Source organism: Megascapheus bottae, chromosome 16, assembly GCF_031878675.1.
Source record: "Megascapheus bottae isolate mThoBot1 chromosome 16, mThoBot2.hap1, whole genome shotgun sequence".
Lineage (NCBI taxonomy): Eukaryota > Metazoa > Chordata > Mammalia > Rodentia > Geomyidae > Megascapheus > Megascapheus bottae.
The window spans coordinates 11,620,314-11,726,241 of NC_143524.1; the positions used below are offsets into that span (position 1 = coordinate 11,620,314).

The window sequence follows — 105,928 nt, forward strand, 5'->3', positions numbered from 1 at the left end:
ATTACTGACAATTTAATTTACAAAAAGAAAGAATGAATTAAAGGATGGTAGCTTCCATTTCTTGGAGCTAATTTCAATATGCATCATTTTATATGACTGTATGTACATAGCTATTAAGCCCTTGTGAGCCTCTCCTAAGAATCTCCTCCTTTGTTCTCACTATGTGAATCTGTTTAATTAATAATGTCCGGTATAATTATTTGTCTTTTACTTCACATTGGGTTTACTTGTAGATTGATAGGCACATTCTAATTATTACAACTGAGGAAAACTATGCAGCCCTGTCTTTTACTTTGGTATATTCCCTTCTGTTGTTGCTTTTTATGTCTGTACTTTATCTTCTGAATAAGTTTATCCATTTGGGGGCTGGGAAAGGGAAGCACAGAAATGGTGAGAAAAGGTATGAACCAATTCAGATGTGAAACTTATGAAGCAAACCATCTGTTGGATATGAACTATAAAACTTGATGGTAGGGAGGGAGGGAGGGTAAAAGCTGGGAGAAAAGGAGGGATGGGGTAACACTACTCAAAAATAAATGTACTCATTACCTGCCTTATGTAACTGTAACCTCTCTGTATATCACCCTTACAATAGTTTTTTGCCAGTTCTAGGGCTTGAACTTGGGGCCTAGGCCCTGTCCTTAGATGCTTTTTGCTCAAGGATAACACTCTTCCACTTGAGCCACAGCCCCAGTTCTAGCCTTTTCTGAGTATGTGGTACCAAGGAATCAAACCCAGGGCTTCCTGTGTGCTAGGCAAACATTCCATCACTAGGCAAGCATTCCACCAGTAAGCTATACTCCTGGACCACAACATTTTTTAAATACAAAATTATTTTCATTTATTAACATCATCTATTATCTTTAATAGAAAACATAGAAAGAAAACAACTCAGGGAATAAAATTCCATGAAAAATCAAAGATTTTCTTCCAGATATATATTGATGATGAAAGTTCATAATGTTAACTTCTACCCCAAAATTACCATTGGAAAATTATATGCTACATGTTTTGACAAAGATTTGGGAAAAGAAGGAGAAAATGGAGAAAGAATGAATAAAAACAATTATGTTCTTTATACCCACAATATATGTTCAGTCTGAAAAACCCACTTCTGTATTACTCAAAAATTAAGTATTTTTGCACAGGGAATATTTGTACCAGTTCCCAATGGAAACTAAAAATATCTTTTAAAATACTGCATTGAGGCCAAAGGAAAACAGTCATTTTATCTTAGCCTTCTCCTAACATTCATATCTTGTCAGTAGGATACAAAAAATAGAATTATGCTTCATTTAATTCCATTAGAAAAATGTGAATTGAGATATTTATCTAAGCTGAAGCATAATTCTTTTCTGTTTTTTTAATTTTATTTTCAGGGGGTACAGTTACATTCATAAGTTAGTGAGTATATTAAGTCTCAAACATTTTTACCTCTTCCTATGTTTTCTCCCATTTTCCTTCCCCCAACTCCATCCCAGACTGTAAAGTTCATTTCCAACATATTCTTTTGTGAATATTGCTGTTGCATTTTGTTCATGCTTTGGCCTTTGTCTCATCATCTTGTTGTTCCTCTTCCCATCCCTAATTCAAATAAAGAAATGAATGTATATACAATACATGCGGTACCCAAGTCAGATACAGTAACAACAGGGGATAAACCATAAAGGAAAAAAAAAACAGGAAAGGAATAACTTCACATGGTACATCAAAAACAGCAACCACACATGGTATTGTAAATATAAACAAAACTACATAGACATAAAAATATATGACTCTATAGACATGTTTTCTTATATAGATTAATATGTATCTATGACATATAAACCCTCAGCCTAATTTTAATTATGTTCTAAAATCTAAGTGCCAGTGATTATAGATAGATATTCCCTTTTGAATACTTGTTTGTTAAACACGTCTTTTGAAATGTGATGTAAAAATCAGTGTTAATAAATTCTTCAATAAAAAACCAAAAAACCTCAAAGATCAACCTTTGGTTTCCATATCCTGGAATTCATTTTGCTTAGCATCATTCTATATGATCATATTTACATTGAGCTATTGAGTTATTATAATCCTCTGCTAGGAAAATCATAGACATCTACTAATTATTTCAAAGGAGGGAAACCATGGAGCCTATGTTAGTTACTCTGGGCCTGGCTTGCATCACTTAATATGGTTTTTTTTTCCCAAGTGTTCCCATTTCCTTACAAATGAAGCAATGTCATTCTTTCTGATGGCAGCATAGAATTCCATTGTACATAAATATCACATTTTCTTGATCCATTCATCTACTGAGGGGTATCTGGGTTGGATCCATATCGTAGTTATGGTAAATAATGCTGCAGTGAACATGGTTGTGCTGGTAGCTTTAGTATGTCCTTGTTTATGTACATTTGTGTAAATGCCCAGAAGTGGGATTTCTGACTCATAGAAGAGCTCCAGGTTTAGTCTTTTGAGGAACCTCCATACTAGCCAAAGCATAATTCTATAGCTATTCATAATTAAATTGCAAGGAAATTTAGCAATGAAGAATTTATAGGAAATTTGTAATATTTGCATGTCCCTCTCCCAGAAAGAAAATAAAGGAACATAAAGTAAGGGTAACACATGCCATTAATACTCTATTACCTTTAATAATGGCAGGTCATACTATTTTTACAAAGGAAAAAACAATCTCCAAGGTCCTATTTCTAGGGTGCTGTGTTTTCATATGACAGGAAGAAAGAGTAAGTCACAGAGCACAGCTATTTAGATATCATAAGATTTCACTCTTCTTGGAAGATTTCACTTCTTGGAATCTGAAAATAAATGAATTGGAGAGAAATTTGTTTCATATAACTAAACTTCTACATGAAGATTAGATGATTATGACATCAAAATAGGTAATATTAATTATATTTGCTGTCAGTTCACAATAAGGAAATTATGCCTTTATGTAGATTGATTTCAGAAAAATCAGGAAAGTTTGGAAGTGAGCTATAGTCAATAGGTTTAAAAGAAACTAAACCTTGATGTGCAAATAGTAAGATATTCTCACTATTCCATTAAAATAAACTAGGATCTTATAGTCTAAGTGTAATTATCTGAAAAATAGAAAAGGTAACTAAACATGTAAATCCATCAGCTTCACAGATTAGAACGAGAAAAGTATTCTGATATTGAATAATTCAACATCACCACAACAAGAAGTACAATTTCTTTTTAGATAGACCATAAAAGTAAAACCCAAGATATATAAATACAATGAACAACGTGACAGAATTCATCCTGCTGGGCCTCCCTCAAGACCCACAACTCCAGAAGCTCTTGTGCACTGTGTGTTTAATCACCTATTTGGCCACACTGGCAGGAAATACATTCATCTCAGTCACCATCTTCATCAGCTCAGCCCTGGGGTGCCCCATGTACTTTTTTCTGGCCTACTTGTCCTTTGTAGACGCTCTCTATTCTACTTCCATTACTCCAAAAATGATTGTGAACTTGGCATCTGAGAAGAACACCATATCCTTCAGTGGCTGCATGACCCAGATCTTTGCTGAACACTTCTTTGCTGCAACAGAGATCATCTTGCTGATTGCCATGGCCTTTGACCGCTACGTGGCCATCTGCAAGCCCCTGCACTACACCAGCACCATGAGCCGGCCGGTGTGCTCATCTCTGGTGGGGGCAGCTGCAATCTTGGGGTTCATTCATGGAGGGATACAGGTGTTGTTTATTGCCAAATTGCCCTTCTGTGGCCCCAATGTCATTGACCACTTCATATGTGATTTAATACCACTGTTGAAGTTGGCCTGCACCGACACTCACACTTCGGGGCCTTTGATTGCTGCCAACAGTGGGTCACTGTGTTTGATCACTTTCACTATGCTGCTTGCTTCTTATGTGAACATCCTGTACTCCCTGAGGAACCACAGTTCTGAGGGACGCCGCAAAGCCCTGTCCACCTGTGCCTCTCATATCACTGTGGTGATCTTATTCTTTGTACCCTGTTCTTACCTGTACCTACGGCCCACGGTCTGCTTCCCCGCTGACAAACCTGTTACTGTGTTTTTCACCCTTGTAACACCTATTTTAAACCCTTTGATCTACACCCTGAGGAATGAGGAAATGAAAAAGGCTATGAAGAAGCTCTGGGGTCAAATAATGAAAGACAATGAAATGTAAATCTCATATTTCTGCAAGTGGAAATATGACATTTTTAGACTCATTCTTTCTCATCATTAATTAAAATTAGTTATCTACTCTGCTCCAAATTTTTCTTTATAGACTGAAGATTGATAACAGGTTTTATCACATGAAGGTAATGAGTATTTCTATCTCTTTAATTGCCATTGCTATATCAATAATCTTTAATCTCCTCCATTGTTACTCATAAAATGTAAAATGTATTTTCATGCATTACTGTGCTAAGACTGTTAGAACTTTTCTTCCCATGGAAATATATTTTGGTGCCCAGTATCCTACCCCTGTTCATCTAATTATGGACTTCCTAACTTCTTCAGACCAAAACTGAATTTTTTCATATAATTTTTATTGTAATTAAGAGAAGGGTTACATTGTATTCACCAAATAGAAAGTGCATTACTTCACAAACATTGATACCTTTTCTCATGTCTTGGTCCCCATTTATCTCCCACAACTCCCGCCCCTCATCTTGTGTTCCCCCCTTTCTTATCCTATTTTAAATAACCAGATAAACATATATACAATATATCAGATAACAATCTGAAATACTGTAACCATTTGAGATAATCAAGGGACAGCAAAAGAGATGAAAGATAACATAGTACATTAAAAAAAACCACTCATTATATGGCGTTTGTTTCTATATCCTGGAGATCTTTCATTTAGCGTCATTCTATATGGCCTATGTATCTAGGTTTTGTTCTATTGTAAATCTCTGCTAGGAGAGCCCAAGGTTTCTACTGATTATGACAAATGAGGGAAACCATTGAGCCTATGTTCCTTTGAGTCTGGCTTACTTCACTTAATATTTTTTCTAAGTCTTTCCATTTCCTAACAAAAAGGGCGATGGCATTCTTTCTGGCGGCAGCATAGAATTCCATTGTATATAAATACCACATCTTGTTGATCCACTCATCAACTGAGGGGCATCTGGGTTGGTTCCATATCTTCCCTATGGTCAATAGTGCTGCAATGGACATCATTGTGCTGATGGATTTAGTATGTACTTGTTTCTTGGGTAAATACCACGTAGTGGAATTGCTGGGTCATAGGGGAGCTCTATGTTTAGACTTTTGAGGAATCACCATACTGCTTTCCATAGTGGTTGAATGAGTTTACACTCCCACCCACAGTGTAGTAGTGAGCCCTCCTGGCCACATCCCCACCAGCATCTGCTGTTATTAGATTTCTTGACCATGGCCATTCTAACTGGAGTGAGGTGGAATCTTAGAGTTGTTTTGATTTGCATTTCTTTTATGGCCAGTGATGTCGAGCATTTCTTCATGTGTCTATAGGCCATTCTAATTTCTTCTTCAGAGAAGACTCTCTTTAAGTCTTTGGCCCATCTTTTAATGGGATGGTTGTTTCTTTGGAGATTAGTTTTGGAGTGATTCAATTTTTTGAGCTGTTGATGTATTTTAGATATGAGGCCTTTGTCTGTTGTATGGTTAGTGAAGATCTTCTCCCACTCTGTAGGCTTTCTAGTTAATTTGCTAGCTATGTCCTTTGCCATACAGAAGCTCTGCAGTTTAATGCCATCCCACTGATCCAGACTTTCCCAAAACTGAATTTTAAACTTTCATCAAATTGAATTATTAATTTTGTTTTTATCTATGAGACAATGCAGATAGACAGGACCATATATGGCAGCTTACTTTCACACCTAGATGCCTATAAGACCCCTACTTAAATCCTTTTTTAATTTTTCAGTTTCCTTAGTACCTTATTCTTACATTTTGCCTCTGTTCCCACAGTTTCTGCCTCATAAGTCTTTATTTGGTGGAGAAAGAAAAAGGAATCCAAGAATCCTATAGGGTATCACAATATCCTAGAAAGCAGTTTATATACCTTTGAGATTACCCACTCTTTGTCTCTTTTTTTTGTATTGGAGATGGAAACCAGGACATTGCACTTGCTAGACAAGCATTCTGCCACTGAGCTACATCCCAGCCCTCCATTCCTGGTAGCTGGAATCCTTCCACATAAATTCTCCAAACTTTCCCACAGAGTACTGACATTTCCCATTCTCAAGGCAATGGAGCTGTTTAAGTAAGTTTGGTTTTCAGAGAGATATCCGTTCTCTGACCATGACTCATGTTTAAATGCCACACTATATCCTCAAAGTCACCATGAGGGGAAAGAAAAAAATCTCTGTCAAGAAGTTTTCAAAATTATGTAATTCAAGTTTTTTCCTAAATCATAGCTGACAGATGCTTTTACTTCATTCTAAGTACATTTCTAACCCTGGTCATTAGTGGCATTTGTTCAAACCATCCATGCTCATTACTGCACTATTCACAATAACCGAGATGTCATACAACACATGAGTGGATCAAAAACACGTGGTACATATACACAGTGGAATTCTGTAGGGCCACCAAAAAGAATAAGATTGTATCATTTTCAACCCAACAATAAAAAAAGAAAGAGATGTCATTTGCAGAGTATTTGATGGACCTACAACAAACCTTGTTAAGTGAGATAAACCAAACTTGGAGAGACAAGCAGCTCATGCTTTTACTCCAGTGTAAAAACTAAATCTAAAATACACTGGAATTTGATAAATCATTCAGCATTCTAGGCGTTAACATGCAATGAGGCCAAAGGAAAGTACTCTTAGGGGAAAAACATAAAGCAGCAATGCCTATGTGCTTTGAAGATACAAAATAGCATTTATCACAAAGAAAACATAATCTTGGTTTGCGTTTGTTTTCTTCTTTTTCATCTTGTTTTTTCATGTGTCTGATTTTTGGAGATGAGCAGGGGCACCATTTGGAGAAACAGAGCATGAACAAATGCAGCAGTGATACTCACTAGACACTTGAGTGAAGATGAACTATACAACTTGCAGTTGGGGACTAAAGGAAAAACAGGGAGAGAGTGAGAGAAGGGATGGCATTGCCCACAAAGAAATGCATGCATTACTTCATTTATGTAACTGGAACTTCTCTTGTACACCATCTTCATAATAACAATAAAAATAAAATGAAAATAAAAATAAATGGGAAGAAACTGGTCACTAACATACTACCCGGGAAAAAAAAATCAAGCATGCTGACTTTTGTTTCACAAGGTATTTGCCAAAAACTAATTAGTAATCCTCTGGGTCATTCAGAAGCCAAAGCATGACCAAATCTATATGCTTTGGGTGTATTTAATCACTGCTTTGGAGTCAGTAAAGAATCACAAGGAAGGAAGCATCTGTGAGTAAATTACAGAATACAGCCAGAGACTGCCAAGAGGAAGACTTGTTTAGGAGACTGCTCTTGAGCTTGATCTGCCTCTAAGAAAAGAGGGTAGAATCACATGGGTGAATCACATGATGTCTCCACATGGTTAATGTGCTTTACAAGGCAAAAACATTTTGGCCAAATTGACTGTAAAGCCAAGCCTGACCCTGTTGATTTATTTTACTTCTGTATTTGAAAGTAGACTATACTAATAATATTTGCTAATTTGGATAACAGGGCTTTAGTCCCACTAGTTTTGCTTGAAACTGAGCACGATTCAAGGGTGTCAAGATAATATTCCCTTTGAAAAAATTCCTTATTCTTTCGTTGGAGACCAGAAACATCAGTAGATATTGAGTTTCCTAATGGACATAGCACACAAACTAACAGTGGGAACCATACAAGCAAAGGTTTCCAAACTGGACAGTTACCTAGAGAGATGATAATTTCAGCATCTTCACCTTTAACCTCATGGAGTTCATCTAGTATGGCTTGTTCAAAGGGGAACATATAAATGACAGCACTCATTCTGAAAACAGAGCATTCCTTACTCAACTGCATGCAGGTCAGTAAAATCTACCTATCTGCCCAAAGTTTTAAGATTGTTTGAGGCAATCTTTGTCTGAAATAACTTTTGTAATTGTATATATACCTTTAAAAGAAATGCATACTGCTAAGAAAATGAATTTGCATATAATAATGGAAAATATCCATAGAAAATACTTCATATAATTCAAGTTAAATGCTATTGGAAAGATTTGATACTTTTTAAATATTGTCACTAATATTTATAAACATTAAGCACACTGATTCTGTACATCTTCATTGCCATTGCCATGAAGTATTTTTTTTTGCCTTTTTGTGATTTCTAAGCTGTCACTGAACATATCTTTGGAGAATTAAATTCACAAAGAATGTCAAGCCACAAAGACCATCCAAAGAAACAAAAACAGAAACAAACTACTCAGAGAATGATTGCACAAACCTCCTAGATATTCTCCTGACTTTTAGTGATGCTGTGAGTTCAGACTACTGACTTCTGTGCCCAGAAACTGCCGTGGGCAAGTTATGAGCTGTTTTGGGGCACAGATAGGAAAAAGGACTGAGAATGAATGCTCTTTGCATTTAGAATATGCCTTACTATTGAAAATCCACATTAATATCAACCAAAAAATATGTATTTCATTCATTGGATTCATTCAAGAGATCTAAAAAGATATCAAGAAAAAATAAAAAAACTCATCTTACTCAAATCATTTAATGACACAAGGAAATGTTGTGTTATCCTCAGCCTTCCCAAACATAGCTTTTTTTTTTCGTGTCCACAGAAATGTCACAGAACCTAATGTCCCATTGGATTCCTTTTCTAAAGTATGTGTGGAGATAATTATGTAAAGAATTCAGGATATAAACCTATAGTTACTCAAAGGCCAATGGCAAGGAAAATTTATTTACAAAATTCTGTGGACATACACAGGGAATGCATAACATTAATGTATCAACCTCTGAAAGTAAGAAAAGAAAAAAGCATGAAATACAGAGCCAATATGGAGCCAGACATAACACACAGGGCAGTTAGAAGAGTTGTAACCAGTGACTTTTAATAACAGGAGTTTCTGGGCTTCACAAAGGAAGAAACTCCAACTGTTCCTTCATTGGCACAGTGTGTGTTTTCTTTCTTTCTTATTTTTATTTTTTGGTCGATTGTGGTGCTTAAAATCTGGGCTTGGGCTCTGCCCCTGAGCTTTTCAACTCAAGGCTACTGTCTACCCTTTGAGCCACAGCAGCACTTCCACTTTTTTGGTGGTTACTTGGAAATAAGAGTCTCAAAGACTACAGGGCTGGGGCTGGCTTGGAACTGAGATCCTCACATCTCACCCTCTTGAGTAGCTAGGACTACATGTGTGAGCCACTGCGCTTGGCAGTGTGTGCTTTCATATGAGACAAAGGAAGCATAAACCATAGAACAAAACCACCTTCAATTCAACAAAATTGAATGCTCAGTTTTAGGTACATAATAGAATATAGGAGAGAACTATGTTCATTCGCTATATAGCTTATTATAATTTCAAAGCCATTAATATTTCTGATACTAGCTGCCACTTCACAAGTTTGAGATGGGTTAAGAGAAAGAAATTTTAAGAACTGAGCCATAGTCTACAGCGTAATGACATACTAATTTACTGTGTTACATGTAAGGTATTTTCAGTAATTAATTAAAATGAATTACAATAGATATTCTCCTATTTTTCTTCACAACAATCTGCCCAATGGCACAGGTGAGATAAAAATGAAGTTAAATGAATTTCAGAGACAGAAGGAAACAGGTAGCAAAGGACTTTTGTACTGAAGTCTACCTCACATCACTGAGAAGGACTATTTATTTTTAGGTGGACCACACAAACCAAGATATATAAATACAATGAACAACGTGACAGAATTCATCCTGTTGGGACTCACTCAAGACCCACAACTCCAGAAGCTCTTGTGTGCTGTGTGTTTAATCACCTATTTGGCCACACTGGCAGGAAACACATTCATCTCAGTCACCATCTTCATCAGCCCAGCCCTGGGGTGCCCCATGTACTTTTTCCTGGCCTTCTTGTCCCTTGTAGACGCTCTCTTCTCTACTTCCATGACTCCAAAAATGATCGTGAACTTGGCGTCTGAGAAGAACACCATATCCTTCAATGGCTGCATGACCCAGGTCTTTGCTGAACACTTCTTTGCTGCAACAGAGATCATCTTGCTCATTGTCATGGCCTTTGACCGCTACGTGGCCATCTGCAAGCCCCTGCACTACACCACCACCATGAGCCGGCCGGTGTGCTCATCTCTGGTGGGGGCAGCTGCAATCTTGGGGTTCATTCATGGAGGGATACAGGTGTTGTTTATTGCCAAGCTGCCCTTCTGTGGCCCCAATGTCATTGACCACTTCATATGTGATTTAATACCACTGCTGAAGTTGGCCTGCACCGACACTCACACTTCGGGGCCTTTGATTGCTGCCAACAGTGGGTCACAGTGTTCGATCACTTTCACTATGCTGCTTGCTTCCTATGTGAGCATCCTGTACTCCCTGAGGAACCACAGTTCTGAGGGACGCCGCAAAGCCCTGTCCACCTGTGCCTCTCACATCACTGTGATGATCTTATTCTTCATACCCTGTTCATACCTGTACCTAAGGCCCATCATCTCTTTACCCATTGACCAATCTGTGGCTGTGTTTTACACTCTAGTAACACCTTTGTTGAACCCTTTAATCTACACCCTGAGGAATGAGGAAATGAAAAAGGCTATGAAGAAGCTCTGGGGTAGAATAATAAAAGATGATATGTAAATCTCATGATTTCTGTATTTGGAAATGTAGTGATTGATCAAAATTATAGTGATCCTTTCTTCTTCCACGCTTTGGCCTAACAAACATAATTATTAATAAACTATAGACTGATGGCGTATAGACCATGGATTTAACCATAAAAAGTTGTAAAGAACTCCGGAGCTGAGCTGTGAGACCTGGAAAGGGTTAAGAGACTGAAAGGCCATCTTAACTGCACTTCTGAAGAGCAAGAGCTGGACCTTGGAAAGAGAGAGGTTTCAATTTCTACCAAGTGTGAGCTGCTTGGCACCTACAGTTTAAGATACTGGAGATAAGAATGAAGTCTTTGTTAATATCAAATGTTTATTGCTTCCCTCTACTTCCTCAGATAAACAAGTCAATTGTCACCTAAATGTGACCTTTCTCTTTTGTCGACATTTGTAACTTCAAAGATAGATTGATATGCTAGTCTTTGCACATACCTATAGTACTTCCCCTGTGCTGAGCTAAATAAAAAGGCTAGCTACGTGGAACTCAGGGGTCAGAAGCCAGTGAGTCCTGGGCCACCTCAATTTCTTTCCTTTCTCAGTTCTTTGGCCCCTGTATCCTGTGCTGCACCTGTTGCAGTTAGCAACAGAAAGTAATAAGCATTTCTATCCCTGTGAGTTTCTGTTATTTCTGAAGCAGGAATCCCCTCTATTCTGTTACTTATAAAATATAAAATAAATTTTCATGCATTACTGTGCTCTAGAATGTGAGAACTTTTCTTCCTCTGGAAATGTGTTCTGGTGGCTAGTATCATTGGGTACCACAGTTCATCTTCTGTCCCTTCTAACTCTTACAGACCAAAATTAAACTTTCCGTTTACATGAGATCAAATTCTTATTTTTGTTTTTATCTGAGTAAGAAAATAAAGTATTCTTTCTTTGCCTGGCTTACTGATTAGTGTCTTCTGTTCATGGCGTCACCACAGCCTAGATTCCATTCCTTGCATAGCTATATATTACACAAGATACGCATACACGTTGTTAATTCATTTACTTATGAAATAATTTTTGTTAAGTGCACATGTAAAGAGCTACACAAACATTGGAATGTCGTAAAAAGCTCACAATATATTTGTAAGTTGACGTAGTATTTGACTATTTTCAAAACATAAGAAGAAGAAATATGGTACATCCAATTTATATTCATATCCCTGCTCCTGGTAAAGCACTCAGAATATGTAATTTTAGAAACTTTATTATGAATGCTCCCATGAAGGGAATGTACAAAGGATTGTAAAAGTTCAATTGTTGTCTTAGCACATCTATTACAGCTTTAACAATTAAAAAACAGTGCGGTGCTAGAACAAGAATGGGTCAGAATAGAATAGAAGAAACTCTTCAGTTTGGTGCAATCCTCTTTATCCTGTCTTTCTTTCTTTGTTATGAATGCAGACTTTTAAGAAGTTTCAACTTGTGTCAAGGAATTCTAGTATTTCCCCTATCCTTTCCTGTAATATTTTCAGGGTATCTGGCTTTACACTGAGGCTTTGATCCAATTGCAATTGTTTCTGGTGATCAGATGGTGCAGGGTGATATATAAAGATATAATTTCAGTTTTCTGCAGTGTATACCCAATTCTACCATGATTTGTTGAAGATGCTGTCCTTTTTCCATCCTATATTTTTGGTTCTCTTATTTTATAAAATGAGGGGGCTGTACATCTGTGGGTTGGTTCTGGGTGTTCTAGTCTATTCTATTGGTCCTCAGGCCTATTTTTGTTCCAGTACCAGGCTGTTTCTGTTACTATGGCTTTGTAATAGACTTGGAAGTTCAGCATCACTTTCAGTACTATACTTCCTAAGGATTGTTTTGTTATTACAGTTCTTCTGTTATTCCAAATGTATTTTTTATTGCTTCTTTTATATCATTCCAGATCATTTCTGGGATTTTGATGAGTATTGTATTGAATTTGTAGATGGCTTTGGGAAGTATTGCCATCTTCATGATGTTAACCCTTGCAACCCTGGAGCAATATGTGTTAATTTCCTTTTTCATGTTTTTAATGTTTCATGATAGAGCTCCTTCACATCCTTAGCTAATTTCATTCCTAGACATTTTAATTTTTGAGGCTATTATACATGGAGCTGCTTTCTTGATTTCAGTTGTCCTCTTCTCATTATTGGGTTTTTAAACAAAACTTACATCTATACCATATCCTAAACCAGGTTCAACAACGTATAAACATGAAAAAAGTATATATGCAACTAGAGCCAAAGCACAGCATTAATTCCACTTCAGCCACAGATCTAAAGCTGGTCACTAATGGCATTTATGTGTACCAACTGGGAAAAGTGAAAGACATAGACTATTGTCTTGGCAATGGTTTTTGTACAATTATTTAGTAATTCCCTAGTGGGGCCAAAAGATGGCCGAATTCTGCACTCTGTAAAGTGTACTTAAGAATTTCTCTAGAGTCAGAGAATAAAAAAATCACAGCAAAGAGCCTACCCATGGAATGACAGGGACAGAGTGAAAGGACAAAATGAAGATTTATTTTGGAGATACTACTCTTGAGTTTAGTAGATTAGGAGTTCTTAAGCTAAGAGAAAAACACTCTCTATACAATGTTTGTATAACATTAAGAAAAACTATTTAGCCCAAATGACTAAGAAACAGAACCCAACAAAGTGAATTTCATTTTCTTCCTCATTTTATACTTGATTATATTGTTTTTCTGAATCAGATAGTTAAGGATTTATTTTACTTGTGTTTTACTTTAGATTGAAAATAATTCAAATATAGTAGGAAATACATTCAAATATATGTGACTTTCTTAAACTATTATAAGAAAACAGAAAAGTATACTAACTAAATCCTAGAAGAATCAGTTTACTACCTGGAACAATACATTGTCTATGGAAAATCTTAGTGACAGTGAGAACTACAGGAACAAAAATACCCAAATTGAAGAATTATCTAGAGATAATGTTTCCAATGCCCCACATTGAATCTCATAGACTCCATGCATTTGGCCAAAGGAGAAGATAACAAAGACAACACTCACTCTAAGAACAAAGGATTCCATAATCAACCCTACCCAGGTCAGTGAAAACTATATCTTTACTTTTTCACAAATTCTAAGATTTACTTATTTAGGCAATGTATTTTTTTCTGCAACCGTTTTACAGTTACATGTATAGCTTCAATCTGAGTATCCTTACTATAAAAATGAATTTGGTCATGGTAATATGTTCAAGTATCATTACCTGTAATCTGCTATATCAGATGCTGTTTAAATGACTTGATAATTTTTAGGAACAATTTTAACAAGACATACTATGTCTTACTTCTGTGTATAATCACCTTAAGAAGTGATTTCCACACCATCACTCTGATGATAGAATCTGTGAATTAAATCTCTCACAAATGACAAGCCAATGACTAGCAGCAGCCATCATCTTTAAGAGACAACATAGAAAACAACTCAGAAAATAAAATTTCCTGAAAATCCAATATCTTACAAACATGTATTGATGGTGAGAGCTCGAATGTTAACCTACCTCAAAATTATCTTTGGAAAATTATGTATCATGTGTTTTGATAGAGATTTGTGAAAAGGAGAAAAAAGAGAGAATGAGTAACATAGATTATACTCTTATACCCACAATATATATGTTCAGTCTGGAAAATCTACTTCTGGCTCATTCAAAAATCGCATATTTTTGAACAGACTGTATTTTGACCAGTAAACAATGAGAACTAAAAATACTTGTTAAGTTACGGAACTGATGTCAAAGGGAAAAGTCATTTTATCTCAGTCTCTCCTAATATTTACATCTTGTCAGTAGGATATATAGTATTAGACCAATGTTTCATTTAATTCCTTTAGTAATGTGAGTGGAGATGTTTATCTAAGACAAAGCATAATTCCATAGCTGTTCAAAGTTCACTTGCAAAGAAAAATTCCTTATGAAAACATCCACAGGAATTTTGCAGTATATTCAGGCCCCTGTCCAGGGGATAAAATAAAGAAACAGGAAATAAAGAGTTACATAGAGCTAATCATGACATCAAAAGTAGTGAAATAAATTGTACTCGGTTAATTTTAATAACAATGGATCATCCCATTCACAAGAGAAGAGAGTCTATCAGAAACCCTATTTCTAGGGTCCTGTGTTTTCAAATAACAGAAAAGAGCAATAAGTCATAGAGCATGCTTTAGATTTCATAAGAATGTACTCTGGGTATCAGAAAATAAATGATTTTAATAGAAATTATGTAACTATAATTTGACATAGAAATAAGTGATTATAAATTTAAAATACTTAATATTGATAACATTTGCTGCCTGTCCACAATAAGTAAATTAAGCCACTTTGGGGATTTGTTTTAGAGCAAACAGGAAAGTTTGGAAGAGAGACACAGTAGATCTACTTAAGAAACTTTTACTTTACTGGGCAAATTGTAAGATATTATGAGTATTCCATTAAAGGAAGTAGGCCTGAATTAGTATACACTGGGTCTCCTTTACAACTACCTGAAAAGTGGCAGAGATAAGTAAATGTGCAAGTCCGTCAATTTCACAGAACAGAACAAAACAGGAGACAGAATATGTTTTAATTGACTTCAAACCTCACATCACTAAGATGTACTATTTATGTACTATTTACTTTAGGTGGACCATATGCACACAAACCAACACACATTGATATAAACAATGAACAACGTGACAGAATTCATCCTGTTGGGCCTCACTCAAGACCCACAACTCCAGAAGCTCTTGTGTGCTGTGTGTTTAATCACCTACTTGGCCACACTGGCAGGAAACACATTCATCTCAGTCACCATCTTCATCAGCCCAGCCCTGGGGTGCCCCATGTACTTTTTCCTGGCCTTCTTGTCCCTTGTAGACGCTCTCTATTCTACTTCCATTGCTCCCAAAATGATTGTGGACTTGGCATCTGAGAAGAACACCATATCCTTCAATGGCTGCATGACCCAGGTCTTTGCTGAACACTTCTTTGCTGCAACAGAGATCATCTTGCTCATTGCCATGGCCTTTGACCGCTACGTGGCCATCTGCAAGCCCCTGCACTACACCAGCACCATGAGCCGGCCGGTGTGCTCATCTCTGGTGGGGGCAGCTGCAATCTTGGGGTTCATTCATGGAGGGATACAGGTGTTGTTTATTGCCAAGCTGCCCTTCTGTGGCCCCAATGTCATTGACCACTTCATATGTGATTTAATACCACTGTTGAAGTTGGCCTGCACCGACACTCACACTTTGGGGCCTCTGATTGCTGCCAACAGTGGGTCACAGTGTTCAATCACTTTCATTATGCTGCTTGCTTCCTATGTGAGCATCCTGTACTCCTTGAGGAACCACAGTTCGGAGGGACGCCGCAAAGCCCTGTCCACCTGTGCCTCTCACATCACTGTGGTGATCTTATTCTTCGTACCTTGTTCATACCTGTACCTAAGGCCTATCATCTCTCTACCCATTGACCAAGCTGTGGCTGTGTTTTACACTCTAGTAACACCTTTGTTGAATCCTTTAATCTACACCCTGAGGAATGAGGAAATGAAAAAGGCTATGAAGAAGCTGTGGGGTCAAATAATGAAACCTGATATGTAATCCTTGCATTTGATAGATTTAGAGAAGGTGAAATTTTGCAGAAGCTCATCTTCCTTCATTACTGTTTAAAGGTAGAATACTGAATTAGCCTGTCTGCAACAAACATTTAACTGGAATAATACTTGCAATTATTTGTGAGATGCAAGTTGATAATATATTGTCCATGTCTTTGAAAACATTCAAATAGTAAGCATTCCCCTCTCCTTAAATGTTTACCATATTTTGTCTCTATCACTCTATCTAGTTCTTTATAAAATATATAGTAATTGTCATGATCAATATTTTAATGTTATTATTAGGGTGATGTAAAAAGGGGTTACAATTACATTTGTAAGGTAGTGAATATATTACTTCTTGAACCTTGTTACCCCTTCCCATGTTATTCCCACTTTCCCCACTTCACCTCCTCCCAAGTTGTAAGTTTATTTCCATCCTTAGCTTTGTAAAGCACTAAAACTTTTCTTGCTTTGTTATTATACTTGGCACAAGCATTCAATTTTCTTCTTTGTTCTTTGTTTCTTCTTTGTTCTGTCCCTCCTATTATGCGTTTTTCAGTTGTGTGAAATCAATTTTTGTGTGTTTGGGAGAACACACAGTATTTTGTCTTTCTATGAAGGTTTACCCCTCTTTCATGACATTATCCAGTTTCCATCTGTTATTACAGAGTACTGGATTCTTTTTTTGGCTAAATAAATCATTAGTTTAATATACTACACTTTCTGAATCTACTCAGCCATCAATGGGCACAAAAAATTTTTATAGAAGTTAATATCCAACTCTCTATAACACAGCCAGAATGCTTCCAAAGACCTTGGATATGTTTAGTCATCCATTCAAATGTTTAATTTCTTTGCATAAGAATTTCATTTTCTTTGCATAAGAAAAAGAAGAGAATGTAGGATAAATCTAACTTCTATCCACACTCTTACCATAAAGTGTAATTTTTAATATTTTCATGAGGAAAGCACCTATCAGGGAGAAGTACAAAGTTTTAACAGTTGTTGGAAACCAATGGCCCCGTCATCTTAGCTACTCAGGAAGCTGAGATCTTGGACTAGTTCTAAGTCAGCCCAAGCTAGAAAGTCCATGAAACTCTTATCTCCAGTTAACTACCAAAGTACAAAACCAGAAACTGAGGTGTTGCAATGGAATTCTATGCTGCCATCAGAAAGAATGACATTACCCCATTTGTAAGGAAATGGAAAGACTTGGGGGAAAAAAAAAACATTTTATGTGAAGTAAGCCAGACCCTAAGGAACATAGGCTCAATGATTTCCCTCATTTGTAATAATTAGTACACACCTAGGACTCTCCAAACAAAGGATTATAATAGTGCAAAACCTAGATACACAAGGCCATATAGGATGAGGCTAAATGAAAGGGTCTTTTGGACATGGAAACAAGAGCTTTATCTTGAGTGATTGTTGTTCTTAATGTACTATGTTATTTATCTTCTACATTGCCCTTTGGTTAATCTCATATTGTTACTGTATCTGACTTTGTTACTTAGTATATTGTATCTATTTATTTGAAATAGGAAAGGGAAGGGGGAAACAAGATGATTGGGAGGGTGTAGGGGAAGAAAAATGGGAACAATAACATGAGAAAGGGTATCAATGTTTGAGAAATAATGTACCCACTATTTGGCAAGTGTAACTGTAACCCCTCTATAGATTATCTCACTATTAAAAAATAAAATTAAAAGGCATACAACCACAAAAAAATTGAATCCCTCCAAAACAAATCCTCAAAGAAGCATCCATCCCATTAAAAGATGGGCCAAAGAATTAAAGAGACACTTCTCTGAAGAAGAAATAAGAATGGGCCTATAGACACATGAACAAATGCTCCATATCTCTGGCCATAAAAGAAATACAAATCAAACAACTTTGAGATTCCACCTCACTCCATTAGAATAGCCATGATCAAGAAATTTAATAACAACAGATGCTGGAGGGGATGTGGCCAGGAGGGATCACTATTACACTGTTGGTGGGAGTGTAAACTCATTCAGTTGCTATGGAAAGCAGTACAACAGTTTCTCAAAAGACTATACAGAGATCTCCCCTATGACCCAGCAATCCCACTCCTTGGCATTTACCCTGTTGTCCAGAAACAAGGACATACTAAATCCACTAGCACAACGATGTTCATTGCAGCACTATTTACCATAGCAAAGATATGGAACCAATCCAGACACCCCTCAGTAGATGATTAGATCAAGAAGATGTGGTACTTATATACAGTGGAATTCTATGCTGCCATCAGAAAGAATGACATCACCCCATTTACAAGGAAATGGAAAGACTTGAAAAAAATCATATTAAGTAAAGTAAGTCAGACTCAAAGGAACATAGGCTCAATGGTTTCCCTCATTTGTAATAGTACACACTCTCTCTACTAGGAGAGTCCTAGCAATAGTGCAAAACCTAGATACATAAGGTCATACAGGATGAGGCTAAATGAAAGAATCTCCAGGATATGGAAACAAGAGCTTTATAATGTGTGATAGATACATAAGGTCATACAGGATGAGGCTAAATGAAAGAATCTCCAGGATATGGAAACAAGAGCTTTATAATGTGTGATTGTTGTTCCTAATGTACTATGTTATTTCTCTTCTCCTTTGTTACCCTTTGGTTTATCTCATATTGTTACAGTATCTGACTTTGATACCTGGCATATTGTATATACACTTACTTTTTTTTGCCAGTCCTGGGCTTGAGCTCAGGGTCTGAGCGCTGTCCTTGGACTTTCTCAAGGCTAGAGCTCTACCACTTGAGCCTCAGCACCACTTGCAGCTTTTTTGTATGTATGTGGTACCAAGGAATCGAACCCAGGTCTTCGTGCATGCTAGGCAAGCACTTTAACCACTAGGCCAAACTCCTGGCCTGTATATACACTTATTTGTTTATTTGAAATAGGAAAGGGAAGGGGGAAAACAAGATGATTGGGAGGGGATGGGGGAGAGAAATAGGGACAAAAACATGAGAAGGGGTATCAATATGTGAGAAGTAATGCAGCCACTATCTAGCAAATATAACTGTAACCCAGATGCAATACAATGAAAAAAAATTGAGATGTTGCCCAAGGGGTAGAGCTCAAGAACTTTAAAAGAGTTTAATAGTTGTCCCAGTACAGATATGAAACCAATTATCAAGATCCATGGTACCTTTTATAATCATCTCTATAGCTAGAAGGATGTTTCATTTGAAAGAGGAAACCCAACTTTATAAGAAGGGACTATAAAACAGTAGGGAATGCCTTCAAGAAGTACACTGACCTTTCCATTTTCCTAGGTTTGAGAGGTTTTGCAAATGTCCTCTTCTTGTATCCACCAATAAATTTGACTAAACCAGGCAGAGAAAAAGAAAGCCTTGCCACAACATTTTTTTCATATATTTTTATTGTAATTAATAGAAGGATTTCATTATATTCACCAGATAGAAGGTATATTACTTCACAAATGTTGATACCCTTTCTCATGTCATGGTCTCCATTTCCCTCCCCCCTTCCCCTGCACAACTTGATTTCCCTCCTTCCCTCTCCCATTTCAAATAACCAACTAAGCATATATAAAATATATCAGATAACAAGGTGAAATATTGTAACAATATGAGATAACCAAGGGACAGTAAAAGAGATGAGAGATAACATAGTATGTTAAGGACAACAATCACTCATTATATTTGCCACAACATTTTTTTCATACATTTTTATTGTAATTAAAGAAGGGTTACATTATATTTGCCAGATAGGAGGTGAATTAATTCATATACATTGATACCCTTTCACGTGTCTTGATCCCCATTTCCCTAGCCCCCACCCCCACTCCTCGTCTTTTTCCCCCCTTCCCTATCCAATTTCAAATAACCAAATACAAATATATCCGATATATCAGGTAACGAAGTGGGATACTGTAACAATATGAGATAACCAAGGGACAGCAAAAGAGATGAGAGATAACATAGTACATTAAGGACAACAATCATTCATTATATGGCTTTTGTTTCTATATCCTAGAGGTCCTTTCATTTAGCATCATACTATATTTGCCACAACATTTTTAAGTATTATTTTTTGTGAACCATTTTCTCCACTCACATTCACATTCACAGCCACACCTTATGAGAACAAGTTAAGGAAATAAGAGAGATATAAATAAGAAAGAAAACCACATTGTCCCTGTTTGCAGATTATATGATTATTTACAGGAAAGGCACCACAACAATCACATTTGATAAGCATGTTTAGGAAAGTACTAGTGTACCAAGTAAACATACAAGATGCAGTAATATACCCATAATGGCACAAGCGCAGAAATGAGGAAAACAGTCCAACTCAGAAGACTCCAAGAACTAAAGAAACTAGATATAAACTTCAAGTAAAGATTTTAGGGAGGGCTGGGAGTTTGGCATAGTGGTAGAGTGCTTGCCTAGCATGCACAAAGACCTGGATTTGATTCCTCGGTACCACATACACAGAAAAATCCAGAAATGGTACTGTGGCTCAAGTGGTAGAGCTCTAGCCTTGAGAAAGCTGAGGACAATGCTCGGGCCCTGAGTTCAAGCCCCAGGACTGGCAAAAAAAATAGGGAAAGGTATTAACCTTTGAAAAAAGAGAAGATATTAGAAGATGGGAAAACTTAACATGTTGATGCTTGATTAATACTGTGAAAATAAGTGAAATAAGCCAGACTCATAAAGACAAAAATGGTATTTTCTCTCCTACACTGAAGCTACATTTTTAAAGGCATGAAAGTAAACAAGAAATATTTGGGAAGAAACAGAAACTGAAGAATGAATTGATCAAAGTACTTTGCATCCATGCAAAACCATGCCACATATAGTCTATTGTTTTATGTAATTAACATAGACTAATGAAAATAACAAAGGAGAGAAAGACTGTGAGTAGGATTACTTGCAAAGAAAAGTATTTTACCTTGTTATCTGATATATTGTATATATACGTATTTGTTTATTTGAAATAGGATAGGGAAAAGGGGAAAACAAGATGAAGGGCGGGGGTATGGGGAGGGAAATGGGGACCAAGACATGAGAAAGGGTGTCAATGTGAAGTAATGCACCTTCTATCTGGTGAATATAATGTAACCCTTCTATTAATTACAAAAAAATATATGAAAAAATAAATAAACCCACTTAAAAAAGTTGATGAAATAGTGGGAATAATATTTTTTAAATGATGACTATTGGGAATAAAATGAAAACCTTACTTTTCTTTGAGAGTCTAAGTCTTAGGAATTTCATCAATTTTGTTTTAAGGAGAAGTTTGACTTAGGAGGAAAGCGTAAAAAAAGGGGGGGAGAGAAAGACGGAAGGAGGGTGGGAGGGAGGGATGAAGGGAAGGAAGGAGGGAAGGAGGCAAGGAGGGAGGGAGGGAGACTCCACAAGAAGTTGCAACCAATTCTTCATTACAGCAAAGGCTTAAAGGCAGTGCTGCTCTGTTCTCAAACTCTGGGAATATTTGTTCATGGCTGTCTGCCTGAGTGTATTTTCTTTCAATAGCAACTGTCGGAAAGTTTGGTACCTGAATCTAAGTGTTATTTTTCTCTATGGTATTTCTACAGATATATCCCTTGAATGAAATGTATGGCCATAAGGAAAAGACAAGGCAGATAGGGGGAGAGAACAGCCCCATGGGTGTAAGATCCCTTGTTCATGCAGAAGAACCTGAGAACTAAACAAATCCTTTGAAGATAGCAGTCCCCACCCCAGCGCCTTTGGAAGACTCCATAACACCAGGATAAGCCCTGATGGTAGCAAAACCCTTGACAATACCAGAACAGACCTGTGCATGGGGCAGTCTCCCCTACACTGGGGTACACTAGCAAGATATAGAGCAGATTAGACTCACAGGAAGGGGTGTAAAACACACACTCCTCAAGCTAATGATTTGGGGGTTCATTGCACTGAGACATCTACACTGCCCTCCTCCTGGTCAAGGAAGCAGTAGGTAGGACTGCACACCACAGCTTGGATTCCTAGCTGGAGGCCTATAACAACCCTATTAAGAGATGCTTCAATTTCCCTGGTACTTTACTCTTCCCCTCAATAAACACTGCCTCTGTTCCCACCACCCCAGCCTCAGAATTCTCTATTTGGTGGAGGGAAAAAAAGTACCCAAGATGCCTACAGAGTAACATAGTCCCCTAGAAAGAAGTTGGTATGCCTTTGAAATTACCCAGTCTTGATAGCTGGAATCTTTACACCTAAATCCCTTCGGTTGTCAGTAATAAAGCATTCTCCTAACTCTCCACATAATCAGAGTACGGGCATTTCCAGTCTTCAAAGCATTGATGGTATTTAAATAAGTCATGTTTTCAAAGAGAAGTCCATTTTCTAACTCTGACTTATTCTGAAAATCACACCATGCCCTAGGCCAGGCTCAACAATATAACAATTAGGAGAGAAAAATCTCCATTAAGAATTTTCCAGGGGCCGGGAATTTGGCCTAGTGGTTAAAATGCTTGCCAGGCATGCACGAAGACCCAGGTTCGATTCCTTGGTACCACATACATAGAAAAAAGCCAGAAGTGGTGCTGAGGCTCAAGTGGTAGAGCTTTAGCCTTGAGGAAGTCCTAGGACAATGCTCAGGCCCTGAGCTCAAGCCCAGGACTGGCAAAAAAAAAAAGAATTTTCCAAAGACAAAGCTTTAACTTTGTTCTAACAACATTTCTAAAATCGAACACTAATCCTGTTTGTTTGTGTCACCTGGGAAAAAGATGAAACACATTGACTGTTGACCATACAACGATATTAGCAACAGCTAATTATTAATCCTCTAGGTAATACAGAGGCAAAAGTATGACCAAATATATATCCTATGAATATATATGATTACTGCTCTACAGTCAGTAAAGAAAAAAAATCACAAAGAAGAAGACATTTGTGAGCAAATTACAGAGTAGAGCCAGAGACCAACAAGGAGAAATTTGTTTGGGAGACTACTCAAGGTTGGCCTGTCTCTAAGAAAACAGGGTAGAAATACAATCTTAGGTGATGACTGAAAAACATTATGTCTCCACATAATTAGTATGCTTTACAAGGCAAAAAATTTAGCTAAATTGTCTATAAAACCAAGCCTGATCATGTTGGTTTATTTTACTTCTACATTTGAAATTTGCTCAATTGGATAATGGGGGTTTAGTCACACTTTTCTTTTTATTATCATTATTTCATTCAAACAAAATTCAAGGGTGTCAGGAAAATATTCATTTTGGAAGAATCCCTTATACTTTTATTGGAAACCAGGAAAGTAGAGACTGAGTTGTAGAATAATCACCTTTCTAATGGGCACAGCACACATTTTGTGGAAAAGAAAAACACACAAACAAACAAACACTGGTAACCACACAAGCAAAAGTGTCCAAACACTAGAGAGATAACAATTCCAGCATCCTCACCTTTCAACTCATGGAGTCCATTTAGTACAGATTGTTCAAAGGTGAAGAAATAAATGACAGCACTCATTCTGAAAGCAGAGGATCTCATAATCAACTATACCAAGGTCAGTCAAATAAAACTGTATCTTTTTCCAAATTTTTAAGGTTATTTTAGACATTTTTCATCTGAAGTAATATTTGTAGTTGAATATAGGACTTAAAAAATTGTATACTGCTAAGAAAATGAATATGAGTATGGTAACATGAAAATATCCATAGAAAACACATCATGTGATTCAAGTAAAATGCCCTTAGGAAGATTTGATACATTTTAAACATTGAGGCTAATATTTATATGCATTAAGCACACGAATTCTATACAGTTTTGTTGGTAATGCTGTGAAGTGTGGGGTTTGGTTTTTTTGTTGTTGTGTTTTGTGGAGGGGGTGGCTTTTTATGATGTCTGGGCTACCACTCTGAACTTATATTTATGAATTTTTCACTAAGAATGACTACTACAAAGAGCATTCACTGCTGGGCATGGTGGCTCACGCCTATAATCCTAGCTACTCAGGAAGCTGAGATCTGAGGATCGAGGTTCAAAGCTGTGAGACTCTTATCTCCAATTAATCACTAGAAAATGGAAAGTGGGTCTATGGCTCAAGGATAGGGCAGTAGCCTTGAGCTGAAGAGCTTAAGGACAGAGCCCAGGCCCAGAGTTCAAGCTCCATGACCTCGCCCCCCAAAAAAAGAGTATTCGCCAAATACTTCAACATATTATTCCTGATGGTTGATCAGGTTGGGTGTTCACAATGCTGACTTCTGCACCCAGAAATTGTCTGTCAAACTATGGGTTTGGGGTTTTTTTGTTGTTGTTGGAGGGTTTTTTGTTTTTGTTTTTTAGTAGATCTTGCAAAAAGGAGAATGATAGAGAATTAGTAACGTAGCTCATGCTCTTTGTTAATAAGACTATGCTTCACTATTTAAAGATTTACATTTAAATCAGTCAAAAAATATACGTATTTCAATGCATTCAATAGATCTGCCTTCATCAGTAAAAACTAAAAATACCTCTTAGTCAAATGAATTCATGACAAGGAGAAGGAGAAGGTTGTGTTAGCTTTGCTTTCCCCAACATAGATTTCCTTGTCAACAGGAATGTCAGAGTGACTAATGTCTCATTTATTCCATTTGTAAAATATGACTGCAGATACTTATACAAACAATCCTATAGTAGATCAAAGTTCAACTGCAAGGAAAATTTATTTATGCAATCCTATGAATATATACAAGATCTTCATACCATTGACATATCAGCTTCCAAAAGTGTGAAAGGAAGGAGCAGGAAATACAGGATCAGGAGGACTCAGCCATATTGTGGAGGGGAATTAAAAGAGTCATAACCAGTGATGTTTAGAAACAAGAGTTTCAGAACTTCAGAAATGAAGGAATTCCAACTGTAGCTCTATTTCCACGACTTCATGTAAATCAAAGAACAAAGCCACTTTGAATTCAACAAGACATGAACCCTTAATTTTGATACATAACTGAACACAATAAAGAATAGTGTCTATATATCCATAGTTGGCCATAGAAGTCATTATAACTTAAAGTAATTAATATTTATGATATTTGCTACTATTCCACAAAATGAAATTAAGCATAATTTAAAATGGAAAAAAGAATGTTTGGATATGAGTCATAATCCATATTATTAATGTACTGCATTACCAGTAAGATAAATATAGTATTGAACAAGGTAACTATAAAGCAGCCTTTCCTGCTTCTTTTAAGGGATCTATGAAATAATACAGGTGAGAAAAACTGTGGCTTCACCAATTTCAGAAACAGAACAAAACAGATGACAAAGTATTGCATTGAATTAAACCTCACATGACTGAGAAATACCATTTACTTTAGGTGGACCATAAGCACACAGACCAACACACATTGATATAAACAATGAACAATGTGACAGAATTCATCCTGTTGGGCCTCACTCAAGACCCACAACTCCAGAAGCTCTTGTGTGCTGTGTGTTTAATCACCTATTTGGCCACACTGGCAGGAAACACATTCATCTCAGTCACCATCTTCATCAGCCCAGCCCTGGGGTGCCCCATGTACTTTTTCCTGGCCTTCTTGTCCCTTGTAGACGCTCTCTTCTCTACTTCCATGACTCCAAAAATGATCGTGAACTTGGCGTCTGAGAAGAACACCATATCCTTCAATGGCTGCATGACCCAGGTCTTTGCTGAACACTTCTTTGCTGCAACAGAGATCATCTTGCTCATTGTCATGGCCTTTGACCGCTACGTGGCCATCTGCAAGCCCCTGCACTACACCAGCACCATGAGCCGGCCGGTGTGCTCATCTCTGGTGGGGGCAGCTGCAATCTTGGGGTTCATTCATGGAGGGATACAGGTGTTGTTTATTGCCAAGCTGCCCTTCTGTGGCCCCAATGTCATTGACCACTTTATGTGCGATTTAATGCCATTGCTGAAGTTGGCCTGCACTGATACCCACACTTTGGGGCCTTTGATTACTGCCAACAGTGGGTCACAGTGTTCGATCACTTTCACTATGCTGCTTGTTTCCTATGTGAGCATCCTGTACTCCCTGAGGAACCACAGTTCTGAGGGACGCCGCAAAGCCCTGTCCACCTGTGCCTCTCATATCACTGTGGTGATCTTATTCTTCATACCCTGTTCATACCTGTACCTAAGGCCCATGGTCTCCTTCCCCGCTGACAAACCTGTGACTGTGTTTTGCACTCTAGTTACACCTTTGTTGAACCCTTTAATCTACACCCTCAGGAATGAGGAAGTGAAAAGAGCTATGAAGAAGCTCTGGGGTCAAATGAAAAAAGCTGGTGATAAATAAGTCTTGTGATTGTGTATGTAGGCAAGCATATTCATAGAATCTTAGACTTATCCCTGACTATTTAAAATTGGAGCAACCAATATGCTATCTGTATTAAATCTTATGCGGTATGTCATAATGGAATATACATAAATAAGATTTAGCTCTCATGCAGGGTGGTTGGCATTTTCATCCTCTTAAACCTCATTTATTCTTTGTTTTAACCATCTTTAACCATCTTTGAACATACATATTCAATTATTGTTGACTACATCTCCTCTATTCTATTATTGAACATTAGAATGTATGTTTCCTTTATAATTGTGCTGCAGTAATTATCTATTACTTTCTCTGTACCTCCTCTTCTATCTAGCTTTCAGAAACCATCATTCTGCTTTCAAATTCTATAAAAATAAACTTTTTAGCTTCAATACATGGTGAAAAATGCAGTATTTGCCTTTTTGCCTGGCTTCCGAGGTAAAAATCCTCCAGTTCCATCTTATTTGTCACAAATTGCAGGATTCCAACCTTTTTGTGACTGAATACATACTCTTTTGTTAATATAGACACTTTTCTATATTCATCTATTAATTTGCCCATACGCTTCTATTAGCAGCCCAACTACAGACTGAGCTAACATACTGATTCAAGATAGAAACAATACTACATGCCCCTCAGGCTTTTATGAGTTCTTTTTTTTATTGTAATTAATAGAAGGGTTACATTATATTCACCAGATAGAAGGTGCATTACTTCACAAACATTGATACCCTTTCTCATGTTTTTGTCCCTACTTCCCTTCCTTACCTCCTCCCCTCATCTTGTTTTCTCCCCTTCCCTATCCTATTCCAAATAAACATATATACAATATATCAGATAACAAGGTAAGATACTGTAACAATATGAAATAACCAAGGGACAACAAAAGAGATGAGAAATAACAAAGTACATTAAGAACAACAGTCACACATTATTGTTTCTATATCCTGGAGGTCCTTTCATTTAGCCTCATCCTATATGGCCTTATTTATCTAGATTTTGCCCTATTGGAAACCTCTGCTAGGAGAATCCAAAGTTTATACTAATTACAACAAATGAGGGAAACCATTGAGTCTATGTTCCTTTGAGTCTGGCTTACTTCACTTAATATGATTTTTTCTAAGTCTTTCCATTTCCTTACAAATGGGCCGATGTTGTTCTTTCTGATGGAATAGTTCCCTTCTTTAAAACAAAAATATAAATAAAGATAGACTAATAATTTTGTGAGACAAGTTCCATGAGGGAAAGAGAACTCAGGGCTTACAAGTTTTTGTCCTAATTGTGGGTATAAAGTAGTTCAAAAGTAATGTTCTTGACACCTGTCATTCTCCTCATATCCAGAATTATTTATTTTATTTCGTTCTCAAAAACAGCTCTAAATAAGGGAGTATGGCACAGTATGAAAAGTCTTCAAGAACTGTGCTCATCAAAACATACTTTATCCCCCAAAGGTTGAGTTTTACAAATAAATGTTCCCTTGCTGTGGCAAGAAAACACTTTTTACTTGGCACAATCACATAAAATATTCTCACACACACAAAAAAAAACATGCTCTTACACTTACATTTCAGCCATTCTAGTAGTCAGTTGTGTACAAGAAGAATTGGGAGAAAATTTGGCCAGGACCAAAAAAAACATATCTGATAAATTCAATAAAGTGATGGTTATAATATTCAGTGTATATATGTAAAAGATAGAATCAGGTAGCCTGAGGGGTGGGTGTGGCTGAGATGGCTGAAGGAGAAAAGAAAGATGTGGGGCGGGGGGGGGGGAAATGATGCTGATGAAGATGTGTGTTACACTGAAGTAAAAACCATTGTACAGCTATTTTAAATGATAAAAGAGTTCTCTTAAAGGCTAAAAACATGTCGGGTTTTAGAAAGGGCAAAGGATGAGCTGGCTGTACAAACAAAACTGCTGTAGAAAGATATCACATGTGGTGCCAAATTCCTTTGCCCTAGCCAACTAGATGACAGCCATCACAGATCAAGATCAAGGAAAAGACTCTAAACCATGTGTGTGGTTGAACGTTGACAGACACAAAACTAGATGCTCTGAAGCACAGAGAAAGAACTTCGGATCCAGATCCGATAAACCTAACTTTCCATTTTGTCTCCAGGACTAAGGAAAAACTAGGAGAGGCTATTTAACCTACCAGATTCCCTAGTAAAACAAAGATAACACTGCAGCCTTCCTTTAGTGTGACAATTAAATTGTGCAAATAGAAGTTGTTTATTAGATATAAAATAGTGGCAAACCCAAATACTGAACGAAATTCAGGGATCTCATCAATGGATCAGGGATGCTGGGGGCTGCAGTTCCTAACACAGGAGTCAAAGGACGCAACCACTGTCCTTCAAAAGCTGTGATCACATGAGGACTCAATCTCTGCCCTGGCCTCAGTTCACTTCAAAATATTTCATAGATGTTATATTTTCATGAGTAGAAGTAATACTAGATTTGACTATCATCCTAAAATAGATAGATATTTCATTGGGCCAGTGTATTGTAAACTGACTAGTTGAATGGAAATCTCCTTGTACAACTACTTAAATATATTAAATGTTTTTGAAGACAACTGATTTTGAACTCCAAAGCTAGATAACTTGCTTATCAATTAACCATCAACCAACTAACTCATGTCTCAAGTAAGAATAATTTAGGTCATACATATTCCATGTGGCTATTTTATTATAAAGACATACAAGTCAAGGGAAAAGACTTAGTAAACTAGAAGATGACAGAATAGATTCGATGGAATAAGACAATAGGTGAGAGTAAAACCATGCCTTGAGAGAATCATTTACAGGAACAATTGTTTTGAGTTCCTGCTTTAGTATTCATTATCCAGCTGCAATTTCCTGCTGCATGAAAAATGGTTCTGAGGGCATTTTTCACCTCTTCATTTCTCAGAGTATAAATGAGTGGATTCAGCATAGGGGTCAGGATACCATAAAACACTGCCATGCTTTTGTCTATAGATAAAGTAATGGATGGACGCATGTAACTGAACACACAGGGCACGAAGAACAAGGTAACCACCGTGAAGTGGGCCCCACAGGTTGACAGGGCCTTGCGCCTCCCCTCTGCACTGTGGCCCCGCAACGAGCGCAGGATGAGGATGTAGGACGCGGTCAGCATGAGGAAGTTCAGCAGGCAGATCACACCACTGTTGGCGACCACACACAGTCCGATGACATAGGTGTCAGTGCAGGCCAGCTCCAGCAAAGGGTACAAGTCACACACAAAGTGATCAATCACATTGGGCCCACAGAAGGGCAACTGAAGGACCAGGAGGAGCTGAACCAGGGAATGCAGGAAGCCCCCCAGCCAAGCCACGCCCACCAGGCAGGCACAGAGAGGCCTGGTCATGATGGTGGCATAATGCAGGGGTCTGCAGATGGCCACATAGCGGTCATAGGCCATCACCGTGAGCAGAATGATCTCAACACCCCCCAAAAAATGGGCTCCAAAGAGCTGAGCCATGCAGCCGATATAAGAGATGGCTCTCCCCTCATACAAGGAATCAGCAATGAGTTTAGGTGCCAGAGAGGAAGAATACAAAGTGTCAACAATGGATAGGTTGGCCAGAAAAAAATACATAGGGGAAGCCAGGATGGGGCTGAAGATGATGGCCACAATGAGCATGTTGCCACAAACTGTGATCACGTAGACAATCAAAAAGACCACAAAGAAAACTCTCTGTACCTCAGGCTTCTGTGAGAGTCCAAGTATGAAAAAGTCTGTAATGTTGTATGGTATTTCCATAGACCCCAAGGATGCTGAGAGTGTCTGTAGGAAGTTGCCTATAAAGACAAGACAAACATAAATAAGAGGAGTCATTCCAGTGGGCAGAAAGGATTCAAGATCTTCTCTGTCACATTCATTTCCCTTTGTTCTTCTTAATATCCTGCTTTCAGAATATCTGGGTTTAGTCAGGTGACTGTGGCTCATGCCTGTCATCCTAGATACTCAGGAGGCTGAGATCTGAAGATCACAGTTCAAAGCCAGCCCACACAGTTAAGTCCCTGAGACCCTTATCTCCAATTAATCACCAGAAAATCGGAAGTCGCATGGTGGTTCAAGGGGTAGGTGATAGCCTTGAGCCGAAGAGCTCAGGGACAGCACCTAGGCCCAAAGTTCAAGCCCCATGACTGAAAAGTACAAAAAACAAACAACAAAAGAAAGAATATCTGGGTTTAAATTTTTCTTTTGCCATTTACTTTCCAGGTGTCCACTGACAACTTTTCAAAGCATCAATATTATTATCTACACAATGAGGGGTGTTCATAATTATTATATGTCAATTTATTAAAACTGGTATAAAACTATCAAAAGAGAGGACATAAAAATGCTGTCCACGTGTCTATAAAAGCCTGGGTAGCAGTGAATCGAGGGTGTCTGATTATCACCATTATCAGCACCATGGACAGCACCAGGGTCTACGTGCACACCAAGGCCAAACCTTATAGCCAACGTCTAAATACATCATTCTAATGGGAAACTTTCCCCAGTAATGATGCGCGTGCAGAGCATAAGACAGAGAGAAGTTATAATCAATACAAACTGTATATGATGTGCCAAATAATACATATCTGTGTCCCAAGATAAAAATAAGTAGATTTATTTCAGTGATTCAAATTTGTGGAGACAGAAAATAAAGTGTTATTTACAAAAAGATACTAGGTAAGAAAATAAGACTCCAGCAGGAAGCGTGGCCTAGTGGTAGCGTGCTCTCCTAGCATGTATTAAGCCCTGAGTTCACATACACAGGAAAAGCCAGAAATGGCAGAGTGCTAACTTTGAGTGTCCAAGGACAGTGCCTAGGCCCTGAGTTCAAGTCCAGGATTGGCAAAGAAAAAAAAGAAAGAAAAAGAAAAAGAAATTAAGTCTCCTTAAAAAAAAAAGGCCAGGAGTTTGGCCTAGTGGTAGAGTGCTTGCCTACCACATACATAGGAAAAAGCCAGAAGTGGTGCCGTGGCTCAAGTGGTAGAACTGTAGCTTTAAGAAAATTCAAGGACAGTGCTCAAGCCCTGAGCCCAAGCCTAGGAGTGGCTAAATAAATAAATTGGAAAAAAGGAAAAAAGGAAAGAAAGAAAGAAAGAAAGAAAGAAAGAAAGAAAGAAAGAAAGAAAAGAAGTCTCCTGAATTGTACATAAGCAACAAAATTATTTTGGAGGGTGCAAGGATTCTAGTAAAACCATCCTACTGCATTTTTATCTGGATCCAATTTTCCTTCACTTGATTTTTTAAAAAGAATTATGGATCCCACCCTGGAATGCAGTATGGAGGTTCCTTGAAAAAACTGAATATAAAACTATCCTGTGATCAGTTAAGCTCACTCCTGGGCATTATCCAAAAGATTACAAACTAGGACCTAGTAAAGCCATGTTCATTGCAGCATTATTCAACATAATTTGCTAATGTATGGAATCCCCCCAGATGCACTTCAATGGACAAATGAATTGTGAAAATGTGATAATATATACACAATGAAATTTCACTCCTCCATTGGAAAGAATAATACTGTACAGATAGAAAGTCAGGTCCAGAGAGACAAAGGATAGGTTTTCCCTTCTAAGAGGAAACTACATTTAGCTTAAAAACTTACAAACAAGTAAGTTGGGTGGTGTGTAAATGTATACTAATGTACTAACTGAAATATGGTAACTTCAATGGTGATTTCAGATGTTACAATTCCTTAAAAAGGAAAAGTCAGTGTTAAAAACACAAAGAAGTAGTGCTTCAGTTAGGTAGTAGTATGGAGCCAAGGGGAAAATGGGAGATGAATAAAGAAGAGAGGAAAGATGTAGTCTAGAGTTCAATATATATCCTTCAAAATTAAGAAGAGTGAAGTAAGGGGAGTGCAGGAGAGGAATGAGAAAGGGGTGACACTGATCAAGATACATTGCATTTTTAAACTGCTTTGTTAAATGGCTTTTAAACAACCACTTAAAAATTATTTTTAAAAAAATATTTTTTAAATTATAGAACACTTACATTGATCAGATATGAGGACATCAACTGGGTCTCTAAAATTGTCTTACATCTCAACATCATGGAGCAGTGAATCTGTAAGATGTTTCAAAGGGTCATTGAGGCCAGCTCCTGGAGTGTAGCCCCAAGTTTCAATGGCATGTTTAAAATTTAAACTGTTTTTACATTGTGGCATAGCTCAGAATGGATACTCACTATCGATTAAAGAAATGTATCTAAGCAGAAAATTCCTTACAACAAAATTAGATGAACTCCCCAAATGGAAGTCTTTTTTTTTACAAACCGCTATAGGAATTCATCCAACCTTCCACCTCCTTTTTACTTGCTGAAAATCGTCTTCCAGTGGCCTTCATTTTAATGGTGAATTTGTGACGCAGAGGGATGAAATGCAGTTGGTCCAGTGTCACATGGTGCATGGATGACAAGAAGCAGAAGCAAAACTAGAACATGACTATTTCACCACCTTAGGCTGTGCCCTATAGAAGGAAAACACCACCTTCCAATGTCTGCTTCTCTTTGACATTGGCAAGTCAAAAAAAAGCACTGTTTATAGTACTGGACAAAGGGGTGGATGTATTGCAGAGAAAAGCTAGCTAGCTAGCTGGCTTGTTTCATGTGCCTTCTGGGAAGAATGTTCATCTGCTGGGTCTCGGAAAACCTTTGTCCCTCCACCAAAAGGGGCTGTTTATAATGTGGAAATCATGACTGGCATTATTGTCAGTCTATCCTCTCTGCCTCTCTGAGGGAAGCTAATTTTTCTCCCTCACAGGATTCCTTGCTGGAGTAAAGTTGGATGGAATCTGCTTCTTCCATAGTCACAGATTGGAACAATGTTGAAACCATCATTAAATTAGTCCCTGTAAACATAGTTTACTTCCATTCTGCATTTTTTTACAGTCCTGGTCCCTATCACTGGATACTTTTTGCTCAAGGTTAGCACTCTGCCACTTGAGCCACGGCACCACTACTGGCTTTTTCTGTGTATGTGGTACTAAAGAATCGAACCCAGAGAAACAAGGACATACTAAATCCACTAGCACAACAATGTTCATTGCAGCACTATTTACCATAGCAAAGATATGGAACCAACCCAGATGTCCCTCAGTTGATGAGTGGATCAACAAGATGTGGTATTTGTACACAATGGAATTCTATACTGCTGTCAGAAAGAATGACATCGCCCCATTTGTTAGGAAATGGAAAGACTTAGAAAAAATCATATTAAGTGAAGTAAGCCAGACTCAAAGGAACTTAGGCTCAATGGTTCCCCTCATTTGTCATAATCAGTAGAAACCTTGGGCTCTCCTAGCAGAGATTAGCAATAGAGCAAAACCTAGATACATAAGGCTATACAGTATGACGCTAAATGAAAGGACCTCTAGGATATAGAAACAAAAGCCATATAATGAGTGTTGTCCTTAATGTCCTATGTTATCTCTCATCTCTTTTGCTGTCCCTTAGTTATCTCATATTGTTACAGTATCTCACTTTGTTATCTGATATATTGGATGTATTTGTATTTGGTTATTTGAAATTGGATAGGGAAGGGGAGAAAACAAGATGAGGGGTGGGAGTGGGGGGAGGGAAATGGGGACCAAGACATGAGAAAGGGTATCAATGTATGTGAAGTAATGCACCTTCTATCTGGCGAATATAATGTAACCCTTCTATTAATTACAATAAAAAAATATGGGAAAAAAAAGAAAAAAAAGGAATCTAAACCAGGGCTTCATGCATGCTAGATAAGCAATCTACCACTAGGCCCCACTTCTGGCCCACACTCTGCCATTTAAATTCATCCAGTAGCCTTCCAGACTGTCTACAGAGAAAGCACTCAACCTGTCAGGAAGAAAGCGGAGTTAGGATATTTCAGAAACTGAACAAAGGGTAAGTGTTTTTAAGGAAATCACTGAACAGTGAAGAGCGCTGGCTGTACTGAAAAGCAAAGCGATCGGACTCAAAACCACTTGAATTGGAATCCATGGTACCATATTTCCACCAGCAAGTATTTATTCAGGCCACAGCTAATGTAAGGCAGCATCTTGCTGAATGCCAGACCTGTTATGATGAATAAGATCAAGTGGGTCCCCAGCAGCACAGATCATGTATTCTAAAACAAGCAGTATCATCCACTAAAAAAAAGATGAAGAGGCTGGTCACCATGGATCACGTCTGTAATCCTACCTAACCTATTCAGGAGGTTCAGATCTGAGGATTATTGTTCAAAGATAGCCTAGTCAGAACCCTTATCTTCAACTAAATTCTACCTAAAAAAAAGCTTGATCAAGAAAATGGGGTGTATATATATACACAATGGTATCTTACTCAGCGATTAGAAAGAAGGTTATTGTGCCATTCATAAGAAAATGGAAAGACCAGGGGAAAAGTATATTAAGTGAAGTGAGCCAGAGAAACAAAGGTTGCACAGCTTTCCTCCTTTTGGTGGCAAGGATGTGTCTATAAATGTACAAGTAAACACACTAGGTGGTATGCAAGTGATTGCAAATGAATTAATTGAATTATGACAGACTCTATAGAGAGTCCAAATAGTATAATAGTCTTTAGAAAGACTAAGTCAAGGGCCAGGAATTTGGCCTAGTGGTAAGAGTGCTTGCCTAGCATGCAGGAACCTGGGTTCGATTCCTTGGTGCCACATACATAGAAAAAAGCCAGAAGTGATTCTGTGGCTCAAATGGTAGAGTTCTAGTCTTGAGAAAGCCCAATGATAGTGCTCAGGACCTGAGTTCAGTCCCTATGACTGGCAAACAGAAAAAGAATAGACTAAGTCAAAGCCCAACAAAATAAGTACTAAGAAATAGATACTTTCAAGAGAAGGGGTTGCCAAGAAGAGAGAGATAGACAAATAAAGGAGGAAAAGGGTGCAACAGTGCCCAGGCCCAGAGTTCAAGTCCCACAACAAACTAACAAACAAAAAAAGAAAAGAAAAGAAGCTGAGTGAGCATAAGGTCCCTTTGAATGTTAATGAATTAAGTTGTCCAACCAAAGACCATTAAATATCCTAGTGATTTAAAAAGACTCCACTGTGTGCTGCCTACAAGAGACTCATTCCACATTTAAGGACACACTTAGACTATACGTGATGGGATAGGAGAAGATGTCCCAAGCAGGTTAGAACTAACAGCTATTCTTTAAGTCAAAGTCTATTTTAGAAAAAGAAAGAAAGAAAACTGTCATATTGTAAAAAGATTAATCCCTCAAGAGGTTGAAATAATAAATATACATGCTTAGTTGTATAAAGCAAACACTAATAGATTCAAACTATAATCATAGTAGGGGGACTTCTCCACTATCAAATATGAATAGATTATCTTGACAGAAAATCAGTAAATCTAATCCCTAACTTGAATTATTCCATGAAGCAGAGTATCCCACACAACAGCACAGAATGCACACTCGTCTTAGGGACAGCCAGAACTTTTCCCCAGGAAAGATCACACATTCAGGCTGCAAAGCAAGTCTTGGTAAATGTAAAATTAGAATCCTATAGAGTATTTTTTTTCTAGCCACAATGATATACAATGAAAAATCCATAGCAGAAATCTTGAAAAATGTCCTGGCTTTAATAGTTTAGAGAAACTATCCCAAAGCAGGTGACATTTTATGTAATTTTATGTAATTATCTTTCTGGTTAACAATTTATAGTCTGGATAGATGATACATAAATTCAAATGTTCCTAGAAGTTTCATTCTGGAGTTTTTGACAGTCTCTCAGGTTTCATCGAGACAATATGAATTCTCCCAGAGAACAATTCAGTATTCTTCCCCCCCCCCCCCCCCCAGCCCATACGCTGTGTCCTCCTTCCACAATCGGTCATTTTCTCCAGAGATACTTCATGGCATTTTTCACCTCAGCATTCCTCAGGGTATAAATCAAAGGGTTAAACATGGGCGTCAAAATACAATAAAACACAGCCACCACTTTGTCTATGGGCAGAGTAGACGAGGGCCTCGTGTAGATAAATATGCAGGGCACGAAGAACAGGGCCACCACCGTGAAGTGGGCCCCACAGGTTGACAGGGCCTTGCGCCTCCCCTCTGCACTGTGGCCCCGCAACGAGCGCAGGATGAGGATGTAGGACGCGGTCAGCATAAGGAAGTTTAGCAGGCAGATCACACCACTGTTGGCGACCACACACAGTCCGATGACATAGGTGTCAGTGCAGGCCAGCTCCAGCAAAGGGTACAAGTCACACACAAAGTGATCAATCACATTGGGCCCACAGAAGGGCAACTGAAGGACCAGGAGGAGCTGAACCAGTGAATGCAGGAAGCCCCCCAGCCAAGCCACGCCCACCAGGCAGGCACAGAGAGGCCTGGTCATGATGGTGGCATAATGCAGGGGTCTGCAGATGGCCACATAGCGGTCATAGGCCATCACCGTGAGCAGAATGATCTCAGTCCCTCCCAATAAATGGGCAACGAAGAACTGGGCCAAGCAGCTCTCGAAAGAGATGGCTCTCCCCTCGTACAAAGAGTCAGCAATGAGTTTGGGAGTCATACAGGAAGAATAGCAAGTATCAATAAAGGACAAAAAAGAGAGGAAAAAGTACATAGGGGAACCCAGAGTGGGACTGAGGAGAATGGTGATCATGATAAGTAGATTGCCCGCAACAGATACCAGGTAGACAGCCAGAAATAACACAAATAAAACTCTCTGCACTTCAGGATTTTGTGAAAGTCCCAGCATGAAAAAATCTGTGATATTGCGTGGAATGTCCATGAATCATATGCTGCAGAAAGAGATTTTTAAAAAAGAAGGGCTGTTACTATCTCTTTCAAAACCTTCCAAGAAATTACGAGTAATCAGTATTTATGAATTATAATTAATCCAAATCTTGGAAACAAAAACAAGATACTACTAATATTGAAAATCACATTCTAGGTTAATAATTAGTCATTTTCATTAAGTGCAGAGGTAACAAAAAGACCAAAAAACTCAAAATAATGTATTTCTTGATTGTTGACAATTGTTTCAATAATAATCCTCTATTTTCAAATAGAAAATTTTCTCATGGAATTTTTGCAATGGTGTCTGGCAGAATAGTGCAATGATTATACTTCATAATTTTATAAGATATAGAGAGAAGATAATGTATGTGTATCTTATGTATGCCTAGAAAAGAAATGCTGGAAGATTCCAAACTTCAAGACAAGAAATGAAAAGGAGAAAATGCTAATTTCTCTGGCTTGATTAATGCATGCTTATATGCTTCTGTTCAAATATCACACAACACCCCACTGATATGTACAACTTTATAATCTCCTCTCTGACCTGGAAATCTAAGTGTCCTGGCTTCAAAATCTAAATAAGGTATCTCATCCATTTGGGGACTATAGGAGACCCCAGATTCATCATTTCTAGTTTTCTTTTCCAAAAAGCCAATTAAGAAAATGAAGTGAAGTAATTCAGGCCTAGAAAGACAAAGGGTGCATGTTTTCTCTTAGAGGTGGAAGGTAGATCTAATTTATAAAAATGCAAGTACACATATACAGTGTTAACATGCAAGCAAACATACGCATTAACCAAAATATGGTATATGCAATGGAGAATTCAAATAGTGGAACTCCTTAGAAAAGCTAACTCACAGTCCACCAAAATGAATATCAGGAAGTGAGTACATGAGATGCGGGATGAGGAGGTCCAAGGAAGAAGGGAGACGAACGAGGGGAGGAAATGAGACTTCCATTTCACATATGAGGTAATCATAACGTTCTCTGTATATCCTAGGAAACTTGCAATATTGAGGTGAGAAATAGGGTGGAAGGAATGGGGAGACTGTTAAAAGAGGTGATATTGATCTAAGTGCCCTGTACTTTATAAACTGACATGTTCGATGATAACCCCCTTGTATAACTACTGAAAGATAACTTTAAAAGGAGTTAGCACATACTCCACAAGTGAAGGGCCCAGTCCTATCATCATTCCCAACTTCCACTCCAGTACAGACTCAGCTGCCAAGCTCCTCAATCTGTCTAAATCACCTGTGTGACCCCTAAAACATCTCGATTAAGCTCTTCACCATCCTGGATTACTCCTAATCACTTAATGTCCTGAAAGTGTCCCATACTATGAATAGATTAGCAAAGACCATCTCCAAAGGAAATGCAAATCACACTGCAAACACAGTTGAGGTATGGGTACTAAGATTAAGCATTCATTTACTCATTCAACATATCCGGCATTGGCTAATTACAAGAAAAAGAAAGAAACCTGCTCTTCTCATGAAGTCCATGAAATTCAGTTCTGTGATGGAAAATCTGCCCCTGGAAACCACTCACAAATTCTAAACTTACCTCCCTGTGCACCACATACTCCACATCTCATCCTTCCAACCACATTCAATACTTACATATACATACTAGCCAACTGATAGCTGGTGGCCCCTGGCAAGTGGCTCCTGGGACCGATGATCTGCCACCTCTCTCCACATTCTGTCACATTCATTACCCCCATCCTAGCCCTCCTAACTAACCTTCAGTCTCCATTATTTCATGTTTTAAGAAATGCCCTGGGCTATCCCTGACACCAAAGTAGCTCATTAGAGTTCATAGATTTCAACTACACTGGGCACTGCCAGTGCTTCCAGCCCCCAGACATAATCTTGAGTCAAGAATAAAGAATGAACAAGAATTACCTTTACAGAGAGAGAGCTGAAGAATCTCACGAGAAAATGCTGAAGAATTTTAATGGTACATTGATTTAAAAGAAACAAAAAGAGTTCTTTTGAGAAAGAACTTAAGAAAAGTCTCTACTATTTACCTTCTTGTATTCTGAAATAAATGGAAGCTGAATGATAACTGTGTACATGTGATCATATGAAAACGTTTTATGAAAGGAACTCAAAAAAAGGATACAAGAATAGGGAAGCGGGGAAAGACTAGGGAAGGGGGGGGAAACAAGATGAGGGGCAGGGGTGAGGAAAGGAAAATGAGGACCAAGACATGAGAAAGCGTATCAGTGTATGTGAAGTAATGCACCCTCTATCTGGTGAATATAATGTAACCCTTCTATTAATTACAATAAAAATATATGGGAAAAAAGGATACAAGAGATTTTTTTCAGTTGTTCTTGCTGGGTTTTTTTCTTTTCCTTTTGTCTTGTCAGTTTGTCTTTGGGAGGGCTAAAGGGAGGCACAGAAAAAGTAGAAAAAATGGTGAACAAATACAGCAGTGGTATTCAGTACACACTATGTGGAAAATGAACTGTACATCATGAGGGTGGGACCAGGAAGGAAAAACTGAGAGATAGTGAGGGAAAGGAGGACATGGTTCAAAAGGAATTATATTCATTACCTAATTCATATAACTGTAAACCTTCTGTATATCATCTCTACAATAATAATAAAATATATTCTGTTTAAAGGAGGAGCTGAAACTAGTTTGGTATTAACAGGGAAAATGTACAAATTATAAGAAGTTTATCACTACTCCAGATGGGCAAAATTTATTGGTACATTTCAATGTCTGGACCTGACACCATGTTCTCAGATTTCCTGGATACTGACATTCAGAAATAGACGTCGAGGTATCCATTCTCATCTCCTCCATTCAGCCAGTTCAACTTCATTCTCTTCATTTGTAAACTAAGGCTGCCAAGACTAACGATGCCAAAGGCTGCAATTGAGGAGGGTCAGATAGATGAGAACTATTCTAAGCAAACTGAGGCTGCCAGAACGCTCTAAGAAAGACGTTAATGTTGTTATTTATAATCATTATTGTCTCTTTTCTTGATTAAAACCCTATTTTAACAAGTATAAAGTGCCATGTCAGAAACTTGACTCAAAATTCAATAGAGACAAAAATAATTCAGCAGAGACAAACTGCAAATCAGACAAGGTATCAACAATGAAGAGAAACTTACAGAGCCAGGTTAGAAGTTAAAAGACTTTACCTGGTGTATTGTATATACACTTTATTTGTTTATTTGAAATAGGAAAGAGAAGGGGGAAAACAAGATGATTGGGAGGGGTGGGGCAGAGAAACAGAGACAAAAACATGAGAAGGGGTATCAATGTATGAGAAGTAATGCATCTACTACCTGGTGAATGTAACTGTAACCCCTCTATACATTATCCTGGCAATTTAAAAAAAAAACACTTAAATAAGGTCCAGTTTCAGTCTCTTGCTTAAACATTTTCCCAAGCTGAAAAGTTCTGCCGCCAGGCACCAGTGACTCACTCCTGTCATCCTAGCTACTTAGGAGATTGAGATCTGAGACTTGTGGTTCAAAGCCAGCCTGGGCAAGAAAGTCCATGAACTCTCAATTTGAATTACCAAAAAAAAAGCTGAGAGTGGAACCATGGCTCAAGTGGTAGAGCACCAGCCATGAGCAAAAAAAGCTAAGGGACAATGCCTAGGCCCTGAGTTCAAGCCCCAAAACCTGTACAAAAAAAAAAGTTCTGGATTTCTGAAATTCCCATTGAAATGTCGACATCCACCAAGACAGTTCCCAACCTTCCATGAATCGCAACCATCACAGCACCAAAACTTACCTTCAGGGGGTTTTTGTCCTGCTTCCTGCCTTCTTGATGACTCTCTGGAGTTAGAAAGAAGGTATGTGTGCATGTGACAGGGGAGAGAGAGAGAGAGAGAAGAGAGAGAGAGAGAGAGAGAGAGAGAGAGAGAGAGAGAGAGAGAGAGAGAGAGAGAGAGAGAGAGAGAGAGAGAGCTGTTCTGCCTTCTAAATGTTCTAAATAATCCCAGCTCTACTGTTTTGGCCTCTTGGATCAAGTCAATAAATACATGCCGCAGCCAGACTGGGAACATATCTGCTCCATTGTCGTTCCCTGAATCCTAGAATACCTTGATGATCTCCTCCCTGTGTCAACTAAAGAGCCACCTCTCAAGCTGGAAGAAATTGGCCTTGGCCCAGCAACTCAAATACTGTAGTAGTCCTCTGAGACAGGGTCTCTAGATCCACCAAGTGTGGCCCAAGGCCAGAACACAGAAACACAGAGAGGTTGACAAAGTCTGCCCCAAAATCAGAGCTAGTGGCTACAAGCTTTTCAGCCTTCCAAGGTCAAAGTTACCATCCAAACAAACAACTCAATGCTCAGTCTCAGGTTCCCGCAGGAACCCACTCCCACTCAGATTTCTACTCTTCATACCCCTCCCTCTATGCACAGTATTTAACCTCAATCTTTTATTGCCTGCAACTTCTACTCCCTCACCTACAAAAATGGAACTAAAAACAGAGCTACCTGTTATGTTGCTTATAGAGTCGAAATGAAATCCTGGCACACTGTACTTGATTTTGGCATTGGTGGTTGGTATTAAGCATTTGCTGTCACAATTTGCTGTCCTTGTCCACCTCACCATCATTCTTTCCATCCTCGTGGCTGTTGTCATCTGACCAGCACCAGTTCTCTGTCTGATGCCTTCCTCCCTTCACTCCTTTCAACACGTGAACCCCTCGTGAAGGATCAGACCCAAGCCATTGTAAAAAAAAGTTAAACACAAAGTTTAACAATTCCACTTTGATTGCAAATAAGTGCTTAAGCAAATACTGGTAAGTGAATGTTCACAAATCACTATTCACAAGAGCCTCAGGTGGGAAAACTCCAGGTGCCTGTCAATTGAAGACTGAATTTACCAAGTGGTATACTCATACAATGAGACATTAGAAAGGAATGAAGCACATTACCCCAACAATAAAAAATTTAAAAAAATAAATTAGATTTTTTTTAAAAAGAAAGGAACAAAGCTATTACACTGTTGGTGGGAGTGTAAACTCATTCAACCACTCTGGAAAATAGTATGGCGATTCCTCAAAAGACTAAACATAGAGCTCCCTTATGACCCAGCAATTCCACTCCTTGGCATTTACCCAAATATCCAGAAACAAGGACATACTAAATCCACTAGCACAACGATGTTCATTGCAACATTATTTACCATAACAAAGATATGGAACCAACCCAGATGCCCCTCAGTAGATGAATGGATCAAGAAGATGTAGTGGTTATACACAATTGAATTTATGCTGCCATCAGAAAAAATGACATTGCCCCAATCATAAAGAAATAGAAAGAATTGGAAAAGGATCATATTAAGTAAGCCAGACTCAAAGAAACATAGGCTCCATGGTTTCCCTCATTTGTAATAATTAGTACACGTCTAGGATTCTCCTAACAGAGGATCACAATAACTCAAAAGCTACGTACATGGTCGTATACGATGAGACTAAATGAAAGGAACTCTATGATATGGAAACAGAAGGTTGATCTTTGTGATTGTTGTTCTTAATGTACTATGTTATTTCTTTTCTCTTTTTTCCCCTTATGGTTAATCACATAGGGTTATTATATCTCACTTTGTTACCTGGTATATTGTATATATATTTATTTGCTTATTTGAAATAGGGAAAGGTGGCTCATGCCTGTAATCCTAGCTACTCAGGAGGCTGAAAACTGAGGATCAAGGTTCAAAGCCAACCCGGCAAAAAAGGATCTGAGAATCCTATCTCCAATTAACCTCTAGAAATTGGGAATTGAGGCTTGACTCGAGGGTAGGGCAGTAGCCTTGAGCTGAAGAGCTCAGGGACAGCGCTCAGGCCAAGTGAGTTCAAGCCCCATGACCTACAAAAAAAGAAGGGAAAAGGAAAAGGAAACGAAATAGGGAATGGAAGGGGAGAAAACAAGATGATTGGGAGAGAGTGAGAGTGGGAAACGGGAACAAAAACATGAGAAGGGGTATCAATGTGCAAGAAGTAATTCACCTACTACCTGAGGAATGTAACTGTAACCCCTCTATGCATTACACCAACAAAAAAATTCTTTTAAAAAGGAATGAAGAATCGACACATGCTTGCATTACTGTTGCTTTGAATTTTGTAATTTAGGATGTGTGTGTGTGTGTGTGTGTGTGTGTGTGTGTGTGTGTGTGTGTGTGTGTGAGAGAGAGAGAGGGGGGGGGGTACTGGGTTTGAACTCAGAGCGTAGATGCTGTCCTTGAGGTTTTTCTGCTCTAGGCTAGGACTCTGCCATTTAAGCCACAGTTCCCCTTCTAGCTTTTTTTGTACTTAATTGGAAATAAGAGTCTCAGGGACTTCCTGCTCTAGCTGACTTCAAACAGTAATGCTCAAATCTCTGCCTCCTAAGTAACTGGAATTACACAGACATGAACCTGTTTTTCCTGCTTTTGTAGGAATATTTTAAAATTTATGTCTATTATGTGATAGTATAAACAAAATATTATAATAAAATTATTAAACAGCATGAAACTCATTAAAATAAGCCAAATTTTAGCAAATAACTGAGCTTGTCTTATTAATTTTTCCACAATGTAGTCTTCCACTCCTTTTTCAAAATATCTCAAATAACTTACAAGCCTATAGATTTCAGTTCAACTGGGGATTTCTGTACCATACTCTAGACCCTTTCAAACATGGTGAGAGGACCCACTGAATGTCAGAGTGAAGCCATATCCCTGTCAATATCCCTTTCTATTTCTTGTTCTTGTTATTCTCGTTATTGTTGTTAATAATCTTTATGTGCTTTCACTTCTACCAGCTATACCTGCTGCCTTGCTAGAGTCCATTTTCCCTGTATTAAGGAAGTAATACAATGGCTTGGGATTTTATGCCCCCAACCCAGCCCCAGAAAAGCCTCTAGCTTTTATTTAACTGCCTTGAGAGTATGAATGCTACAGCTCTTTACGCCATAGCATTCCTGAACAACAGGCTGAAGCGGCCCTCTGCTGGAATGTACTTGAAATTACAGCCTAGATCTCCCATTGACTCATGTGTCTTGTTCTCTTTTTAGGTCCCACAGGAAATAAATCACTTGCCTGAAAATCTATACTTTTGGACTTTTTTTTTCAGAACAGGTCACAAACTAGATGGTCCAGAAGGAGCCAGTGTGGGGGAAAGAAGGACAGACAAATGTGAACACGGGGAATTCCAGAACTCAAGATGTTAATGTGCAGGAAATAGAGCATGCACTACAAAGTGAATATCAATGTCTAGTGCTCTGCTGTTCCACTTGATGCTTGAGAAATTCCAAGCCAGGCACTGGTGGCTCATGCCTGTAATCCTAGCTATTCAGGAGGCTGAGATATGAGGATCTCCGTACAAAGCCAGCCTGGGCACAAAAGTCGGTGAGACTCTTATCTCCAGTTAACTACCAGAAAATCACAAGTGGTGCCGTGGCCCAAGTAGTAGAGCGCTAGCCTTGAGCTGAAGAGCTCGGGGACCAACACCAAAACCCCATGACCAACCAAAAGGGAAGAAAAAAGAAAGAAAGAAAAGAAAAATTCCAGCCTAATGCCGGCATGAGCTGGTGTGAATTTCCTGATGAACTCAGGTCAGCTGGAAGGACCACACCCTGCTCCTGGCCCAGTGCCCAGATTCTCTCCATACACCGATCCTGTCCATCAAAGTTCTAGGAACATGGGCAATTGCTGAGGCTCTCAGTGCCCTGTCCCCCACTCTGCAGTCCATAAAACCACTGTTCTGTGAGCCAGCCCTTCCTCTCCTCCCCCGCCCCACTCCCCACTCCCCACTGACCCAGTGTTGTGGAAGTTTTCAGTCTCTGGGGACAATCTACTTCCAAGTCACTACAGCACTGGAGAACTTTGATCTTGTCCCATCCCATAAAGATGTCTTGGGTGATGGGGAGGCAGACTGACACGTAGGAACCCCAGTTTCCCCTCCCTACTCCCTCTGTGCTTAAAACAGTCTATTTCTCTTCCCAAATCGCCTTCCTCCCCAGGAGTCTGCGCATGGCATTCTTCATCTCAGCATTCCTGAAGGAGTAAATGACAGGGTTTAAGAGAGGTGTGACCACTGTGTAAAAGACAGCCACGATCTTGTCTGCAGGCAGGGTGACACAGGGCCTCATGTACACAAAGGAGCAAGGTATGAAAAACAGGCCCACCACGGCAAGGTGAGAGGCGCAGGTGGAGAGCGCCTTGCCTCGCCCGTGGGCCTCGTGGCCTTGCAGGGAGTGCAGGATGACTGCATAGGAAGCCAGCAGCACGGTGAAGCTGACCACCGAGATGGAGCCGCCATTGATGATGATGAGGAGGCTAAAGAGGAAGGTGTCTGAGCAAGCCAACTTCAGCACTGGGTGGACATCGCAGAAGTAGTGGTCAATGACATTGGGCCCACAGAAGGACAGCTGGAAAATGAGGAAGGTTTGCCCAATGGAATGCAACAAGCCCCCAGCCCAGGCTGCTCCCACCAGCAGGCCACACACCCGTCGGTTCATAATGGTGGCATAGTGTAAAGGCTTGCAGATGGCCACGTAGCGGTCATAGGCCATGACCGTCAGGAGAAAGATCTCCGTGCCACCGAAGAAATGAAGGAAAAATATCTGTGTGATGCAGCCCTGGAGAGAAATGACTCTCTTCCCGAAGAAAGAATCGAAGATGAGCTTGGGGGCTGTGACAGAACAGTAACACATCTCCACCAAGGACAGGTAGCTCAGGAAGAAGTACATGGGACAAGAGAGTCCTTTGCTGGCTGTGACAGTGACTACAATGAGGCCATTTCCCAGCACAATGGCTGTGTACAAGAGGAGAAATATCACAGAAATGACTTTCTGCACATTCTGGTTCTGGGAAAATCCCAGGAAAATGATTTCAGTCACATTGCTTGTAGCAGCCATGTTTTAAAGCTCACAGGTTGACCACCTAGGAATACAGAAATAAAAACTTTCCTTATTCATCACAAACAGCAGGCCCTGAGGTCTGTTGTCACTCTGCTTCGCCTTGAGTTCTCTCTCTGCCTTGATTCCCCCACACACACAAAGCAAGTGGCTAAAACAACCACAGGCTGCTGCTGGAGATTATTGTCAGAATGCAACTTGACTTTGTAAGTGTTACTTTGAAGAGTTTTCTGTGACCTAGTAATAGACATTAATTGATTTCTTTCTCACAACAATAAAAAATGCTATGACACTTGATTAGTACAGGCATGGTAATGAAGGGAAAATACCATGCCTAATTTGTATGTTAGAAAACTGAGACTATAGCTGGGCACTGGTGGTTCATACCTGTAATCCTAGCTACTCAGGAGGCCGAGATCTGACAATTGTGGTTTGAAGCCAGCCCAGGCAGGAAAGTCCATGAGACTCTTATCTCCAATTACCCACAGATAACTAAATGTGGCACTGTGGCTCAAAGTGATAGAGCACTAGCATTAAGTGCTCGGAGACAGCAGCCAGGCCCCTGAGTTCAAGCCCCATGACTGACAAAGGGAAGGAAGGAAGGAAGGAGGGAAGGAAGGAGGGAAGGAAGGAAGGAAGGAAGGAAAGAAGAAAGGAAGGAATGGAAAAGAAGGGAGGAAGGGAGGGAGATAGAGAAAGGAAACAGACTTAGAAAGGTTCAGTCACTTGTCAAAGTCATGAAGTTTAGATCAGAATCAAGCCTGTATTTTTCAAAATGTAGATGTGTCTTCTATATCTCCTACTCACAAAGAATAATTTACATAGGGCCAGGAGTTTGGCCTAGTGGTAGAGTGCTTGCCTAGCATGCATGAAAACCCGGGTTCGATTCCTCAGTACCACATATATAGAAAAAGCCGGAAGTGGTGCTGTGGCTCAAGTGGTAGAGCTCTAGCTTGAGAAAGCCCAAGGACATTGTTCAGGCCCTGAGCTCAAGCCCAGGATTGACCAAAAAAATTAATTTATATATGTTGTATAATAACATTTGGGGTCAGTGTTTCCTTGCACCAGAATATAGAACCATTTTTTGTTTCTGTATTTTGTGCCTTTCCAGGTGCTTAAACTCAGGACCATGGTGCCATCCCCAAATTTTCTTCGCTCAAGTCTAGCACTCCACCACTTAAGCCATAGTTCTGCTTCTGGGTTTTCTTGGTAGTTTATTGGAAATAAGAGTCCTAGACATTCTTGTCTAGGCTGGATTTGAATCACAATCCTTAGATCTCAGCCTCCTGCATTACTAAAATTATAGGCATGAGCCACCAGCTAGAACCAATATTTTACAGTGAGTGATACAATTTTTTCACTCCCAATTTTTCTTCAACCTGTGAAAACAACCAAGCCCCAGACCACTGACATTACACTAAAAACTCTGGATGCATAATTGAGTGTGTTTTTATTCTGCCTGTCTACCCTGTTCACACACCATCAGGTGTTCTTTATGTGCTCTTGCAGCAGGAGGCAGAACTGCCATGCTCTCTGCTTGTGCAAACTTGCATTGTTTCCAGGTTCTGGCATCTTGCAACTTAGTCTTAGAAAAGGGTCCAGATATGTTATACAGTGAGACTGAATAGTCTACTTAAACTAAATGCTAGATCATTTACCAAAGAAAATGCACTTCACAAGTCCACTCATGTGAGTTGTCTAGGATGGCCAAGTGAGTGGAAAGATGTGTTTGTCAGAGTCTGGAAGAATAGGAAGTTTGTGTGTTCTTTATTGTGCCAATGGACATTTCATGGGCATTTATTGATCTTTCCTATGTTGTGGTTCTCATTATGGCATCTCCCTACATCTATATAAAATTATTTTGATTATTCTGGTATCATGAAAGAGTTTGTGAGTATAGATGGTGAGGGTATTTGCATAGCAATGCCAATATACATCAACCCCATTGAACCTGATTCCTGAAGATGATAAATTTTGATATGTGCTTTTTATTCCAACTTAATTAACAGTTGAAATGATGCTCTGTCTTACTGTCGTATATACATATATATATATATATACACATATACATGTATGTATCCACGCATAAAGACAGTGGTTGATACCTAGGGCCTTTCTCCATTCCTTCTTCCTTTTAGCTTCTTATGTCTCGCTAGTTTCACGAGCTGCAGTTCAATGGTCATTGAGAAACTTTAGCACTGAATATAGAAAATTCATTTCACTACCCTGTGTTACAAAACTAATATGATGCCTTTTCATATAATTACTTCAAGATACTGCAGAAATAAGAGATGGTAGAAGCATTTTCATGTTGAAAATACACATCGTAGTTCAAAGAAGAGTTGTTCAAGTTCAAATGAGAGTTATTTAAGCTTCTACAAGTAACAATCTCTCGGTGCCTCTGTTTTCTAACATGCAAATTGGGCATGATATTATCCCCTCATTATTGTGCTCCTTCCTTACAAAATACACACACATGCACACATACACACTAACCACCCACCCATGCTTCTCTGTGTACCCAGCTGATGTGTCTGTGTTTCACATATAGGATATTTACCAGGAGACAGTATGAAAATTTCACTGTCTTGAGAGAAGAAATGTGAAATTGAGCTTGAAAGTAAATGCTATTTCTATAGTTGCTTCTCATTTGAAGTGTCAAAGACTGGTACCCTAACCAGATTTTTAAGAAGAGTTTTAGGTTTAGCGTTTAGGTTCAGAGTTTCAGGTTTTAAAAAAATAATAATTTATCTCTATCCAAAATTATGAAAGTTTCCTCAGAAATTAAAAATTTGACAGATTTGGAATAAAAGAAACATATTAAGAAATCAACAATTGTTGATCCTATAAAGTGACAAATAATTTAAGATAATTCCACAAAGGGGTCATCAGACCACTTAGCTAATGACATTTTGCCTGCAGTGTTTAAAGTAACTTTAATTTTTATGGTTTTTTTTTTCAAGTCCTATTGCTTGAACTAAGGGCCAGGAACTTTCTCAAGGCTTGCATTCTATCACTTGAGCCACAGCAACACTTCCAGCTTTTTCTGTGTATGTGGTACCAAGATATGGAGCTCAGGGCTTCATGCATGCAAGGCAAGCACTCTACTGCCAGGTCACACTCCAAGCCCTGTTCTGATGTTTAAAATGGTAGAGCCAAACAAGAGATTCTGAAAGCTAAGTATTCTTATCAGAGAGCAAGTTAACTGAATGTTTCCATTTAAGAAAACATAAGGGAAGGAGGAACGTACAAGCTTAATATAGATTAACACCAATTAACAATTTCTAGAAAATTTTTTCAAATCTCTAAAATAAGTCTGGCCCCTCACTTTGTGATTTCCTATTTGACGTTTCCTATCATGAAAACTTGTGTACTGTGAAGCCCTGAAAATAAGATTTGTCCAACTAGCCCCTTTCCCAGATTTCCCTTTCTGTAAAGATATCCTGTCACAGACAAATCAAACACAAGTACTTCCCCTTCCACGCTCCTTTTCTGAGCACAAGAACTGCTAATTTTGAAAGAAAATTTATGAGCTCCTCATCCTCCTGAAGAAGAGTCTAGAACCCAAAAATCTCAAAGCTGGTTGGTCAAGAGCTACAGTGAAAATCAAGTTTCATAATCTCTGCTCAACACAAGCATCAAAGATCATCTCTCCATTGATTCTTCTCCTGGTGCTCATTCCATACAGCGCCTCCAGAAAGGAGGAAGCCTAGAGAGAGAGGAAAGGTTGTCTAAAATAAAGGCAAAGCCAAGCAGAAGAGGATAATAATATGGATAACAATAAAAGGATGACACAAAGGATGTTAATAATAATGGCAATGAAGTCAAACTTCGGTTGTCTACAGTTCCCTTCTGCCACTGTTTCTTTTTATTTGGTACTCTGTGTATTGTAGATACATTTATCTGATTTGCGGAAGGAAAGGGGAATAACAAAATGGTGAGACAAAGAACAAAAGGTGAACCAATGCAAAAACGATACTGAAGGACACTAAGTTGGAAATGGACTTTACAAATAGGAAGAGAGTCAAGAGGGGAGGGAAAGTGGGAGAAAACCAGGAAGAGGATAATAGACAAGAAATGTACTGATTACTTATGTAACTGTAATCCCTCTGATATCACCTTTACAATAAAATAAAGTAAAATTTAAAAATAAATAAAAAGGGACCAGGAGCATAGCCTAGTGGTAAATATCTTGCCTAGCATGCATAAAGCCCTGGGTTCGATTCCTCAGTATCTCATATTCAGAAAAAGCCAGAAGTGGCGCTGTGGCTCAAGTGACAGAAGACTAGCCTTGAGTAAAAGTAGCTCAGGGACAGTTCCCAGGGCCTGAGTTCAAGCCCCAGGACTGGCTAAATAAGGAAGGAAGGAACGAAGGAACGAAGGAAGGAACGAAGGAAGGAAGGAACGAAGGAAAAAAAGCATTGCTAAATACTAAGACTCACCAGCCTTCCCCAATGCTTCCACCTCTGTGTGTCAATTCCAGCCCTTAGTTACTTTCTAACTAGGAAAGTTACAGTGAAACAGATACATTTGGGTTACCCTAGAACCCAGGAAAAGGAGAAATGTGGGAAATGGTTGCTGGACTCAGCAGCCTAATGCATTTAGGTTGTCAGCATGGAAACCTGAGGAGATAGTTACATTCCCTGAACTTTTCTAACATCCAGTGTCTAGGGAGGTTATTTGGGGAGTTTCTGATAAGAACAGAAGTCAGTTTCCCAATTGAGGTTAAGATCTCTCTCTAATTAATCCAGTTATACAGACAATACTCCCACTCACACCATGAGTGGCCCCCAGAGGTTTTGCCATCTATTCTCAAGTTAGTGACAGAGAAAGCTCCAACACCTCACCACATCAGGTCACCACAACTGGTTATACTTCATTGTACTAATGGTGTAAAAATCAGTGAGTTCCATGAAGACTTTAATTGAGTGAGTTTGGGCCCCCTCACACACATCCTTCGGGCATCTCTAGATCACAGGATACAAGATATAGAATGGCCTTCAAGCTTATTTTGTGCACCCCATTTACTTTAAAAATAGGGAAAGGGCAAAAAAAAAACCCATCTGGGGCCAGGTGTTTACCCTAGTGGTACAGTGTTTGCCTAGCATGCACAAAGACCCAGGTTCCATTCCTCGGTACCACATACATAGCAAAAAGCCAGAAATGGTGCTGAGGCTCAAGTGGTAGAGCTCTAGCCTTGAGAGAGTCTAGGAACAGTACTCAGGCCCTGAGTTCAAGCCCAGGACTGGCAAAAAATTTAAAAACATCTGTCTTCACGACGATAGCATGACTAAATGAACTCGTAATTCCTACTAAGAGACTTCCAAACTGTCTGTTCTTTAAAATCTAAGAATTTTGCCACACACTCTTTCCACATGGTTTTCCTGCTCAAGGACATAATTACTACCTAATTACTCTATAGGGTTCCCTAGACTATTACATTGGTGCACTACTGTGTCTTAAGTTAGCAATTTTGATTGGCTTCATTATGTATGCATTTTCACACACACACATGTGCACAAAAAATATTTAACCAGGTCCATCCCTCCATCACCCATCCTTCTTCCCTTCCTCTGCTCCCCTCCCAAACTGACTTTTTTTTGCCAGTCCTGGCTTGAACTCAGGGCCTGAGCACTGTCCTTGGGCTTTCCTCAAGGCTAGAGCTCTACCACTTGAGCCTCAGCACCACTCCTGGCTTTTTTCTATGTATGTGGTACTGAGAAATTGAACCCGGGTCTTCATGCTAGGCAAGAACTCTACCACTAAACCAAACTCCCAGCCATGACTTTTTATTTTTTAACTGACTTTTTATTATTATCTTTATGTGATTGTACAAAGGAGTTGCCATTCAACAAAGCAGTTTGTGATTACAATATCTCTTGATCCATGTCAACCCTTTCAGCATGCTCACCCATACCTCCCCTCCCCACCTGCTCCATTACTTTGTTTTTGTAAGAAGTGCTCTAATTCTTGACTACATTCTCCCTCTCTTCTCCTCTTCTTCTGAGAGTCACGCTTTTATAGATGGGTCTTAGGAAGGCTAAGATAATTGTTCAAATCTATAACTTTAATAAATTCTTCTATTGAATCAAGTTGCTATGTAATCACCTGCCCAGTAAGAATATATGATCAGTGTCCAACATCACATTAATAAGCAAAGGAGCCTGCGCTGGGACAGCTCAGCAGAAAGCATTAGCCTACTGCATACAAAACCCTGGGTTCCATCACCAGAACCGCCAGAGAGTCGGGGAGGTGAGGATAGAAAACTGAACGAGAATGGATCCCATCTTCTTCTGCTTCTGCTCTGGGTATCAGTACTGCAACTCTAAATTATGAAACATTGTACTGATCTGGTACCTTCTCCACATCTATAGTCTCTAAGAGACACTATAAGAGTTTGAACTCTTTTCACTTGTTCTTATATTAAAAGAAATCTATGCCATGTTCATTACAGGACTTCACCATAACCAAGATACGGTATCAGCCCAGATGCCCCTATCTATCAATGGATAACATGAGAAGGGGTAGCAATGTTTGTGAAGTAATGCACCTCCTAGCTGGTGAATATAATGTAACCCTTCTATTAATTACAATCAAAAAATTTTAAAAAGAAATGTCTCACACACACCCACATACACTGAACTTTTACTCATCCTTCAGAGAGAATTATACATTATACCATGCATGAGGAAATGGAAAGACTTGGAAAAATACTGTAAATATTCAGACCTAGAGAGACAAAGGTTGTATGGTTTCCCTCATTTGTGATAGCTAGAATGTGCCTATAAACCTACAAGTAAACAAGTTGCCAGTGGTAACAAGTGTATTAACTGAAGTGTGGCAGACTTCACAAGAATCTCGTACAGTATAATTCCTTAGACAGCAAAGTCAATGCCCAACAAAATAAGCACTAGGAAATGGGCACTTGCACTGGGGAGGAGGGTAAGGCCTAGAGAAGAAGGGTAGGCAAATGAAGGGGAAAAGCAGGGCGCGTGCAGTCAAGAATCCATTGCATGTACCACAAAATTAAAGTAAAGAGACATGTGGGTCAAGGTGGGGTGAAAATGTTGAAAGAATGACACAGATCAAGGTGCAGGTAGTACAGTTAAATGGCAAATATCTGAAGACTGCTACCAGAAGCTCTTTTATCTCTAAAACATCAATGAGCAATTGCCAAGTTATAGGCTATTCTCTGAAATAAAAATAGTGTAAGTTTTTAAATCAACAAATTTACATCCTCACAAGTCTATCAGTTTTGTCTATGAGTGTTTCTCCCACTCGTGTTCTTTACCTAATTCAATCCAGATGATTGGTTCTCTCATATTGCTTGAAGTTGTTGTGAGTCTTCTAATCTGAGGCAAATATGTAACCTTTCTTCTAAAGAGTAACCTGTAGAAGATCTTTCAGTGTGAATTTCTGTTGCATTTTTGTATGGTGAGACTCTACGTTATGCTCTCCAGGTAGCATAGCAAAGTGATAATGTTATATGCCTCTGCAGTGTAATGAGTAAAGAGGTATGTGAAACCAATTTATTTTATTCATAGTGATGATCACTTCAATAAATTACACAAAGTATAAAGTAAACAGAAATCTATGTCAGATGGCTATAAAGTAACATCTTTTTCATATATTTTTATTGTAATTAATAAAAGGGTTACATTATATTCACCAGATAGAAGGTGCATTACTTCACAAACATTGATACCCTTCCTCATGTCTTGGTCCCCATTTCCCTCTCCCCACCCCCGACCCTCATCTTGTTTTCCCCTCTTCCCTATTCAATTTCAAATAACCAAATACACATATATACAATATATCAAATAACAAGGTGAAATACTGTAACAATATGAGATAACCAAGGGACAGCAAAAGAGATGAGAGATAACATAGTACATTAAGGACAACAATCACTCATTATATGGCTTTTGTTTCTATATCCTGGAGGTCCTTTCATTTAGCGTCATACTATATGACCTTATGTATCTAGGTTTTGTTCTGTTGTAAATCTCTGCTAGGAGAGCCCAAGGTTTCTACTGATTAGGACAAATGAGGGAAACCATTGAGCCTATGTTCCTTTGAGTCTGGCTTACTTCACTTAATAGGATTTTTTTCAAGGTATAAAGTGACATCTTACTTTGCAATTAATAAATATCTAAGGATATATTTTGAAAAGATCTTAAACATTATTTCTTATCAACAAAATGGTGGAGAAGAGGGAAATACAGTCATAAAATACAATGCATATCCTATGAGATTAAGAAAATTGAAGGAGGGGTTGGGTAGGGAAGGATAGGGTAGAATGATGAAAGGGTGCCATTGATCAAGATGCATTATATTTTTAAACTGCTTTGTTGAATGGTAATTCCTTTGTATATTAACTTAAAGATGATAAAAGTAAATTTAAAACAATAACAAGTATTTAATTCTGTCAAAAGCATGATCATAAAATAAGTGATTCTATATAATGTTATACATGAGGTCTTTGTGCTCAGGAAACACACACAGAAAATTCACCAGAGAAAGTAAGTCTTAAAAATGACCAGAAGTAGCCAGGTGTGGTGACTCACGCCTGTAATCCCAGCTACTCAGGAGGCTAAGATCTGAGGATCAAAGTTCAAAGCCAGCCTGGGCACAAAAAGACCTGAGACTCTTATCTCCAATTAATCTCTTGAAAATGGCTGGAGGGTAGGGCGGTAGCCTTGAGCTGAAGAGCTCAGAGGGACAGCAGCCAGGCTGGATGGAGTTCAAGTCTCATGACCCACAAAAAAAAAAAAATGACCAGAAGTGTATACAATGGCAGGAAGAAAGAAGGAAAGAAAGAAAGAAAGAAAGAAAGAAAGAAAGAAAGAAAGAAAGAAAGAAAGAAAGAAAGAAAGAAAGCAAGCCCTGTGACTTTTCCTCCTAGCCATGACGCCCTCTAGTTTAAGACGCAATGTCATTCATTCCAAACCCAAGGACTAAACTCCACCTGCGCCTCTACTTTTCATTCCACGCTGTCATCCGGCCCCACAGCGTCTTCACCGCCTTCTTCACCTCGGCATTCCTCAGGGAGTAGATGACAGGATTGAGGAGGGGAGTGATCACTGTGTAGAACACAGCCACCAGTTTGTCCTCGGGCAGCGGGGCAGAAGGCCTCAGGTAGATGAAGACACAGGGGACGAAGAACAGGAGAACCACGGTGATGTGGGAGCCGCAGGTGGAGAGGGCTTTGCGCCGTCCCTGGGCACTCTGCGTCCTCAGGTGACACAGGATGACCGCGTAGGACGCTAAGAGGACCACAAAGCTGACCACAGACAGGACACCCCCGTTGGCCACAACCAGCAGCCCGGTGAGAAAGGTGTCTGTGCAGGCGAGTGTGAGCAGGGGGAGAATGTCACAGAAATAGTGGTCAATGACATTGGGGCCGCAGAAGGGCAGATGGACGATGAGAAGGACCTGGGCCAAGGAATGCAAGAAGCCTCCCAGCCATGCGGTCCCCACGAGGACAGCACACACCTTCCGGTTCATGATGCTGCTGTAGTGCAGGGGCTTGCAGATGGCCACGTAGCGGTCATAGGCCATGACTGTGAGCAGGAAAATCTCAGTGCCACCAAAGAAGTGCATGAAGAACAGCTGTGCCATGCAGCCCCACGCAGCTATGGCTTTCCTTTCAGCCAGCAGGTCTGAGATGAGTTTGGGGGCTGTGGAGGAGGAGTAGCAGATCTCCACAAAAGACAGAAAGCTGAGGAAAAAGTACATGGGGGAAGCAAGACTCCTGCTCGTGGCCACGGTCAGCATGAGAAGGAGATTTCCCAGGACAATGGCCATGTACAAGAGCAGAAAGAGCACAAAGCAAGCTCTTTGCACCTCCCAGGTGGAAGAAAGCCCCAGAAAGAGGAATTCAGTCACGTTGTGGATGTTAGCCATGAGGTCATCACCAAGAGGCAAAGATTTAGGTGGTGTGCCCTAAAAGGATATAAACCAAAGACTCCTCCATGAAGTGGGTAAGTTATGTTCATATTTCTCATAGTTACCTCTGGGATGATAGTGAGTATTGAAATATCAGTAAGCGTTGGTAACGTTCAAAAGAAAGAACATCCCAATAAAGCAGACCGTGTTATCATTCGTGGTTGGAATAAAGAGGGAAATAACAAAGCATCAAGTGAGAGACAGATCCCTGACAACAAAGTTCTCAGCCTCTCCACGTACCCCTCTGCTTCTCCGAAGAGCTGCCCTGGTGTTATGTCTCGTGATAATTACCATCCATCCATCCCAATGCTTGCCATAGATATAGATCCTACTCTTATCTCCCCCCGGAGATTTGCCTTCTACTCGGGGTTCCTGGTGCCCTCAACCTTTACCAGAATTCTAACTCAATCCATGCATAGTTCTCCTCTTGACTGCCCTCTTCGTCTCCTCCAGGAAAGGTCCCATCCTGGCCCATAGTTCTCCTTTTTGCTCCAGCACATCTTCTCTAAGAATCCATCCTTCAGACACCTCTGCGTATCAACCAGACTGCTCTCTGGAAGGTTTGGAGACTTCCCTGGTCCATGATGCACTTTGACCAAAGTATCTCAGGACTGTGCTTATCTACACATTACCTCCTACAGTAAGACTCTAAGACATCAGAAGCCAGGAGCCAGATGATATTTCCCCCACACTACAAGCTAACCAAACAGGCCAAGATGATTAAAGACCATGACCTCAAGAGAACAACATTGCCTCCATTGCAATTTCAGGAAACAAAGAGGGCAGAGACCAGCCGCAAATGCTTAGCTCACCAGACAGTTCTCCCAAGCAGGCATTCATAGAAGGCATTCCTAGAAAGAGTCTCAACTCCCCTGATTCACACTTTAGTTTTCCCAGGTAGAACTTACGTGATGTCTAGAAAGAAAGATGTTTCAACTTCTGAGACTCAGAAGCCCAACTCTAATAGGCAGATAATATCTACTTCCAGAGATAAATTCCAGGCCTATGTTTCCTTAGATTCTTTCCAGAGACAGGAAATTCATCTCCTCAATCCGTGGACACTCACAGCCAGTGGCTCCTCTTCTCTACAGACTTTTCTGGAATTGCGTACTGAACGCTAATGGTCAATGGGGGGGTCCATCCCACTGAGAGCAGAGATGTCATATCACTCCATCTCCAGTGCTCACTTGGTGACTCCAAATTACCTTTAGTCAACTTCAGTGGAATAAATAGAGGTTATACATTTCTCTTTTTTATTTTTTCCATAGGAATATGTATTTCTCTGACCTTATCACTGAGTTGATGCCCTGGAGGTATTTGATAAATATTGAAAAGGACAAAGGACCAAGATCACAACTTGAATCCCTGGCCTGGCACAGTACTTGTCTCTAAGACACATGCTCATCCCATTGTGGAATGCCACATACCCCACAGCACCAAGTCCTTTCCTTTCCAAACGGAACCTACCACCATATGCAGAAACCATTCAAAATCACAAAACAAAACCCCCACTAATGTTTTTGGCTCTTCTTACTACAGTAATGTTTTCTGTCCTGAACACAAAGACAAAAAACATAAAGCTCCTGAACTCACAAAGTTTTCCCAACTAACTATACTAGAAACGTGTAGCCAGTCAAATACACAAGACCTTTCCTCAGTGCGGTGGCACCTGCTCCCTTTCCAGACTTAGATTGGAGAATATGGCAAACGAGGCACTGGAATCTCAAGTGCACCTGCCATACAAACAAAAGCAAAGGAGAATGTCTCACATATAGTCTATGGAGAACTGAGGACTCAGGCAGTTGACGCTATTTAAGTAACAGCAAGGGAGAAGGCATGATCAGGGAGCAGAGGCACATCCCCAGGGACCTCCACCCTCACCCCTTCCTAACAAGCAGAAGATCTCATGGGAGGGAGGACTCCCACAACTTCAGAAATGGAGGGAAAAAATGTGAAAAATGTGAACAAATGATATTCACTCTGTCTTCATAGAGGATGGAGCTGCTCGAAAGTGGCTGAGAGTTCTCTTCCTTCTCATGAACTTAATTCTTTGGCATTACAAAAATATTTTTTTCTTTAATGATAATATTCCTGATTTAAGAATCAGGAACCACAGGTGTCAAGAAACTGAACCAACTTCCATTGGTGGCTCTCAACACCAGAATTGATTTCCCCCAGAGGACTTTAGGTAACGTCTGGAGATAGTTTCCATTGTCCAACCTGGCTGATGAGATGGGGTGCCACTGATGTGAAGATCAGGTGCCGTGAAACAAAATGTTCTACTAACACAGGGCAGTCTCCCATAGCAATGAATATTCCAACCCAACATGTCCATAAAGTCTGTTGAAGGGCCCTGGTAGAGATTGAAAGAAATTTTTCCCTGAATTGATCTCATCATTAAAATGGACTGTTGATTATATAAACATATAAATACATATATGTATATGTGCATATATATTTGTTGGACTATACCTGTATTTGTTTTAAATCTCCTGGGATAAAACATTGTAAACATTCAAAGCACTTCGCGAAATGAAACAAGCTCTTTGCCAACACTACTAACAAATATTAACTAAGCACTGATTGAAATTAAAGAATATAAGAAGCTATAAGTTTAAACTAGAAATTCATAAGAAATCTATATGAGACATATGACCAAAGAAAAAGTTTTAAATAATTGCTCTTGCAGAAGCAAAGGACTGAATTAATAGGTGTCCCTTATATAGAAAGAAACATGGAAAAATCAGTGAATAATAATGTGAAAGTTCTAGATATTTATGTATAATACACATACATGTATATATATATATATACTCTGTAATATGTCATCATAGACTGTTGGTCTATATATCTGTTGGTCCCAATAGTTTCTATAATGATATAAATGGCTTAATAAAGCTAAGAAAGATAAATTTTTCAATGTGTGTGTGTGTGTGTGTGTGTGTAAATGCTTCCTCTGAGAAACAATACTTGTTTTAAAAAAAAAATCTTTGTGATATAAGCAGAGCACTAGTGACTCCTGTCTATAATCCTAGCCACACAGGAATCTGAGATCCACAGGGTGTCGTCCAGTCCAACCAGTTGGAAAAGGGTGTGAGACTCCATCTCTAAAATAATTAGCAAAACATAGGACTGAAGGAGCAGCTCAAGTGGCAAAAGACTCGCTAAGCAAATGCCACACCCGATGTTTAAACCCTAGTGTCAACAACAACAAAATTAAACTGTACTTATTTACTTCAAATTACTCATTCATAAAAGGTAGATTTTATTTCCTTTTTAATCACTGACTGTCCCCTTTTCGCTCCAAATTCAATGAAAGCCCAACAACCCTTTCGCTTTTAGAATTAGGAACATGAGCACACACATTCCTTCCTGTGTTATTTTGCAGAGAAAATACATTCGACAGGGCTGGGAATTTGGCCTAGTGGTTAAAGTGCTTGCCTAGCATGCATGAAGACCCGGGTTCGATTCCTCGGTACCACATACATAGAAAAAAGCCAGAAGTGGTGCTGAGGCTTAAGTGGTAGAGCTCTAGCCTTGAGAAAGTCCAAGGACAGTGCTCAGGCCCTGAGCTCAAGCCCAGGACTGGCAAAAAAAAAAAAATACATTCGACAACTGCTTATGTTTTTAAAAACAAGAGTGAAAAAAAACATCGCTTGCATCTTCCCTTCACAACAATCAAAAACTGAAATCAACCTCATGTCTACCATAGTAATGTTTATTTTAATTGTAGCATATTCGTGCAATAAAATAATTTTCACTAAAGAAAATGAAGGAAGGATCACATCGCAGAAAAGCTGAAGTAACCAAAGCCATGGAATCTTAGTAGTTCATTCATCCATCCATGCTAAACGGATTGTGGGAAAAGTAATTGGGACAACAATGCAAACAACTGCTAAAGTGAGAGTAACTAGATTTGTCCTGGATCCTTACTTACGAAAATTTTTTAATAAGCAGAAAACATACTTTGCTCATGATAGCTCTTCCAGCAATGCACTGTTAGGGACATTGTGCTTCTCAGAATTTTGCCTGTTCCAAGAACAAACCATGTGAAACATGAACTGCCCAAGATTGTTTCCAAAGTTGGCCGAGTCATAGATCTGGTGTCAGGAAAACCCTGTGTATGAACTGCCTACCTGAAGAGTCCATGCATTTCAGATACCACTCACCTAAGCAAGACCCTGGAAGAACCCAGTGTCTCTTCAACACAGTGAAGGGTTAGAAAGAAGTAGCCAAAGGGAAACATTTATTGTATGAAAAATGTTTTTTTCTAATTTTCATTAGGAACTGTATCCAAGTTCTCTTATAGCATTTATGAAGTAGGAAAGCAAATGAAGGAAAGGGTTTATTAAAGGTTTTCATAAGTTCACAAAAAAATGAAGAAATTATTATAATTTACAAAACAGATGACATTCCAAAACAGTTAAGATGCATGAAACAAACTGGATACAGAGAGCAAGCCTTCACAGAAGCATGAAGAAGCTAAATGGATCCATGTCGATGGATTAACTCGGATTGGGATGACAATAAGAAGTTTCTGGAGTGCCACAAAGATTCCCTATTTTGTTTTTGGATGTTGGTAATCCATTGTATATATTCATCAAAAATCTCACAGTTGTACATTCAGGTCTTTATATTTCACTAGCTGGGATATGGAAAGTATCTGTTCTGAGCATCAAAATACCTGAATTTGAGCCGAGACTAACACCTGATTTATCTTACAGTGCTAGTATTTCCCTTTTTGCTACAATATTAGGACCTCTAAATTTTCATTCAAATATATGCCCATCTGGGAAAAACTCATACTACCCAACAGTTCTTACAAGTAAGAGATAATATGCAATTATTTTGTCCTTTTCATTTCCTGGACAATAGGAATGCTGGAATTATCACTGGAGATTCTGAAAGCCATCTTGAGTCATTTTTTGAGTGATCAGGAATAGAAGTTATTAAGGATACAGAAATGTGAGAGAAAGTTGCCACTCTGAGCCAGGCACAGTGTGGCTCATGCCTGTAATCCTAACTACTCAGGAGGCTGAGATCTGAGGATCAAGGTTCAAAGCCAGCCCGGGCACAAAAGGACCTGAGACTCTTATCTCCAATTAACCTCTAGAAAACAGGAAGTATGGCTTGGCTCAAGGGTAGGGTGGTAGGTAGCCTTGGGCTGAAGAGCTCAAGTTCAAGCCCATCACTCACAAAAGAATAAAGAAAGAAGGTTCCCACTCCGCACTGTTCATGTGTAGACTTTGATCTTGTTACAGAATCTTTTTCTTGTACCTAAAACTATGTGTTTCACATTAAAGATGACTAACTAATGACTCATTGATTTCATGGGGTTTCTATAAGATCCCAATTGAGTAGCAGGAGTGAAAGGACTCTGAAATGTGCTTAAGGCATTATCCAAACAGAAGGTGTCTATTCACAAATCCAAATGTGCATTTCAGATATTTCTGTTAGGGGTGGCAAGGGGATGAATGGTACTTTTTATCAAGTTAATACACTAACACCACCTCTGTATCTGTATCTCAAGATAAACTCATGAGAAAATTCTTCCTTAGCTCCTCATATCTGACTCAGTCTCTTCCCGAGTGACCATGATGGCAGCACTGGACACCTCGTTCATTCAGCATCTGCTGGGTTCCTGCCATATACCTCCACCATGTAAGGCCACATGGAAAGGGCACAGAATGGTAAGACTGAAAATTGGATGTTAACCCTGTCAACCTGGAGAACACATGTGAAAATACATCCTGGTGCAATTCCTCATGTACTACCTGTAACTCCACCCCTTGATTGAGAGAGTGAATCCAAAAATGAAGAGGTCCAGAAAGCCCTTGATCTCCACTGTTTATGAAAAAGTAAAAGTCCATACATACAAAATGCTTCCTACCCTAAATACATTACAACCTCAGCAAAACATAAAAGCTAAACAAAGGTGCCCCCTCAGGGAGAACCCTGCACCTGATCCATGCCCAGCACATCTCATTCCATTCCTTTTGGCCAACACTCACTTTCCCAGCATTTACTACATCCCCAGACAGACATAGGGTCTCATCCAGGACAAGAAGAATAAAAACAAAGATAATTGTGAAGATGAATTTTTGAGAATATCTCTTCAAAAGAAAAATTGGGCCTCTGCCACCCCTCATGTGAAAATGCTGTGTCTAGACTTGTCACCATTCTGCACCTTGCAACCACAAGGGGGACAGTCTGGGGAGATGAGGAACAACCCTTGGGGACACCAACCCAGAATCAAAACTACTGACCCTCATTTCCTCGGGAGGAAGCAAAAAAATGATACTGTGGCTTACATCAAAAATGTTCGTGTCAATGATTAAATGACCAAATATTAAATTATTAAGTTACTAAATATCAAATTACTAAGTATTGCTGTTAATTTAATAGTGATTGAACATTAAATTACTAAGTATTTTGTGCCTAGCAGAGTACACAGACTGCAATGAGTAGCCTTACAACTGCCCAAAAATGGTCAAAGCTATCCTTGGCCCACAGGTTATCCAGGACAGGCGGTGAACTAGCTTTGGTTGAAGTCATTGTTCAACAGTTTACATCATACTTATAACCCAATATCTTCCTAACCAAAACTAACCACCTTAACCCACAGCCCAGATAACCATTGTCTTAGAAAGAAGGGTCACGTAAGTGTGCAGATGAAGACGTTAATGATTTATTAATGTTACTGTGGCAGTCTTCCTGTGTTTCCCCTTCCAAAGGCATTTGTAATCAAACGGTGCTCTTCTTGCTCTTGAAATACAACTCCTTCCACAAAATTCCCAGCACTAAATTCAGATTGAGGTAAGAAATGAACCAGATAACGTAGAGAAGACAAGATAAATCAGGAGCTTTCCAGATCTTTCCAGGATGTTCCCAGATAGCACAGCTAAACACCAGAGGTAAAAAGAATAAAGCTGAGGCCACATAGCCAATAGATGTCAGGTCATCCATCCCTAAATGCTACACGCTTGCACTTAAAGGTTATTGGAGAAGAGGTGGAAAGTAGCATGATTTGAATATGTACAAAATACTGTTAATTATGACAGAGTTTGAAATGACACCATGGAATTTCTTGAGCTCCAGCATGGTGACATGCCAATACTCCAAGCATTAAGGGGCTGTGTAGGATGATCTTGAGGTTAAAGTCAGGCTGAACTACTTTAGGAGTTGAAGACAAGACAAGGCTGAATAATGAACTTATTCACTCTATCTCTCTCTATTTCTCTCTCACAAACACACACACACACACACACACACACACACACACACACACTCCCTCTCTCCTTCTACATCTCTTTCCCCGTCTCTCATACAACAAAAGCATCCTTTGATTACCTCTGCCATTTGCTCTATTCCTTCATAGCTAACTAACTAAAATGGCCATCTCCAGTCACCCGGTACATGCTGCTCTCTCTCCTGTTGTCATCTTCATTCCATCCTCGATGTTATTTTCTTCCCCCACAACTTCCTGATGGCGTTTTTCACCTCGGCATTTCTGAGTGTGTAGATGATGGGGTTCAGCATGGGGGTGATGACAGTGTAGAACACGGCCACCAGTTTGTCCTCAGTGTAGGTGGAAGCCGGCCTCAAGTAGAGGAAGATGGCAGGTCCAAAGAACAAGACGACCACGGTGATGTGGGAGGCACAGGTGGAGAGGGCCTTGCGCCTCCCCTCGGCAGACTGGTTCCTCAGGTTGACCAGGATGACCACATAGGAGGCCACCAAAAAGAGGAAGGAGAATACAGAGAACAATCCACTGTTGACGAACATAATAATGCCTACCATGAAAGTGTCAGTACAGGCAAGCTGGAATAAGGGATGCAGGTCACAGAAGTAGTGGTCGATGACATTGGGACCACAGAAGGGCAAGGGAATGGTGATGAAAATCTGAATTATGGAATGAAAGAAGCCTCCCAGCCAAGAACCCGCCACCAGCCGGTGACACACGGGCCGGCTCATGATAGTTGTATAGTAAAGGGGCTTACAGATGGCCACATAGCGGTCATAGGCCATCACTGTCAGCAGGAGGATTTCAGTGACTCCAAGGAAATGAAAGAAGAATATCTGAGCCAGACAGCCCTTCAGAGTGATTGTTTTAATCTTGGCAAGAAGGTCGGTGACGAATTTGGGAACCACAGTAGAGGAGTAACAGATCTCCACCAGGGACAGGTAGCTGAGGAAGAAGTACATGGGGGAACCCAGATTCTTACTGACGCTGACTGTCACAAGGATGAGGCCATTGCCCAGTACCGTGGCCAGGTACACACAAAGGAAGAACACGAAACACACTTTCTGAACTTCAGGATCCTGGAAGAGGCCAGTGATAATCAACTCAGTCACGTTATTTTGAGTAGCCATGAGTGCAGTTCAGAGATGAGCGATGCCAGAATTTGAGTGGCCTGCAAGAAATCCATGGTCATAACATCAGTCCTCGTCATTTATGCCAGCTGGAGAGGATAACACCAATATACGATATGCTTACATAGCATATGCTTATGATACTTATCCAGATATACTCAATAAATACTAAATATATACAATCTAACACTCTCTTTTATGATTAGAAAGTGAAAACTTAAAAGTAGATATTGAGCTGGACATTGGTGGCTCATACACATAATCCTAGCTACTCAGGAGGCTGAGATCTAAGAATGACAGTTCAAAGCCAGCCCAGGCATAAAAGTCAGTTTAGCACCCATAAACTACTCAGAAAAAGTCAGATGTGGCGCTGTGGCTCAAGTGGTAGAGCACTGACCTTGAATAGAAGGAGCCCAGGGACAGTGACCAGGCCCTAAATCCAAGCCCCAGTATCATTAGAAAGAAAAGAAAAAAAGGAAAGGAGGGAGGGAGGGAGGAAGGGAGGGAGAGAGGGGGGAGGGAGGACTTATTTTGCCAGTCATGGGGTTTGAACACAGGGTCTAGATTCTGCCCCTGACCTCTTTTGCTCAGGGTTAGCACTCTACCACTTTCTCCACTTCCAGCTTCCTGATGGTTAATTGGAGAGAAGTCTCATGAACTTTCCAGTCAGGATGGTTCCAAACCCTGATCCTCAGATCTCAGCCTCCTGAGTAGCTAGGATTACAGGTGTGAGCCACCAGTTCCTAGATAAATATTACTCTTAACTGTAAGTAAAAGGTGGTGCTTTATAGTTCCTGAGAGTAAGAGACCTGACAGGCATTAACGTATATATTTACTAGTACACCACTTGGCAAAATAGAGCTTTTCTTCCCTAGTAGTAAAATCTTCTTCAAAATGGAGGGAGCAGTAGAAACAAACAAAAAAATCCCTGCTGCGCCCTGCCACAGGGAAGGAGAAATTAGGTAAACCGTCCTCTCTCGAGGCACAGAGCACACTTGGGGTAGGGGGCAAATTCTGTCTCTGTGGAGTAGATGAGGACTGCTGTGTGGCAGGCCCTCTGCCACCATGACTGAATTATGAACTTGCCTAATTCTGAAGGTGTTAGAAGGTCACTTGTAACGGATGTACACTGCCCTCCTCATTGTTAGTAACTGTTATGGGCTAGTAACGCAGGCAATGTCACTCCAAACTCAAGTGTAACTCACATTCTCACAGGGAAAACACAACATTGAATTGATCAAAAGCAACAAACTTTGGATGAAATCATACTAGGGGAGAAAAGAAAAGGTATAAACTTCCAGGTACTGGTAGTTCACATCTAGCTCTTCAAGGAAGCTGAGCTCTGAGGATCATGGTTCAAAGCCAGCCCTCACAGGAAAGTTCTCAAGACTCTGATCTCCAATTAAGCACCACAAAAAAAAAAGCTGAAAGTTGAGCTGTGGCTCAAGTGGTAGAGCACTAGCCTTGAGCACAAAATTCAAGGACAACACCTAAGCGCAGGGCTGGTATGTATGCATGCATGCACACACTTGTGTGTGCACACACACACACAAATACACATACACACATGTGTAAAACATCTAAAAATATATCAAAGCCATGACATGATTTTCTATCTAGCATATAGGACTCACTGTTGTTTAATGTTATTGAAAGGCTAGAAGCATGACCATAAGCAGAAGAAAAAGAGATCAGATATTCATAGAAACATGAAGAAATTAAGCAAGAGTTTCAAAGAAGGTAGATTCAGCACACACACTCACACACACACACACACACACACACACCTCACATCACATTGAAACCTAAATAAATAGATTTATTACTAAATCCATTGCTCTGTGTTCTGCTCACTCAGGCAGTGTGATATGGCCTCCCTCAGTCTTTAGGACAATCCAAGCACCTAGGAAGCCAAGTTGCTAAATGAGTGGAACATCTGACTATGAGACTCTAGCTCCCTCTCCCATCTCCTCACTCACTAGCCCAAAATGGTTGTAAACAGGGGAGAGACCTAGAGCTGAAGGGATTCCATTGCAAAGTTGAAGAAGACTGACAAGCAAGTGGACCCATATGAGAGCCACAGTCAGAAGGTCTCTTCCTGCACCCTTCTTTCCTTAGAATCACCCCCAATACTTAGGAAGAATAAATACAGATCAGAATTGCTCAAAGTGACTTTTCATGCCTTTCATAATCTGAGCCATTTGAGCAGCACACCTTCTAACTGACTAAATTTCTGTTCAGGTCAGGGCCCACGCCATCTCCATTAGCCCACCTCACTCACTCCTGCCACCCTTCACCAGAAATGCTCTGTGAAGTACATAGAAATCAGCACAAATAATATTGCCTCTTTTATACATGAGGAAAGAAGCCCAGAGGGAAGTTATTTAACTTGCTTAAGTTTACATGGTGGCAGACTAGGTTATGCATGATAGTCCATGAGACTCATCTCCAATTAACCCCCAGAAAACCCGAAGTGATGCTGGGACTCAAGAGGTACAACGCTACCCTTGAGCTGAAGAGCTCAAGGACCAGAGTTCAAGTCTCATGACCGACAAAAGAAGAAAAAGAAAAAGAAACAAATTCCAGGAAATGGAAATGTGGGTTATTCATATTGATAGTGCTGGTGATTGTGTGAACTTTTCTTTTTCTTTTTCTGTTTTTTAGGCATGGAGCAAAGGGAAGGCACAGAAAGGGAGAAAAAGTAAACAAATATAACCATGGATTTTAGTAGATACTGTATGGAAAATGAACTATGCAACTCCTGGGCAGGGTGGAAGGGGGCACCGAGGGAAAGTAAAGGAAGGGATGACACTGTCCAAAAGAGAAATGTATGTTACCTAAGTTGGAAATTGGTAACCTCTCTGTACACCTTAATAATAATAACAAAATTATATTTTTAGAAAATATTAAGGTACCAACTACTAGGAGATATTGTTAAGCTTTAAAAATGGAAATAAAGAAAACTATAACAAGAAAAAAATCTTAGAATCTGAGAAAGCATATTGATAGTGTGTCTAAGCTTCATTCAGAAAAGGAAAAATACCTGGCAGCATATCTCTTGAATTTTCCTGCCATCTCCATCCTTTCTATTCCATATTTTTACCTTTCTTGGCCACCTCCACTCACCTGATCCCAGTTATGGTTCCCACATAGCTAGGGAAAATCTCATCCACTCAGCTCACAATGGGGCCTGGTCAAGCAGCAGAGAGGGACCAGGTGGCCTGTGCACAAAAGCACAGTTGAGTGGAGACTCAACATCAATTAATTTCTTGGAATCTGCATCCAGCAAAACAACACACAGACAGCAGCTGCAGTAAAACATGAGCTGGTGATGATTAACCTCAGAATGAAGTAATGAAACTTACATAGCCTCCAACATGGCAACCCAAAAATGGTACCTCACAAAACTCAAAAACTCACAGAGCATTTTTTTTTGCCACTCCTGGGCTTGAGCTCCAAGCCCGAGCACTGTCCTTGGACTTTCTCAAAGCTAGCACTCTACCACTTGAGCCTCAGCACCACTTCCAGCTTTTTTCAATGTATGTGGTACCGAGGAATCGAACCCGGGTCTTCGTGCATGCTAGGCAAGCACTCTACCACTAGGCTAAACTCCCGGCCCCATAGAGCATTTTTTTAAATCGTCAAATTTTATACTGCATGATGCTACATAAAATTATCAGTTTAAGTCATTGTCACTTCAGAAAGAAAGAAAAATAATTACTGAAACCAGTGACTCATTTTAAAAATGAGCTCCTGTGGTTGGTCAAATGGGTTTCAATTCCCCATGTCAGTATGTAATATGATGAATTTTAATCGACGTCACCTTCTTCATAAACTATGCAAGGATAATTTTTTAAATAAATATAAATAGATTTTTTAAGGAACTCTGGTGGCTCTAGAAGGGAAAAGAAAAATCAGGCTGTTCAGATCTGTTGGCTACAAGAAACTCGTACCTTTACTTCCATTCACATCACCTATCTTGAAGGCAGACCTCTGCTCTGCCTTGAAACAAAACCTGACTGATTTCAAATATACTCAAGGTGTCTCCAGTTCAGCATGAAGTTAGCCACAATACTAGAATAGTTCATTCCCCAAGGAGAGGTTCTAGTTTAGAAAGGAGAGAGAGAGAGAGAGAGAGAGAGAGAGAGAGAGAGAGAGAGAGAGAGAGAGAGAGAGAGAGAGAGTGAGTAACTGAGATGTGAAGGAACACTATAAATCCTTGTCCTTGAACAAAGTCCTTTGGTTAATATGGTCACACAATAGATTTCCTACTGAGGAGCCCAATGAACGCAGTCCTGGTTCTGCTCAGCTAAGTCCCCTGAGGGTGATTAAGAATTTATAGAGGTATTATTCTATGTCTTCCTCTTTCATACATGAGAGGACAGAAGCAGAGAGAGGGTTAGGCACAAAAATCATACTTATTACTTACCAGGTACTCACTTAGAAATCAGTGCTCTTTTGTAACAGCAGGCTGCTTCCTGAGGGAGCGAAGTGATGAATATGACTATCATTCAAACATCTGATTCTTTCTAAAGAGAAAATGCCAGTGGTTCTGCAAGCTCTTAGAAAACACATATAGATAATGTTTAAGATAAATCACACACACACACACACACACACACACACACACACACACACACACACAGAGGAAAATTCAATGGATCTGTGTCAGTAGTCAACATAGATTTATATCAATTTTTAGAAACCAATCATAAAAAGAAACAAACCCAGAGATTTCTAAGTCCTATGGTCATATAGAAATTCACTGAGTGACTCAAATCCAAGTAGTTGTTAATCAATGCTAGAGATCCTTGAACTATTTAAACTACACGCTATAATCAAGAGACCAGAATCCCTAAAGAATTTATTCTCCCTAATGTGAAGAGCAATAAGTAAAGGGTGAAATTGTTTCATGGACTTAATTACATTGGTAGAGGCTTAGTGATGCAACACAGGGCAAAAGAAGGAAGTTCTAATGAGTACATGAACAGGACTCCCCCCTCCATGCTTACCTGTTGAATACAAATTCAAGAAACACGAGTAAAGAAGGGAGAGTCCACAGTACTAGCTCTTGTTCAGTAACTGATGAATTATCTGACTTTTCACACCACTCATCACTCTTCCAGTGCCACTTCTGGTTCAATGAAAGAGTTCACCTAGAGTTTCCTCATTGTACCATTCAGTTCTCACATTCACGTATTCATACATAATATTCATGAATGAAATCATGTACTCTACCCATAATCTGTCTCTCTGTGAATGGCTATAGTGTTAAAGATCAGGAAAATGTGTTCTTGCACCCATCGTTCATTCAAGGAGTACTGAGTCCTGTGAAATGCTAAGCACTATTCTAGAATTGACAAGTATCTTAAGTCACAGAGGTTCAAATCTTCATAATCCATGTATACAACAAAGTATAAAATTATAATTCTATGTGCAACCTAGATAGTAATAAGGCCAAGTTCAAAAACTGAGTCAGATAGAGTTATAGAAATGCTTCAAGATATTTTATATAAAGAAAAGCAATTTTATGCTATTGTCTTGAAAACTATGAAGAATCAGTGGGGAATACAAGAAACCAGTTAGGACACTTGTCACAATAATTTATTTTTAAAGGATTATGAACTGGTCTAAGAAATTAGGTAATGGTTAGATTCTCTAAACCTACTTTGAAAGTATAACTAAAAATTCTGAATTTTGAGAAAGATAAATCAAGGTTTTAGCATTAAAGAACCAACCAGAACTGCCATTTCTTGAGATGTGACTGACTGGAGGAGAGCGGGCAGGATTTAGTTCAGTTAGGAATATGCTAAATATAGTGGCATTCCAAAATTCTTAGCAGAATTGCTAACTAAATAGTTGAACATATAAATGGAGGATCCAGACAAAAGCCTAAGTAGAAGAATCGTCAACATAAGAATGTTAGTGAAAACCATATTGTGTAAAGGTATGTATTCAGAAAGTGCATCTCACTTTATGGTGAGACTTTGGGAAGGTGACAGGGCTGGTTGGGTAGGAAGAGCTGGTTAGTAAGAGCCTGAGAGCAATTAGGATGCTGAGATGGGAGCATTCTCATACTTGACCCCGAGTTACAGCCACAAGTTTAGATCAGGAATGGACTCTGTTTTTAAAATTTTTATTGTACAGGTGATATACAGAGGGGTTACAGTTACATAAGTCAGGTAAGGAGTACATTTCCTTTTGAACAAGTGTCTTCCTCTCCCTCATTCTCGCCCACTTTTTGCCCTCCTGATCTCCCTCCTCACCATCAAGTTGTATAGTTCATTTCCAACATGGTGTCTAGTGGGTTTCACTGCTAAATTGATTCACCCTTTTCCCGCCATTTCTATACCTTCCCTTTCCTGCCCCAAATCAGTTAAACTTGTATACAAGAGTACAGATCAAAAACAGAAACAGAAAGGAATAAACAAAGAAGAAAATAAGTAAATAAATAAATAGACAAGACACAGTGCAATGAAAAAAAATAAATAAACCTCTTGGGCCAGGACTTTGGTCTAGTGCTAGAGTATTTTCCTAGCATGAAAACCCAGGTTCGATTCCTTGGTACCACATACATAGAAAAATAAAACCAGAAGTAGTAGTGGGGCTCAAGTGGTAGAGTTCTACCCATGAGAAAACTCGAGGACAGTGCTCAGGCCCTGAGCTCAAGTCCAGGACAAAAAAAGAAAAAAAAATCTCTCATCTCTTCTGTTGTCCTTGGTTATCTCATATTGCTACAGTATCTTACCTTGTTATCTGATATATAACATATATATGATATATATTTCATATATATGTGCTTATTCGGTTATTTGAAATAGGATAGGGAAGGGGGGAAAACAAGATGAGGGGCGGGGGTAGAGGGAGAGAAATGGGGACCAAGACATGAAAAAGGGTATCAATGATTGTGAAGTATTGCACCTTTTATCTGGTGAATATAATGTAACCCTTCTATTAATTACAATTTAAAAATATATGGGAAAAAAAGAAAAAAAACCTCTTGCTTCCATTTCTTGGAGTTCATTTCAATGAACATCCTTTATATGATTATATGAATACAGCCATTGACACATGAAGAGATGACATCGCTTGCCATAAAAAGTATGCAAATCAAAACAACATTGAAATTCTACCTCAACCGAGTTAGAATGGCCATTATTTCAAGAAATCTAACAATAATGGATGTGGCAGGGATGTGGCCAAAAGGGAACACTATTACACTGTTGATGGGAATGTAAACTTGTTCAATCACTCTGAAAAGCAGTATAACGGTTCCTCAAAGAACTACACATAGAGCTTCCCTATGACTCAGCAATCCCATTTCTGGACATCTATCCAATTGACTGTAAACCAGGCTACACTAAAGCCACCAGAACAACCATGTTCACTGAAGTATTGTTTACCATAGCCATATTACAGTCTTCAGATCTCAGCTTCTTGAGTAGCTGTGATTATAAACACGGGCCACCAGCACTCGGCCAGAAAAAAATGTTTTAAATTATAAAACATCTATCAAAATGTTCTCCCTTAAATTAAAAAATGTGTTTCCCTTGTACTAGGGAAGTTGAGGAATAATTTCTAATTCCTAGAGTATAGCAGAATAACTATAATTGACAACAATTATTTTAAATGTCTAAAAAATCACTACTAGGGAAGATGTTGGCTTTCATCAACACAAAGATTTGCAAAATGTCTAAGATGATACATATGTCATTACCACTATCACTTATTGTATACAAGTATTGAAATAACACTCTGTACCCACAATTATGTATACTCACTATGCAACAATGGGAATGCAAATGGTTTAATTTATGTTTATAACTGTTTTGAGCTAAAGCCAGTCAAGCTGACTCCCACTATCCTGGCTACACAGGAGGCTGAGCTCTGAAGATGGCAGTGCGAAGACATCTGGGGCAGGAGAGTCTGTGAGACAACTTACCTCCAATTAACCAGAACAAAAAGCTGGAAGTGGAGCAGTAGCTCAAGTGGTAGAGCATTAGCCTTGAGCACAAACGTTTAACAACAACACCCAGGCCCTGAGTTCAAACCCTAGAATCAGCACACACAAAAGAATTAGCCATGATTATAGTGGACATCCCTGGGCCAATCAGATTCTATGAGTTTCCATGAGACTATCTGACCACTTTCCTTCATCATTACTTCCGGATACCAATGTCTTTCGTTGCTAAGGGGAATCAAAGAAGAGGTAAAGTTGTATCCTTAAGTTGATGGCTGCAATTTTTACAGAAAAAAAGCAAACATCAATATCAGCAACAATCAAATTGGTTTTCTGAACCCTTCCGTCTCCTTTCACCCCATCCCTAAGGATTTTTTGCTCCACAACTTCTTCATGGCATTTTTCACCTCCGCATTTCTGAGTGTGTAGATGATGGGGTTCAGCATGGGGGTGATAACGGTGTAGAACACAGCCACCAGTTTGTCCCCGGTGAAGGTGGAAGAGGGGCGCAGGTAGAGGAAGATGGCAGGTCCAAAGAACAAGACGACCACGGTGATGTGGGAGGCGCAGGTGGAGAGGGCCTTGCGCCTCCCCTCGGCCGAATGCTTCCTCAGGTTGACCAGAATGATAATGTAGGAAGACACAAGGATAAGGAAAGAGCACAAGGCAATTAAACCACTATTAGCCAATACAGTCACTCCTTCTACAAAGGTATCGGTGCAGGCCAGTTTGAATAATGGCTGGAGGTCACAGAAGTAGTGGTCAATCACTTTGGGACCACAGAAGGGCAGCTGCACAGCGATGAGAACTTGAATTATGGAGTGAACAAAGCCCCCCAGCCAGGAACCCGCCACCAGCACCTGGCACAGTGGACGGCTCATAACGTTCATGTAATGGAGAGGCTTGCAGATGGCCACATAGCGGTCGTAGGCCATCACCACAAGCAACAGGATCTCAGCCACCCCAAAGAAGTGGAAGAAGAATATCTGAGCCAGACAGCCCTTCAGCGTGATGGTTTTGATCTCGGCAAGTAGGTCACCGATGAATTTGGGGACGACAGTGGAGGAATAACAGATCTCCACCAGGGACAGGGAGCTGAGGAAGAAGTACATGGGGGAACCCAGACTCTTGCTGACGCTGACTGTCATAACAATGAGGCCATTTCCCAGCACCGTGGCCAGATACACGGGAAGAAACAGAGCAAAGCACACTCTCTGCACCTCTGGATCCTGGAAAAGGCCAGCAATGATTAATTCAGTCACGTTATTTGTAGCAGCCATGCTAAATGTCAGATAGTGAAATTCCTGAAATAAAACATCAACAGAACCAGTTCATCTCATTTACTGAACATCAGAGAGTGCATACTACTTACAGAAAAAGATTACAGAAATACTTGAAATTTGAGTAAAATTCTATCATGGTCAAATGACTAACCAGTATCAGGTATTCTTGCTGTTTTGAATTATTTATTAAGATGTGAAATATGGAAATCTTGCTTCTGAAGAATATCCAGAGAGAGAGAAAGAGATTCATATAATAGGTTTCATGCATTTATGGACAAAAAAAGATTGTTGTACCGCTTGCTAGTTTTTCTTCTAAGAGTTTGTTTGCAATTATACGTTTTGTTAAAAATGGACATTATTTTAGTTATTTATTTTTCTTTGTGTAACCTTTATACAATTATCCTATTCTTCTCTAGTGAGATATAAACTTTGTTCCTAGAGCTTCGTTCTTTATACATTCAACTGAGTAATGCTGAATTTGTATTTTGACATAACTGAAAATGCATACATACTTGTAAGAAAAAAAAGATCTTTATATCTTTTACACAGTATCTCCAATGATGCTATGCAATACCCACTGTCAGGCCCAGGAGTTTGGCCTAATGGTAGAGTGCTTGCCTAACATGCACAAAGCCCTGAGTTCAATTCCTCAGTACCACATATATAGAAAAATCCAGAAATGGTGCTGTGGCTCAAGTGGTAGAGTGCTAGCCTTGAGCCCAGAGAGGCTCAGGGACAGTGTCCAGGCCCAGAATTGCAGCCCCAGGACCAGAAAAAAAAAACTTGTTACTTTAACACCATGATATTCAATAGTTGTCTATTTCTATAATTATTACATCATTTTGAGAATGCTGTGTAAATAAAATGGTATACTATGTAAACTTATGGAAATAGCATTTTTCGTTTAGTGTGATTGCCCAGATATTTCATCCAGATGATATATGTCAATAGCTCATTCCTTTTCTCTTAAAGTGAAATGGTGCGAAGAGTATTTTATTTGCCCCCCTCCCACTCTCCTTCTCACCCCACATCCCCATTCACCTATTCCCATTATTTCCATTACTTAGATGCCCATTGCAGGCAAGAAATATGGCCAGCTTATAAAAGACTAACAGAGCATGTGCAGAATGTATACCAAGTTACTGTTGGGCTTCACCCCAATACAGACCATGGCAACAGAAATTATCCGTGAGCTGGATGCACCGAAGTAATAAAACCCATGCCATAAGCAAGGCCCCAACTTGTTCATCCCTAAATAAATCCCCACAGAACCTCCAAACTATAAGACTTGCAAAATTATATCTTATACTTGATACATATTTCCACAATATAAATAATATAAATTGTATATTCTCATCACAAAAAAGAACAAGAAGAACTATTTTTTTAAATGGACTCCTTCAGCTCTAAAATTAAAAAAAATTTAGTTGCCCAACATCTTAGACTTCTGAGAAGCTTCACACCTTATTTCTGAGTCCCAGCACCTACCTTCCAGTTAGAAGAGCTGTTGCGGCTCTTGCTCTGCCTTGAAACAAAACCAGGCTGATTTCAAATACACCCTTCATGTCTCTAACTCAGCATGAGTTTAAGTCTGTAGGACTAAGCAGCTACCAAGGACTTGTTCTGTCTGGTATATAGTGGGCTAAGAAGAATTGAATTTTTCTCTAAAAATGCTAGGGTTCTGTGGCAAGCAAGAGCTCCAAAAAAAAGTAGAAAGACATCATTAATAACTGTCTTCACAATGAGGCAGCAGAGGCTGAGAGAGGCTAATTGGATTTCCCAAACCACACTCTAGCTACATTCCAGGATCTCTTCTCCAAAAGTGGCATCCCTTCAGAAGACTCAGCGATCTTTAATGATATGGATTGGTAATTGGTATTGTAAGTCAGTGTTCATATGGCCCCAAGAACAATCACTAATGGCTCTGAGAGCCTTTAGAAAACACAGTCTATGTCTAGGGAAAAATCACCAAAAAAAGGAACAGATAAGACATCTTTATAAGGGTAAGTGCTGGGATTTTTAATCTTTGAGAAAGATATAAAATCCATAAAGACAACAAGTTCAAAGATTACAATATCCTGCTTAGATACAAAAGTCTAATCCACCTATGCAAAATGCAAGGGTTATGATGAAAAGCTATGACCCTTCAACTATTTATAGTAAATTAGCCTACCAGCTATAATCCAGGGACCAACTTCCCCATGGAATTTCTTTTCCCAACAGTGAAATTTTGCCAAATAAACTATGATTGAAGGGAAGTTTCAGAATCCATTTCAATTCCTTTTCTGTCATTTCTGTGTTTTCGCATTCAAAAAGGGGGAAAGTATATTAAAATTTTAAAACAAAGGCATAAACAGGGCTTTTACTTAGACTTGTCTACTGAGAATAAATATAAAACATAGTTTAGCCTAACACCTGTAATCCTAGCTACTCAGGAGGCTGAGATCTGAGGATCGCCTGGGCACAAAAGTCCATGAGACTCTTATCTCAAATTAACCACCAGAAACCTGGAAATGGTGCTGTGGCTCAATGTGGTAAAGTGCTAGCCTTGAGCTGAATTGCTGAGGGACAATACCCAGGCCCAGAGTTCAAGCCCCACAACCAACCAAAAAATAAATAAATATAGATAGATAGATTGATTGATGATTCCAGGGAATAGCTGTGGTTTGGTACTGGGTTAACTATCTTTCTATGATGATGCTATTTCACCATTCCACTTCTCATTCTCTTTTCATATAAAATGATACTTCCATATAAAATGATAGTTAATCAAGATTATCTTCATTTCACGTTAAATTCTAATATTCTTGTACAAAGTCTCATAGGCTCCTGGTGACTCTCTCTGCCAATGATAATAATGACCATGATCTTAGAATATGGCAAGAATTTCCTCTGAAGTTATGTCATTCATCTATTCATTCACTCATTCTACAACTAGAGTATTGAATCCTAGGAAGTGCCAGGAGTTAGGTACTACAGACTAGGCAGTGAAAAAATATAGTCACCAGATTCATAAAAGTCATGGTCTTCATAACCCCATTAGAAAGTAATGTCAAGAAAATAAACAACTAAGTATAGATATGTATCATATATATATATGCCTTAAGGAGAAGAGGAGAGCATGATGGGAAATGCTAGTTGATATTTCTTTATAGGAGCTATTACTTTACATGAGATTTACATTATATGACATACCAGGGAAGGGCATCTGCAGTCAAAATATGATTATGTTAGGCCATAGTACTAACAAGGAAGGATGTGGGAAGGTGTCAGATTATCAATATATTCAGCAGGAAGCACTAACAAGACTTGCTAATCTTTTGAGAAAAATCAATTATGTCGCTTAGGTTTTTTTGGTTTTGTTTTTGTTTTGGGGGGTTTGCCAGTCCTGGGCCTTGAGCTCAGGGCCTGAGCACTGTCCTTGGACTTTCTCAAGCCTAGAACTCGAACACTTGAGCTATAGCACCACTTCTGGCTTTTTCCTATGTGTGTGGTACTGAGGAATCAAACCCAGGTCTTCATGCATGCTAGGCAAGCACTCTACCTCTAGGCCAAACTCCCAGTCCCGCTAAGGCTTTTTTTTAAACAAATGCAATTATGTTTTTCAGTAGAATAGCATTTCAAAATTCTCATCCAAGTTGTTGACTAGATAGTTGCACATATATACATAAAAGCTCATGGATATGGCCAAAGCTACAGGTATAAGTCTATTAATATAAGTCTATAACTATTAGCTATAAGTCTATAGCTATTATTGAAAATTACAATGGGATGCCTTCTGAGTTGAAAAGTAGAACCATGAGTAAGGAATTTAAGCCCTTGGATCATTTCAATAAGTATCATTTTATATGATCATGGTCACATAGTTATTGAGCCCTTGTGATCCTCTCCTAGAAATATCCTCCTTTGATCTCACTAGGTGAATGTTTGGAGTCTTGTTTAATTAATCACATTCAAGTATAATTATTTGTCTTTTACTATCCATTGGGTTTACTTGTAGATTTATAGGTACATTCTAATGATTACAAATGGAAGAAACCATGTAGCCTGTTTGGGGGTTCTGTCTTACCTCATTTAATAAAGAAAAAAAGCACTCTTACATGTTGTAGTACTATTGTAAATAAGTACAGTCACAGTATGGATAGTCCTCAAAACAAAAAAGAAAACTACCAGATAAGACTGCCAGCCCTTGGATAAGTGAGACTCCATTAAACTGCGGAGCTTTTATATGGCAAAGGACATAGCTAGTAAATTAATTAGGAAGCCTACAGAGTGGGAGAAGATCTTCACCAACCAAACAATGGACAAAGGCCTCATATCTAAAATATATCAACAACTCAAAAAATTGAATCACTCCAAAACTAATATCCAAAGTAACAACCATCCCATTAAAAAATAGGCCAAAGACTTAAAGAGAGTCTTCTCTGAAGAAGAAACAAAAATGGCCTATAGACACATGAAGAAATGCTCAACATCTCTGGTCATAAAAGAAATGCAAATCAAAACAACAAAAACAAGATTCCACCAGTTAGAATGGCCAGGATCAGGAAAACGAATAATAACAGATGCTGGAGGGGATGTGGCCAGGAGGGATCACTACTACACTGTTGGTGGGAGTGCAAACTCGTTCAACCACTATGGAAAGCAGTATGGCAGTGCCTCAAAAGGCTAAACATAGAACTCCCCTATGACCCAGCAATACCACTACTTGGCATCTACCCAACCATCCAGAAACAAGGGCATACTAAATCCACTAGCAAAACAATGTTCATTGCAGCACTATTCACCATAGCAAAGATATGGAACCAGCCTAGATGTCCCTCAGTTGATGAGTGGATCAACAAGTTGTGGTATTTGTACACAATGGAATTCTATGCTGCTGTCAGAAAAAATGACATCGCCCCATTTGTTAGGAAATGGAAAGACTTAGAAAAAATCATATTAAGTGAAGTAAGCCAGACTCAAAGGAACTTAGGCTCAATGGTTTCCCTCATTTGTCATAATCAGTAGAAACCTTGGGCTCTACTGGCAGAGATCTGCAATAGAGCAAAATCTTGATACATAAGGCCATATAGTATGAAGCTAATTGAAAGGACCTCCAGGATACTGAAACAAAAGCCATATAACGAATGATTATTGTCCTTAATGTACTATGTTATCTCTTATCTCCTTTGCTGTCCCTTGGGTATCTCATATTGTTACAGTATCTCACTTTGTTATCTTATATATTGAATTTATTTGTATTTGGTTATTTGAAATTTGATAGGGAAGGGGGGAAAACCAAGACGGGTGGGGGGGTGGGGGGGAGGGTAATGGGTACCAAGACATGTGAAAGGGTATCAATGTATGTGAATTAATGCACCTTCTATCTGGCAAATATCATGTAACCCTTTTATTAATTACAATACAAAAATCTAAATAAATAAATAAATAAATACTTGGAAAAGAAAAAAAAAGACTGCCAGCCCTACTCCTGGGTATGAAATAAAAGGAAATGAAGTCAGCATACAATCCATATTAATTGCAGAAGTTAGTATTGACAACAGCTAACTGTATTTGATTGTAACTAATTGAATTGATAAAATGTAAGATTCAAAATGGAGTGTTATTCAGCCCCAGAAAGAACAAGCTCTTACATGCAGCAAGATTTGGACAATATCATGTTAATATGTGACCATGAAATAAACAAGATATAAGACAAAATACAGGGGTCAGGAGCATAGCCTAGTGGAAGAGTGCTTGCCTAACATGCAGGAAGCTCTGGGTTTGATTCTTCAATACCACATACACAGAAAAAGCCAGAAGTGGTGCTGTGGCTCAAGTACAGCACTAGCCTTGAGAAAGCCCAAGGACAGTGCCTATGCCCTGAGTTCAAACCCCAAGAATGGAAACAAAAGGACAAAATATAGTGCATATTCTTTCTCATATGGAAACTCTGACCAAAGAAAATAACCTGAAAATAAAATATTGGTTACTAAGGACACAATGGTGCTGAGGAGGAAGAGGATATGAAGACAAGAATGGAAGCAGTTTGAACCAATACAATAAATGTACACTGTAAACATATATAAAAGATAGCACATTGTTAGCCAAGAGGGATCACTACTACACTGCTGGTGGGAGTGTAAACTCATTCAACCACTATGGAAAGCAATATGGTGATTCCTCAAAAGACTAAACATAGAGCTCCTATATGGCCCAGAAATTCGACTACTCGGCATTTATCCAAATGTCCAGAAACAGAAACATACTAAAGCCACTAGCACAACAATGTTCATTGCAGGACTATTAACCATAGAAAAGATATGGAACCAACCTGGATGACCCTCAGATGATTAGATCAAGAAGATGTGGTACCCAATGGAATTCTATGCTGCCATCAAAAAGAATGACATGGCCCCATTTGCAAGGAAATGGAAAGACCTGGAAAAAATCATATTAAGTGAAGTAAGCCAGACCCAAAGGAACAGAGGCTCAATGGTTTCCCTCATTTGTCATAATTAGTATAAACCTTGGAGTCTCCTAGCAGAGGATTACAATAGTTCAAAACCTAGGTACATAAGGTCATATAGGATGAGACTAAATGAAAGGATCTCTAGGATATGGAAACAAGAGCTTTATCTCATGTGATTGTTGTTCTTACTGTAGTATGTTATTTCTCTTCTCTTTATATGCCCTTTGGTTAACCTCATATTGTTACTATATCTGACTTTGTTACCTAGTATATTTTTATATATATATATATATGTTTGAAATAGGAAAGGGAAGGGAGGAAAATAAGATGATTGGGAGGGGGTGGCAGGAGGGAAATGGGGACAAAAAGATGAGAAGGGATATCAATGTGTGAGAAGTAATACACCTACTACTTGGTGAATGTAACTGTAACCTCTCAATACATTACAAATAAATAAAAGGGTAGTGCATTGAATCCCATAAATATCTATAAATAAAGTATGTTAATTTTAGTTAGTTTAATTTTGCGTGTTGCTAGTACTGGGACTTGAACTGAGGCTCTCACCCCTTTGCTTGGCTTTTTCACTCAGGGATGGTGCTCTACCACTTGAATCACATCTCCAGTTACAGCTTTTTGCTTTTTAATTGAAGATAAAACCTTCAAGGATTTGTCTACCCAGGCTGGCTTCGAACCAGGATCATCAGATCTCAGCTTCCTCAGTATCTTGAATAAGATGTGCTCAACATGAAAACATTCAAAATGAGGGTGTAAAATTTCACATATCAAAACAATGGGTTCAAGGGCATTACATTCAACCAGCACTCAGTAAAGCATCAACTGCAGGCACACTATTTAAAAGAGCAAAAAATGGGATGGTGGATAGTTGAGAACTCAGAGCTGTGTTAGAGAAAAACACTGCAATTTTTATCATCACACTGACACACGTAGTGATGTTGTATAAATATCAAATGACCACAGAAACAGAAAACATTCTCCCCAAGGAGGTCCCACAAGGTTGTATGACAGATTTGTCTTTAATTTAGGTGATCTTTTCCAAACTGCTCTGCCTAATGTGAGAAAATGAGGCGTCCTCATAACTCTGAGGGGTGAGAAAATATAAACACAAGTCCTACCACTTGTCTTCAACAAGAAATAGCAATGAACATTAGAAAAAGCAGATGTGACCTGGAGAATTCTAGTAAGTGACACAGGTCTGGAGTAGAAATACACATGAATCAGGTGACCCTGCTTTACCCTTCGAATTAGGGCAATGAACATTTTATGTAGGCTTTTGCACTTTTACATCTGGATGAAGCTAAAATGATCCCCTATCTGAAAACCTACTTAATTTCATAGTTCCCTACTGATATGTAGACTCTGTTCTACTTATATAATTTTTGTCCGTGGATGTCAGCTATTGTGAGAAACCCAAAAATTATCCTTTGTGCCAAAAAAATGTCACAAGAACCGAAGCTGTCCCAAAGACCTTTCTAGTGGCCACAGCAAGTTAGCCAACAGTATAAAAAAATCCCTGGGTGTAACTTCAACCACATTTTTTTCACATTAGGAAAGAAATCAGCGAACCTCAATCACAAATATCCTGTGACAATTCCTCAGGATGATTTCCTTTTTTTAATAGAGGTTAGAGAGGGAGATTATGTGAACAGTGAAAAAGAAAGGAAGAGAGATAAAGGAAGAAATAATTGGAAACTACTAGTCATTCAAAACTGTAAGACATTTGTCAAAATATTCTCCATTGTACATTGATACCATCTGATAGGAATAATAGTGCTAGATATTTTACAGCATAATATGATGATGATGACTGACAGCAACTAACTAACCATTTCAAAATAGCTAAGATGGCAACTCTTTCCTACAGTGAAAAGATGCTAAATGCATGAGGTACAAGATCTAGCAATTACTCATGGTGTGCATGTACTGAAAGCTGACACTGAACCCTAATGACTTACACGGACTATGTGACTAATTCATGTCTATCTATTCTTTGCATTTGGCTTGAGCCTTCCAATTTCCCAAAGCTATGATACTATGACAATCTACAAGCCAGTCAAATTCTACAAACATCAGCGAAAGCATTGGACTCTGTTACTAAATGGTACACCAGCATATAAGGACATGTGGGTTAAGCAAGGAGATACAGACCAGTAGTAAAACTGTGTTTATACACTTGAATGCATCACAGAGAGCAAATCCCACTTTAACAATCAGTCTGTGCTTTTAAAAAAAAACGCACATCCACATTGCTTGTGTCTCCTTGCAGCTCACCCTTCAGTTCTTTCTGCCCCACAATTTCCTCATGGCATTTTTCACCTCTGCGTTTCTGAGTGTGTAGATGATGGGGTTCAACATGGGGGTGACGACGGTGTAGAACACAGCCACCAGTTTGTCCCCAGTGTAGGTGGAAGAGGGGCGCAGGTAGAGGAAGATGGCAGGTCCAAAGAACAAGACGACCACGGTGATGTGGGAGGCGCAGGTGGAGAGGGCCTTGCGCCTCCCCTCAGCCGAATGCTTCCTCAGGTTGACCAGAATGACCGCATAAGAGGCCACCAAGATGAGGAGGGAGATGACAGAGATTAACCCACTGTTAGCCATTACAACGATTCCCTCCACAAAGGTGTCGGCGCAGGCCAGCTTGAATAATGGCTGGAGGTCACAGAAGTAGTGGTCAATCACTTTGGGACCACAGAAGGGCAGCTGCACAGTCATGAGCATCTGAATTATGGAGTGAACAAAGCCCCCCAGCCAGGAACCGGCCACCAGCACCTGGCACAGTGGACGGCTCATAACGTTCATGTAATGGAGAGGCTTGCAGATGGCCACATAGCGGTCGTAGGCCATCACCACAAGCAACAGGATCTCAGCCACCCCAAAGAAATGGAAGAAGAATATCTGAGCCAGACAGCCCTTCAGCGTGATGGTTTTGATCTCGGCAAGTAGGTCACTGATGAATCTGGGGACGACAGTGGAGGAATAACAGATCTCCACCAGGGACAGGGAGCTGAGGAAGAAGTACATGGGGGAGCCCAGACTCTTGCTGATGCTGACTGTCATAACAATGAGGCCATTTCCCAGCACCGTGGCCAGATACACAGGAAGAAACAGAGCAAAGCACACTCTCTGCACCTCTGGATCCTGGAAAAGGCCAGTGAAAATTAACTCAGTCACATTATTTGTAATGGCCATCAGCTCAAATAAAGTGAAAAGCCTGAAAAAAAATGAAAATTGTGAAAATTATGTTTTTATACCAATTTGCCACATTATAGCACTTTAGAAAACACATGTTGAATTGATTCATTTAACTACAACCCCTGTGTACATCACCTTTACATTAAAAGTAAATTAATTTAAAAAAAAAGAAATATGATTGATTTCCAATCTATATTTGCTATCTATTTAGCCAGTGAGTACTGATTGGCATCCTATGATTTTACTTAATTTATTCTTATCACTATAAAACAGATGTTCAAAGAATAAAAGGTTAAAAAAGAAAAGCAAAAAGGTTAATCACCTATAATCACCCAGGGAGGAAAAAAAAGGCAATTTCTGAAATGTAGGAAAAAGCCTTTCTGAATTTAAGTTGAGGGAGTCTTCCTAATTTATCACAAAGAATTCTGAATTTGGGGAGTTATTCAAGTAAACAGCCCATGTTTTAGTATCTTCACAACCTTTTCGATGACTCTTCCCCTTGGGGAATCATGCTGATACACGTTTCCTTTCCTTTTTCTGTGCCTCAGGGAATGTCCATTTTACATTGCTATGGTCAAACTGCAGAATGGATCATTTATAAAGAGCAGAGAAGCCATAATTCTAAGGATTAAAAAGTCTGGAAGCATAATACACACTTCTCAACATCTGATGGTAGCCTGGGTCTTGGTATGACATGATACGATGAGATACAGTACATCCCTTAATTTCATCAGAAAGAATTCTCTTACTCCTGATTCCCCCTTTTTCTTGCATGCAGCTCTTGGTGTCTCTTCCTATTGCACTGGGTCTTCCATGAGTCTTGCAGCTTAAATAACTATATTTCTATGACAAGTGTTCAAAGGCTCCAGAACAGTTGAACCCACTACTCTTTCTTCATCACTCTATGATTAGTTTTCCATGCACCTTTTACACCCAAACTACCAAGAGATCCTTCACTGTTCAAAGTTGTTCCCTGAGAAATAGAGGAGAAAGATAGAAAACAGTAATCATAGTGCATAAACTTACTGGCATGTGGAATGGAAACCTCTTTGTACAACTACTTCAAAATAACTGAAAGGATTGAAAATGCACTGTAAACACCCCAAAACAGCAGCAATGCAGAAAAAAAGCAGTGATATATTAGCCAGGAACCTATGACTCATGTCTGTAATTCTAGCTACTCAAGAGGTTGAAATCTGAGGACCACAGTTCAAAGCTCACCCAGAAAGGACTCATGGATTCATGAGACTTTATTCTCAAATCAACCCCCCAAAAGCAAGGAGTAGTGGTATAACTCAAATTACAGAGTGCTAGTCTTGAGCAAGAAAACTAAAGGACAGTGCTAAGACCCTGAGTTCAAGCACACATGCGCATACACACACACACACACACACACACACACACACACACACACACACGAAATGGAAGGAGAGAGGAGGGGAGGAAAACAATAGAAGGGGGTGGGGAGGGGAGGGAAAAGGAAAAGAATGCAACACTCAGTATATAAGCATGTAGTCTCATCAGATAATTCACCAGCCTTTCACCAGAGCCTAATGACACAATACAGAGTGGCTAGAGAAAAATACAGGTGAGATGGTTTCCTATGCAAATCTCTCCCAATCACAAGCTCCCACTTGGTGATTCACAAAAAAAAAAAATCTCAGATGACCAAAATCATAAAGAACTTATAAAAATCATTCAATTTTATGATATTTCTGTAAAAACTCTCAATATAATTTCACCCTGTCAACCTCCCACCAAATAGTCGAATCCAACTAGCCTGTTGCACAAATAACGTTTATGTCTCTAAGAGAAAAACTAAAGTGCTTTCTCTTGCTTATGGCTCCGGAGAAATGTCACACTTACACTTTACTTTGTGTTAAATCACCTACCTTTAGGAAAGAAGGCCTGACACTGTGTGCTCTTCCTTAGAATAAGGAATTTAAACTAATGGATTATCACACACACACACACACACACACACACACACACACACACACACACACACACACTGTGTCTTCAGTTCAGCATGAAGTTAGCCCCTCTGCTGGAACAGATGGACATTCAATGGCTTCTTCTGGCTTATGAAAAACTGAGCTGAAAAGGAGTATTGAGTACCTCCCTTTCAATTTGGGTTTCTATACATACAAAGTCCTTCGATTAATATTACTACCCAACAGATTTCTCGTCAAAGTCCTCATATGCAGCGAGCTTCCCCAAACCACACACTAGTTATTTACCAAGTGCCAACTCAGAAACCAGTGCTCTTTTAAAAATATTAGACTGCCCTGGATAACACAAAGCTGTTGCTGCCATTGTAATTCATAGATATCTTACTTTGTCCCCAAGGGGGAAAATCATCAAAAATGTCAGCTCCTGGGAGCTGTTAAAAAAAAAACAAGAACACCTAAAATCACAGGAAAAAAAGGAAATGAAAGGTATATCAATGTAACATTGGGATTTAAAACATGTCAATAAATAGCCATTCGAAAAGCAGCAAACCCGGAGAAATTAAGCTTTCTTTTGATGAGAAAACTCTACCCACTCATTCACATAGTTCATGAGCTGTGGTTAAATCCTGAGAACGCTGAACTGTTTGTAATAAATTAAGCCCACACTATAATCAAGGGAGCAACTGCCCTTGGGAATTTGTTGTAAAACTCAACTATGAGTTCATGATCAGTTCAAAATGTGTTCCAACTTCATTTGTGGCATCTGCATAAAGTATTTTTTACATACAAAAAGAATAAGGAAGTCCTTTCATTCAGCATCATACTATATGGCCTTATGTATCTGGGTTTTGTTCTATTGTAAATCTCTGCTAGGAGAGCCCAAGGTTTCTACTGATAGAAACAAAAGCCATATGATGAATGATTGATGTCCTTAATGTACTGTTATCCCTCATCTCTTTTGCTGTCCCTTGGTTATCTCATATTGTTACAGTATTTCACCTGGTTATCTGATTTATTGGATATATGCGTATTTGGTTATTTGAAATTGGATAGGGAAGGGAGGAAAACAAGATGAGGGGCAGGGGTGGGGGGAAGGAAATGGGGACCAAGACATGAGAAAGGGTATCAATGTATATGAAATAATGCATCCTCTATCTGGTGAATATAATGTAACCCTTCTATTAATTACAATAAAAAATATATGGAAAAAATAAGGAAATCAAGAGGAAAATTGAAAGTAAGAGGTGCAGGAGGTTCTTTGTTTGATTTTTGGATTTTTGTTTGTTGCAAAGAATAAAACAAATTATTTTCATTTTGTTGTTGCTGTTTTGCCAGTCAGGAAGCTTGACCTGGAGATCCTAAAATTTCCTATTCCCCTCAACACATAATGAGGTAGAGAAAGACAATTAAGGAATTCAACCTCAATTTCTCACCCATCTATCTCTGCCCTTTCCATGCAACCTTGCATAATGGATGACAAACAGTAAGAACTCAGTAGCTGCTGAATGAACAAAACATCAAAGTAATGTCACCATCATTTATCTTTATCATTTGGTAAGAAAGGGGGATCAAACATGGTAATATTAAGAGCTGAGGAAGAATTTTCTTATGAACTTACTTTAATTAAGACATAGACATAGATCTAGGCACGAGAGGCCCACACTTGTACTCCTAGCTACTCGAGAGGCTGAGATCTGAAGATAATGGCTCGCAGCCAGCCCAGACAGGAAAGTCCGTGAGAACTCTTATCTCCAATTAGCCACCAAAATAGCTGGAATTGCAGCTGTGGCTCAAGTGATAGAGCACTAGACTGAGGTCAGGGACCACTCTCAGGACCCCAGGACCCGTGTGCACGAGCACACACATGCGTGCACACATGCGTGCACACACACACACACACACACACACACACACACACACACACACACACACACACTCCTTACAGGAACTGGGTCCCACAGTGTATTTGCTGCCAGGTGAGACTAAGAGCCCTGAGCGCCATCCCTTCACATCACATGAATTACACAGCCTTCTTCACCTATCAGTAGGTGAAATTCTGAGCAGAGGTTAAAGCACTGAAAACCAACAGGAAATGTCTCCATTCCTCGATTTATTCCCTGCCAGTGTTATTTTGTGCCATTCTGCCTTTCAGATGACACCCCAAAGTTGATCATAAATTGGAGAAAGAGCTAGTGGAGCAAGTGGAAACCTGTTCAGTACACAAGCAATAAAGCCCTGAATGCAGCAGTGGCTTCCAGGACACACAGAAGGGAAGTTCTAATCGTGAAATCAGTGCAGAAGCAGAACTGACTCCTTCATCAGGTAGGTTTACTTTATCTGAGAACTGGTATGGATAGATATTTGAATGAACACCAAGATAAATAAAAGCCCGGCCAGGTGGCTCCCACCTGTAATCCTAGCAACTCAGGAGGCCAAGATCTGAGGATCTTGGTTCAAAGCCAGCCCGGGCACTAAAGTCCGTGAGACTCTTATCTCCAATTAACCACCAGAAAACCGGAAATGGCGCTGTGGCTCAAGGGTAGGTCATCCGGTGAGTTCTCACTGGCCCTTAAAAATCCCAGAGAGAGGGTGTTAAAAAAATTAAAAAGAAGTCAATAAAGAGACAAATATTGAAAAAATCAAATTAAAACTCTGGGCATGAAAAGTAAGTCAAATTAAAAAATGAAATTGAAAGTCTCAAGAAAAAATTGAATCAAGCTGAAGACAGAATGAATATCAGGTTCTAAAGACAGGTAATGGAATTAAAACATTCACATAAGTAAAAAGGAAAATACCCTGTGCCAGGAAATACTCAGGAGGCTGAGACCTGAGGGATGTGGTTCAAAGCCAGCTCAGGCAGGAAAGTCTTGGAAACTCTTATTTCCAAGTAGACACCGACAAACCAAATACAGAGTTGTTACTCAAGTGGTAGAGCATCACCCTTGAGCAAAAAAAGGGGAAAAAGCCAGGGATATAACCCAGGCACAAAAAAAGAAAAGAGAATTTCTGAGTGGGAGAGTCAAGATTCCTAGGAAATCATTAAAAAGCCCAACCTATAAGCCACACACATAAATCAAGGAGAAGTATAGACTAAAAATATAGAAAATATGTTCCATAAAATTATGATACAGACAGGCACAGTGGCTACTCAGAGGCTGAGCTCTGAGGATCACAGTGCTAGCCTGGGCACTAAAGACCATAAGACTCTTTTTTTCATATATTTTTTATTGTAATTAATAGAAGGGTAACATTATATTTGCCAGATATAAGGTACATTAATTCACGTACATTGATACCCTTTCTAAGACCATGAGACTCTTATCTCCAATTAAGCATTAGAAAAAAGTGGAAGTGGTGCTGTGGCTCAGGGGGTAGGGTGGTAGCCTTGAGCTGAAGAGCTCAGAGACAGTGCCCAGGCCCACAGTCCCAGGCCCACAGTCCAAGTCCCACGACCAATAACAACAATAAAACAATTATGGTACATATTCTATGCACAATCATCCATGCATAGAAGGCTTTTAGTACACCAAATAGATATAAGTAGAAAATGACTACTCCGAGGCATGTCAGAGACAGGATAAGCTTGGTCAGGATACAGTGTATGCACATATGGAAATAGTAAAACTCCTGTGTACAGGTAATATATATTAACAAAAACGGGGCATATGTGGTATATGTGCACAACTGAATACTACTTATAAAGACTAGTTATAAAGACAGATGAAATAATGACATCTGTATGAACTGTATGGAACTGAAGATCACATGTTAAGTGAAATAAGACATACACAGAAGCAAATACTGCATGCTCACTCTCAGATACAAAATACTGGGTGCTGTAATAACATTTTCATACGTACATACAGTGACTTTGATCAGATTCCTCTCCCACCAACCTCCATCATGTCCCTTCATTCTTCTACACATCCTACTCGTCTAAGTAACTAGGTTTCTACTTTCATTATTTTTCCAAACCAAAGAAAAGTCTAGATTTTTGTATAAGAAAGGGTGATAGTCAATGTGGTGTTTGCATGGGCAAAAGCTATTGAGTCAAATCTTCATGTCTCATTATAGAGTGGCTAGAGAACTGCAGCAACAATTTTATAAATAAAATGGCACATACAAAAAAGTCTCATTAGAGACTTATTAATCTTATTAATCATTTTTTTCTAAATTTAATCCAGGATAGATTGAAATATGCAACATAGGGTACATTTCATTTTAAAAACAAGGGTTGATGATTTAGGTCAGTAGAAGAGCATTTGCTTGACAAATACAAGGCCCTGAGTTCAGTCCTCAGCTCTGGGGGGAAAAAAAAGAATTTTTTTCATGGAGAATTTAAAATATACACATATGTGATCTAAGCAATTACATAAATACTAACATTCAAATTCAATGACTATCATCAGCTCAATGCAAATTTCCTCTCATCTTCACCATGGTGTCGTAACATCAGCTCTAGAGATTCTGTGTCACATGATTCTGGAATGTCACCTCTCCTGGCCCTGTAGGACATTTCCCAGCATCCCTAGGTCTGTACCTCTTCATATCAGTGGCACCCATCTTCTCCAGTGGAAAATGCCTCCAGGCACCAAGAAAGCCCTCTGGGGGAATCACCCCTAACTGAGAACCAGCGATCTGAACTTCTAGGCCACAGAGAAGGAAAAATAGGATTTCCGTTTGGTGACACCTGTGTCATTCTGAATTCTTGGACTACTTTAGTGTCTTTTTTTTTTAGATAAAGCCAAAGGATGCAGTTCACCATGAGCAGAGGAGATCTGATCAGTCTCTGCACTGCTAGATAGCTAGATGCTCTCTGAGCACTGGACTCATTTACTTCGTTCAGCTTTGCTCATTGCTTTCTGAAGTTGTTTCCTAAGAGGACTCTCAGGTCGGCCATCCCATGAGATGTTGTACTTGATTAGGAAGGGGTGAAGATGCACATCCCTGGAGACCCACTCTCCACTCTCCTCACCTGATCAAGCCTTCTTCTCTGGTAGTATTTAGGCAGCATGAAGGTAAAGCTGAACTGTAGGAGTTCTCCGTTCTCTGTGGACCATCCGGGAGGTAAGCCTACTTTGCATTTGTTTCTATATCAAGTCAATCTGAGACCCTCTAGAGTCTCATTCTCCATCCTCCCGTCCAAGTCTACAAGAGGAATGGGCACTTGATCTTGCCACACCACTGAAGGCTGTGAGCTGTAGACTGGCCACATCCTTTTCTATTGACTAACTGGGGAACATACGTGATTCTAAAATGTCCTTCTGAATCTACCCAGTGACTGGCCTGGAATGTAATTTGTCCTGAGAAAGAGTAGGGACTCGAATGGTGAGGTCCATTACTCACCATGTGTTACTGCTTCTGACTTAGAGTTCAAGACATTTTAGACATCGTATACCTATGACTTGGGATTCTTGAATGTCAACACAAGTGCCTGGGTTGTGCTTTCTTCCTTGAATGGATTCTTGATAGCATTCTCTGATAAGTAGCTAGGATTGGGGGGAGGGAGGATCCACACCTCTGGTACAGGAGATATGAGAGGAGTTAACCACTGACCTGCTACTTGGGAGAAATGGCATGGAGACACGTGGCTGAGGCAAATCTTTTCCATCTTTCCTGTATGGCTCATAAGAACAGAAGAGGAAATTCCCATGTTATGGGGAATATTTCAGCCCCACCATCTTGGAATCATCAGAGACCAGACCTTCTCAGAATCATCAGAGACAGCGGAGCACAGAGGGAGGGCCGGAGCTCTGCTCTTCTTCTCCCCTCCCCAGCAGAAATGTGGATGTGAATCCCAGGTGCGGATGCTGAACACAGCTGTGGACTCTGTCCTCATCTCCTTGACTGGACAGTCCTCGGCAGGTCCCAGAGCACAGCGCCCATCCCTCCTTCCTGCTCCCTCCTGCACGCTTGATACCCTGCAGTCAGCTCTGCCTCAGGCCTCTCCTCGGCACCATGACAAGGCCTTCTCACCTCCCCCAGCTCCTTCCTCTACCTCCCTGCAGCTGTCTGTTTTTAGAAAATGGATTGGGGGAAATGAGACAATAACTTGAGGTGGTTTCAATGGACCACGGCAAGAAGACAGAGATAATGGCTCCTGTGAGGACAGGCTCTTGTCTTTAGCTGGATAAACTAGTCCCAGGTTCACAGATCACAGGAGTAAAGAAACCAAGGACCAGATGAGCTACATTTCCCTCTCATCAGAATTTGCTGAAAATGGTTCACAGCGCGATGGTTACAGGTGACCCTGAGCTCTTAGTTCTACCACTCACATGGCATGAGTCCTCAGGCAGAGATTTTTTTTAAATACAGTAACAAAATATAGTTGACATGGTTGATACCAGAATTAGATGTGAGAGATGAAGTGTACATGTGAGATAAAATATATAAAGCATTTCACAAAATTGTCTAGATGATATAAAGTTATCTTTATTTTTTTTTTGCCAGTCCTGGGCTTGGATTCAGGGCCTGAGCACTGTCCTTGGGTTCTTTTTCTCAAGGTTAGAGCTCTGCCACTTGAGCCTCAGCACCATTTCTGGATTTTTTCTAAATATGTGGTACCAGAGAATCGAACCTGGGTCTTCGTGCATGCTAGGGAAGCGCTCTACCACTAGGCCAAACTCCCAGCCCTTAAAGTTATCTTTAAATAGTGGTTAGTATTGGTTCAGAAAAAAAGGGGAGGCGGGAGTTTGGCCTAGTGGTAGAATGCTTGTCAAGCATGTGGGAAGCCTTGGGTTTGATTCCTTGGTACTACATACACAGAAAAGGCCAGAAGTGGTGCTGTGGTTCAAGTGATAGAGCACTAACCTTGAGAAAGCTCAAGGACAGTGCCCAGGCGCAGGACTAGCAGGAAAAAAAAAAAGCCTGAATCATATGAATGGAACACAGGGTTTCACGCATGCTAGAGGAGTGCTTTACCACTTGAGCCACACTTCCAGCCTTTAATTTTTGACTTGTTTATTTTAAGATAGTCTTCCTAACTATCCTGTAAACATGTGCTCCTTTTGCCTCAGCTTCCAGAGTAGCCAGGATTACAGGTGGTGGCCAGCCGCCTCACATCTGTTTACATTTCTCTCTGCTCTCACTTCCTTAAGAGAAAGTTCCTTGACCACAAGTCACCTCACCTTCCCCATAACATTACCCTGAATAAAACCTTCGCCCAAGGGTCGTGAATTACAAGGGGTCATCTCTGCATTGCTTGTACAAGACTGGGAAGATAACGGTGGTGTAGATAATGGCTGGCAAAATGTTAGCCTATCGCAAACAGCCCTACAGTTAGACATCTCACAAGAACAAAACACTGGGTGACAGACAAGTCGGCATGGCAGCCCCATTCCTCTGAGCTCAGGCTTCACGTCAAGGCCTCCCTGCCTCCACCCAACCCGGGCTCCCAGACCTTAGAGAAGCACCCTGTTTGGGCCAGGCTTATCCTTTCCACTAAGTCAAACCCTGAGCTTCTGCAGGGAGAAGCCAAGATCACAGAGCAATTTGGAACCCGTAACCCAACCTCAGTCACCCGAGAAATCATCTAAAGAAGGCGCCCTGTGGCCGCCTGGAGAATACTCACTCTTGCAGAGTTGAATATGGAGGTTCTTCCCTCACCACACAGAGGCGAACCAGGGACCGGGGTTCAATTCCTCGGTACCACATACACAGAAAAAAGCTGGACGTGGTGCTCAGGCTCAAGTGGTAGAGCTCTAGACTTGAGAAAGTCCAAGGACAGTGCTCAGGCTCTAAGTTCAAGCCCCAGGACTGGCAAAAAAAAAAAAAAACATTAGAGACCTTTAAGAAATTCTAAATATCCAGCAAAGATGCTCTGAAAAAAGGGAGGTAAGCCATCAGATTTATAAAAAATTTTGTTGCTGGGCACAGGGGCTCATGCCTGCATCTTAGCTACTCAGGAGGCTGAGATCTGAGGAGCGCCACTCAAAGCCAACCCAGGCATAAAAGGACCTAAGACTCTTATCTCCAATTAACCTCTAAGAAACCAGAAGTGGCACTGTGGCTCAAGGAGTAGGGTGATAGCCTTGAGCTGAAGAGCTCAGGAACAATGTCCAGACCCAGAGTTCAAGTGCCACAACCACCAACAACAATAAAGAATTTGCTCCTATCTAGTCTATGTTACCTTAGAAATGGAAGCGGTCATACAATGTGCAGTTCTACAAGGCATAAACGACAGAGCAAAGCTCGATCGTTCTCCAAATCCATTGTCACGCTCAAATCCTCTACTTCAAGATCACCTGCACTCTAAAAGTCCCATAAGTGGTGATGATGAAGATGATGATGATGATGATGATGTGATGTTGACAGTGATAATGATCATGATGTGACGATGAGGATGTGATTGTTGACAGTGATAATGATCATGATGTGATGATGATGACAGTGATAATGATCATGATGTGATGATGGGGATGATGTGACGATGATGACAGTGATAATGATCATGATGTGTTGATGAGGATGATGTGACGATGATGACAGTGATAATGATCATGATGTGATGATGACAGTGATAATGATCATGATGTGATGATGAAGATGATGTGATGATGATGACAGTGATAATGATCATGATGTGATGATGAAGATGATGTGATGATGATGACAGTGATAATGATCATGATGTGATGATGGGGATGATGTGACGATGATGACAGTGATAATGATCATGATGTGATGATGAAGATGATGTGATGATGATGACAGTGATAATGATCATGATGTGATGATGGGGATGATGTGACGATGATGACAGTGATAATGATCATGATGTGATGATGATGACAATGATAATGATCATGATGTGATGTTGATGACAGTGATAATGATCATGATGTGATGATGGGGATGATGTGACGATGATGACAGTGATAATGATCATGATGTGATGATGAAGATGATGTGATGATGATGACAGTGATAATGATCATGATGTGATGATGGGGATGATGTGACGATGATGACAGTGATAATGATCATGATGTGATGATGAAGATGATGTGATGATGATGACAGTGATAATGATCATGATGTGATGATGGGGATGATGTGACGATGATGACAGTGATAATGATCATGATGTGTTGATGATGACAATGATAATGATCATGATATGATGTTGATGACAGTGATAATGATCATGATGTGATGATGGGGATGATGTGACGATGATGACAGTGATAATGATCATGATGTGATGATGGGGATGATGTGACGATGATGACAGTGATAATGATCATGATGTGTTGATGATGACAATGATAATGATCATGATGTGATGTTGATGACAGTGATAATGATCATGATGTGATGATGGGGATGATGTGACGATGATGACAGTGATAATGATCATGATGTGATGATGACAATGATGTGGTGGTGACAGTGATAATTATCATGATATGATGATGACAATGATGTGGTGGTGACAGTGATAATGATCATGATATGATGATGACAATGATGTGGTGGTGACAATGATAATGATCATGATATGATAATGAAGATGATGTGATGTTGATGACAGTGATAATGATCATGATGTGATGATGATGACAATGATAATGATCATGATGTGTTGATGAGGATGATGTGATGAGGATGACAGTGATAATGATCATGATGTGATGATGGGAATGATGTGATTGTTGATGACAGTGATAATGATCATGATGTGATGATGGGAATGATGTGATTGTTGATGACAGTGATAATGATCATGATGTGATGATGAGGATGATGATGATGATGATGATGATGACAGTGATAATGATCATGATGTGATGATGAGGATGATATGATGATGTTGACAATGATAATGATCATGATGTGATGATGATGACACTGATAATGATCATGATGTGATGATGACAATGATGTGGTGGTGACAATGATAATGATCATGATGTGATGATGACAATGATGTGGTGGTGACAATGATAATGATCATGATGTGATGATGAGGATGATATGATGATGATGACAGTGATAATGATCATGATGTGATGATGAAGATGATGTGATGATGTTGACAGTGATAATGATCATGATGTGATGATGAGGATGATGTGATGATGGTGACAGTGATAATGATCATGATGTGATGTGAGGATGATGTGATGATGGTGACAGTGATAATGATCATGATGTGTTGATGATGACAATGATAATGATCATGATGTGATGATGAGGATGATGTGTTGATGATGACAGTGATAATGATCATGATGTGATGATGAAGATGATGTGATGATGTTGACAGTGATAATGATCATGATGTGATGATGAGGATGATGTGATGATGGTGACAGTGATAATGATCATGATGTGATGTGAGGATGATGTGATGATGGTGACAGTGATAATGATCATGATGTGATGTGAGGATGATGTGATGATGGTGACAGTGATAATGATCATGATGTGATGTGAGGATGATGTGATGATGGTGACAGTGATAATGATCATGATGTGATGATGAGGATGATGTGATGATGGCAGTGATAATGATCATGATGTGATGACGAGGGTAATGTAATATTGACAGCGATAATGTTCATGATGTGTTGGTGTGGATGTAATGGTTGTAGTGCTAGTTATTATAACTACACATTTATTGAGTATCAATTATGTTATCTGCTTGTAGTTCTTCTTCTTTAATAATCATGCCATTACTTCCAGGAAATTTTTCTTTGGTGGCATTTTATTTTGATTTTTCCGGTATCCAGTTTTCTCTCTTCCTTATCATAACCACTCAGATTTTGATTTGGTGGAAATTATTTTGAGGAAATGATGTGGCCATCATCTTGGCCACAAAGTGGCACCAGGATAGAAAGAAAGCTAGGTGGTGAGCAGAGACAGAGACACTAGGGATATCACAGAGAAAAACCCTCTTAGAGCACTGCAGATGAAACAGAAAAGTTTGCTGCTTTGAGTAATATCAAGTGAGACAGCAAGATCTGGAGCAGAAGCAGCCACTTTGTAATACAGAATCATGGACTTCCAGAGGTCTCTATATGAGAACTAACAAGAGAAATAGGCACCACACAGAGGAGATTGAGGAGTAACTGGTCACAACCACATGATTGTGACTAAAACCTTTCTCCCTTCTCCAGGAACACAGCTGGGCCATTCCTGGGCACTCATGCAGTTAGGAGTGCATGTAAATCCTTTATCTCCAACAGAATGTTGGAGGGAAGCCCCTATCAAGGCTGCCCTAGAAACCTCCCACGAACATCCTTCTTCTTCCACACCTTCACTGCTGCTTCGAAGTGATTGTATAAGGCACACCCCAACCTAACACTGCCCAGAACCTGATCTTGGCTGAACTCTGGAGTTTTCTGGACCCTCCACTAGCTGAACTTCTTAGTTGAACTGAATAACAGGTGAGGCAAAATGTAGCACATGCCTACCAGTAACACAGCAATTTTCTTTCTGGTTGCCTGCCCTAAAGCAATATTGCAAATGAGCAAAGGCAGACATGCACAGAGAAAAGTGCCATAGCATTGCTTATAATGTCAGGCACAGGGTGTAATGTAGCCAAAAATCTTCCCCCTATACACAGTGGAATATTGCCTAACCAGAAGAGTGCTAGAGTAAAAGAAGAAAAAATGGAGGAAATAACAGAAGAGCCTTATGTGGATCATAATGAGACAAATTAAGAATGAGAGTAATCTTAAAGTAGATACAGAAACAAGATAGCTGGGAGCAGTTGGGCACACAAATATACAACCTCTGAAATGGACAAAATAAAAGACTGTGAAATAGTTAAAAGGAAGGACACAGCTATGCATTCTTGACATTGAAAGTGCTCTAAATATATTATTAAAGTATATAGAAATATAAATTTATATAGAATATACATGTATTATATTACATATATATTATAGAATATAAATCAATATCGATAGGAATATACATATTTATATATAATATAAATATATTTATATAGAATATATATTTCCATATATACATATATGTGTATATATATATATATATAGGTGGAAAACAAGTTGAAAATAAACAACAAAAAAAGCAAGTACATTGAGATGTGGGGAAGGAGAAATATTATGAGTGTAATCAGTGGCTTCTACCAGCTCTCCACAACTCAGAGGCTGCCTCTGAATTCAGTAGGAAATATTCTCTACTGATCATCAAGAGGAGACAAGGGACCAATTAGTTTTCCACTCTTTGAGTTCAACACTCACTCAGTCCTCCTCCGCCTTCTGGGCACATGCCCAGGTTTTATGGCACAGTGACAAGTTGGAGCAACTAATTGCACCCAAAGGACTGGAGACATGAACAAAAGTTTGCAAAGAAGCAAAATTAATGTTATCCCTTGGAGGTTCTTCGGGGCTGGCTGAGAACTTCCCGAACCTCCGTGAAACTCCCAGGAGCTCCAGATACATCATTAAGATCATGATTAGAGACCGGGAGAATGAGTACACCCTTGTTAAGTCCTGAAGGGCCAGGACTTAACATGCAAACCAACTCCTCTAAGCATAGTATGGACCATCCTCACCCAAGCTCCTGTTTGGTCCCTAGTGGCTCATTTAAGACAAGGTTGCCATGCCAAGGCTACTTCTCCAGCTAGAATTATGGAGTCCTCCACTGCACAGTTAACAGTACTAAGCATTTTATCTCTCCAATGGCCTGGTCAATGTGGCAGAGAAAGCTAATGCCCTCCCACATCCACTGACTCTTCTTCTTCCAGGTTGGACCAACACTTTTCCATTACAGGCAGAATGTAGATAAGAGCAGTCTGTTCCTTCTAAACCTAGTCTGTGAAACCCCCACAAACTATCATCCACATCCTCTCCCTCATCTGCCAGCTACATAGTGACACTCTAGGTGATCAGGAGAGGTTGTAAAGTTAAAGGTGGTAGAGCCTCTACCAGCCTGGGTTCTTGAATGGCTGCCAATGCATTCAACTATTAAGCCATTGCACTCTACAGTTCAACTGTACTAAGAGCAGTTAATTTTCTCCAACTCTCAGTCTATTCATTCTCTGTACAATGCAAATTAAAAACCACATCATTTATGTACCTAACTAAAGTTGGGGAAAGACTTCAAGTTTTTGCCTGATTCATTAGCAAGAGGTCCATTGTCTGTCATGTTCTGCCTGATCCCATCTCAATCCCAAAGTGCAGGTCACAGTTCAAAGCCAGCCTGGCAGGAAAGTCTGTGAAACTCTCATGTCCAATAAACTACCAAAAAAAAAAAAAGCTAGAATTGGAGCTGAGCTGTATTCTACCACTCTCCAGTGATAGAACATGATCCTTGAGCAAAAGCAGCTCAGGGAGTGTGCCCTGAGTGAGTCCAAGTCCTCAGGCTGCCATTGACACACACTAACTAGAAGTGATTAGATACTAATCATTACTATTTGTTTGATTGGTTAGGGGATATTGTGAGGACTGAAAGAAATGAGCTACTGTCCTTTTGGGAACCAAATCAATCTAGTTTTCCTACTTCTGCTTTCCTCCCATCAATTAAATCAATGTTAATGTTTTATGTGAAGCTCAGATACAGTTCATGAAGTGTCCTGGTTTGGCTTTGACTGGGAAAATAGACTGGTGAAACTCTCCAGTAAAATGGGAAGCCACAAAGGCAAGTTTAATGGGAGGTTACATGGAATCTCTAAGTTCCAAAAACCACCTTTACTCATTGTGTTAGCCTTTTTTTTTTTTAAGTCACTGTGGCAAATACCTAAAAAGAGATGATCAACTGAAAAGGGCAAAAGATGTACTTGGGTTCATGATTTCAGAGGTCTCAGTCCCTCAAAAGCTTGTTCCATTGCTGTGGGTCTGGGATGGGGAAGAGTGGGGCAGAGCTGTTCTCCTCATGGAAGCCAGGAAGCAGAGCTCTGAGCAGGAAGGGAAGGGAGATGCGCCATGTCTTTGCAGAGTGTGTTTACAGGGACGAATCCCCTGCAGCCAGGCCCACCCCTTACTTTAGAACTACCTCCCATGATGCCATCACATGACCAATTCCTTTCTCAGAGCCCAGCTGAGCCATTCATTTCTCAACAGCCCACAGGCTGGCAACCAAGTCCCTCCATTCATGAACCTGTGCAAGGCATTTCCAATTCAAACCATAACACTCATCCAGAGTGAAGCTCAGCGTCTAGCCACCCAACTTAACTATAACAGTGGGGGGAGAAAATGCAGGTATGTCAAAGAGAGGAGGTCCTGGGGAAAAAAAATAAATGGAACAGAAAGACATTCGGACAGGAAAAGACTAGACAGAGTGCCACAGGCCTTGCCAAGGCCTCTGATAAGAATCCCAGCCTCCCAGCCTCTTGGAGAATCCAAACACAGGGGAGTTGAGGCTTCAGGGAATAAAAAGTCAGGTAGGGCTGATCAAGGTAGCATGTGTCTATAATCCCAGGTATGCAGAAAGCAGTGGTAGAAAGATCCCAAGTTCAAGGCCAGGCTTCCTTGAAAAGAATTCAGATGGAAAGTTCAGGTGGAGATGAGTTTCTGGCTGGACACCTCAATCCTAGCTTCTGAGGAGGTTAAGTTTCAGGGACTGTGGTTGGAAGCCAGCCCAGGCAGGAAAGTCTGTGAGACTGTTATCTCCAATTAACAAGCACCTCCGATGGTCCTCACTGACAATAGCACTCAGTCAAGTTGTTCAGGTATATCCAGGACCCCTGGCCTCACACCAGGCCTGTATCTAGAGATGCAAAGGATGAAATCCCTTAGGCCTCAGGTGTATGGTGTAGCTAAGTGGAAGACTGAAACGGGGCTTCAAAGAAGTGACACTGTGACCCAAGGTGGTACAGTAAAAGAGCACAGGGACAGCACCCAGGCCTTGAGTTCAAGCCCCATGACCAACATAAAAGAAAAACGAAAGAAAAGGAAAGAGGGCTCCAACCCCATGTGAAATTCTCCAAGATTTTCTTTTTTAATCTATTAAAGTCACACACACACACACACACACACACACACTAATAAGAGGGATGTTTTTATTATTGTAATGCTCATAATTTACTACAGTAATTACCTCATGCAACCCTAATAAGAATGCAATTTTCCTAGCTGGAGGAAAAATTCAGTAGGATTTCATTCCGGCCTTTAAATTTTACTTATTAAATTGATGTGTGGAAAAATTCACTAAGAAAAAAAGGGATGGTGGAAGATCACAGTCATAGTATTCAATGTATATGTGTGAAAATGGAACTTAGGGGAGACAGGAGGAGTGGGAGAGGGACAGTGAGGGGGGGCACCGATCAAGAGGCACTGTACCCATGAACTGACTCCATAACTGGAGCTCCTTTCTATGGCTATATGACTACATGACTACAAACAGACAGACAGACAGACAGGAAGGCAGGCAGGCAGGCAGAGAAAGAAAGAGAGAAAGGAAAGAGAGAGAGAGAGAGAGAGAGAGAGAGAGAGAGAGAGAGAGAGAGAGAGAGAGAGAGAGAGAGAGAACAGAATCACAACTGCTAGGGACATCGGGGCTTCTGTCCTAGGCACCCCAGGCTGATTTTTAAAAATTGAGCATGAAGGTGCTCTAGAATGGTTGACGGCCAGGACAATGATCAGCAGTGGCACAGTGTGTCCTGGGGTGCCAGGTGGGGGGGAGACACTTGCGGGGGGGGGGGACACTCGTCTACAGCGCTGCTCTTATCTATTCTCAGTTTGAATGCTAGTTACATGAGGAAACTCACTTTTTGCAAACACTTCAAACGACCAGCCTACAAACGATGCATGCTTTTTGTATTCATCATGTTTCAATAGAAACTTTATACCTGTCATTTGAGCTACACAGGAGGCTGAGGTAGGAGGATCGTGGTTCAAAGCCAACCTGGGCAGAAAAGTTCATGAGACTCTATCTCCAGTTAATTACCAAAAAGCCAGAAGTGGAGCTGTGGCTCAAGAGGTTGACCATTAACCTTGATCAAAAAGGCTCAATATAGTGCCCTAGCTCTCTGAGTTCAAGACCAGAACTGGCAAAAAAAAAAAAAAAAAAAAAAAGAAAAAAAAAGAAAATGAAAAGAAAAAACTTGTAGGTGGGGATGGGAGGGAAAAACTGGGAAGACAGTGAGGGAAGAGGTGACATTGTCAAGAAAGAAAAAGTACTCATCTCATTACCTGACTTATGTAACTATAACCCCTCTGTACATTACCTTTACAATAGAATTTAAATTTAAAAAAATTTTAAGTCTGGCACCGGTGGCTCATGTCTGTAATCCTAGCTACTCAGAAGGCTGAGATCTGAGGATCACAATTGAAAGCCAGCCCAGGCACAAAAAGTCTGTGAGACTCTTATCTCCAGTTAACCACCAGAAAACCAGAATTGGTACTGTGGCTCAAGAGAAGAGTGCTAGCCTTGAGCTGAAAACAATGTGCAGGCCCAGAGCTCAAGCCCAATGACCAAAAAAAAAAAAAGAAAGAAAGAAACTATTCATTACCTTACTTAAATGTAACCCCTTCTGTATATCACCTTTATACTAATTTTATTTTGCCAGTCCTGGGCCTTAAATTTGGGGCCTGAGCATTGTCCTTGAGCTTTCTCAAGGCTAGACCTCTACCACCTGAGCCACAGCACCACTTCCAGCTTTTTTCTATGTACGTTGTACCAAGGAATCAAATCCAGGTCTCTGTGCATGCTAGGCAAGCACTCCACCACTAGGCCAAACTCCCAGTCCAATTTTAAAAATCTTTTAAAAGATGTGTGTCGATTTTTTTAAGATATTAATATGTATTCATTTTTCACTGTATTTCATCTCATAGATATTGGTAATTATATCCATATTAAATAGTAATTTGTTCATTGCATAGCATATTGTTATGCAATTGCAATAGTACCATGTAACAATATATAGTTATATACATATGTAAATTGCTATATGCATAAATACCAGTTATTATATACATATATACTAATACTTATATATTTATACTTACATATGTGTTCATACATGTTATTTATGTACATACATATGAAAAAAGAAGAATGAGTATGAGTATGACCATCGGAAGTTTCTGAATCACATGAGGTATATTATCCTATCGTAGTTATTACTTGCTGTGGGACAAATTATTCCGAAATACAGCCACAAGAAACAGCATTTACCATGTCAGGCAGTGTCTGTTAATCAAGGGCCTTGGCCAGGTGCCTCTGTCTGTAGCCCCCCTAGAAGATAGGGCAGAAGGCCTGGAGGATGGGGCTGAGAAGCTGCTCTCGTACTCCCTCTTGTGGTTATAGTTGGGCATTACACCCTCATCAGGCTTGCTCTGGGACCTGTCATCAACAAGATCTGAGAGACCAGCAGGGAGAGGAGGCGGAAAAACCAAGGGAGAAGCTGTAGAGTCACATGATCGAATCTCAGGCTAGAAGCTGCCATCATGGCAGCAGTGCTGCATATGCGTGAGGATCCCTACAAGTGGTGGGATCCCTGGGGTTGCATAGTATTAGCTGCTAATGACGTGAGATTCTTCCCCCCTTTAGAATTTCCTGTTTTTTAAGCATGAGCATACCAAGTGGCTCACAAAAATAAAACTGCCAGCTGCCCGCAGGGACCCTGCCTTGACCTGCTGTTGATTTAGGGGCTTCTATTCTCTGCCTCCTGCGTCCTTTTCCTCCATTGCCCTATTGACGCTGAATTGCTTCCCTAGCCATGCAGTTCACCTGCTCCATCTAGCGGCAGCATCCAAAACTGCTGCCACCAGAATCCTGCAAGCTCAAGTTTGCAAGGTCTATGTTTATTATCTGTCAACAGTTGTATACAAAAGGGCTCCATTCAACAAATTAGTTTATAAGTACATTGCATCCTGGTCAAGATCATCCCTTTGTGCAGCTCTACTTTCAAGTCAGAGCTTTCTCACCCGCCTGCAGGATGTCACAGAAAGCCCAGAATTTCACATGTTCCCACAAAGATATTCCAACACTGAGACCCAGAGTTGTGGAAGCCCAATGAGTTTCTTCTGGTTTTGTAAAAGCAACAGTTCAAAGAATCCAAATGTTTTGTGCATTCTCTTGCATCCACAAAACAGCAATGTCAGTGGGCATAGGCCTGGTACACCAGAAAGAGCCTGAAGCCAGCCTCCTCCACCAGCTGTGGGCTGCCTGCCTACTGTAGGCAGCCCAGAACAGCTAGTCATAATCCAGAACTCTTCAATGCTATCTGAGGAAATCAAGGCACAAGAAAATCCCACTTTATCCTACGGATACTTGCAGGTTCTGTCCGTAATTGATTGCCCATATGAAGAAATAAGGCCATTCGCAGGGTATAGTGGTGCATGTCTATAATCCCAGCATTTGCGAGGCTGAGGCAGGAGCAGGATGAGTTTGAGTCACAGTCGCTTCAAGGTACAAAGATGAAACTTAGGAACTACCCAAAGGGACGTGTTCTGAGATTTCTCCAAACCCCTCTCCCTTCCCCTAACCCCAGGGTTTCCCCACAGGTGCACCCATCCATCCACACCCCACACCCAGCCCAGTCCTCCAAGCCTCCCCTCCACCAAAACATCAGGTTATGTAATAGGCTGTGCGCTTCAAAGCCCACTGGAGTCCTCACCTCCAGTGTCTGAGTATAACTACATTTGGAAACAAGGTCATTAACGAGCTAAGTAACATGTGATATTATGTATACAGCCCCTAACCTAGTGTGGGTGGAGTCCTTGCAAGATCACACACACACACACACACACACACATTGAAGATTGTGAGAGGACACAGGGAGAAAGCCAGGCAAGGGAAGAGACCTAGCAACAACTTTCATGTCTGACCTCTAGCCTCCATAATTTTGTTTTAAGGTGTGTGTGTGTATGTGTGTGTGTCCTTTCCAAGAACACTGCAAGAAACTCAAAGGGATATGTGTTTTATAAAGGCAGATTCAGTTAAGCTGCTTGGGGAGGGGGACGGTGAGAAAAGAAAGAAAACAAGGTGGCATGTGTTGACAATTTTTTTTTTAATATTTGGTATTTGTAAGTTTAGAAAAAAATTTTCAGGCCATTTTTTCCTTTTAAAAAAAAGCAACAACAGCAATGCTCTGTACAAGTATAACAAACATTAGAAATATGCATCATTCCAAAATAGTTACAAGAAAATTACAATTGAATCCATGTCAACACAGCCTATTCCTACATGCCCCCAGGGAGAAGAAAGGGAGGGTGGCACACATAAGACTGTCACACAGTAGTCTGGAAACTCAGGATTGGGATTTCAGAAGCTTACCCTGTGACACGATCCCTCGTTTCAAAAGAAAGTCAGGCTTTTCCATCCCCGGTGAAAACCCAACAGTAACCAAGTGGGGAGCAGACACCCTCCCGCCCCAGCCCTCCACACCCTGCCTCCAGCTTGACAAAGCACACACCCTGTGGAAACTTGGAGACGATTTTGCCCAAGGCTAGCTGAGGTGGCTGCAGCCATGGAGAACAGGCATCCAACCCCAGCCCCTCCACGCTGGAGGGAGAGGGAGCTTGCTCCTGGGAGGAGAGATGGATGCCCACGTCTCTGAAGCTAGCTGGCCACCATCTTTACTCTTCTCCTTGAGAGAAAACACTCTGTGGGCTGCTTGACCCCACGCAGTTGGCTCGGTGGCCAGGCTGGACAGTGCCAACCTGCCACCACCCCGCCGCACACTTCATCTTCCAATCCACGAGTCCCAAGGGCATGGCACGCCACTCAGAAGCACCTGCCCTCCACCTCCGACCTCACCAGTCTTGCAAGCCCTGGGCACACACTGGACTTCCCTTTCTGCGCGTGGGGCACCGCCAGCCCTGCCCAGACACCCGCCTGCACAGTCCATCTGCCCGGCAGGCACTGCCTGGTCCTTGGGCTACAGAACCCGCTGCATGGACAGCTGCTTCCCAAACCCCATCAGCCAGAAGCAGGGGCTCCTGGGGTTTGCTTTTTGTGTGTTTTAATTATAGTATGTGTAGAATTGTGTCTCCTCTGATTTCTGTGTGGCAGGGGAGGGGTTGAGAAAACCTCCCAGTGGCACAGGACATAGGCAGTGGCTACCAAGCTTTCTGACAAACTGGAGGGGGGGTGGGAGGGAGGGGGCTCTGCCCTCCCCACGGTCCACCCGCATTCACCCAAGACCCGAGTGAAGGTACAGAGGCCATACTCCCAAACTCATTTCACCCCACTACCACCGGCCCTGCGTGCCTTCCCTGAGTCCCACCTACAAGGCCAGCGCCTCCAGCCCAACACACACACACACACACACACACACACACACACACACACACACACACACACACACTCACTCACACGGAGCTGAGGCAGGGTTCCTGGCCTGGCCACTGGCCCTCACTAAAGGAAGGGCCTAGAAAACTTCCTACCCAAGAACTCAAAAAAAATAATAATAAATCAACAAAAAAAGTGCAATTTCCATTTGAGACGTAAAATTCTCCCCAATCCAGCACACCACAGGCCTTTCAATCTTTCAGTACTTCACAGGGAGAAGGGGCAGACAACATGCAGCCCTGGACCTCTGACC

The 105,928-nt window shown here is 40.0% G+C and overlaps 11 protein-coding genes and 1 pseudogene across 11 annotated transcripts; 5 read left to right on the plus strand and 7 right to left on the minus strand.

The window, feature by feature from the left end:
* Positions 1 to 3,243: 3,243 nt before the first annotated feature.
* LOC150052854 (olfactory receptor 4C45-like) lies at positions 3,244 to 4,167 on the plus strand. The gene has a single exon (XM_090348892.1). It carries the CDS (start codon positions 3,247 to 3,249, stop codon positions 4,165 to 4,167), a length of 921 nt encoding a protein of 306 aa, XP_090205018.1. The 5' UTR covers positions 3,244 to 3,246.
* Positions 4,168 to 9,837: 5,670 nt separating this feature from the next.
* Positions 9,838 to 10,758, plus strand: LOC150052855 (olfactory receptor 4C45-like). The gene has a single exon (XM_090348893.1). The coding sequence runs from the start codon at positions 9,841 to 9,843 to the stop codon at positions 10,756 to 10,758; it is 918 nt and encodes a 305-aa protein (XP_090205019.1). The 5' UTR covers positions 9,838 to 9,840.
* Positions 10,759 to 15,435: 4,677 nt separating this feature from the next.
* LOC150052856 (olfactory receptor 4C45-like) lies at positions 15,436 to 16,359 on the plus strand. Its single transcript, XM_090348894.1, has one exon. The coding sequence runs from the start codon at positions 15,442 to 15,444 to the stop codon at positions 16,357 to 16,359; it is 918 nt and encodes a 305-aa protein (XP_090205020.1). The 5' UTR covers positions 15,436 to 15,441.
* Positions 16,360 to 23,927: 7,568 nt separating this feature from the next.
* On the minus strand, positions 23,928 to 32,695 carry LOC150052857 (olfactory receptor 4C3-like). Its single transcript, XM_090349236.1, has 3 exons — positions 32,663 to 32,695; positions 29,534 to 30,468; positions 23,928 to 23,966 (listed from the first exon to the last, which is right to left on the minus strand). Exons 2-3 carry the CDS (start codon positions 30,428 to 30,430, stop codon positions 23,928 to 23,930), a joined length of 936 nt encoding a protein of 311 aa, XP_090205362.1. The 5' UTR covers positions 30,431 to 30,468; positions 32,663 to 32,695.
* LOC150052858 (olfactory receptor 4C45-like) lies at positions 25,718 to 26,644 on the plus strand. Its single transcript, XM_090348895.1, has one exon. It carries the CDS (start codon positions 25,724 to 25,726, stop codon positions 26,642 to 26,644), a length of 921 nt encoding a protein of 306 aa, XP_090205021.1. The 5' UTR covers positions 25,718 to 25,723.
* A 3,796-nt stretch (positions 32,696 to 36,491) lies between the features above and the next one.
* Positions 36,492 to 37,400, minus strand: LOC150052859 (olfactory receptor 4C3D). The gene has a single exon (XM_090347694.1). The coding sequence runs from the start codon at positions 37,398 to 37,400 to the stop codon at positions 36,492 to 36,494; it is 909 nt and encodes a 302-aa protein (XP_090203820.1).
* A 7,957-nt stretch (positions 37,401 to 45,357) lies between these two features.
* On the minus strand, positions 45,358 to 46,287 carry LOC150052860 (olfactory receptor 4X1-like). The gene has a single exon (XM_090348896.1). It carries the CDS (start codon positions 46,285 to 46,287, stop codon positions 45,358 to 45,360), a length of 930 nt encoding a protein of 309 aa, XP_090205022.1.
* Positions 46,288 to 55,263: 8,976 nt separating this feature from the next.
* Positions 55,264 to 56,193, minus strand: LOC150052861 (olfactory receptor 4X2-like). The gene has a single exon (XM_090348897.1). The coding sequence runs from the start codon at positions 56,191 to 56,193 to the stop codon at positions 55,264 to 55,266; it is 930 nt and encodes a 309-aa protein (XP_090205023.1).
* A 114-nt stretch (positions 56,194 to 56,307) lies between these two features.
* LOC150052862 (uncharacterized) lies at positions 56,308 to 60,449 on the plus strand (annotated as a pseudogene).
* A 3,229-nt stretch (positions 60,450 to 63,678) lies between these two features.
* Positions 63,679 to 64,608, minus strand: LOC150052863 (olfactory receptor 4B13-like). The gene has a single exon (XM_090348898.1). The coding sequence runs from the start codon at positions 64,606 to 64,608 to the stop codon at positions 63,679 to 63,681; it is 930 nt and encodes a 309-aa protein (XP_090205024.1).
* Positions 64,609 to 72,921: 8,313 nt separating this feature from the next.
* LOC150052864 (olfactory receptor 4B1-like) lies at positions 72,922 to 73,851 on the minus strand. Its single transcript, XM_090349238.1, has one exon. It carries the CDS (start codon positions 73,846 to 73,848, stop codon positions 72,922 to 72,924), a length of 927 nt encoding a protein of 308 aa, XP_090205364.1. The 5' UTR covers positions 73,849 to 73,851.
* Positions 73,852 to 82,597: 8,746 nt separating this feature from the next.
* LOC150052865 (olfactory receptor 4B1-like) lies at positions 82,598 to 83,512 on the minus strand. Its single transcript, XM_090348899.1, has one exon. The coding sequence runs from the start codon at positions 83,510 to 83,512 to the stop codon at positions 82,598 to 82,600; it is 915 nt and encodes a 304-aa protein (XP_090205025.1).
* Positions 83,513 to 105,928: the final 22,416 nt, after the last annotated feature.

Bases quoted from the DNA above. Each gene is read 5' to 3' on its own strand.
- LOC150052856 (XM_090348894.1), top strand. From the start codon at position 15,442: ATGAACAACGTGACAGAATTCATCCTGTTGGGCCTCACTCAAGACCCA.
- LOC150052857 (XM_090349236.1), bottom strand. From the start codon at position 30,430: ATGGAAATACCATACAACATTACAGACTTTTTCATACTTGGACTCTCA. The intron at 23,967-29,533 runs CATGCAGCAGGA...GTCCTATATTCA, and splicing joins ATGCCCTCAGAACCATTTTT to ACTACAAATATTACTTCAGA.
- LOC150052863 (XM_090348898.1), bottom strand. From the start codon at position 64,608: ATGGCTACTCAAAATAACGTGACTGAGTTGATTATCACTGGCCTCTTC.
- LOC150052854 (XM_090348892.1), top strand. From the start codon at position 3,247: ATGAACAACGTGACAGAATTCATCCTGCTGGGCCTCCCTCAAGACCCA.
- LOC150052864 (XM_090349238.1), bottom strand. From the start codon at position 73,848: ATGGCTGCTACAAATAACGTGACTGAATTAATCATTGCTGGCCTTTTC.
- LOC150052865 (XM_090348899.1), bottom strand. From the start codon at position 83,512: ATGGCCATTACAAATAATGTGACTGAGTTAATTTTCACTGGCCTTTTC.
- LOC150052855 (XM_090348893.1), top strand. From the start codon at position 9,841: ATGAACAACGTGACAGAATTCATCCTGTTGGGACTCACTCAAGACCCA.
- LOC150052861 (XM_090348897.1), bottom strand. From the start codon at position 56,193: ATGGCTAACATCCACAACGTGACTGAATTCCTCTTTCTGGGGCTTTCT.
- LOC150052860 (XM_090348896.1), bottom strand. From the start codon at position 46,287: ATGGCTGCTACAAGCAATGTGACTGAAATCATTTTCCTGGGATTTTCC.
- LOC150052859 (XM_090347694.1), bottom strand. From the start codon at position 37,400: ATGGACATTCCACGCAATATCACAGATTTTTTCATGCTGGGACTTTCA.
- LOC150052858 (XM_090348895.1), top strand. From the start codon at position 25,724: ATGAACAATGTGACAGAATTCATCCTGTTGGGCCTCACTCAAGACCCA.